The sequence below is a fragment of the Sarcophilus harrisii genome, chromosome 3, assembly GCF_902635505.1.
Source record: "Sarcophilus harrisii chromosome 3, mSarHar1.11, whole genome shotgun sequence".
NCBI classification, from domain to species: domain Eukaryota; kingdom Metazoa; phylum Chordata; class Mammalia; order Dasyuromorphia; family Dasyuridae; genus Sarcophilus; species Sarcophilus harrisii.
In genome coordinates this window covers 298,668,784-298,812,962 of record NC_045428.1, presented here as the reverse complement: position 1 = coordinate 298,812,962, position 144,179 = coordinate 298,668,784, and positions in this window count along the sequence as shown.

Below are 144,179 nucleotides of genomic sequence, written 5' to 3'. Positions count from 1 at the left end.
TTTAATAGAATAATCAGAGTGAATGAAGTTTGTAAAAGAGAGAAACCTTATCTGAAAGGACTATATTTCTTCACAAACCTTTAATCATAGTTGTGCTGCTCATTCAAGATGACAAACAAAATGTGCACATTAGAAATAGATGTGTGTAAAGGGAAAGTCATAGTATAAAAATGCAAGATCAACAAACAATAAAAAGTGTTAAAAAGTTCCCTTTATGTACAAAACACTATGCTAATACTACGGAAAATACAATGATGAAAAATACCTGGTCACTGTTTTTGAGGATCCTGGTATCTAGTAGGAGAAATTAATCATACAGACATGTCTTGAAGACATAGATTTTGGCATCAAGTCAGGGTTTTTTCAGTCTTTTAATTCATATATACAGATGGTGCTGAAAGCGATCAATGACTTCTTGTTTCCTTTTCCAATTTGTATAGACTGGTAAAGATACTCTGGAGAAAGGTGAAAGGCTTTTTCTAAATTCATCCCCAAAAGGGGTGCTGAAATACACTTCCTAGGCACTGAGGGAGGGAAGAGATGAACAGAAGGGATTTAATCTAATCTGGTCAGATGTGGGAAACATGAGCCTAAACTGAGCAGAACAAGTAAGAAGAGGACCATCAAAAGCATAAGAAAATTCTTTCCATGAAAACAGGTATACGAGAAAAGTACCATTTCAAAGAGCCTCAAAAAGGTCTGACCCTTTGAAGGTAAAAGAGCTATGGTATGAGTAGCTGAGGTACCTGTAGAATCATCCCACTGGGTCACTGCTTGCAAACTGTTTCCAAATCCCAGATAAAGAGAGCAATGAGTATGTTAAGAAGGACACAAGAACAGTAACCATGACAATAAGATGATAATTTAATGTAAAAAGCAGAGCCATAATGGTAAGAGACTGGAGATTTAAGGTACAGAAATAAAGGCTGGGAAGGACCAAATCCTTATCTATACTATCACTTAGAGCCCTATATATGGTTGTTTTGGCAATGAGAAATTATAAAAATACAAATGGAACTTTGGACTTTCTCAGAGTCTCATGGTCTCAAATAATAGTTCTTTTTTATACTTAATTTTTCAAGTAAAGTTTAATGACTTGTGAGCCAGAGTTCTTGTAAAGTGCAACTATTAATGTATTGATTCATATCAGAGTTTACAGGTAGCATTGGTTGGGGAAAATCACTCATATAAGTCAGAGATCCCCAAAAATAAAAAGCTGGGCTTTTCTTGTATATTGAGATCTGCTGATATAAGGGTAATATAAAAATATATATATATAATGCAAAATAGGACCAGTACATAAAAAAGAAGTTCCAAGAAAATAAAGCTATTTTGCTAAATGGGGCATTAAGGAACTCATAGAGAAGGTATTATTTGAGTTGAATTTTGAGGAATGAGTAGAATTAGGACAACTCAAGAAGGCAGGAAGGGAATTCCAGGCATAAAGGATGAAATGAACAACAACATCAAGACAGACAGCTCTATTTTGCCTGAAGTATTAAATATGTGATGAGGATTATAATGAGAAAGACTGAAAATGTAGAATGCTGACAGCTCATGGAGGGCCTCAAATGCCCATGTGAGAAGTTCTTTCATTATTTTATTTTTAACATTTTTTTTAGACTTTGAGTTCCAAATTCATTGAAGACTATCTTAAGCTTTCCTTTGGTAGACAGTAGGGAGCCATTTAAGAATTATGAGCATGAAAGTGTTCTCAGGACAAAGAAGATCAATTTGACAGCAGTGGAGGATAGATTAAAGGGAAGTGGGGAGACCTATTGTGCCTACAGTAGACTAGGAAAGGCAATGAGGGTTTTGGCTAGGGTGGTAGCCAGTGGGGATAGATAGGAAGGAATGGATGCAAGAAAGTATAGGGTAGAAATGATGAGATTAGACAATTGATTGAATGGAGGAGAGGGAAGAAAGAGAAAAAAAAAAACCTCAAAGGTAATGTCAAAGTTTTCACATTGTATTTTTAGGAGGTTGCTTAAAGGGGTTAAAAATTCTCTGGAGATTTCAACCATTCGGTTTGGGAGTATTTTGCAAGTGATAAAATCTCATTTCATTATGTAGAAGGCTATACTTTCTCTGTGTCCTATTGTACCTTCATAGGGGGAATAAAATGACAGTCTGGGAAATTTGTGACTGAACATAGGAGAGAAATAAAATGAGTGTGAGTTTTGCTACATCTGATCTTTGACATAGGTCATATTCTATTGTAAATGAACCATCACTTGTTAAACACAATTTATACAAATCAGCTTTAGTTATTTGACTTGAAACTAAAATTTCCTCCATGTTTAGCATGGGAAAAGAGTAAATGAGTCAGGTTTTCTGCTTCTGTGTCATTTTTTGCTTTTTAAGTGGGAGAAATTGAGGGATAATTTAATTCCTGTTCCACCCAGATATTCGAAAACAGTTATAGATGGCAGCAACAGTCAACCTTCATACTTATCACCTTCTCATCCACATTCCCATCCTAGTAGCCTCTATCATTTCAATAGTTCATACCAATTTCTTCTCCCTGTGAATTTCTCATTTAATTCAGCGCCTTTACCATAAAGTTATTACAGAATGAATAGATTCAGAGGTGAAAGAGACCTTAGAGATCATCTAATGCAGCCCCTTCATTTTAAAGATGAAGACACTGGCCCAAAGAACAGAAAAATATCCAAATGGCTATATCTAGGGGAAGATGCAAAACCTTAGTAAAAGGAAGAAATTAAGGGAATTGCCCAAGGTCACTGTAATGGCAACTTTGTGGCTTCATGGATATAGCAGTGGGTCTAGAGTCAGGAAGAATCAGCTTTGTGAGATAAAATCCAGCCAATATGTACTAATTGTATGACCCTGAACAAGTCACTTAATCAGGTTTGTATCCTCTGTGAAATGAGATGGAAAAGGAAATGCAAACTAACTGGGTCATGAAGAGTTAGACATGATTGAACAACAACTACAATGGCAAGCTATGATTTGCTCTCATCTTCATCTTTTTCAGGATTTATTGCTCCTATTCTCATCTCTTGACAAGACCAGATGCTTCTGGTTTTCTAATTGGTCTTCATTTCTTGTCTATAAGTCCTGACCCTTAGTCAAACCTCTTGGTAATTATACCTGCGACTGAGCCCAAACAGGCTAAGTTATTATTGAGATCTCAGAGACCATCATAGAACCACAACTTTCCAAGCATAGTTCATGGGACCCACCTATTGTTCTTGCTTCTATCATCACTTCTGCCTTAGACTTTCATGTTGTTTGTGCATGTGATAGAAATTGAGAAGGCAGAGATATGACTTTCAGGGAAGGAAATACATTTATAAACCTATAGTCCTCTATAAATGCTTGCTATTATTGTTATTTTAAATAGTGATATTAACACTTGCTACTTTGTTATTATTAATAGTGATATTAATGTATATAGAAGGACAGGAAATGTTGAATTAGAAGCTGTGTATAAAAAGGGAGAAAAAAATAAGAGGAACTGAGAGTGATTGTTGTGGGTGAGTGTGAAAGATAGCTATCTCTGTCATGATAAAGAGTCATATCTTAAAGCACCTTCCTCCTACCATAGATATTTGCTTAACCCACTCCAAGGCGGTATTCTAACCCTGGGAAGCACAGGGGGAAAATGTGTCAAGTGGGAAGTCTGAAATCCTTCTACAAGTTGTTATGTACAGGGTTTGCCACATCATGCCTCTAAGGATCTGAACTTTCCTCACCCTAACCTCCAGATTGTTGATAGTGAGAGGGAATGTGAATCCATCATATCAGAGACAGAGTAGTTAGTGTGAAGCTGCTGCAGCCAGCTGTCAAAGGGTACTATGGCAGAGATATAATCAACAATCCTTGCTGTGGCTCAGAGTGTGAACGCCTTGAAACCTAATCTCAGAACTTCTTTGGTAGCAAGTTGCCCCTGAGGAATCCACAGGTGGAAAAGTATGAAAATGATACCTCATAGGGAAAGCCCATGAGGTAGGAGATGACAATCTTCTTGGCATCCTGTGACCTAAGCACACGAAAAGTAAATCAACCCTTGGCCAGTAAATCTCTCTTTGTAAAAAGGAAGAGTATCAAATGAATTTCTTGCCTGTCAGTAATAGGCTGAAGAAGCCTTTAATTCATAGGGGGACAATTCTGAGTAACCCTCACCTCCACTGACATACTACTATTGGATTCTGGTGATCCATGTTACTGTGGCGCCTCAGAAGGGTTGGCCCAGACGAGTTTTTAATTAAATCCCCCTAAAGGATGGTAAAATCGACCTGTCTCTGCTGAGAGAGTAGTTGTGATCCAGTGTCCTGGGAATACATGCTCCCCACTGATGGCCTCCCTCTCTCCCCAGAGGCTGTCTCATTGCATCACTGATCAATGTCTCTTTCTCTTTCCTGCTTCTGAGCAGGAACATGATGGAAACAGAGAGAATGAAAACTCAATGTAGTTTCCATAGCAACATTTAAAAAAAAAAGAGAGAAAAAGAGTAAGGGAAAAGAGGAGGGAAGGGGAGGGGTAATTTTACAAAGATTTGGATTCTGTACATTTGTGAACAAACAAATTTTTCCTGATAGCCAATGGGATAGTTTATTTATTAAAAGTAATTTTTCTTGTAGGGAAGGAAAAAGAAAAGGCTCATTGCTCTAATTCCAATATCTTCCAGTTGGTGGTAAGGTGAAGTAAAGAAATTGCTTTCTTAAACCAGCCTCAACTTCTTCTAGAAGATACCACATAAAATGGAATAGCAATGCATTCTGGAAGTGTTTACTCAGGATTCCAGTGCTATAACTACCCAGACAATCAGTGAAGTTTACCAAATTTGTATTATCTCTTAATCATTATAGCAGACAGTATAAAAAGTATGATAAAAATATATTGCTGGAGGAGAGAGGGTCTTGAGTTTAGTTAACTGATCATTAAGTATCTATTAACCACTTACTATATGCTATGCACTGTTCTGAGGAATCAAATTAATAGCAAAAAAAGTGATCCAAAACTTTACAAGGAAATCTCAGACAGCAAAGCACTTAGTGGGGAAAAACTGGGAAAGGCTTCTTGCAAAATGGCAGGACTTGAGCTTTTTTAAAAAAAAATGTTGATTGGTTTCATTTCTTTATTTCCAAATTTTTTTCATATTATACATCTCTTTCTTCATCCAGAGAATGATAGCATGTAACAAAGAATATTCTAACGGAAAAAAATAGAAAGAAGAGAAAAATATTAAAACTGAATAATATGGGGCAGCCATAGCTGCCCTGAAGTCAAGAGGACCTAAGTACAATTCTGGCCTCATACACTTAATACTTCCTAGCATGTGACCCTAGGCAAGTCACTTAACTCCAATTGCCTCAGCAAAAACAACAACAATAAACAACTGAGCATCATGTTGGCAAATATGGAACAAGTGCCATGATGCCAACCTATGGATTTATTGCCTTTGCAAAATAAAGTGGGGAGTGGCATCTTCTTATATCTTCTTGAGGGGTATTCTTTTTTTTTTTAATTCAGCTTAAAAAGCTTTCATTTATTTTGTGATTATTTCCCTATCAATTTAATTATTCTAATCCTTGTGTATAATATTTTCTTGGCTTATTTCATTCTTCATCAGTTTATGCTATCTTTCTGTATTCATGTCTCTACTCATCAATTACTGTTTTTCTAGTGTAGTAATATTTCATTATGTTCATGTGTACTATCATTTGTTTGACCTTTCCCTAAATTCATCAGCATTGACTTTGTATGAACCATCTCTTAAAATGTGACTGGGTAATAAAATGCAAAGAAGGAAGTAAAATGTAAGAAAACTGGGAAAGGGAGGAAGGGAGATGAGTTGTAAAGGGCTTTGAATTCTAGAGAATTTTATTTTTAATCCAGAAGTTAATAGGAAGCCCCTATTGTTGTTTGAATGACGAAGGAGTTTAGACTGTTCAAGAACTTCCCTTGATGTTCAAACTAATGGAAGATTATTTTGCTGCATTCTGGAGTGTGAATCCTACTTTACCCAAAACAGGAGCTAGTGCAGTTCCCCCTGAGGCCCAGGGATGTAGCAGTATGAAGTGGGCTTGCTGCTGTTTAGTCTGATGTAGAGCATGCCCTTTTGAACACTGGACCAAACCCTGGGGTATAAATGGAGTTCTGAGGCAAATGGTCTTGGCCCTGGGCTGTTCCAGAGTTCTTGAAGGGCCCTAGGAGTAAGGAATATGTTTTGAAGCTGTTAACTTGTATCTGTGTGTGTTTACATTTGCACATGTACAATTAAATTTTCTCTATCTGATGACATTACCATGGGTAAGGAGAGATGGAGGAGAGGAAGTATCTGTTATCTTTACACTTAGAGGCTCTAGGGTTCCCATGTAGATTTAAAAACAAAAACAAAAACCTCATATAGAAAATTATCTGCTATTCTAGTGGATCTGTTACCCACCTTACAATATAAACCAACACATTATGAGTTCTTGTAAGTTGGAGTGCAGATGTTAAGATATTCTCACTAACTGAGATCTTGCACACATCTCATTTTCCTGACATAACATAGTGCAGACTAGTTGTTTAAAAAAAAATCAAAGAAAAAATGTGCTTTTTGGAAACAAAAAAAAAAAATGGAAGCCCACATTTTTCTGAAGTTTAAACAGCAGGTATTCTTGAAAACTGTAAATAGTTCCAATAAAATAGGAGCCATGCATGACCTTCATGGTATTCAGGATCCTAGAATTTTGACTAGCTTAAAATATACGACCATTTCCCCTTATGTATTTTTATTTCCACATCTTTAAACTCTGAACCAGAGATCCCCTTGGGGATTTTATGCTTCAATTCCTGAAGCTAGATTCTCCTTTTCCATGAATTTCAATGCATTGCTCATCTTAGCTATAGGGTTGACACATGGTGGTATACATTCACTTCAATTGCTTCTAAATAATTAATTCAATGCTAATATTGCTTTTTCCTAACAATTGTTCTTAAGTGTTAAATCAATCACAGATTAATTGAAACTTCCTCTCCATTTTCCCTTCTCCATCCACTAAATTAGCTTTTACTTTCATTTTCTTTCATGGACCTTTCCCTCCTTCTTCCCCCCCCCTCCCCTCTTCAGGCATTCTCAGAGGGCATCTAAAGTTCTTAGACTCTGTAGTTTTGAAGTATGCAATTTGGAAGGAATGTGAATCTGGAGGGAATTAAATTAACTAGAAGCACTCTGATTTTTGATTAAATTGCTTCTTTCAAAGATAGTATGGAACATTCTAGGTATTCATTTTGAAATTTTCTTCAAAAAGAGTGAAAAAAGCCATTTAAGTTCAAATGATTCTGGCTCTTTTTTTTTGACATTTAAGGTTTATACTCAAAATACCTTTACCACATTTTTGAATAAGGTTCTAAGTACTAAGAAAACACATTTATTTAATATAATAACCTAAAAAAATGAGAAGAGTGAGAATTAAGAAGAAAGCACTATAGGGGTTAGGTGTACTGTGCTTTGGAGGAGAGGATTAGAATTCTAAGTGCCCTTCAATACATGGATAGTTGTCAGAAACAAAAAGGACAATTTAATGTGGATAAATGAATCATAGTATATCTGGGAGAATACTATAGTATCAGAAAGAAAGGTAAGGACCAAGCAGTTCTACGTATGTTGGATCAAAGAAATAAAAAAAAAAAAAAATCTTAGGGTTATAATGGATAGCAAGAGACTAAGAAATAGTATGCTGTACTAATAAAGTTAACAAAAGTAAGCATGGAACTGAAAAATAAATGTGACACACGATCCTTCATTATCATTATTATCACACAATTTGAGAGGGGGGGATGCAGGGGCAGAGAGTCTGATTGCTAAACACTTAGCAACATTACTCAGTATTTTTCTATAAACATTGCTTGAGCAGGAGCACAGTTCATCATCATCAGATTGAAGGACAAGAGCCTGTAAGATAACAACACCAAACATAATAATCTAGAATTCTGTAACACTTTATACTTTACAAAATGCTTTATATCCAGCATCTCATTTCACCTTCACAAGACACTTGCCTAAACAGGTAAACCAGGACCTGCATTACTTTATGTTTTAGATCCCTTATGGGAAGTAAAACCACTTTACCACTGCTGGACAGGGGATACCTTTCCTGTAAGAATAATTTATAGTAATGGTGGTGAAAAAGTACAACCCTATTGTTAAAGCTGTGTTTCCACAACTTCAAGTGGCAAAGTATTTTCTCTCTCAAAGAAACATTCTTTCTTCTCTTAGAAGGTTAGATATCTGAACCCCTGAACTTAGAGTTACTGTTCTTTAGAGACAAATCATAAGGTGGCTCTGACCATGAATTCTCCCTTTTCTGGCCAAAAGGTTAGTTAGTAGATTGTTACTGCCTAGAAAAGCCCCTACTCTAAATAGGAGACAGATATTTAGTAATGTCAGTTGACATTTTCCATATAATGTTCTCTCAGGCCAAGTGTGTGAACTCACATAACTTATGTACCTTATTTCTTTCAATGTGTCAACTGTCTTCTTGTCTTATAAATACTAAACTTAGTGTTATCTTCAATTACCCACTATGCCTTATCTCATATTGAGCCAGTTGCCAAATCTTACAATTTTTAATATCACAATATCTCTTAAGTCTCTTTCTTCCAGCTCACAACCTTCACTTTAGTTAGGCTTTAATCACCTCTCATCTGTACTGTTGAAATGGTCATCACTACTCTTCCTACCTTAAAATTCTCCCCATTCCAGTTTATCCTCCACTATTATTTTCCTTGAGCATATATGGAACCATGTATTCCTTATTATTTTAGCATAAAAGATAATATGTTTTTTTTTCCAGCTTTGTTATACACTATTACAACCTTTCCTTAATCCTTCAGTCTAACCAAACCTGGCCCTTTGTTTGTTCCTTACAACAGCACTCCATTTCTAATCTCTTTATTTTGGTTATGCCTCTTTTCCATTTCCTGGTTTGGCATTTGTTCTTCCCTCACATGAATGTCACTCACATTTAGCAGTGTTTTAAAATTTGTCTTCATATCTCCAATATCAAGTAGGCCAGCCAGCCAACAAACATATTTTAAGTTATTTCTCTGCACTAAATCCTATACTATATGAGGAGCCTGACACATAGTATTTACTTAATAATTTTTAAAATTATTTATTTTTCTTTATAAATTTCTGCTATTGCCCTAGATGCTATCAACCTTAGTTTGGGAGTCTGCTTTCAGGAATTCTCAGGCCCTCTGAGCAAGTGTATACAATTCCTATGTGCCTAACATATCCTCACTGGGAAAGCTTGTCTGCATAGGATACCCCTCATATCCCCTACTAGTGTATATACAATATACAATATACAAAAAAAATACAAATTTTTTAATTTTCCTGTTTTCCCAAGAACTAGAATATAATTTGAGAGAGAGAGAGAGAGAGACAGAGACAGAGAGAGAGACAGAGACAGAGAGATAGAGATAGAGAGAGAGAGAGACAGACAGAGACAGAGACAGAAAGACAGAGAGAGAGAGACAGAGAGACAGAGACAGAGATCTCTTTAGAGAGAGATCTAAAGATCTGAATAAGAATAGTTGGCTCATTCTAATAAGCAAAAAAAAAAAAAAAAAAAAGGAGGGGGGGAGATTTCTATCAAGAGTCTACGTTCCCAAGAGTCTCAGCTAACCAAGACTTCTTGACTTCATCACTGAAATCTATCCACTGCAACCAAAGGTAGTTCCAGGAGAACCAATTTAAGTGGAGGACAGGCTTAGATATTGGAATTGCCTCTTACTCATTTAACAAAGTAGCAATGATCATGTGCATCCTTTTTGGTGAGACAGGCTTTCAAAAATTCTAGGAAAGGGTTTATTTTTCATTTCAATCATGAAGTTGATGGGGAAATCCTACTCATCAGGCATATACAAAATAACTGAATTAGTAGATATTTAAGAATACATAGCAAATTACCTGGAATGAATCAATGCCCCAGAAAGGGATTCAGGAAATGAAGAACATATTTCCATGGTTGTTCTGGACATAAGCACTTTACCTTCTTCATTTTTCTTTGACTGTGCAAGCACCTCATCTTTTTCCCATACCTGTCATTTGAGTCAACATAATAAGGTATTATCAGGATGTAAAGATAGTATTCCCCTGGTACCAAATTTCCTAATTCCCTATGACATAAAATAGTATGTCAGTCTCCACCTTTTGAAATCCTACTAATAGGATACAATTTTTTTTTTCAAGGAAGGAATGGAGAAAAGGTTATGGAACTATGATTTAATCAGTGTAGTGAATTTTTGGTGTAGAAAATCCATTAATTGTTGTAGATTTGTAACTCATCAAGAAAACCATATGACATCAAGGAAACTGAGTACTCATAGTTAAAAGAGAGAGTACTAATCTCCTGTTGGCCTTGTCAAATTTTTTTGACACTCTTGTTCAGAGTGCTTAATGAAGAAATTTTGCTGAACAACAACCAACCATTCTGATAATTATATTTTCAGTGGTCTTTACCTTCTAGCAATTTCTTATCTATAGATTTAAATGTTTATTCAATGTAAAGCTGATTTTTGGCCTAAATTATTTAGAAAATACCTTAAAATCTCCTGAGTAGGTATATATGTGAACATACCTATATATAGTCTTCTTCCCATTAGACAAAACAGAAAGAAAACTAAGAGTGATCTATCCTCCTTGTGATGCCTTTAGGATGCTATAAAAGTACATATGTGATTCAGGCTCTCTTTCTATAAAGAAAAGAAGATATAATTTGCAACATATGAATAGAGAAATGTTTACTAGGGTTGTAAAATTTGGACAACCTGCTTATTTCCTAGCAGAGGATTTATTCATTATTGTTGCTATTAATATGAATAATATCATTATGAATCTTTATAACTGCCTCCCCTGCCCCAATCCTACTGTTGGTACTATGTTCATAAGATCATTTTCCCTTGGAGACTTAATGATTGATGAAAACAGAGGATATGTTCCTCCTTAGGAAAGAGCTAACATTCTGAAACACTGAAAAATTCACACAATTTTGCCCATGAAACTAAGATTCATACACACTATCTGTCTGATAAAGGCTTTCCTCAGAGACATAAAATGTTTTGTAGTTAAAAAAAAAAAGTGACATAAAAACAGAATCAGGTGCTAGACAAGATTCATGAAAATAGATTCTAAGACATAATGCTGATCCACCACTTGATCAAAGTCTGGATTCAGGAAAACTGACAGAAAGAATCACCATTCCAGAGTAGTAGATCATATTGTTTTCCCTTTCATGGGCAGGAATGATTAAACATAAAAGAGACACAGATTTGGGGGGCTTTACAGGCTAGTAGAAATTGTCTAGTTCAATTAATCAATTATCAAATATTTATTAAGCATCTAGTTTTGTGCCTCAAATTATGCTAATTTTTGGTATACAAAGACAAAATTAAAATAGTACCTGCCTTCAAGGAGCTTATATTCTTTTGTGGAAGATCATGTGATCATCAATAAGTATATTACAAAATAAACATGACAGTGTTTTGAGAGGAAGTATCAGCAACTAAGAATAGATAAAGCTACATTTTTAATGTGGTGTGCTTAAGGTGAGCTTTAAAGGAAACTAGGCATTCTAATTGCTCAAATATCAACCTGAGGTTGTGACTAGTATAAGGTTAGTTATGGCAGAATTAGAATTTTATTAGGCTTAATTGTGGCAAAGGTAGGTCTAAATATAGGCATCCTGACTCCTTTTTTCTATTATTCCACCCTTAAATGATAGAATAATATAATGGAAGATTTGCATTTTTTTTCTTTGCAACACAGAAGGTCCATGGCTGTTTTAATCAAAACAATAATTGGAGAATCATTATGACTGTGTCAAAAGAATACTTTTATTCTGACAACCTTATTTGTCAGTTGACCCAGTCTTAGCCTGACCTTAATCTTCATCTTGAGTAGAATCCCATGTCTACTTGAATATTTTCAACTGACCACAAACTATTGAACAGAATATTTAATAGTCAAAATACTCTTTGAAGTGAAGAATTTTCACTCTTTTGATTCTTTGTAGTCATGTGTTTCAGTAGGAACATAGCGCCACTAGGAGGCAACCTTATTGACAGTGGTGAGATCATTATAAGAAAGCTAGGTGAACTGGGTCACTCAAAGAACACTTGATCATTAATTTGTACAGAGAATACAACTCCAATCAAATTATCAAATTTTAATTTTTTTTTTAATTAAAGAATTTCCCATTGTGTCACAGTGGGCTAAGTCCTTAGGAAATACCACAAACTAATTGGGCCTATAACCACCAGGACTAGGATAGAAAAGAATAAGGACAGTGCTTCAGGAGGGAACCAGCTGTCACACGGGTCATAAAACCAAGGTCTTGACATAGTACCTTGGACTCTTCCCTGAGTCAGGACTGAACCACTGCCCCATTCCAGTAATAACTTGGGGATAAAATAAAACATCCTCCAAGGAGGCATTTAGTGGTGAGCTAGGGCTAGAGAGCTGCAGGGGCATTTATCTCCATAGGAGCAACATTTGACTCTTTGTGGTTTCCACAAATCTCTGTTAAAGGCATTGATTGCCACTGTCGAGACGATTAAAGGAAGCAGTGATGCATAGTATGTTTATATTTTCTTTCTGTAAAAAATACTTCTTCATGCACATAACACATCCCATATAGGAGCTCCAGTGCTCTAGGAAAAAGTTAATATTTTACTTTTTGGAATAGTGCTTTCTTTTTTTGCTCTCATTCTTGGTTGGTTTTGATTCCTGTTCAAGTAAGAATATTACAACCCAAGTATAGGTGCCCAACTGGAACTGACAGACAGAATCATCCCTAAAGTCTTCATAGTTAACCTTTCTCTAACACCAACTGAGTGAACTTTGGCAACACTGAAGTTCTCCTCTTCATCAGTAAAGAAAAGAAATTGGATTGTATAATCATTAAAGTCCCATTCAGTTCTAATATTCCACAATACTTATCTATAAAACTCCTTTCCTGTCTAGCTGTAGTAACAAGTAGTAACAGTAACGACTGTTACAACAGTAACAACAAAAATTGATAGTTTTGCATTTATATAACATTTTATTAGTTATTAATCTCTCTTCTGTTTGTTTTAACTGACCTCTCACAAAACCCCTGTGAAATTGATAGGGCCGAAAGTATTATTCTTGTTCAATAGATGAGGAAACTGAGATTTTAGGAACTTAAATGACTTGTTCATGGTCCCAGAACTATTATGGTATGTTACTATAACTGAACTCAGATTTTCTGAATCTAAATGCCACCTCCAATATGTTGTTCAGGCTTCATATTTACCAATCAATAGTGTCAAAATATAGTGGTTTATAGAGCTTAAGAAATGAACTTGGCAGGCTGTCAATTTTGATTTTTTTTTGGTAGATTGATAGAGCAGGGGTGGAAGGTAGATTCTGGCACAAGCATATGGCTGAGCTTCGACAGCACTGATGGGCACAGGAGCATGGGACACATAGATTTCTGGTCTGGTCCAGTGGTACAAGTATATCACTAGTTAACCACCTATCAAATGGAACACAATCAAAAGTAATAGAAACCTTGAGAAGGAGGTGGGGATCTAATGTTCAAAGCCAGAATAAGTTTGAATTGTAAGACTTTTTTTTTATTATTAAACAAATTTCCATAAATTTTTCCAATTGAAATTTCCCTCCAAAAAATTCTTGAGATTTTTTTGCATATTGACACATGTGATGTTATGGCAAGGCATCTCAAATGTCTCCAGCAATTATCATTAATAGGAAGAGGCCTTTCTGGAGGCCCAGTCATTTAAAGATTCATATCAGGGAAAAACAAGGACCTAAATGCAAGGTTTCTAACATGAGAGATCCAGAAAGTAATCTGAAGAAAAGAATATGAAGGGTCTGGTAAAGAGAGATCAGGTTAAATAAGGACCAGGAACAAAGCTATCATGGCTAAATTATTTGAATTTGTATGTTCAAGATGCTATGCTCTACATGCTATAGTATACAAACATTGTACCAAACTATATTATGTTGGTTAATTCTCTACTTGTGCTTGTAGCTAGGTAGTACAGTGGATAGTATTAAACCTGGAGTCAGGAAGTCTCATCTTCCTGAGTTCAAATCCAGCCTCAGACACTTATAAAGTTGTGTGATGCTGGAAAAATTATTTAACTCTGTTTGCCTTAGTTTCTTCATCTATCAAGTGAGCTGGAGAAGGAAATGATCACTTACTTCAAGATCTGTCAAGAAAACACCAAATGGGGTCATGAAGAATCGAACACAACTTAATACATCCACTGACACTGAGGCCCAGTATAACAGCACATACTAAAGGCCTTATCATTGGCAGAAATTTTATGTTATTTTTAATTAAATTGTGGTATTTTAAAAGATTAGAGGAGAATGATACTGTATCTGTTTCAAGATTTGGATGATATGTATGATACAGTGCTTAACATTCTGAATAAAGAGAAAGGGTTGGAGATCACAATATCATAAAATAAGATCTAGAAAGTATATTTAATTCTTTTCTAATTCATTCCCTCAATTTATCAGAATGAAAAAAAAAATGAAAAATGAAGTAACAATGAAGGTCCCATTGGGATGTGATTCTAGGCCCTCTTATTATAAATAAACAAACTTTACTTTGTACTGTGCTTGATAGCTGGAATCAGAAGAGAGTGAAATATTTTATTTTGTCCAGTTGGCATCAGATTTATCCAATTCTGCCAGTTGAGTGTGTATTAGTGGCACCCATAAGCAGCACCCTCAGAATTTGGTGGAAGGAGTAAGAATTGGAGCAACAATTTGGAATTATTTTTAAAAATATAAAAAGAAGTTGGATTTGGATGTGGATGTGGGCAGGGAGAGTCATAGTCAAGTCCAGGTTCATAAGGAATCATGGAGGCTAGCCATGCAAAAAGGCCAGGTCTTGCCTTTAATCAGATAGGAATGGTATGCTAACCTTAAAAATCTAGATTGACTATATTATAGTTGATTTGGAATCTTAAAATAAACATTCTCAGTCTGTATAAGTTATTTTATCGTTTCTCCTTGGTTGTTAATAAAGTTTTTTTTTTTTCAAAATAAAAAGCAAAACCCAACAACTTCTAGTTTGGAATAACCAAAAAAGAAGAAAGGTTTGATCCTGGATATATCAAAGAATAGATCAGGCAAAAATTGGCAGAAACACAATAACACAAATATCAGCACTTCTATCACTGTGAGGTCTTGACTGTTAGAGAGACTGAAAGACAAAGGCCTGGTCTAGAATTTGGCTAGGTGAATAAGGATCCCTTTTCTGCCTCTGGTCATTGTTTTATAGAACACTATTTGGCCTAAGTTAAAAACAACAACAACAAAAACAACAACAGCAACAACAAAACCTCTTGGTTTCAGGCTTGGAAACTTTAATATCTGCAACTTGGTCTTGAAATAAATGTTATATTTACCATTAACCTAAGACAAATGCTCAATGATTATTTTCATAGTTCTTCAAATTTTATATCCCTTTCCAATAATTAAATGACTAATACCATTGGGGAAAAAAAATTGACCAGAATGACCAGTGGTGCATGAAATTCAAAAACTTCCAAATTCCAGTTTCTGAACTCTCTGAACCATAGCTTTGTGGCCTTACACATGATGTTGTATCAGAATCCAGGCACGTCATGTCAGGTCATTGAACCAGTGACAAATGTCAATAGTAAACAGTAGCTTACCTAACAGTTCTGGGAGGAGGTTGCCTAGAAAGGTGATAAATGGCATGACAGGAAATTAATTACCTAGCTCAAATGTAATATTTTGTTCTGGTTATAGAGGACCCCCATGGGGTTTACAGAGATATTTGGCGTTTTACAAGGCATACTGTAAATATCAGCACTTGCTTGAGCTGGAACTCTGAATAACAGAGGGCTAATTCCATTTGTCATATTCAGACAGTTGCTTCTTTCTCCTTGTTAGGGCTGTTGAAAAGTTGTGATGAGTTTGAAGCCTCTAAGGAAATTGCTCTTCCCATATTGACTAAAGAGGAGATGCAGCAATGAATTAAAGTAGAGAAGAAAAGAGTAAAGAGTATTGAATGAAGCCAAAAACAGATGTCATTCAGGGAAGTAGGGAAATAAATAAGGAAAGTAACTGCATTTTTGTATGAATGAATAGGCATTTTTTCATTTATTTGTATCCCCATTTTCTAGTGCTGTGCCTGACTCACAATATATATTTTATAAAATGCAAAGCCCTATTCTAAGTGCTGGAGGTATAAATAGAAAAGCAGGACAGTCCCTGCTATCAAGATGCTCACCTTCTAATAAGAGAAATAGCATGTGTAGAATTGGTGGAAAGGTCTAGTGTTCCTTAGAGTGCAGATTCAGATGTACTTTCACTTCCATTGATAAAACCATAAGCATTTTTGGTTTATAAACCATTTAACATTCCCAAGGGCTTTGTTGACAAGAATTTTCTTTATATCATAGAGGATACTCAAGTATTGACCGATGGTAAATGGAAAAGATGTATGAGTTGCCTACTGTGAATCTAAACTCCCTATGGAAACACTGGATACTCAGACCTGAACAGGGTAGGACAGATAGAGCTTAGGAGTTCTGAGTATTTCTATATATAGAAAAGTCAGTAGCTAATGGATGTGAATAAGGAAAAAAGAAGGGATACATGAAAATGTTGATGAGTATGGGGAGGAATAATGAGAAGATGCCCCAAATGAATTGCATTTCTATGTCATTTCACCATTGAATAACAATTACTAGCATATTATTTTATAATTGTATCATTATTTTAGCACCTTACCAGTAAGCTTTAGATACAAGCTAATGTCCTAGATATTTAAGACTTTATATCTTATTCCTATATCATTACTCTAAGCCATCCAATGCCAAACTAACAACTTTTTTTTTGTCCTGTGTTTTCACTGTAACTCAAGTTTACCAAATCAGAGCTGTGCAAATATCACATTTTCAAGACCAAATGGAATCATAGTATACTTGTAGTAGACAGATGTTCATGACACAATGCCCCATTCCAAAATAGGGCTCTGATATATTACCTTCTATCTGGCTACTATGAAGACCAATGAGTGGCCTTAACCCATGAAATAATTAGCTCTATTTTGGATAATATGCTTTATACCTGAGTCCCCAGAGGCTTGACTCTGTTGCTGTGTTTGTTTGATTCTCTCAATAATGGAATAAAAATCATAGAATGTTATTATCAATATCTTGGCTCCAGAGAGTCCATGAAGAGAGAGGAATAAGAAAGTGGTGTTGCCTTTAAGAGTTGAGTTATTGTAATAATTTTGTGTCCTTAGCTACAGAGGATTATTTGGGATTTTTAGCAAATGTGCTGCTGCATTATTTTATCAAATTTCCTTTTATTCATGTTTACTTTCTCTCTCTCTCTCTTTTTTTTATTTCCTTTTTCTTTTGTTTCTCAAACGCTTCCCCCAAAGTTTTGTTTTTTGTTTGTTTTGGGTTTTTTTTTTTTTTTCAGGAAATAGCGTTTGTACTGGGAAAGACCAAGTACCTGTTACAGTCAGATTATTTGGGAGGTAGCACAAATTGGGCTGCTTATTTCCCCATCCAGCTCTACCAGTGCACTCCATCCTCTTCAGCAAAAGCTGGAAATAACAAATAGTCATTTTTATAGTGTGGGTAATGGTCCTCTTGTCTTATGGATGTTATAATCATAGTACTCTGGCTTGCACGCTGAATCATAGCTCTAGTCATGAGAGGCAGCAATGTGTGATGTACTGAATTCTCTATTATATAAAATAATAATAATAATAATAATAATAATAAAGACCTGAGTTTGAATCCAACCGCTGGGATCATAAGTCAGATACAACTTCTAGAATTGCAAGTTTCTCATTTGAATATGAATTATTAATATTTGTAATACCTACTACATAGCTTCAAGTGGGTTGACATACATATATATGTATCTGTGTGTGTGTGTTTTATACATACATGAATATATGCACACATAAGCACATATATGTATGTGTCACAATTGCTTATAGTCATCTTTAAATCGTACAATCCAATAGACCTGTCATTTTCTCATTTTCCTTGATTATCATATAGAATTTGACAATACACTGATGCCTGAAAATCTACTCTTCTCAGAGTTTTGTGATGCTTTCTTTGTCTAGTTTTTCTGCTGACTCTTAAAGGTAGACATTCTCCAACTTTAAGTCCTTGATCATGTATTCTTTTTCTGTACGATTTTTTTCCCTCAGAGATTAATTTTCCTACAAAACTTTCAATTATTAATTCAGTATGGATGTCTTCAATTGATAAAAATAAAATGATAAGGATAAAAGTAACAATAATAATAGCTGTTGTTTTATACACTGCATTATAGGTATTGTCTCATTTGTCTCATTTTATTCTTAGCTCTTTTCCAAGATTTTAGTCTTGCTACCTGAGAAAATTCCACATCAATGTTCTCTTGTCATGTCAAATTGTAAAACTGAATTCATTAATTTTTCTTTCATCCTCCTATCTTTTCCCCATCCTCCCAATTTCCCTCCCTTACATTCCTATTCTGATAATGTTATTGTCATTCTCCTTGTCACCAAAGTTGAAATCTCAGTTCTTTTTATTCCTCACTGTTCTGTACCCTAATATATTTTCAGTCACTAATTCCTGATGTTGTTGATGTTATTTTTACAGTTTTTTTAAAAATAATCTCTTCCTTTCTTTTTTTAAATTTTTTTAATTTGTTTGTTTTTTATTTTTTAAGATTTTGGTTCTTTTTTCTTTCCTTTTTAAAATTAATTATTTTATTTTTCTCTGATTATACATATATATTAACTTTTAAATACACATTTCTTTGTGAATTATGTTAGAAGAGAAAAAATCAGAACAAAAGAAAAAAACACAGAAGAAGAACAAATGAAAAAAAGAAATGAAATTAGCAGGTGTTGATTTACATTCAATGTCCACAGTTCTTTTTCTGGATGCAGATGATGTTTTCTATTTAAAGTTTATTGGGATTGCCTTGGATCATAAAGCACTGAGAAGAACCAAGTCTTTCAGAGATGATCTTTGCACAATCTTGCTGTTACCATGTACAATGTATTCCTGGTTCTGATTGTTTTGTTCAGCATCAGTTCATGTAAATCCCTCGAGGCCTTTCTAAAATTCCACCTCTTCATGTGAACTAATTTGTCCCATTATATTTTCCTTTTCTTCTTTTTTCCATTCCAGACCTTTTTCCACCCCTTAATGAATTTTTCTTTAATGTCCGCATCAGAGTCCATTCACAACCACACCCTCAGTCCATGTGATGTCTGCACCCCATGTCTGCCCCAGTGACAAATACAGTTCTCAAGAGTTACAGATATTATTTTTCCATTTTTCTATATTTTCCATTATTGTTTCCATGGAAGTAAACAATTCAATCTTTAAATAATATATATTTTCCTCTGTTTACCTTTCTGTGCTTCTCTAGAGTTCTATGTTTATAGATTAAATTTTCTGTTTAGTTCTGATTTGTTCAATAGCAATGATTGAAAGTGCCTTACTTCATTGAAGATCCATTTACTTCCCTGAAAGATGATGCTAAGTCTTACTGAATAGTTAATTCTTGGTTGTAACCCTTTGTTCTTTCCTTTCTAGAATATAGTATTCCAGGCTCTCTGATCCTTTATTGTAGGAGCTGCCAGATCCTGGGTAATCCTGGCTATTGTTGCATGATATTTGAATTGTTTTTGTCTATCAGCTTGCAGTATTTTTTTTTTCCTTTAGATTGTAGTTCTGTAGTTTCACAACAGAGTTCCTTGGGGTTTTCCTTGTGGGATCTCTTTCTGAAGGTGATAGATTCTTTCAATCAGTGTTTCCCCTTCTGTTTGTAAAATATTGAGACAGTTTTCCATAATGGTATCTTGTAGAATGCTATCTAGGTTCTTTTGTTGTGTGTGGCCTTCAGGTAGGCCAATAATTTTTAAATTTTCTCTTATGGAGCTATTTTCCAGTTTGGCTGTTTTGCTAAGGAGGTACTTCACATTTTCCTACATTTTTTTTCTTTTTAGTTTGTTTGACTGATTATAGCTCTCTCATAAAGTCATTAGATTTAATTTGCTCTGTTCCAGTTTTTAATGTGTGGTTTCATTCTTTAGAATGATTTCTAAAGGCTTGATTTCATATGGTTTTCAAGAAAAACTGGGATAGCTCAATAAGCTTCCTGACTTTACTCTGTCATCTTGGTTATACCCCTAGAAATTTCAGAGTTATTTTAATTTGCATTTTCTAATCAATAGTGATTTGGAGCATTTTTTCATATGACTACAAAATGCTTTAATTTTGTCTTCTGAAAATTACCTGTTCATATTCTTTGACCATTTATCAATTGGGAAATAACTTGTATTCTTATAAATTTGATACAGTTTTTTTTTAATATTTTAGAAATGAGACCTTTATCATAGACATTGGTTGTAAAAATTTTTCCCCAGTTATGACCTTCCCTTTTAATTTTGTGTTGGTTTTGTTTCTGCAAAAACATTTTAATTTAATGTAATCAAAGTTGTTCATTTTGTATTTCATAGGATTCTCTAGTTCTTCTTTGGTCATACATTCCTCCCTTCCCCAACAGTCTGATAGATAAATTATCCCTTGCTGCCCTATGTTGCTTATTGTATCAACTTTTATGTTTAAATCATGCACCCATTTTGGCCTTATTTTGGGGTGTGAATTATAGTTCTATGTTGAGTTGCTGACTAATTTTCCAGTTTTCCTAGTAATTTTTGTGAAATAGTGATTTCTTATTCCAGAAGCTGGAGTTTGGAGGCTTATCAAATACTAGATTACTATAGTCATTGATTATTATGTTATGTGTATTTAACCTATTCTAGCACTCCACCACAATCTATTTCTTAGCCAGTACCAAATAGTTTTGATGACTCCTTTATAATATAGTTTTAGGTGTAGTATTGTTGAGCCACCCTCCTTTGCATTTTTTTTTCGTTGATTCTCTTGATATTCTTGATATGATTCTTTGTTGTTCCAGATGAAAATTTTTATTTTTCTAGCTCTATAAAATCATTTTTGATCATTTCTTTCTTTCCACAATCTCTAATTCTTCTTCAGGTTTCTGAAGAACCCTAACCCTTTCTCCAACAATACTTCTGGGATTACCCTAGAACTTTTAACAAACTTTTAAATTGTATTTATCACTCATTTGGCCATGCATTATATCTTGCCATGTGATATCCCTCATATTCTTTGTTGACTTTTATTATTTAATTTCAGATAGCCAACTTTATGTGAATTGGCATTATTCAAATTTCATGTAAAGAATTCTGAAAGAAATTCACATCCTAACTTTCTCCACAAATTACCTATATTAACTTTGCTGTATAATTTTCTGTCTTTCTGTCTGTCTCTCTGTGTCTCTGTCTTTCTGTCTCTTTTTCTTTGTCTCCTTCTGTGATCCTACATACATACACACACACACACACACACACCTAAAAAAAGAAAGAAAGAAAACCCTTCAATAGTGAAATAAGAAGAATATTGGGCAAACATACCTCCACCATTGTCAATGTATCTGCAGTTTCACTTCCGACCTGTAGTACTACCCACCTGGCTGACCGGCCTCTATTTGTCTGACTTCTAACTACCCATCCTCTGGTATTGTATTTCTGTCCCCAGCTGCACATATTGCCTGTCCTAAGTTGTCTGTGTCTATGTCTGCATTTCCATGTGTCTGCCCCCTCATGGTCTTCCTGTCTACTCCCCATCTCTCTCAAATGCTCCTCCTATAAGTGAAAATCTGTAGAATTTTCCCCCTATGTAATGGGAAAATTTTAATATATAAAATTTAATTAATTTATTTCTTAGACTGCTAGAACATAACTTTTTTATTAATACCTATATTTTTATTTTGATAATCCACATAATAATAACACTTTAATATCTGTAAAATAGTTTATAAATATTATCTCATTTAATTCTCACAACAATCCTGTTTGTAGTGGTATTACTATCTCCATTTTTGGATAAAAAGATAAAAAAAGGATGGGAGGTTTAGTGACTTGCCCAGTTTCAAACAGGTAACATCTGATGCACCATTTAAACTCATTTCTCACAGATAAGGAAAATCCAGAATGATCCACAAAGCTTTACTGCCTCATTTAATAAACAATTGTTGGTTGATTCTCTGAATTCCTATGATGCTATTAATTTGTATCAATTTAACACTTAATTATATTCTCATATAGTTGTCTCAAATTGTCCCCTCTGCATTTTAATTTTAAATTTCCACTTAGATTGTGAGTTCCTTGAGGGCAAAAAACACATTTTAAACTATATTCTCTTTTTGTGTATGTATTCCTCAGGCTAAAGTATACTCTGGTATCTCTTTGTAATATGTAACTTTTGATTTCTCTGTAAAATGGGACATTACTTATTATCTAATTATATTATCTATTATAAGTATGCAAAAGGAGATAAAATATATCCATAAAATATTAAAATTCTCAGAATAAAATTAAGATTAAAAGAATTTCAAAGGGAATGCAAATAGGACTACTTAGTTATTACCATAATAATTTGTATTTGAAAATTACATGTGTTATGTTCATGATATAATACACAATATTTTTTTTCATTTTTCTTTGTATGCTGAATTTTAATATCTATTGATTTCTAAGTCATAAAAAAATCCAAAATTTAAAAAATACAAATAATTATTCTATTACATTGACTTGAGCATCAAACAAGTTATTATGCATAAAACAGTCATTTAAAAACTTAGAGAACTACCTAGATTTAGACTAAAAATGTCATTAGCCACATTCTCATTTAATGTTCTATTACTGGTCTTCTTATGATAAGGAGTTAACCCTGAGTTTGCCAAGATTATACTAGTGAGATAAATTCTGTGGAAGTTATTATCAAGCTGGGAAGACTTAAAGTATGAGTACAAACTCAAATACATGATAATTGATATGTCTAGCAATTGAGGATCAATCTTCATAAGTGCAGTGAGATCCCTTATATGTATTACTGCCACTCTAATAAATACAATGAATGATCCAAGACAATTCTAAAGGACTCATAATGAAAAGTGCTATCTCCCTACAAAGCGAGAACAGCTGAATTCTGAATTCTGATCAGTGTTTTTTTAATTGTCTTTATTTTTCTTGCTTATTTTTGACAAACAGCTCACTAATATGCAAATATATTTTGCATGATTTCGCATGTATAATTGATATTATATTGCTTGTCTTCTCAATGGATTTAGGAGAATAGAAGTTGGAGTTTAAATTTTAAAACAAAATGAATGTTAAAAACCAATTGTCCATATTGTTAATAATAATTTATTTTTAAAGGGGATTATAAATAACATTTATGTAATATGTCATAATAAATAAACATTAATAAAAGAATATAAAAGGCAAATAACTGCAGAGTGATAAAATTTACAGCAACTCATCAAAATTATTTACTAAGGCATTCAAAAAAGATTTGACATTCCCATATTGAAAAAAATTGCCAATAATGTAAGGTGAAAAAAATCAAAGAAAGGTTTTTATAAAGTCAACTTTTATCCAGGAAATGTACTCTTTCCTAAAAGGATAGAAAAGAAAAGGAAAGACATGTAAATATTTGCTGAGGGGGGAAATAATTTCTTCAGTCTTTGGATTTCTATCTCCATTTTCTAGAACCATGGGTGATGGGTGATGAAGCCATATTAATAGAGTGATTGACCTACATTGATACTGCCTGTTATGTATTTAGCACTTTGTGGTTTACAACACATGAATTTATGAAATTAAGTAGCATCAGAAAAAAATTAAGTAATTACACATCTGTAATCGTGAGCATTTAGGCAGAATGTAAGCCTGCAGCAAAGGGTTAGGGTTTAAAAGAAAGAAATGAGAGTTGTAATAAAAAAAAAAAATGTGTGAATGGACCAAAGTTAAGCAAGAAATATAATTTACAATGAGAGACAAATGCTGGGAAGTGACTGAGTCACTGACTCTGAACAGAGCATTTTTCAGTGTAGGTTAGTAATGAGCTGATTGGCTAACTAATGCAGAGTGGCTTTCACCTGGATGTTAATTTGTCCTTGAGACTGTTTTAGGAAGTTATCAATTCAAAAGCCCCAAGGCCACTGTTGGAAAGAAAAGGAGAGTTTGTAGGTGTTACAGTAGTTGGTACTGCAGGTGGAAAAATGGTTCCAGAGGTATGTTAAGTAGAGTCTCATTAGCACAGTCAAGCTCACTGCCTGATTAATTATAGAACACTTGATAAATAACATCCTGAAGTCATGAAAATCAGGAGAAAAAGTACAGATAATTGAATGGAATTGAAGAACTGGCAGTGTTCAGACTGCCATTATCATATTTTTGCTGTTGTTTGTCTTCTTGGCATCTGCCCTTGTCACAGTTGACTCCAGGTTTCCAGCAGCTGCTGAATTTGGTAAGAGAGAGGATACTGAGGCATGGAGAAGGTCAAAAACAGAAAAAGCTCTGAATAGTTCCATGGGGGTTTGCCAATAAGACTTGTCCTCTAAAAGCAATAACATCTTTCATAGATGTGATCTTTCTCCATTATACAGAATTAGCTCTTCTCTCAAGCATGTCAGTGCTGCCTTCCTGTGGCATCCTGCCTGGATGTATGACAAAAGGGTTAATCTGGTGTCATTTTAGGTTGTCTTTACACAGTCAAAATGAATCAAAGCTGTCTGCAGTGATCCTGTGAGTTGGGGGTTATTTACATAGTTAAATTAGAAGATGTAAGTAAAGCTGAAAATTTTGACCCAAATAATATGCAGTGGCAACATGAAAGGTCTAAGTAAATGGCACTTTGCTTTGACAGTGTGGACATGACTTCAGTGACAGGAATTTTTCAGTTATCCAAACATTTGATTCCTCTTCTGTCTCCTAGCTTCTTAGTAATTTCTGTTTTGTTCATTGCTTTATAAGCAGAAAAATCAGTATGATGCACTGCATAGAGGGCCAGCCATGAAGTCTGGAATGGATTTGTAAGGACAGTATGACAAAGTAGAAAGACTAAGAGATTTTAGAGTCAGAAGGCTCAAGTATAAATCTCAGTCAAAAAGATAATCTAATAAAAAGGTTCTTAACCTAGATCATATATCATCTTTCTATATCAATATTGATATCTGTAGCTATACCTTCAATTTTGTGCAGATACATCAAAACAGACTTATTTCTATGAAAAAATCTATATCTGTATCTTTATCGATATCTATATTTATTTTTATATCTTCTATGCTATGTATCAGACTATATAATTATGAAAGATATAAATATATGGGACATATATCTCTATCTATCTATCTATGCCTATATCAGTATGTATATCTATATAAAAATAGAAAGACAATGTGTATTTCAAAATAAGTGGTTTCCTTTGTAATCTCATGTATTCCATTTTTTTGCATTTAAAACCTTTACCCTGAGAGGGGTATATAGGAGAGGGATATATCACCATATTGATAAAAATATTTACAAAAAGCCTTTAGCCAGCTTAAACCCTTCACTTACACTTTGATTTCTAGACACAGGAAATGGCTGACTCAAGGTCAAACAGCTGAGCCAAGAGTTGAGCCTAGATCATTTGATTCCCAAAATATTTTTCACTGCACTCATTGAATATGAAGAAACAGATTGATGGGAGCAGGAGTAGGGAGAGTGAATAATCATCAACAGAATTGAAGGGAATATAATACTCATAGCGATGCAGAAGACAGAACATTGGGCCTAAAGTCAGGAAGACTCATTTTTTGAGTTCAAACCTGGCCTCAAGCATTTATTACCTGTGTATCTCTGGCAAAGTCACTTAACCATGTTTGCCTCAGTTCCTTATCTGTAAAATGAGCTGGAGAAAGAAATTGCACACATCACTTCAATATCTCTTCCCCAGAAAACCCTAAAGGGGGTCCTGAAGAGTCAGGCATAGCTGAAAAATGGCTGAACAACAATAAGGAATACTTGACATCCCATACCATATACCAAGTCAGTGGGGTAGAAGTTGTTCATTCCAGTTCTGCTCTTGGCTTGTAGCAACATGGCATGGAAAATGAGAGCTAACAGAAGATGCCAAGGTCCAAGAAATAGCACCTGGCTTTTTAAATATAAATAATAAAATAATATAGATTATATCATGTGAGATACCACAGTGCTGTAGAAAATACAGCCTTTTGGGACACTGTCAATTTATCTCTCCTAAGCACTTTTTTTCCTACTCAGTTATTTTTTTTCTTTTTATATGTATTTATTTTATAAAGTAGGATAAACAATCTAAAATCCCCCCCAAAAAAACCCCTAAATATATGGCTTTATACATTCTTGTGAAAGGTTAGTTTGCTTTTAGAGAACCAGATAGAGAGATTGAGAGAAAGATAGACAGACAAAGAGAGAGGAGAGAAGAATAAATGAGAGAGATACAGAGACAGACCGACATAGAGAGACAGACAGAGAAACAGAGAAACAAATGGAGAGACAGAGATTTCATTCTTATAGTACAGTAACCTAAGTATAGCAAAAATAGATATTGTAAAAGAAGAACTCCATAAGCCTGACAAAGAGTGGCATTGTGTTGTCATGGAAAGAGCTTTGTACTAGATGACTTGGGACTAAGCTTTTGGTTAGCTACCTGTGTGATCTTGGACAAACCACTCAACAATTCTGGGCCTTATCTTCTTCATCTATAAAATAAGAGATTTGAATTTAGTTTTCTCTAAAATCTCTTCTATCTCTACTCTTAGTTTAGAGATAAAGGAGAGATAGGGTAGCAGTTATGGAACACCATTTATATGGTGTATATCTCTTTAGTTTCTTTGTAGACATTCTCAGTTATGAATTAGTAGTGACTCTTAATTCCTCCCATCATCAGAATCAAACCTTCTTCTAGAAAGGATTTTGGGAGGAATCTTGCCAAATCAGAGAGTAAAAGGTAATTATATTTTTTATACTTAATAGTACTGTTTTCCAATTTTGTGTAAAGATAGTTCTCAACATTCATTTTTGTGATTTTGAGGTCTAAATTTATCTCTTTCCTTTCTTTCCAACTCCCTCCCCAGAACAGTGGATAATCTGAAATAGATTATACCTGTACAATAATGTTATATATGTTTCTATATTGATTATATTGTGAAAGAATTAGAATAAAAGAGGGAAAATGAGAAAGAAAAAATAAATTAAGAAAATAGTTTGTTTCTATCTGCATTTAGACTTCATTGTTCTTTCTCTGGATGTGGATAGTATTTTCCACCACAAGTCTTAGAATTGTCTTGGTACAATGTATTGCTGAGAAGAACTAAGTCTATCATAACAGAGCATCACACAATGTTGCTCTACTGTGTACAATGTTCTCCTAGTTCTGCTCATTTCATTCACCATCAGTGTTAAAAGTAATTCTTCAAAATTGAAACTATTTCTAGCCATATGAAAAGATACTCCAAGTCATTATTAATCAGAGAAATGCAAATTAAGATAACTCTGAGATACCACTACACACCTGTCAGATTGGCTAGAATGACAGAGAAGGATAATGTGGAATGTTGGAGGGGATGTGAGAAAACAGGGACACTAATACATTGTTGGTGGAATTGTGAATACATCCAGCCATTCTGGAGAGCGATTTGGAACTATGCTCAAAAAGTTATGTGCATACCCTTTGATACAGCAGTGTTACTACTGGGCTTATATGCCAAAGAGATTTTAAAGAAGGGTAAGGAACCTGTATGTGCAAGAATGTTTGTGGCAGCCCTCTTTGTAGTGGCCAGAAACTGGAAACTGAGGTGGATGCCCATCAATTGGAGAATGGCTGAATAAATTGTGGTATATGAATATTATGGAATCTTATTCCATAATATTGGAATATTATGAAGAAATTGGTTTGGTAAGAAATGACCAACAGGATGATTTCAGAAAAGCCTGGAGAGACTTACACAGACTGATGCTGAGTGAAATGAGCAGGGCTAGGAGATCATTATATATTTCAACAACAAGACTATATGATGATCAATTCTGGTGGACCTGGCCATCTCAGCAATGAGATGAACCAAATAAGTTCCAATAGAGCAGTAATGAATTGAACCATTTACACCCAGCAAAAGAACTCTGGGAGATGACTGTGAACCAGTACATAGAATTCCAAATCCCTATATTTTTGTCCACCTGCATTTTTAATTTCCTTCACAGACTAATAGTATACTATTTCAAACTCCGATTCCTTTTGTACAGCAAAATAACTATTTGGACATGTATACTTATATTGTATTTAATTTATACTTTAACATATTTAACATGTATTGGTCAACCTGACATCTTGGGGAGGAGATGTGGGGAAGGGGGAAAATTGGAACAAAAGGTTTGACAATTGTCAATGCTGTAAAATTACCCATGCATATATATAACTTGTAAATAAAAAGCTATAATAAAAAAAAATTTTTTTTAAGTAATTCTTCAGAAAAAAAAAAGATCATATATTGAGAATCTGAGAATTACCTCAGTGGTTGTGTGTGGTAGGAGCTTTAACATTGAAGTAATTCTATGTCCCTTTAATTCTAATAGCTGCCTTATCATGCTTTAAAAATTATGAAATGCCTTACCCATTTATTGAATTTGATCCTTATCACAACCCTATAAATAGGTATTATTCATATTAATATCTTGATTTTTAAATACAATGGAACTAAATTTAATTGTGATTTGTCCAGGCATTGTGTTATTGTGCCACAGTTCCCTTTTAATGTCCTGACTCAGTTTCCCTAATTGTCCTACATCAGTTACTCTGCCTCAGGCTATAACCCTTCCCTCTTAATCATTAGAATGTTTGATAGGATAAAGGTCTTATCTTAGACACATCATTAGAATAGCAAGTGCCTCTCCCTAAACCAATTAATTAGAATATCAGGTGCCTCTCCCCATCTCCTTTACCTCCCTCTATTATGTCATCTCCATCCCAGGTGACTCCTCCCATTATGTCATCCCTATCCCAGGTGCCTTCCCCCATTATGTCATCGTTCTTGTTACCCTATAAAAGAAACTTTATATCCGACATTGGTTGCTATATTCTTGGACACCATAGTCGCATTAAGCCCTGGGACCAAACCATGGATCCATTTGATCCCAGTAAATCTCTCCCTTTTAAATAAAGTATTGTAACTCTCTAACCTTTTTCTTGCCTCAGTTTCTCCAGCATTACAGTGTTAGATTACTGCAGTTGGAGGAATAGGGGAGAGCTAAGTGAACATCATGCATCTTCTACTTCTACTTCCACCATGTGACCATTAGTAAATCACTTTCTCTGAGCCTTAATTCACTCATCCATAAAAAGGACACAATAATGTTCATAACACTTTTTATGGTGCTTTATGAGAATGTTGTCTGCTTCCCACAGGTCACTTCACTTCCTTTAAATTCCTGAGGGTCTGACCTTTAGAGACCATGTGACCCCCTGCAACCCAATGTCCAAGACCTGATTTTCCGGCTCAGGGAATAGGAATCATGTGACTTAGTCTCAAACTGAGAAAACTTTATCCAAACAGTCCCATTCACTCCTAAGGCAGTCTATTCTATCTTTGACTAGCTCTATTAAGAAACTTTTTTTTTTTTTCTTGCATTAAGCCCAAATTTTTCTCTTTGTAACTTAAATTGACTGTTACCAGTTGTTTTACATAAAGCTAACTAGATTAAACCCAAATCTTTTCTTCTCTGACCTAAGTAGTATTTAATTATCAGTATTCCTTCCCACTTCCTACAAATCAATTTTGTTTCATATGTAAGTTTAACAATGTTATTTTCTCTATTAAATAGTAGAGGGCCAGGTGCTAGATACCCTCCTTCAATGATGATATCAAATCTTTAAAGAATATGCTTTAGTTTGAACATTTGTCTATTTCTAAAATAATCCTCTTAATAGTATTAATACCAATGCTTTATCTCTTAAAAAGACCAAAAGAGACTGTCAAGTGCTTTTCTAAAATCTAAGTAAAATATATTGTTGGTATTCTTTTGATTTAGCAGTATAATTTTGTTGTTATTGTTCAATTTCCCTGTGCAAAATAAAACTTAGGATAGTTTGTTATGATTTGCTATTATAAAATATGTGCTGGAAGTTTGTGGTTATTGTTTCAATTCAAAAAGTTTACTAATCCTTCAATGGGAAATTTTAGGATTTTTAAGGCATTGAAGTCATGTTCACTGCCCTGCTGTATGTAGACTCCACTCTATTTTAGTTTTTGAAAAGTATTTATTCTTTTGTTTCAGTTTATTGGTAAAGAAATTGAGGCCCACAACGGTTAAAACTTTGTCAGGAGCATGTCATGTGATATTGGCAGAGTCAAACCTAAGTTTTATACCATTCCATTATTTTTTGGTTTACTATTGTTCAGGAATAGCTTTCTTCCTCCAGCAGGCTCTGTTCTTCTGTTAGATTTCTTCCCAAAGAAGTGTTCTTCTAACATTTGAATAGTGATATGATAAAGTATTGTTGTGTAGGATGAAATACCCCTCATGAGGCTCACACATTAAAATGAATTGGGCTGGATTTTCTCCTTTCTCTGGGAATATTATAATGCCAACAATGTCTAGGGAAAGATTACAAGTAGACATTTTCTTTTAGTAAGAAGATAACAGAAGCTGTATATTTTTGTATTTTTTAATATGAGCCACCAAAATATACTACTCATTTGTAAAAAATAAATAAATAAATAAAGTAATCTCAATTGCTAATATATATTAATTTGTTGGCTTTTTCTTACCTGCCACCACCAGGCCTTTGTCCATTATTCATATGCCTAATCCAGTCATTCTAATCTTTGTTCTGTTGACCTATAGTTTAACATAACAATGTAAGGAACTCTGTGAAGGGAAAGAAAAAAAAAAAAAAAGATGTATCATGTCAGCTAAATCTACATAGTAAACTCATCAAGTTTTATGTTTGTGTCAATCTTCATTTGACCTTTATATATCTTATATATATCTATACATGTGAGCTGAGTCATGTCATGGCCTAGGAACCCACTACCTTTTCCATGATCAAATCCTAGTTTTAGTCAAAGCTGGGAGTTGGGTGGGATTGCACTGGAAGGACTGGAGATGAGCCTTATGGATCTGGAGGGAATATACTTAGGAATAGTCTCTTAGCATTGTCTTTATTCATTCTCTGGACACATAACTCTCATCAGTCCCATCCCATTATAATCCTTGCTCTGTTACAAAAGTTGTCAGTGCAGCTCTGAGAAAGAAGGTAATAAGTGAAGATCAGAGAAGATGCTACCATGAACTTCTTTTGTTTTTAGTCTTTTAATCAAATACTAAGGCTGGAGACAAGAACTTTTGCTAAGTTTCTCTTCTTATCTTATCACTTGACTACTTAAGGTATCCTCAATCCCTTTCTTTGGTTTCTTCCTTTCTTCAGCCAACCAAGTAATTAATAAAAATTTAAAAAATCATTCAAGTATCTTCTAAATGTAGGTATTTTACTAGGTTCTGAGTATACAAAAAAAGAAAACTAGAAACTATCAATATTATCAGTGAATTTTAATTCTCTCTAGGGAGAAAACACAATCATAGGGAGAAAGCAAATCATGTTTGTACAAAGTAAATACTCGCCATGCATTTCCTTTTGTTTAGTCAATTCTTTGGCTTTTTCAAAACAACACAACCACCAATAATAATGGCCAATACTTGCCCAGTACTATAAGAAATTTCATGTTTCTTTCATGTTTCATTACTGTCTTCATTTTCAATATTCAAAAATCAGAAGTAAATGATACTTTCAGATTGTATTCCCAATTTAAGATTAATAAGATGTGGCTTCCACTATAAATAACCACTCCCTCTCTCATATGCTATGTGAGGAAAGAATCCAGAGGAGAGGTATACCAAGACTCTCATATCTATATTTTCAGCTGCTCTCAGTCTCTTTCTGAAGTGGACCCGAGAGGGAATAAAATAGGTCTTTCCCCTTCAATACCACATTGACTAAAAGGAAACTGTATACCAGGCTATGCATTCTCATTTTTCTTCCTTATTGGTTTCATGGGAGAATCTTTTTTGGGCATGAATATAAGCAAGACTATTCAAAGACACTTTTTCATATTGTATTCAATGTGTTTAAAGTAAAAAGTTGGAATTAGAAGAAATGGAAAAAATTATTATTATTATTATTATTATTATTATTAATGATGTAAGTACATCATTTAGGATCATTTCTAAAACTAATCAATCTTGAGGCAACTCAAGAAATGCCATCAATTTTTTGTTTTTATATTAAGTATTTTTTCACTGACAATAAGTTTTGAACTATTCATCTACACTGTCTTTTAAGCAACACAATTCATTTGTTTAAATAAACCAATTGGTAAGTATTTTAATAGTAACTATGCACCAAGTATGTTTTTTTTTTAAGTTCTAGAACATTTTTGGTGTTCTTTTCTTTTCTTTATTAAATAGCTTTTTATTTACAAGTTATATGCATGGGTAATTTTATAGCATTGACAATTGTCAAATCTTTTGTTCCAATTTTTCCCCTCCTTTTCCCCACCTCCTCCCCTAGATGGCAGGATGACCAGTGGATGTTAAATATATTAAAGTATAAATTAGATACACAATAAGTATACATGACCAAACCGTTATTTTGCTGTACAAAAAGAATCAGACTCTGAAATGTTGTACAATTAGCCTGTGAAGGAAATCCAAAATGCAGGCAGGCAAAAATAGAGGGATTGGGAATTCAGTGTAATGGTTCTTAGTTATCTCCCAGAGTTCTTTCAATGGATATAGCTGGTTCAGTTCATTACTGTTCCATTGGAACTGATTTGGTTCATCTCATTGGTGAAGATGGCCAGGTCCATCAGAACTGGTCATCATATAGTATTGTTGTTGAAGTATATAATGATCTCCTGGCCCTGCTCGTTTCACTCAGCATCAGTTCGTGCAAGTCTTTCCAGGCCTTTCTGAAATCATCCTGTTGGTCATTTCTTATCAAACAATAATATTCCATAGTATTCATATACCACAATTTATTCAGCCATTCTCCAATTGATGGGCATCTACTCAGTTTCCAGTTTCTGTTCACCAAATATTATACTAAGTATAGGGAATAAAAAAAAAAAAATCTGCTCATACTTTCTAAGAATTTGCATTCTCTCTTTATTTAAAATTGTTCTTGTATTAAGTAGACTATATATTGAAATTTTCGTTGGTATTATTATTCTTTTTTCTCATTCTTGAAGGATAACTTGATCTTAACTACTTTGTCAAATGTTTCAACAAATTATGTTTTCTACTTTTTATCATTGCTAGGAAAAATGGGATTGATTTCAATGGATCACTAATTTATGGAAGAATTTAGAACTAAAGTAAAACACTCAAGTTACATATCTGAAAAAGCCACATTCAGATATCTTATGATACTGTCATAATAAGATATCATATATATGTATTATATATTTATATATGTATATTTCACACACATACTGCATGCACAAGAATTCCATGAATTAGGCATGAATCAATGGATATCCATCTTCATCACTGGAGGGGGTATACAATTTTTTTTTTTGCAAATATTTAAATGTTTGGAATTTTATGCCTTCATCAGAGACTGTTGGATGCATCATAGACTAAATCCAAAATTTGATGCTGATGATACTTATCTGTTCTTTCAAAGTGTGACAACTTAATTTATCATGCATCACTACAAAGGAATCCAAACCTTCCTGCAATGTGGATGATGGCTATATGATCTCTTGACATGGTCAGGAAACTAAAATTATTTATTTACCTTTAAATCTTGGTATGTAGACCCAAAGTCCATGACCAATACCCAACAAGGTGAATCTAACTCTTAGGATATTCCCATCAAGGAGACCTATGGGGTGGAATGAGAGAGGAGTGTCTGCTGTGTTTGATATCTTTTCAACCATTTTAATTACCAACCTTAGCAAGAATTCCCTGGAGAGAAGATTAGCTGTCAGTGGCAGCCGGCAAGTTGCCAATTCACTCAGGAGCTGTCAGCTAAGTTTAGCCCCATCTCACAGAGCCATTCTTTATTTAATCAGGGTGGAGGATCCTCAGTGCACCACATTTGGCTCTGTAGGTGGGAAATGATTTACTGCCTTGTTGTCAGAAAGCTCTTTAATCTTGTCCTTATGAAAATGTAGCACCCACAAATCAACTGGTCAGCTCTGAGTGCACCTCCTGCTTCATGTCTGAGTATCCCAGAGGTGAAAATGTCAGAGGTGGTTATAGGAACTACCATTCTTTGGAAAGTTTTGCCTTAGCCTTTTCTCTCCCCTTCTCATCAACGCTTTGCTTCACTACTCTAAAGCTAAAATAAAACTCCAAAGTTTTCAGAACATTTGGAGAACCAGAATTAAGATCAATTCAAGACAAATAGGAATTTGTCCTCTCCCACTTTTTATTATTATTTTTTTTAAATCTCTAATGATGGAGATTTAAGCCTTTTTCTCAGGAAATCAATCTCAATGGTGTCTTTTAGGAACATCTTACTTATTTCTATTCTTTATCCTTTATAATATAGTTTGTCTATTTTCTCTTCTCTCTTTTAAAGAATGTAGAAGATAAGTGCTCACAATCCACTGCAAAAGCCTTTCATGAATTTGAAGACAGTCACCTCTATTAGTCCTTTGTCAGGAAGAATGATCCCAACTTCATTTTAGACTCAGAGGTAAAAGGGACCAGAGAGAGCATTTTCCCCCCACATTTTCATCTTACAGATGAGGGAACTTGGGTACAGAACCAATTTGTCCAAAATCACACTTTCACAAGTGTCAGAGTTAGGACATGAACCTGGGTCTTCTAACAGCAAGTTCAGATCTTGTCCACTTTGACACATGGCCTTTTTTTCTCCCACCTTTCTTCATACACATTATTGTCTCAGAGGTTATTTACCTAGAATCTATAAACTTTAAACATATTTTGATAACTATATTTCAGTGTAATTTGTTTCCTTTGCAATCATAGGAATTCATTTTATATGTTTTTTTCTGGGAACAGGTCCATAGTTTTCATAAGTATGTCAAAGATATCTATGATGAAAAAAACTTAAGATCTCCTGATAAAAGCCTTAATCATTTCTATGATTTTCTTTAGAATGTTTTCTATATCATTTCTGAGTTTGGGAGTTCATAATTCAACTTATTTTTATTGAACTTGATTTTCCTTTTTCTGATGAGTTCAGTTTCTCAACATCACTTTGTGTTCTGGAGTGTTTTTCCCATTAATTCCCAAATGGTATAAATGACTAATTATTATATTATTGCTAAAAATGACATATGTATCTACAATTCCATTATCCAAGTTTTGATGATAGTATCACATTGCAAGTATGACAACAAGACTGACTCTTAAAGAACACTCTTAACAGTATCTATTCATGTTGGGACTACATATTTACACCACTTCTTGGTAACTTTATGTTACCTAGTGATGCATATATAATATAATAATAATTACAAATAGTAATTATTATTACTGAAACATAGAATTCACCATGAGAAATTATCCTAAGTAATAGAAGCACATACTTTTATCCCCTTCATCAATGAATACCTATCTGCTGTATTAGTCGAGAAGAAAGAAAATGCCGGAAATGCAAAAGACAGTTTTCTTAATCAGTGACAAGTCACTAAGCAATTATTAAGCTATGTAACAAAAATTTTATTAGGATCTGAGGATAGAAAGATAAAAAAGAAACAGTATCTGTATTCAGGAAACTTGTGTGCTATCTGGGGACACAACTTACATATATATAAATGAAAAACAGTTAAGGAAAAGAGACAGTTAAGTTGACTTCCCTGTCCCTCTGGCATTTGTTTGGAGGAAGGCAGATGAAAGCAGTGGAGGAAGATGATGTTGGTAGCAAGTGGAAAATAAGTCAGATCACTTTTGCAACAGATAACTTTAAAATAATTAATTGAAAGTGGCTTTTAAATATGTTTTGTAGGGAAATCTGAGTAAAATGTATAAGAATGCAAGTCATTCCCCAATTGAAAAAGAGTCAAAGGATATGAACACATAATTTTCAGATAAAGATATTAAAGCCTCTATAGCCATAAGGTTCTAAATCTGATTAGACTAAGTCAGATTTTACTGATTAGAGAAATGCAAATTAAAACAACTCTGAGGTACTACCTCAGATTGGCTATAAGATTGGCTAAAATAACAGAAAAAAATGTGATAATATATGTTAGAGGAAATGTGGGAAAACAAGGAAACTAATGCATTGTTGGTGGAGTTGTGGATTGATGCAGCCATTCTGGAGAACAATTTGTAACCATGCCCAAAGGACTTCAAAACTGCACACCTTTTGATCCAGCAGTTCTACTACTGGGTCTATAACTCAAGGAAATCACAAAGGAGGAAAAAGGACTCACATGTGAAAAATGTTTGTAGCAGCTCTTTTTGTGGGAGCAAGGAATTAGAAATTGAGTGGATGTCTATCAATTGGGGAATGGCTGAATAAGTTACTATATATTGATATAATAGAATATTATTGTTCTATAAGAAATGGTGAGTAGGCTGATTTTTGAAAAGGTGGAAGGAAAGACTTACATTAACTGATACTAGGTGAAGATAGCAGAATTAGGAGAACATTGTACACAGTAATAGCAAAATTATGTGATGATCAACTATGACAGATATAGCTCTTTTCTGCAATGGTGATCCAAGACAATTGTAATAGACTTGGAATGGAAAATACCATTCGCAGCCAGAGGGAGAACAATGAAGACTGAAGTCAGATCAAAGCATACAATTTTCACTTTGTTTGCTTTTTCTTTCCTGTGTTTTCCCCCCTTTTGTTTTGATTTTTCTTTCTCAATATTACTAATATGGAAATATGTTTAGGAGGACTGTATCCTGATTGGCTTTTGTATTTTATTCTCAAAGAGGATAAAAATGACATCAGTAGATTAGAGTCAAATTAGTATGTCCAAAGTTGGCTGATCAGAGCAATATGAGGTCAGAATGGTATGCCATTGGTTGGATAGAATTACTCCCTATGAAATTTTGGAGTGGATTCTCTAAATTTGGACATCTCATCTTTCTTCTGAGCTAATTCAATTCTGTTTTGCTCACAGAGCCCAGCATCTTCTCGGATGAGGGCAGACCATGCTGGTTAGTCCTGTGCCTTAGAGGAGCCTCCCCTGTCATACAAACATTTCTAAAATTCTTAAGAGGGACCTTGAGTATGTCCTTGTGTTGCTTTTTCTGATCATTTTGTAAGCACTTGTCCTCTCTGAATTCTCCATAAAATAGTCTTTTTGGCAAGCATACATTTGGCATTCAAACAATGCGGCCAGCCCAATGGAGTTGTGCCCTCTGCAGTAGAGTTGGAATGCTTGACAGTTCAGTTCAAGAAATGACCTCAGTGTCTGGTATTTTATCCTGCTAAATAATCTTCAGAATTCTCCTAAGACAATTCAAATGGAAGATATTCATTTTGGTGCTGGTATGTTGTCCAGGTTTCACAGGCATACAACAAGGAGTTCAGCACAACAGCTTAGCATACATTCAGTTTGGTAGTCTACTACCTCTCCTCTCAATCTTTTTTCCTTCATAGCCTCTCAAACACAGTGCTAACTCTGGCAAGCATGTGTCAACCTCACTATCAGTGTATACATCCCTAGGAAATATACTCCCAAAGTAAATGAACTTATCCCTAGCATTCAAAACTTCTCCATTTACTGTAACTGATGGTTCCACATATGAATGGTGTGGTGCTGGCTGTTGGAGTACCCGTGTTTTCTTGGTGTTAATTGTTAGGCCAAAATTAGCACAAGCAGCAGAGAATTGATCCACACTTTGCTGCATCTCAGCTTCGGAGGTTGCATTGAGTGCAGGATCATCAGCAAACAAACAAACAAACAAACAAAAAACATGTACCAACATCCTATAATGCCGGAGAAATTGAGGTAAGATAGAGATTAGGGAATTTTTAATAATTTATTTGAAAGGGAGAGATTGTGCTGGGGGTGTGCTGCCTCCAGGGCTGATGTCCAAAGCATCCAGCAGTGAATGTGAGTTCTCAATGACATTTGTATGCAGGTGGCTCAGCTACAGGGGCAGAAGCAGAGCATCAGGAGTGGGAAGGGACTATCAATCTGGTTCTGATAGAGTGGGGAGAAGCACCAGACATTCTGATAAATTGGGATTACAGAATGGGGAGAGGGACCGGACATTCTGATAAGTTGGGAAGGGAAGAGGCATCCAACATTCTGACAATGTCTAAGATAGAAGGTCTTTCTCCTTATCTGGATCATCATGATTAAAAGGGAGGAGTGGTGTTGCAAGATTGAGCAGAACAATTAGGAACTGAGGCAGGACAATTAGGGAAACTGAGTCAGGACACTTAAAAGGGAACTATGGCACAACAATCCCTTCCACTTTAATTTTGATTTGTAAGCAACCTTTTCAAATTGAAGAATGTACCATCAGTGAGGTAGCTGACTTTGATGTCATGTTTGTCTTCAGTGAAGATATTTGACAAAATGGTGAAAAAAAAATGCTAAAAATCAGGGGAGTAGGCACACAGTCTTTTCCCACTCCATTAGTGATTGGGAAAGCTCAAGAACATCATCCATTGTCCAGAACTCAGGGCAAGCATGGAATCATGAAACTGAATAACTAGATTAATTTACTGGAATTGAAAATTTCTGTGGTTCCTGCTAAGGCTTCAGCCATACTCAGCTGGCCGGAGGAGTTACCACTTGATGTTTCTGAGGAGCTAGCCTATAGAGGTTTGCACTTCAGACTGGTTAATCCTGGCCCTGAGTCTTTTTTCAGATTTTGTTAGGTTGTATCAAGAGGACCACAGTTTTGCCCCAAGTCCAGTGAGGTGCAAATTTGTTTTATTTGGGGGGGGGGGGATAGGGAGAGCTTGAAATTTATCATCCTATTCTTCCATCTTCCCAGAATCTTCTGCAATCCTGGATTCCATATAAAATGCATCGTTATTCTGAAAATGTTGCTTTTAAATGTTTATTGTTGGGGGTGCAAGGTGGCCCAGTTTGGAGTCAGAAACTCATCTTTGTGAGGTCAAATCTGACTTATGACTAGCTATGTGATTTAGATAAGTCACTAAATCCCCTTTGCCTCAGTTTGTCCATCAATGAGCTGGAGAAGGAAACAGCAAACCATTCTAGTATCTTTGTCAAGAAAACTTTAAATGGGGTCACAACAAGTCTGAAATGGTTGAAAACAATGAACAACAAAAACAATTTGAAGACTGTTTTCAAGTGTTTCTTTTCTTTTTTTACCCTATTGCATTATCCTTATAAGAACCCTAAATTGATTCCTAATTGCTTTTGCAATAAGAAACTTCAAAGTCTCTTATCCAATCCCATCCTATAAATGACTTCTTTTCACATTTTGTTTTTCCTCTTTCCAATCTAAATTTCCTCATCATCTACCACACCTGTGTCAAACACTCAGTAAGTTATGTCAACAGCTTCAAGAAATATTAAGTGTCTTATTCACTGCACTACACCAGGAAATGAGTGTTTTGCAAATATACAAAAAGCCCATAATTTCTTTAGTTTGTCTCCACCAAGGGTGATCATGGATCACTACCCAGCTCTCAGTAGATTAGATTTTGGCAGTAGTCATCTGCATAACATAGAAGTTAAATGACTTGCCAAGGATCACACAGCTAATAAACTCCAGGTGAAGGATTTGGAACTAGATCTTTCTGATTCTATGTCCAGTATGCTATTAATTCCATCATACTGGCTTCACGTTTAGGAATACAGCAAGATTAAATATGATCTCTGAACTCATGGACTTTTCAATCTAGTGCTCATAAAATATTTGTTCATAACTGGAATAAATACCCATGTTCACATGATTTCACTAATGTGGTCATTTTTCAATTCAGCCTTTTGATTGATAGGTCAGCTCAGTCAGCATATTGATTTGCACATAGTAGGTGCCAAAAAAATTGTTTGTGTAGATTTATCCAATCTAGCAAATTGATTTTTGAACCAATTTGAAAAATAAATTTTTAGCAAAAATATATATCATGTGTATATGACCATGAAGCTCCATGGGAGCAAGTGGGAAAGATATAACAATTTAAAAATAGCAGGTTCATAATTCATAAAGCTCAAAATTTTCAAGGATGATACAGACTTTTCCATGAAGATCCTCATAGCTGGACAATCTTTTACAGTTTTGGAGGACACAGCTCACTTGTGTGAGATCAAATCTGAACTTGAATATGAAGGACAAGGCAGCACTGTTCAATATTCCCCAAATAGATGTATTTTATGACATGACTTGTGAACATTAGAGGATCCAAATGTGAATCCCCACTAGACCTACTGGGAAATAATTCTTTATTCATTACCCACTAAAAGTATCATAGGACAGTATAACAGAGCAACATCAGGAATGACAGAAAGTAAGAACTTCACAAATATACAACCAATTCATTACAAGTTCATTGGGGCCTGTGTTGGGATCTACTTCTTCAGTTTTATCATTCACCATTCCTGTTAAAACCTGTATAAGACTTGTTCAAGACTGATGACTGAAATCACTTTAAAGATGGTTTCCAAAACAACTCCTTCTGGGTGAAAGGATCCTTAAGGGTGTGTCTGTCTATTATGCATAGCTCCACCTGAGCTCTCCCAACCCCTGTCTATTGCTAATAAAGATAGGAGAACAACACAACAAAATAAAAAATAAAATAAAATAAAATAAAATCCTGTATAACAAAATGAAATACAACTAAAGAAGAAAAACCAAAGTACGAGTAAATATCTAAGGAAAGGTCAGATTCAAATGAAGATAAAGAATGAGATATGATATTTTTCTTGGATGTGAATAGAGTTTTTTCTATGAAGAGAGAGGAAACGTTAAGAAATAGGCATGAACCATTCTCCATCACTCTTGGAACCAATACATCACTTCAGTTTACCCTCCAATTCTCTTATTTCAGGCAATTTGAAATCAGTAAAAACTAGGTTCATATTCAGCTTCAGACACTTTCAGACACTTACATGTCTTTTAGCAAGTCACTTAAACTTAGTGTGGCTCAGCTTGAGTAATTATAAAATAAGGGGTAATACTCAGTTGTCTCTATTGTCTATTTTAGTCTAATTTGATCTAATGTCTCAATTTATCATCTTATGAATTAGCAAATATTGGACCACTGAATAGATGTATTATTTAAGTAAGTAGCACCTGTTTATTTGACCTAGTAATAGAAATTGAATAAGAAGGGGAAATGCCATAATAACATTATTAGAGACACTTAGAGAGCTGAGAAGTTAATTATCCATTTGAAATCTGGGCAAAATAAAATGAACAAAAAAACCTCATGTAAAATACACAATTATTTTTGAAGTCTACCTTTAAAAAGATGTCTTCCTACTTTCAGACTCCATTATATTAAATGAGGGGATGCCAAAGGAACACTTATATGCCTTCAGAGAGTTCAGACAACCTGATCTACATGAAGCAGGAAAATGTAATCAATTCTGGTAGAATTTAATTTCTTTTGTTCTTGACCATTTGTGTTCCACAGCTAGTACCATGTCATATTTTATTTTGGGACTATTGATCCCTACCAGTTCAGAGTGTCTTGTAAAGGGAAGACATTTACTAAAATATTTATGGAAATTAGTTCATATTGTGGAAAGAAAATGCAATCTGGATTTATCATATAGAAGAGTTCAGATCTTACTATTTATATTTTCTATCTGTGTTAAACTTCAGCAAATCATTTAATCTCTATGGGTCCCAGATTCTTCATTAGTAAAATGAAGGGAATAGAATAAATAGAATAAAATGAAGCTCCTTTCAGTCCTAGAAATATGATCCTATGAATGTGTTGAAAATATAAAGAAGTAATTTTACTTTTTATTTAAAGAAAATAAATCTTCCTAACAACTAATGATTTTTAAAAGTGGAATGGCCTATCTAATAGTACTGAGTTTCCCATTACCAAACACCTTCACAAGGAAACTAGATAATAATTTGTCATGAAATGGTATGTAATGAATTCCTATTCTGACATTAGGTTTTACAAGATATTTTTAATTTTTTTTTCAACTTTTGAGATTTGTGATCTATATAGTTATTTTTTGATACTTTATAACAATTGGATTTGCCTTCATTATCCATTTCATTGAAACAGTTGTTGATATCTTCTAATATGAACTCTGCTGTAGGATACATTCCCTAAGGCTGGAGAGGGAGAGAGGGAGAAATAAAGAGGGATGAATCTGAAACACTAGGTAGGTATCATAAAATAGAGTTGCTACTTGAAGTAAGAAATGGCCCTACACTCAGCAAAAGTGACCAGATTAGTAACAGAATAAGAGATAAGCAGAGGAAATAGAATAATTTGGTCAGAGAAAAGATAGAAAATTTACAACAAAAGAAATTTGAGAAGGAAGTTTGGAATTAATAAGATTCCAAGGGAATAAAGAATTGGAAAAGGGATTCATTTTCAAATACAAGGAGGGATTTACAGGCTCATTGACATAAAAGAAATAATGTAGAATTTACTTTTATTTAAATGGAACTTAAGTTATCATCACCTTAAGTTCTTCATAGTAGGCAACTCCATTCATTTAAGTTTTATGAATGCCTTGTATTTTCTATGCTAATAACATTACACTAATAATCCTTAAATGGTTTGCTAAAGAAAAATAAAACACAGTCCCTGATATCCAGAAGCTAATAAACTAAGTGGGAAGAAGAGAAATAGATATGAAATGAAACAGTAAAATAACAATATACAGTAAATTATAATAAAATAATAAAAACAATAAATACTTTGGGAAGAGGGTATTGGGGTGGTTGGGGAAGAAATTTAAGATGTAAATTGAACTGAAAATTGTAGTGTGAGGATTAGATAAAGAGAAGGGAAGGAGATAAAGATAAGTCAACACTTGGATTATTAGCATATAAAAAGAGAATATCATAATATTAATAGAATATAATTAGAATTTTGGAATATTTGAAGGGAACAAGCATTTATTAAGTACCTAATGTATGCCCAACACTGTTAAATGCTTTACAGATATTCATTTGAACACATAAAGAGCTTTTAAAATTGTACAGGTTACTTGGCTACAATGAAGGATGCATATACTCAAAAGCAGTAAAACAAAAGGATGGAAATTTGTAATTTGGAGTTAACTTATTAGAGCAAGGGGGAGTAGAATTCTTCAAATGAGAGGTTTTAAGCAAATATGTAGACTACTGGAAGCCACTGGAGATTTCTTAATAGGAGGTAACATTATGGTATCAGGTGTTTTAGAAAGATTAGACAATTGAGGTGTGCATAATTAATTAGAAGGGAGAACCTTCTGGAGGTAGAATGTTCACATAGGAAGCTATGACTATAATTAGGTTGGAGGAGATTCTGCACTAGGTTAGTAATCATGGACAAGAAGAAATGGAAATAAGAGATGTTTTTTTTTTTTTTAATAGCCTTTTATTTACATGTTATATGTATGGATAACTTTACAGCATTAACAATTGCCAAACCTCTTATTCCAATTTTTCACCTCTTACTCCCCACCCCCTCCCCCAGATGGCAGGATGACCAGTAGATGTTAAATATATTAAAATATAAATTAGATACACAATAAGTATACATGACCAAAACGTTATTTTGCTGTACAAAAAGAATCAGACTCTGAAATATTGTACAATTAGCTTGTGAAGGAAATCAAAAATGCAGGTGGGCATAAATATAGGGATTGGGAATTCAATGTAATGGCTTTTAGTCATCTCCCAGAGTTCTTTCTCTGGGCGTAGCTGGTTCAGTTCATTAATGCTCCATTGGAACTGATTTGGTTGATCTCCTTGCTGAGGATGGCCAGGTCCATCAGAACTGGTCATCATATAGTATTGTTGTTAAAGTATATAATGATCTCCTGGTCCTGCTCATTTCACTCAGCATCAGTTCGTGTAAGTATAAGAGATGTTTTGAAGGAAAAATCTGTAGGATTAATTGGACTGAGGGGGTAAAAGAAAATAAAAAATAACAGGTCGATGATAAGTGAAGTATGTGGTCCCTAGGTATTGAGGAATATGGTCATGTTATTGATAAAGTTATGATAGGAAGCAAGTGATATGGCTTGATTTAGAGAATAATAAATTTAGTTTTAGATATGTTAAAATAAAGGAGATGTCAGAACATGCAAGTGGAAATATCTAATAAACATTTGCATATATGTCTCAGTGGACTGAAATGTAGGACAGAAGTGAATTGATTTTTCTATGGAACAAAATAAAATACACCAAAGAAATTGAATTCTTGTTTGAGTATTTCATCATGACAGCAATAAAACTGTGCTTATTTTGCTTTCATCATATAATGTGAAAAAATCCAATATATAAGTATTCAGAACTGAAGGAGAAAAGTCCATAAAATGAGACTTCCTGTGCTTTTTGAAGGAAGTCTTCAAGATTAAAATGATTTGAGGTTGAGAAACCATGCAATGCATTTTGTTATTTCTTGATTTTCTTTTGCTGGGATTATTCTAGGACAGAAAAAGTAGAAGGAGTTAAATAAAAAAAGGGTAAAAAGCATTGACAGGATAATGGGAGCCAACACGCAAGCATTACAGAGAGATGAAGGATGGCATGTCATAATTCAATGGGATGATAAAATGTGATAGATTTCCTAACCTGCACATCTTTCACTGACAGTCATGTCCAGTACTTTCTGACACAGCTAGATTGAGCTGCCCTGTAAGATACAAAATAGCCTCAGTGTTAGAAACCACTGTGATTAATCATGATTGCTAACAACCACAAAACTTTTTGTTTAGCAATCTAAATAAGTTATCTATATTAAGGAGTCTTCCATCTTTCTAAACTATACCCCTATCAGTAAGAATGCTTCACCACATTGCTTCAAATACATGTGTTTACTTAAAAAATTATATGCATCTATTACTGTGTCAATAATTATTTACATTATAGAATTGACAGATTATACATTTAAATGATTAGATAATGGTTGAATAATCTAAAATCAATAGGGAGCCACAGTTCTTAACTGAGTAGGAAGTAACATGTTCAAAACTGTGCTTGAGGAACCTCACTTTAGTAGTTCTATGGAGAAGCGATCTAAAAGGGAGAGATATGAGTCAGGGAAACCAATTAAAAAGTTATTATAATAGTTCAGATGAGAAGTGATAAAGGTCTGCTCTGTGGGTAGACAAAATTGGAATGAATGTAAATGAAGTAAAAATTAACTGACATGATTTGGAAACTGATGGATACACTGACATTGGGACAACCCATGTAACTAGAACAATGTTGGTGCCATGGACAGTAATTGAAAAGTTGAAAAAAGTGGGTTTTGAAGGAAAGATTATATCAATGATATCTGAGATGTAAATTATAATCAATCCATGTCTATGTATATAGTATTACTTTCCTTGTCCACCCAAAACAATCTGCTCTCCTAGGAATGACTGGGTGGATGGAGTGGGGTGGAAATGTAATTGGAGGGACAAAAAGTCTACAAGCATACATTCCTCCCTCCCTCCCTCTTTCCTTCCTTCCTTCCTTCCTTCCTTCATTCCTTCCTTCCTTCCTTCCTTCCTTTCTTCATTTCTTCCTTCCTTCCTTTCTTCCTTCCTTCCTTCCTAACTTCCTTCCTTCCTTCCTTCCTTCTTAACTTCCTTCCTTCCTTCCTTCCTTCTTTCTTTTTCTTTTTCCTCTCTTGTTCTAATAAGCCTTAGCAGTACACAGAACTCAAAAAAAAGGGTAATTGAGACGTTATACTGGAAGAAGTAGGAGCAAAATGGGACACTTGATAAATAAGGTAGATGTGCTTTTCTTCAAAATAAGCCTAAAAATTTCTAGTGAAGAAAAATTAGCGAGCAATTTATCTTCCTGCCTTCCAACTTGTAGATCCAATTCCCATGGGGGTCAGGCCATGACCCCCCCCCCCCATGGATTATGGACACTACCTCCCAATAGTCCCTACTTCGGAAGTTCTTTATGATCCCAGATTCCTTGACTATATCCATTCACTTGTTTTATTATTTTGGGGGGATCTCTTCTGGTTTTTGCACCAGTTCAGTTTCTCCCAATATCCTTTTCTCTCCTCCAAGATAGCCATCCCATATAAAAATAGCTGTTGTTGTTTTTTAATGGAAAATAACTGCATATTCTTTCACTTTGAGTCACAGAAAAAGACAGAGGATATCAAAGATAGTTCTCAATAATTTATACATAAAATCAATGATGTTAAGTAAATGTTTGGATTCTGTATATGCACACATGCATGACACATGTGCATATTCACACAGGTAGATTAGGTCTTCAAAACTGGGAAAAATGCTTTCAGACTTTTGTAATTCTCTAATAGTATGTTAGATATTACTATAGAAAGAGAGATTAATATATAGATAGAAAGATAGAGGACACATAAATACATAGATAGGAAAATAGCTCTTCAAAGATCCATGATTTTGTTTCTGTGGCTACTACTTCCAGTAGTGAAGAACACATCACAACTGCTCCATGCTTTGGTGTTCGTGAGGTTTCAAGAACAAAAATATTCATTGCCTGGTGGTCAGTCCTATGATGATGAGCTCCTCTGAACTTGGCTCCCTGGGATTCATAAATACAGTCCCTCCCCAGGCCTCTACTCAAAGCCTTTCCAGCTTAGTAAGATGTGCCAGACCTTGAATTCAACCAGTTTAATCTTTGAAAAACTGAGGTTTGCTTTTATAAACAGCATAGAATTGAGAATTTACTGTTGGATGAAGACAAAGTGGGTTCTGAAAACCTGTTGAAGAAATACACACACACACACACACACACACACACACACGCACACACACACACAGACATATAGACACATAAAAAGAAATTCCAAAGTTCATTATTTTTCCCTTCCTTTGGACAGCTTGTCCCCTCTGAAAGGCATTTAAACTGATAAACAATTTTGATCACTTATTGAGCTCAATTATTCACATCTGATAAGGAAGGAATTTATAATGTGTCTTTTGGTGGTAGAAATAAAATCATACCTTTTTCCCTAAATTTATATATATATATATATATATATATATATATATGTTCACATGCAGAGTGGGGGAGGGGTTATTTTCTCTAATACCACCAGGGTCTTGGCAGCTATCAGAAAACAAGTTTCCTCTTTTAAAAATAATGTAAATAAAGCTGAAGAAATATAGACCTGAATCCTACAAAACTGGGAATTAATTTTTTATGTGCACCACTCTCAGCATGGTTGGTAGTCTCCAACTAGAAACTAGACAACAGGGAATCTACACAATGTTATGGAATTTCTGGATCCTAATCTTGGTATCCCTTTGACCTTGAAGGCTGGAACATTTACTAGTAATAATTGGTACTCTGATCTAATTCTGGGTCTACATAAAGAGATATGAGAAACCTTCAGTCAGATATTTGATGTCTTTGTCTTTAGGTTTACAGCTAAAACTATTCTGTCACCCTGAACTCCCAATACAGTTCCTAGAATATAGGACTAGGCACTTAATAAATATTGATTATTGAATTCATTTGTTTCTTCTAAATTCTGCAGGGCAAGAGAAATAAGTTCCCCCATAACCTTAGAATTGCTTGGATCTTCTACCTCATGTTCTGATTGCTTCCTATTCTGAAAGCTCAGCCTTTATACAACCCATTTATTCATTTTTTTAAAGGAACATCTTTGTAGGACCTGCTGTGTATATGCCACTCAAAGCCCTTTGTAATTGTATAATAACTCTTATTGCCATTACTTGTATTACTTGATGAATTTTTGGATCTTCTCTGATTGCATCTTCTGAAACCACTTGGATAAACCTCCAGGATCAGGGATGATTTGACCCTTTGACAAACAATATTTAAGTTTCACTTATCTTTTTCAATTTGTGTACCCACATGCTAATTTTGAAGGTATCTCTAGAACAAAGTTCCTGCATGTGCATCTAGAAAATATTATCCTTGGAGGTGCTTTCAGATTCAAATTTTTAGTATTCACCACAATGATATATTCTCATTTCTGAACTGTTACAGTTTCCTGATCCTACCACCTGAAGGTAATATGGAAAAAGTAGTAGTCTTTTCTCTTTGTTCATAAAAGTCTAAAACACACTAAGAACAGTTGATAAGTTTGTCTGAATGATACAAAGATACCAGACAGACATTATTAAAAGATTTACTTTGATAGCAAAATGTTACCTTAAAAGTCCTATAGAAACTTGGAAGTTTGATACACACCATTTTTTATTATCAATTTAGTGTTGCGATCTGGACCTTGTACTATTTCAAATTCTTTCTCTAATTTTGTTATGTGATTTTAATTTCTCTCTAATTTCTCTCTTTAATTTCTTTCTGCCTAAGCTAAAAGCAAGTTTCACTTAAATCCCTGCAACCTCATGAGATTTAGATTAGAATAGAAGAGACACCAGTGACTAGTTAGTCCAAAGCCCTCATTGTATACTAGGGCAAAGGAGATTAAATGGCCCATCCAAATTGGAAGTTTGGAATTTGAAATAGGGTATGATGATTCTTTTCACTGAACAACTTTCTGAATTCATTTAACAATTGTAAACAAGAGCTTCATGAACTCATCTAGAAACAAAGCAAAAAGTAAGTTGATTGATTCTAGATTTAGCCTCAGTGTCACAATCAGTTGATATGCCTTGCTCTTATTGACCCATCCATTCTATTGTCTTTGCTGAAGGTGGATTTTCTTATTTTTCTTCTTTCCAATCTGATTTCCCATGTTTTGGAATTTATCTGGATAAGAGTTTTATGATGATGGTGCTTTCAAATTTCTGAAAAGGAAAAAAAAATACACACAAGAAATCAAGGAAGGCTTCATTAAAGGTATCATTTGATTTAGGTCTTGAGAACTGGGTAGAATTTGACCAATAGAAATGGGAATTAGGAGAGACATTTCTGGTAGAAAAAGTTCAAAAGATGGGGAAAATAGGACCTAAAATTTTTTTTAATTTAGTTTTTTTTTTTAAAACCCATTTCCTTTATTGAAGATCCAATCCATTGGGAATTTGGGAATTTATTTTAATAACTTCTTATGTTTTCAGTGGCTGGGGCCACCCTTACTCTTGACTCTCAATTGGCTAGCCCAGATTCAAAGTTATTTTGAGGGTCAGAATCTTCTCTGACCATATATCACAAGCTGTCAGCGATATACTCACATTTATAAATAGTGAGTCAAATGATATATTTTCCTTAAAAATGCATTACTTAAATAACAATGTGATAAGAGTAATAACTGAATATCTTCCCTATCTCATATCCTTCCTCTGTCCCCCAAAGTATCTTGGGATTAGATTTTTTTAAATGTTTTTGTAAGTCTGAGGTACTTGTGACTAAGGTAAACAATCTCAATTTTCTGCTCCCTTAAATAGAAAAAGAATTCTGTGATTCTGTGATGTGGAAGTTGCTATAACTGCTTCTCACCTTGATTGTCTGATCTGATACAAAAAAAATAGTTGCCCAAGTTCACAAACTGAAAGGTTATTGACCTTTTTATCATCTCACCTTTCTCCAGCAACTTATCACATGCTATTCTTTTTCAAGTCTTGTTACACCTGAGTACTTTCAAAATTTTATTAATAGACTTATTCTACTAGGTATTTTTGTATTACTAATTTTTTATATTGTCAACCTATTTCAGCCAGATATTTTGTAAATTCATAGCTATTTCTTTAAAAAAGCATGTGCTTGCTTCCCTAAATCTAGACCAAATGTCAAACTCTTTAGTGATCTATGTAAAAAAAAAAAATAAAAGTTTCATCTAAGTCTCACACATTTGCCTAATCTAATTGGCATGTATTACACTCTTCAAGCATTTCTTCAAATTTAGAAAGAAATGTTCACAGTGGCATCTGCAGACCCTTTATAAAAAGGTCAAATAGTTGTTTTGAAAAGCTAACATTTGTAACTTTTCACGTTTAAAACACTATTGCACCAATACCAACTATTAATCTTAACAATGCATCTTCCTGAATGGTGGTTAGGACTTTTAGTTGTTGACTGATTTTATTACTGGTCTCCCTAAAATCTTGCAAGGGACGTTTTACTACTAATTAAATTTGTAATGAGGCCTCTTATAAAAGCCATGCCAAAGATACTGTTAAAATGTGATTGGATTCTCAGGAGCCAACCATTTCAATGTTATTAGAGTTGGAAGCTACATCTTTCATGAAGAAAAAAATTACTTTACTGACAAACAGGATCATCTTACCCTAGATGAACACTTAGAAAACTCTTGGGTCTCTGACAGTCTTTTGACTCCAAAGGAATCTTGACTCCCTTCAGAATCCTAACTGCTTTGAATTAGACTCTGTCCCATTATGCAATTTTTAATTTTTAATATAACAGAGCATTATTTCTACTACATAAAGATTAAAGAATTATTTTACCACAATATTTCTACATCCTTGCTATTCTACTTAAGTGGTCAGTCTTCTATTCTATCACAGGTTATTTCTAAACAGCATAAGTGAATTGAATTAAAGTAAGCTCCTTACATAATTGTTTCTCAAGAAGCTATCTTCATGCTGTATATATAGTAAGACCAATATTTGTTGTATATCTACTGTACAGTTTGGGAAAAAAAATTTCATTTCTATTTAGAAATCATACACTCAAAGTAAAATAATTTATAAAATGCCTGCTACTTGCGTAGTACCCTCCTGGGTATTTCAAAGACAAAAAATGTGCCAAAGTTTGTGTTCTCAAGAAGCTTACATTTTAAGATAAAAACTTTATTTTTTTTTTATTTCTCCTGGGAAAAATAATTTCTGTATCAATAATAGATTAAGGAAACAGTGTTGAACTTGGTATCAGGAGAGATTTAAGTTCAAATCATAACTCCTCCACCCACTAGCAATATGACCCTTAGAAAGCTATTTAATTTCTTATTCCAAGCATGTTTCCACATTTGTAAAAAGTATATGATAACACATGTGCTACATGCCTCTAGGGATTGTTGGAAGGAAAAAGCACACAGCCCTTAAAAGTTCTGTGAAAATATGAATTATTATTATAAGGATGAATGTGGAAATGTGGATAATAAGCAAGGTAAATTAGAGGTCTTAGTGTAAGGAGGAAAATTTGAATTCATAGGTATCACTAAGAAATGTTGGGATTAGTCTTATGATATAGTTCTGGAAGTGTATCTTTTATTCAAAAGGAACAGGATTGATAAAAAGTAATGTTAGAGCCATATTGAATATTAATGAAAATATTTACATGAGGTAATCTCAGTACCAGCATGGGGGACTCATGGTAAGGTTCATTTCAGTGAAGATCAATTGAGAGAAACAGAAATAATTATCATGAGTGATATCATAAACCACATGGACAGAAGGAGGAAATAGATGAGGACTCTTGGAAACAGATTAATCAAAAACTTGAAATAGCATGATGATGTAGTGGTAGATTCTATTATTTACATATAAGCTGGAGCTGCTTTTAAGCTCAGAAGATCAGTTACACTGATAAAATTTTAGATTGGCTAAAAATAATTTCATCATTCAAAATATGATGAATAATTATTTCTAATGTAAAGAAAACACAAAATTTGCTTTAAAAGATGTTTATGAGGATAATTAGAGAACTCATGGATAATGTAAGATTTTTCAAATCAGAAATAAAGAAGGAAGCTAGAACAATAAGTATTTGAGGATGAATACAAAATAATGTTTGGTATTGTAAGGATAATGTCCACTAAGTCTTAGAGCTAATTTTTGCTTTGAACATGGGAAAGAACATAGTAATGAAAACAAAAGCACTCTCTCCTCCCCCCACAATGGGGAAAAAATAATAGGATAATAAAGGACAGTACAACTACTTAGTAACCATGAGATGAAGAGTGGATGATTAAGAGCAAGCACAAACACTCTTATTTTATTCTTTTCTTTGCCAAGGGGGATGATATTTAGACTAAAAATGACAGAACAACAATGTTTGTTTTTTTATAGAACCCTGAGCACAATATCATAGGATCATGGATTAAGAGCTGGACCTTAATCATCACTGAATCCCTTGCTTTCATTTGAAAGTTAAAGAATTTGAATTTTTTAGATGTTGAATGACCTGCCCATGGATACATACCTAGATGATAATGAGGAATGAAGTGAATCTTCTTCCTAACTCCAATACCAGTAATTTATTTCCTACATCTAAGATAACATGAAAAGAAAATCCTATACCTGTCTGAGTCACCAAGTTCAATACATCAAAGTTGCTGAAAGATTTGGTAGATACGATTTCTGAGTCCTTGTCAGTGATTTTTGGAAATTAGCCAAGAGTAAATAATATCACTACTTTCAAAGTACACAGTAGAAAATAGAGTTTGAAGATCATAAAACTTCACAATACAATTTGGAAAATATTTTTACATTTTTATTTACTAATAGTTTGTGAATATACAAAAATAAAATTATTAATAAATAAGCACTAGTAACTAATAGTATAACTGCATCAAAACAAATCATGCCAAATTCAATATCTTTTTTTTTTTTTTATAACATGGTTATTACATTGGAAGACCGGGGGTTTTCACAATACATGAATTAACTTAGGAAAAACAAATGTCAAAATCTCTCATACTATCTCTGTAGTCAAGGAAGAGAAATGTTAATATGATTATAATTTATGTAGGTGAGATCTGAACTGGTAGGATGACTGGATCGAGGAAGTAATAATTAATAGTTCAATGTCATGGTAGATGAAAGTCTCTAGAGGGATACTTCAAGAATCTATGGTTAGCCCTGTTTAATTCAGCAGTTTATTAATCACTTGAATTAATACATAAAACACATGCATTTCTAGTTTTTTGATGACACAGTTTGAAAGAGTGATTTATTATGATGTGCGATAGTCAGGAACTAAAAAATTCTGAAAGAACTACAAGGATTTAATATAAAGATATTATTTAGTATAAGAGAAAGTCCTACCCTTGAGTTCAAAGAATCAGCTTAATTAAGAAAACTATTGCTAAGTAGTTTATTTTGTGTGAAAAATGACATCTGTCCTTTATTATACTTCAAATTTAATGTGAGTCCATATAGTATAGCAAGAAGAAAAGAAAAAGTAATGCAGTCTTTGAGAGCATTAAGAAAAGCAGGAAGTTACGTACACTGCTGCTAACAGTTTTGTTGTTATTCTACCTTAGTCAGACCACATCTGAAGTACCATATTTTAAAGAGAATGTTGACAAGATTCAGAGCTTCCAGAAAAAGGTGATAAAGATATTATGGAGCTTTGAACATATTTTGTATGAAAAGTTGAAAGAACTAGGATTTTTATCTTGTAAAGCAAAAGACTTGGAGGATGATGCATGATAATTACCTAAATATTTGAAGAGCTTTTATATGAATAAAGAATTAATTATTTTATCTGACTCCAGAGATTATAACTAAGAGCAAATGATAGAAGTTGTAGATAGACATATTTCAAAATCAGCTCAAACAAAATCTTTCTAATAGTTAAAGCTATACAAAAGTGGAATGAATTTTCTTTGGAGGTAGACATTCATCATTGGAGTTCTTTAAATCTTCAACTGAAGGATAGATCTCTACCTGATAGGGATAATATACAAGAGTTCCTTGGTCAGGTACTAGATAACTATAACTCTTTCCAAATCTGAAATATTTAGTGATACTTATTCAAAAGGCATCAGATGATCAATATGATTGAATAGTTTAAAAAAAATAAAAATTTAAAAACCAAGGGAAATTTAATATAAAACTATAATAAGATTTCATTTTTTTCACTTTTAAATGACTTTGGCTTCATATTTTTAACTTCTTTTAGAAATGGGCCTTCTTAGTAGATTCCTCAGAAGCTCTATCATTAAGAACAATTGATTTGGTTTGAAGACATCTCAAATTTTCTTCATTCTTGCTAGCTTTGATTTTTATTTAATTTTTCTTGTCATATATCTGAAATTTTGTGTACTATTTTAGCCATTTTTTTTTACTATTTCTACTAATTTTTTAATATTTTACATTTTCTTCTCTAGACCATTCTTCATTTTTTTTCAGGGTGATGGAGGGAGGAACCAGGAAAGCTTTTATGTATTACCTAGGACATTATATTTTCTTCTTTGTGTCATTCTTTGATGTATTATAAATAATTTCAGTTTTTCAGAGTATTTTTGTTGCAGTTCCATACTCATCTGGTGGGGAAATATATTTATTATTTTAATATTATTTCTAATGGATATTTCTCTTTCCTTTCTTTTTAGCTCATAGTATTTATTCATTGCATAAAAATAATTTTAGTTGTTTGTTCATTTCTTCAGCCTTTTATAGTGTCCTTATGTGGATTTTACAGGATAATATATTTAGAGCAGCAAGGGAGCTAAGAAATTATATTGCCTAAATCCCCAATTTTCCAGACAAGGAACTGAGGCTTTAACCATGAAGTGAAATGCTTTTTCTGAGGCCAAAAAGGTAGAAATTGGCATTCATACCCAGGTCTTCTGAGTACAAATACATTCCATTTTCAATTATACCATTCTGGCCTCTTTGGGTTGTTGTACTTTGCCTTTATTTAATTTGTCTTTTGCTTTTTTGATGTCATGAAAAGCAAGCATGATTAAATAGGGCCAGTTACTCTTTCTTGGAAGTTTTTCTTAAAAGCTTTAGAATAGTAACCAGTTTAAGTAGATTTAAGTGAATGCCATTCAACTATCTGAAGGCACAACTAGGGCTAGACTCTCAGGTCAATATTCTTTTTCTTAAATGGAATTAATGTTCTCATGATCTAAAGGAAAGTAGTTACTGCACTCAAAATTCTGCATTTTGATTTGATAATATATAGAAAATCCTTACTAGGTTAGTAATTGGATGTGTTAAAGCATATTGTAAAAAATAATCTGAAACAGAGATGTTCAGCACATAGTGTTTAGGCTGGTTTTGTTATTGATATAGTTGATTATGGTAATAGTTTTCGTGATGTTGAACCAGCACTGTATTCCTGATATAAGTCCCATTTGGTCATATGTCTTTGCTAATATTTTATTTATTTTTTTGTATCAATATCCATTAGGGAGATTGGTCTGTAATTGTGTTTCTTTGTTTTGTCTATTTCTGGGTTAGGTATCAGTGTCATATTTCTGTCATAAAAGGAATTTGATTATACTTCTTCTTTATCTATTTTCCAAATAGTTTTCATATTATTGGAATTAATTATTCTTGAAAAGTTTGATAGAATTCACGTGTGAATCCATCTGGCCCTAGATATTTTTTTCTCAGAGAGTTCATTAATGGCTTGTTCAATTTCTTTTTCTAAAATGGAACTACTTGAGTAATTTAATTCCTCATCAGTTAATTTGGACAATTTATGGTTTTGTAAATATTCATCCATTTTGGTTAGATTGTCAGACTTGCTGCTATACATTTGGGCAAAATAGCTCCTTATTATTACTTTAATTTCTTTGTCATTGGTAGTAAATTCACCCTTTTCATTTTTGATGCTAGTGACTTGGTGTTTTCCATTCTTTCTAATCAACTTAAGCAAAAATTTATCTATCTATTGTGTTGTTTTTTTTTTCCCAAAAAACTAATTCTTAGGTTTATTTATTAGTTCAATGGTGTTCTTAATTTCAATTTTATTAATTTTTCCTTTGAGTTTCAGAAATTTTAATTTTGGTAATGAATTGAGGGTTTTTTAATTTGTTCTTTTTTAAATGTTTCTTAGTTGCACTCCAAATTCATTGATCTCCTTTTTCTCTATTTTATTATGTAGCTATTTAGAGATATAAAATTTCCCCTAAAACTGCTTTAGCTTAATCCTGTAGGTTTTGGTATGTTGTCTCTTTATTGTCATTCTATTGGATGAAATTATGGATTGTTTCTGTAATTTGATGTTTGACTCACTAATTTTTTATAATTAATTATTTCATCTTCAATTGGTTAGATTTGTCTGATTCTTAAAGGGGAAGGTTGAAATACTCCAGTAGAATGGTTTTTCTCTCTATTTCTTCCTGTAACTGGCTTAAAATTTTGTCTTAGAAATTTGCCTGCTCTACCACTTGGTGCATTTAGTATTTTTCCTACTTCATTGTTTACAGTACCCTTTATCAAGATGTACTTTCCTTCCTTATCTCTTTTAATGAGATCTATTTTTATCATTGCTTTATCTGAGATTAGAATTGATACAGTTTTTTTTTTCCTTCAGCTGAAACATAATAAATTTTGTTCCAGCCTTTTATCTTTATTTTGTTTTTCTCTGTGTCAAATGTGTTTCATATAAACAACATATTATAGGATTATGTTTTTCAATCAACTCTGCTATTCACTTCTGTTTTATGGGAAAGTTCATCCCATTCACAGTTATGATTACCAGCTCTGTATTTCCTTCCATTATATTTTCTCCCCTATATATACTTTTTTTCTCTCTTTCCACTCTGTCCTTAATCTGGTGTTTCATTTCACCCATTCCAGCCACTACCTTATATCCCCACTCTCTTCCCTTCTTTTGTAGTTTTTTAACCCAATTCCCTCATTACCTTATCTTCTATCACCCCTTCCCTCCTCTTATCTTTTTCCCTAGAGTTTCTGCCCTGCTCTTTATCCTGCCTCTCCCTTTTATTTCTCTTTCTCCTTCTATTTCTTTGTGGGATTAGATAAATTTATATTCCCAACTGAATGATTAAGTTATTCCCTCTTACAATCAAAACTGATGAGAGCAAGCTTCAGACAATGTTCATTCTCTTCCTCCCAAAAGATCTATTTGGGCCTCTTTCTGTGAACTAATTGTTGCATTACACAACTCCTTTCCTCTTTTTCAAGTACACACTTTTTTCAATCATTAAGGTCTTTTTCTTTGATGTCAGAGTCCACTCATAACTACACTCTCAGTCCATGTGGTGCTCCCCTGTGGCTGTATCAGATATTATTTTCCCATCTAAGGATGAAAACAATTTAACCTTTAAATAATATATATTTTCCCCTTATTTATCTTTCTATGTTTTTTCTTGAGTCCTGTATTTGTAGATTAATTTTTGTTTAGTCTGTTTTTGTCGATAGAAATGATTGAAATGCTTTTACTTCATGGAAGTTTCATTGCCTTCATTGAAAGATGATTCTTAGTCTCATTGGATAATTAATTCTTGGTTGTAAGTCTAGATCCTTTGCTTTCCAGAATATAGTATTTCAGGACCATTGATTCTTTAGTTTAGAAGCTGCCAGATCCTGAGTAATCCTGAATATTGTTCCTTGATATGTGAATTGCTTTTGTCTGTTACCTTGTAGTATTTTTAGCTTGACTTATAGTTCAGGAGTTTCACTACAATGTTCCTTGGGGTTTTCCTTGTAGGATCTCTTTCCTAAGGTGATCATTAGAGTATTTCAATCATTACCCACCCCCACCTTCCCGTTTCTAGAATATTGGGGTAGTTTTCCTTAATGATCTCTTGAAGAAAACTATCCAGATCTTTTTTTTTTTTTTTGACATGGCTTTCAGGTGGGTCAATTTTTTTAAAAAAAATTATCTCTTTTGGATCTATTTTCCAGATTAGCTGTTTTTCCAATGAGGTATTTCACATTTTCTTCCATTTTTTTAAATTTTTTTAAATTTTTTTTTAAATTTTGATTTTTGCTGTCTGACAGTCATTAACTTCCATTTATCCTATTCTAGTTTTTGTGTGATTTTCTCCTGTTGTTAGCTTTTGTATCTCTTTTTCCATTTGGTTAATCCTACCTTTGAAGATATTATTTTCTTCAGACAATTTTTTACCTTCCTTTTCAAAGCTGTTGACTCTCTCATGCATACCTCTCATTTTTTCTTCTACCTCTTTTATTTGCCTTTAAAAGTCTTTTATGAGCACTTCCAAGAAGCCTCTTTGGGCTTGACACCAATTCATTTGTGATTTGTTCTTTTGCAATTTCTTCTGTGGACATTCTGTCCTTTTTTGTGTTTTATGTTTTGATCTGCCCTGTCACCATAGTAGCTTTCTATGGTCAAGGTTCTTTTCTGTTTCATGCTCATTTTCATTTCTTTTCTTTAGGTATTTTATCATTTTTACTTTTATGGTTGAGTTCTGCTTCTGAGGTAAAGTAGGTATTATCCCAAGCTTTGCTATGCAGCTCTGAACCTTGGCTTTGAGAACAGGGGCCCTTGTGTTTCCAGGGGGTAGTTTTGCCTTCTCTTTCCAGGAAACAACCTGGTTTCCCAGAGTTTGTCTTCTGAACTTGAACTGGAAATTGCCCCAATGATTTGCTCCTTTATTGAGCCAGGACTGAGGGTCTTAGTTGCTGATTTGCTGCAGTTAATACCATTTCACTAGCTTTCCCAAAGTCTATTTGAGCTGGCTGCAACACACTTTTCACTCCAGTAAGACTGACTTTTCTTGAAGTTTGAAATTATTTTTAGTCTATTTTGAGATGGATAGGGGTTTCATTCCATCAGATTCTGTTAGAGGCTTGATTTCATGTGGTTTTTGAGGGAAAAGTGGGAGAGCTCAAATAGCTTCCTATCTTCACTCTGCCATCTGAAGTAAGATTTGAACTCAGATTTCTTGATTCACTCTTAAATGCCTGTTCTGTAAGCAATCAATTTACTTTCATTTTAAAACTTTTCCTTTCCCATTCCTTACATTTATCAGTTCTTAGTAAAACTTAATTTTCCCATGATAATCCAAACTTCCTGGCTACCTTTTCAATTCTGATTGCACCTTCACCAATTTCTTACACTCACTGATTGAGCTGTGGGCGTTGGGTATTTCTTACTTGATCCTTATCACCACTTTTAACTTCTCCGTCTTTATCCATTACTCAGAAACTTCTCTGGATTTGTGCTATATATACATACCACCTAGTCAAAGTTCTAGTAATTATTATTCACACACCCCTAAGTAACTTCCTCTTAATCTTCAATGAGTTCCATTCCTGGCTTAATATGTTTCTTTCCTCCTTACCTTTTGCCTTCATACTAGGGGACTTCAACATTTAAATACCCTAATTACTACTCACCTCCCATGGGCTTCTCTCCTACCACAACTTTGTCAATACAAAAATCCTTACAACCTTGATAACACATCTACTCCCCACAATTGAATCCTTCTTTTATGTTAAAGAATTCTGAAATTCCCTTATCTGATCATAATCTATTGGCTTTTTCCCATTCCCTCAGTCTTCTCTTATAGAATCTTACTCTTTATTTGCAATTTAAACTCTATTTTCATTATCATTCAATTCTTTTCTAGGCCATCTCTCCTGAAATGCCACTTTTGCCTCTTTTCCTCAAATTTCTCTTGAATCTTTAAATTCTACCCTGTCCTCCTCTCTTGAATCCATAGTTCTCTTATCATATTGCTTATTATGTCCTTTTGACCATTTGAGTCCTACATATGTTCTATTGAAGGAAGATGGAAACAATCACATAATCATTCTAATTGGATACACTACAAATATATGTTTTATAATTTCAACTTGCCACTCTCTGTTACTAGGGCATTCTAATATACCTCTCTTAAAAATAATTATCCCATACTCTACAGCATCTCTTCTAAACCTTTTCTTACTTCCTTAAACTTCCCCTGGATTCCTTCCTATATCCCATTTTTAAGGTAAAATCTTGCCTCATATTTTTCAGAAAAAATAAGACTATCCGTTATGAGCTGTTTCTTCTTCCCTTTTTCTCATCTCTAACCCTCAGGTGCCTTCTGCTATTTTTTCCTCTTTGACCATCATCTCCTGTAATGTGGCAGTCTTACTCCTTACCAAATATAAGCTTGTTTAATTAATCACAAGTTATCTTTTTTTCCAATATTTTGCTTCCTCTATCATTTTTAATATTTCACTTATTTCCAATCTCTCTTTTTCCTGGCTCATTTCCTACCACCTGCAAATTTGCCCATGTCTTCCTCATCCTGAAAAAGCCATCATTTAACTCTTTATCCCTGCCATAGGGTTTCCACTTTCTCTCTTCTTGCTCCCTTTCCAACTCCAATCGCTCTTCCAATCTTATCTTTGCACTATATTTATTTGTTCATTCATTCATGGAGAAGATCCAATTGCCTTTTCTCAGTGCTCATTCCCTTTGATCTCTGTGCAGAGTTTGTTGCTGTTTATCTCTCCTTCCTTATACTCTTTTGGTTTTTAGGTTATATCCTTCAGTCTAGTGACACTGATCTCCTGGATGTTCCTGAATAAGACACTCCATCTCTCAACCCTAGACATTTTCTTTGGCTACCTCTATTTCTAGAATGCTTTCTTGCCTCTCTGACTTCATTTAAGCCCTAACCAAAATCCGCCCCCCCACTTTAAGAAGCCTTCCCTAATCTTTACTTCTAGTGATTTCCCTCTTTTGATTATTTCCTATTTATTTTTATGTAGCTTACTGTGTGTGTGTGTGTGTGTGTATGTAATTTGTTTTTATCTTGTCTCCTTCTTTAGATTTTAATCTCCTTGAGGGTAGAGTCTGTCTTTTGCATCTTTTTTGTATCGTGATGCATTATAGGCACTTAATAAATGTTTATTCATTAATTGACATAAGGGACAAAATGACATATAGGATAGATGATCAAATTCTTCATAAAAGAGTTGAGTTTAAATCCCACACCATTTACATTCTGGTGTAATCCTAGAGAATATATTTGATAATTCATTTTCTTACCTTGTTACTTTTAATCTCTGGGAGAAAAAATATATCAAAATACTCCATTATCTGCTCTGAAAACTCTGTATAGGGTTATAAAGACTTGGACACGACTGAACAATTACAATCATGAAACACAGATAGAGGTAAGACAAAAGTCACTAAGTTCTGGAGAGAAAAAAGGAACTTTCTGCAGAAGAGAAGAGAAAAGTAGAAATCAGAAGAAAGACCTGAAGGAAAGATAATCTAATGAAAGGGAAAGGAAGAGAAGGTAAGAGAAGGATCAGACTGGAAAGAAAAAGCATTTTCTTTTCTAGGGTGTGTGTGTGTGTGTGCATGTGTGTGTATGTGTTTGTGTGTGTGTAGGTTTGGGAAATGGTATACTGAAGGGAATAGAGTGAAAGAAAGAAGCAGGAAAAATAGGAGAGAGAGTGGGGAGTGATCACTATTTAACAAGTAGGATTCATGGGACTAAATTCTAGCTGTTACTTTGACAGGAAACTGCTGATGACTGTGCTTGATAATATATATTTGAAAAGATCATGTTGATGCTAGGGCAGAGTTAATGCTCTCTTACTTGGCCAAAATCTTTTTCTTGCATGCTGAACACAATAAACCTAAGGCTGTTATCTTGCTGGAGAATCCACGTTTCATGGATATCACTCCAAGGGGAAGAATGGAGCAGTGTTAATGCTGTCATCACCAGAGTGCTCTAAGATCACTGGCAAATGATTCTGGCCATTACTGCATTAACCTACTGCTGTATTTATATTTTAGTAAGGAAAAGAGGCTGCCTGTAACCAATAATAGGTGATCTGTGTAATTTAGATAACAGGAAAGCAGGAAAGGGCTTAGATAATTTACCAGGAAAACATCTGGATACTTGAAAGGTGACCTACTTGAAGAAATAAAAGCATATCTTTGTGTGTGTGTGTGTGTGTGTGTGTGTGTGTGTGTTTGAGAGAAAAAAAAGAGTAAACTACTAAATGACTTACATTACTATCCATATATTTAGGAGAATTTATTTTTTGTAAATAGAATTGTATTTGTCACACAAATATGTAACATTATTTAAATAAATCAATAAGAAACTCTGAGAAATGCAGTGCATATAGTAAGCACTTAATGAATACTTATGTTATTAGTTTGTGCTGAATATATTTTTATACCTTATTATACTACCATAACTCATTTTTGCTTAGTCAAAGTTTAGATGGGCAGCCAGGAGGAGCTGGACTTTGAGTTAATAAGACTCATCTAACTGAGTTAAAATCTTGCCTCAGATACGTATTATCTCTATCACCATAAACAAGTTAGTTAACCCTTTTTGCCTCAGTTTTTTCATCTGTAACCAGAACTAGACAACAAAATGGAAAATCTGTGTAGTAACTTTGCCATTAAATTCCAGATGGCAACATGGAGTCATTTGCTGAAATGATTGAAAAAAAAACAACAAATTATAGTCCAAAACAATACATGTATCACCAGGACATATTATAGTGCCTGTACATAGTAGGTAATTAATAAATGCTTATCAACTGAGTAAATTAAGAAGCAACACAAATGGCTTAAAGGAAGATGATTACTGACAAGAGAGACCAAAAAGATTTTATCAGGTAAATTTGGACCAAACTAGACCACCAATCCAGACAGATCTATTTTTGCCTGATTAATTTAGATTCTCTACCAGTGTTCTTCAAAAATCGCCTGATAATAATACATAATTCTTTTCCCAGATAAAAACTGGAATTTGGACAACTCCAAAGTCATTTCAACATTCTTTCTCCTTTCTTTCTTATTTTCCCCTTAATAAACTAAATTATTAAAGAGTTTAAGCAATTATATGACAAATGAGTGCAATGCTGGAATTTCAAAAAATTTGAATTTAATTCTAGCTTTTTCTTGAGCTGGCTACATAATATAGAGTGAGTCATTTAACATATCTGGGCCTCAGTTTTTTCATTATTAAAATGTGGAAAGTGATCTATATTATGTCTAAGGTTTCTTCTAGCTCTAAGATCCTCTGACTGCCCCCTGAATTTTTTACTGTCTCACACACACACACACACACACACACACACCACACACACACATGCACATACACACAAACACGCAAACATATACCTCTCTTTTTCTCTTTCCCTCTCTCTGCCTCTCCTCTTTCCTCCTTTCTTTGTGTCTCTCTCTCATACACATACACAGACATATATATATATATATATATATATATATATATATATATACTATTTTATCATTGTATGTATTCACTAAATAGTTATTCATAATACAAATTTACCATTAAACTATGATTCCTGATCTAATTCAAAATTAACTTAAAGATAGTCACCATTCAGAAGAACATATTACAACCCACAAACATTTGAGCAAAATGAACATGGTATGGTCTTTGTCTTTTTGTAGTCTCCACTATTTCCCTCCCAAATGCTGGTAAATCTTTCTTGTGCCTTCCAAAAGGTTACAATCTGGGGACAATACTACTGAGAACTTAGTATGTAAATTGGTTTATTGTATTTCAGCATAATATTCTTAGAAATGAAAATGAGCAACCATAGTAATCTAAAACACTGTTTTCACTTCCTTTCCTACTCTTTCCCTTCTTAAAGCTATTTTAAAATCTTCTTGATGGATTCTTTGGGCTTCAAATTAGGACTCTATAATATGGTGCTAACATGAGTCCATCCACCCTCCCTCCCCCTTTTTAACTTATAAGAAAACTACATCAATAATAAACTATGAAGACTATCAGAAAGAAGAGTTTAGTTGCTGGCTTGTAGAATGGTAAACTATACTAAGGCTCCTTTTTTATTCTGTAAGAGGAAGATCATCTGATCTAATCAGTTATCTTTATGTGAGATTACAGTAAAAAATGGTTTATGAAGAGTAGATTCCTGAAAGAGACCATATTTTAAATTTTCCAGTAATCCATGGAAGCATGCTTTTGACATCCTTTGAATTTTGCTACTCAACACTGTGTGTGACACATCCTTCAAACTTCTAGGGAACAGAGACGTAGAATGGAGGCCCAGTCCTGAAGACCAAGGCATTCTGTCATAGTAGAAAATTCATTATCTTTGGAGTTAGGAGTTAGAAGAGTTAGAAGAGCTTAGTTCAAATAAAATCTCTGAAAATTGCTAAGTCTGTGACCTTGCATGTGTCATCTTAAATTTTTCAGGATGTATCTAAATCTATAATTCTATGATACCACAATACATTGAGGCTATAAAAATTGGCCTTACAATAGCTTTTCTGGGCTTAGCTTAAATTGAACGAGGCAAGGTGTGTAGACATCTCTAAAGGGACCTTTGGTTTTAGTATTCTGGAGAGTGGAGACACCCAAACTTTTGTTCTTGTTCTTGTGGCAGTTTTTTGAAAGAACCCTAGTGTCCAAAAATATTTCCCCAATGATGAAATTTAACCATAATGAAATTCAAATTTTATTTCTTTTTAGTTTATCAAGTATAATCATTGGCAATATATGTAGTTTTAAAAGGGTTAAAGGAGATTAAAATCTATATGACAGCTAGAGCGTAAGAAGAAAGGGAACTTCATTTTGAGCTTATTTGATCAAATATTTACTGTAGGGGAGATATACAGGACTGAGGAGGGAGAAATTGTTTCTTAATCTCGAAATCTCAAAAAATTCTCTGGTTTCTTGGAGCTGGAAAAGAAGTCCAAACTATCTAGTGATTCCATCATGACAAATCATCTCCCATAAAATCCTGATACATAAACCCACAACATAAACTTCTTCACTTCTCCAGTCCTAATCTCAGATTTCCCTATTTCACAAATTCCTAAGGGATCTGACTTCTTAGAGATTTCAAAAAGTACTCAGAAAATATTGTAGGGAAAGCCAAAATTTATCTCTGTGTCACAACATGAAGATTATAGCAGAAGTATTTCAGTGTGGTTGAACATGTGTGCATCTTAATGGAAATATTTCTGCCAACTAATAATCATTTTATTGAGAGGAACTAATTGAACAAAACCAGTGACTCACTCAACATGCAACAGACACCAATCAATGTGTCAACTTACTGCCTCATCAACCCTTTCTTCTCATTTTCATTTTATCCCTTTAAATTTGTTGGTTGTTTAAAACTCTTGTGGCCCTTTTTATTGAGTTTGACCATGGAATGAAAAGACACTATTTGAAATTACAGGGGACTCTTGTGTCCATTAATTTGACAAAAATTATTAAAAATGGCAACAATTAATGCTGGAGACTATATTGAAATACAGATCAATATACTGCTGCTGAAGTTGTGAATTGGTCCAAACATCCTAGAAAATTATTTGGAATTATGAAAGAAAAATCCAGAAGCTCACGATATCCTTTGACCCAGCAGTCCGACTACTTTTCATATGTACCAAAAAAGTGAATGACAAAAATAAACATCCCTTAGATAATAGGATCACTCTTACAAAATGAAAATGGCTAAATATATAAATGATATCATCAGAATAATGACACCTATATATTATTGTATGGTTTGAAAAGCATTTTATATGTTCTCTCATGTGATCTTCACAATAATCCTGCCTAAGGGGAAGGCACTACGATCATACCCATTTCATAGATGTGGAAATTTGAGACTTAAAGAGGTTAAATGTCTTGTTCAGAGACACCATCTAAATGTCTATTCTAGTTTAGTACTTTCTTATCCACTAAATCATTCAGGGGTCACTGAAAAAATGAGGAATATGAGGAATTCAGAAGTGGAAGATTGTTACAGGGATTTTTAGGTGATAGGAAAGAAGTGGAAGTAGAAGATGGTCCCTAGCCTTTGGGGAGTTGTCCAGATTTTATCCCTCAGCAGTATTCTAAAACTGCCTTATAACTCTGAGTTATCCTTGAAAGTCGCCTCTCCATGGAGGAGTTGGTAGTATATCTTTCAAATCCCACAGGCGTCTCCTATTTAAGCTGAGAATGAAGCTGTTAATGGAGTTTAAAAGGTTACCTTCATTAACTAAAAATAAGCTTTAAAAGAGTGGTCCTCCTCCACAGAAGAGCATTCACAATGTAGGCATCATCATTGAAATGAAATGAAAGACAAATTACTCTTCTCATTGTTTTCCTCGTGTTCTCCCTATTTTTGTTTGTAAAGGGTTGGAGCTCCACAGCCCTCACTGGAACCTGATTAGACAACAGGGCTCTTTTAATGTTCTAAGGTGAAGTCAGATCAATTTCCTGAGCTCTTTCTGCCATGGTGAATCATTTATTGGGACAAATGTTTTACAAAGCCTGGCAAGAAGAAAACTTCATGAAAAATGAATATCAAAAAATAGATTATGCCAGCTCCCAACAATTGCTGAGACTTCAATGGTTCTAATCTCTCTATAGCATCAAAGCAGCTGGACTATTCCTTCTTATCAAACCTTATTGTGACCAGTTGAACTCAATTAGTACATGGCTATACCAAGTTACTAGTGTGTTCATTATTCCGCTAAACATCAGTTGTTTCCCTTTATTCCAGGGACACAGACTGTACCCTTAATCCCAACCAATCTATCACAGAAATATATGGCATTAGTCACAGTTGGCAGTGATCCAGAAAGTATGGCTAAGTCAGCAGTCATCCCTATTACTGGGAACCTAAAAGCCTATGCTCTGCTTATGGGGGTCAATAGTAATATCATCCTTCATACACAGTGGCACTTTGTTTTGTCCACTATTTATAAAGTGCTTGGAGGTCATTTGTTTTGATTTTTTTTTCAGTTTTCTTCAGAGAAATTCTCCCCATTTTACAAACTCATGAGCTTAGGTTTCTTCCCTTCTAAAAAATTAAAATTTGCATACAGTTCATCAGTGAATTCTTTTGACCTTTTTCTATTTGGTTCTCCAATTCCTTAGATCACTATTATATATCTCATTTTTTTTTCTTTCTCTTACCCCCCAAAGAGCAAGATACATTACAAGAAGTGATTTTTTAAATTAGAGCCTATCTTGAAAGCTATATCCCTTGGGCTAAAAATTAAAAATCTCACTAGCTCAACTATTTGGATGACAGCCTTGGATATAATTTTCATCATATCTACCATGGGCCAGATTGTATATAGTAGGTCAGTAAGCAGCATTAAAGTGCAAAAATTAGCTGTAATTCTAGGGCAGAGACAGGGTGCTCTCAGTCCTATTTCATGTACCTTTTCAGGTATGGTTAAGATCATAACTAGAAGGGCAAAGGACTGCAAGAAGACTCTGCCCTTAATTGAGGCAGAGATAAGGGGGCTACGATTACGTTTCTGTTTCTCAGAAAATACTCAGTTTCTTCAAAGCCATAGAATTCTTGAATGTCAAATAAAAAACATTAGACAAAAAGGAGACTATTTTAATTTTTTCTTTGAATGATGCTGATTTTAATGGTTGTTTTGTCATTTTGGTTGATTCTACTTAAGTTCCTTAAAAATGTTTTGGACCATTTCTCAATTTTCAGATGGCATCCTGTGGAGAAGATAGTAAATGCAGAATATTTCTGATTTTCATTCCATTACTGAAAATAAGAAAACATTTGGCAGATTTTTATGCACACTCATTTTTTCCCCTAGTCTTTGGTTTCACCGTTAGTTCCTAAATCCACTCCCATCTCCATTATTCCTTGGTTTGGGGTAAATGGTATAATGAGAAGCAGCTATTATAGAAGAATTCTGGCTTTGGAGTAACTAAACTGGTGCTTAAACTCTGCCTAGATGCTCTGTGGCCATGACCAAGACACTTTACTGCCCATAGTCTCACCTTCCTCATCTGTAAAATGGGGCTAATCACACAGATAAGGCCCATCTCACAGAATTCATATGTTTAGAGCCTAAAGGGACATGAGAGATCAGTTATTGGAGTCCAGTGACTGAAACAACAAACTATTTATCAGATAGAGAGAGGAAGATTTAAATCACACACACACACACACACACACACACATACAGAGAGAGAGAGAGAGAGAGAGAGAGAGAGAAATGCATATATATATATGTGTGTGTGTGTGTGTGTGTGTGTATAAGTGTATACATGTGTGTGTGTGTATCTATATATACACTTTTGCTTGTGTCTCGTTATCTTTCTAGAAAAGTACCTTCCTTTTCTTTTTCTCTTCCCGTCCTTGAAGTGCTCTTTTGAAATTCCACATTCTAACTGGAAATTTTCCTGATAATGCTAACCAACATTAATTTATCCATTTCCTGACAAGCCCATTACTCTTATTATTTATACCACATATCCTGTATATGGTTGTATTAAATGTTAACACTGTAATTTATTGCCTTAGAATATGTACAGGTTATGTGCAAATGGCTATTTCTTCATAGTAGCAAATGCACAACTAATGAATCAATGAACATTTATTAAGGCCATACTAAGTTTGCATTTAGAGGTAGCTAAGAGGCAGAATGGATAAAGGTCTGGACCTAGAGTCAGGAAGACTGAGTTCAAATATGAAGTCAGATACTTTTTGGGGAATAACTTCATTTTCTCAACTGTAAAATGGGGATAATAATAGCACCTACCTCTCATGATTGTTCTGAGGACTAAATGAGATAATATTTGTAAAGGACTCAGCAAGTGCCTAGCACATAATAGGTGCTTTATAAATATTTATTCCCTTCCCTATGTACCAGTCACTCTGCTAAGCACTAGAGATACAAAGGAAAACCTGAATCAAAAAATAGATATTAACCTAAAGGAATTTATATTCTAAATGGGGAGACAGAATATTCAATCACAGAATGTTAGATCTGGAAAGGTTCTTAACACCATACTCCTTGAGCCATACATACTAGGGAAGCTTAAAAACACCTTCAATGTCAACAAATTTACATCAACAGAGACCTTTAAAGTTTCCACACACATTGTCTCATTTGATGGTTCACAAGGGATGTGTTAGGGAGTCATTAAAGCTTTAGAGGGCAGGAAGGGACACATGATGAGAAGAAAAAAGAAATCATCTTATCAGTTTACTAGAATTCCAACAATGATTAATTACAATAAAGGCTCATGAGATAAACTAAACACTAACTAAATTTAGATTTTCTTATTTTTTAAATAGATGAAGGTAGAGAATAGTCATTGGAGTCCAGTGACTGAAACAACAAACTATTTATCAGATAGAGATGAAGATTTAAAGAGAGAGAGAGAGAAAGAGAGAGAGAGAGAGAGAGAGAGAGAAATGCATATATATGTATGTATATGTATTTCTTTCTCTGTGTGTTTTTGTCTGTCTGTGTGCATACATATGTTAAATTTATCAGTGGCTTAACCTGGAGTAATGTTTCTGCAGTGCTTTGTTCCAAAACTGTTATCAAGGATTTTATCAATTGTCTCCCTTCTTAATTGTTAGTCACTCACAACTGCTAAAGAACACAATTACCTCCACTGGAGTGCAGCTGTGTTTCCATAAACAGCAGTGGCAGGATATTTCCAAGAACCATTCTACAGCCATAATTTTCTGTAAGGCTAATTAGTGGGACTGTCTTTATGCTAGGAACATCAGTGACCCTCATTTTTGGGTCCTGTTGATAATGTCATTATGTAAGCAGATAGTATCAATACGTTGAGGGTTCTCAGCATCATTTCTTGATAAGACTTTAGACACAAACTATTGTTGATCAATGCCTTTAATGAAAAGTGATAGTAAAAAATTATCTCATGTGTGGGGATTTCCAGGATTACTGAAAGCCCCCAAAAGTAATTCAAGTTTTGAATTGCAATATAGACGATGAAAATTCAAAGAAATCTATTTGAATTAAACTTAATATACACTAAAAAAAAAAGGCTTTTCTTACAACTATCTCATTTAATCCTTATAACAACTTTGTGAAAGGAATTGGGATTATTAGCCCCATTTTGCAGAAAACAGATAAGCATTAGACTCTTAGGAAATACCTATGTTTTGAACAAAATTCAAGACTTACCAGCCGCATGACCATGGCCAAATCAATCTCTCTGAGACATAATTTTCTTAACTTTAAAATAGAGATAATATCTGCAGCACTAATACTAATAAAATGCTTTTTAAATTATAAAATGCTATTTAAAAGTTAGTTATCAGCATCAGCATCAGCATCTTTGTTGATGATGATTGTAGTGGTTGTTAGTTGGAAATGTGAGACTAAAACAATTAATAAAGAGACAAGACTTTATTATGTGACTACTATGTTCCAGGAACTAAATGTTGGGGATAGAGAAAAATATTGAATATTTCCTGCCCTTAAGGATCCTATGTTCTAAGAGAGACTACAACATGTATACATATATTTTATGTTATTATTACCCTTAACTGAACATTTTTCTTTTAGCTAACTCATTCTCTTTCCTTTATAATTGCTCTTCTGTTTCTCTCCCTCTTGTGTTCCATATACATATCCTTCAATATGACCCCATTTACACCCAATAAAATGTACTGCTGAGTTCTAGAATATTCCTTTAAACTAATGCTACCCAATTTTTTACTCCTTTTCCTCTCTTTCACAAAAACTCCCAAGCCCCTCAGGGACAAAAAGATAGCATACATATGTTGACATGATGCTTTTAGTCTGTACAACTTGTTCTTCACACTTCTGAGAAAGATAACTTAGCTGGCTGTGTCTTATTTCAGTGTCCCACCACCAAAAGCCAATATGTTTGTCAAGTTTTTAAATTTTCTTCTTTATTTCTATACTGATGTAAAATGAATACTATATTGTTAATATGCGGTATTTCGTATCCATTTGTGACTGCAAGTGTATGCCTGGTTTGTTTGTTTCTGGAGGCCTAATCAGCTTTTTCTTTTACATTTTACTAATGAGTTTGGGAATGAAAAGAGAAGACGCAACATAAATATGGTGCATTTTTCCTTTTTTTCATGTAAACACACAGGTTCTTTCTAACTTATAAGAAAAGAAGACAGCTTCTTTCTTTTTTGAATATATTTGCTGAAGTAGTACTGCTGTATGTTTCCTTGTCATCAACTAAGTCCTTTTTTTCTAAAATAAAACTTCATTAGAGTATTAATATAACACTTTCACTTTTATAGTCCAATTTTTATCATTTTTATCACTAGCTTTAAAGGAGGAAATTCTCTATATTAGAAAAGCAGCAAAATCTATTTTATATGGAGTACATATATATTGTGATTATAGTGAATTTCTACAAAGAATTTGGATCTGTAGTTTTCTACCATCTTCTCTGGCAGTTTTATCTGAGAAGCAGAGCCTACAATTTTATGCTTCCTCCCCTTTAGAACTCCATTCTATGTTCCTCTTCACATAAGAAGGAGGGCATTTGTGAGTTTCCCTTGATATGTTCTGATGATAATGTTTTCCTAATGTTTATGTCATTAGGGAATTCCACCTGTCAGCTAGTTAACTTCTTACAAACCCATCCTTCATAGTTTCCTTTGTTTTCCAAGTCATCACTATATTCTAGTTACCTACCCTAGTTTACAACCTGGGATTTAAACTCACTTTCTGATTTTTCCTCCCCTCTATTCTCTAATCAGTCACAAAGAAATTATTCATTCATTTTCTAAGCTTTCATTAGTTACTTTTTCTCCATTCACAAAATCACCAGTCCAGATCAGGCTCTTTTCATTTTTTTGAGTGGGCTGTTAAAATAGCTTCCTCCTTTATCTTCCTTACTGAAATCCCTTCTATAATCCATAATCCACAGTTTCTGAAATTATATTTCTAAGATATTTGTTTAACATTGCCACTCCCCCTTTCATTAACTCCAGTGAACTCCTTCAAGATCAAATTCAAAATCTCCTTTGTTTTCCATTAAAAGCCCTTCATAGATTGTCTACAATATACTTTCCAGTCTTATTTTATATTTATTTATTTTATGTACTCCATGGTTAATTCAGATTATTTTTTTTTGTTCTTTCTACCAAATGACAGCCCATCTTCTGTTCTCATGCCCCTGAATAGGTTATATACCATGCCTGAAATACTCCCTCTTTATCTCTGTCTTTTAATATATTTAGACTCCTTCAAAACTCATCTCAAGTAACACCATCTCCTATGCAGTCTTCCCTAATCACCCCAGATTCTACAGCCTTCTCTTGTTTTAATTTTGCACATATCTGACATGAATGGAAGCATGATATAGTGTTCAGAAACCTGGACATGAATCTCACCTGTGAGACATGATGACTTGATTTCAAGTCATGTTTCTGACACAGAGTAGGTGTATGACATGGGCAAGTTACAGTCACTAAATACATACATATAACTCTGTGATGTTTTACATTGTAGAATAGTTACTGACATGCATTGATTGAAGGAACTTTTTTTTTTTTTTTTAGAGTGAGGCAATTAGTTGGTACAGTGAATAGAAATCTGGGACTGGAGTTAGAAAGACCTGAGTTCACATCTAGCCTCAGATATTTGCTAGCTCTGTGATGTTGAGCAATTCACTTAATTTCTGTCTGAGTGAAATGAGCAGGACCAGGAGATCATTATATACTTCAACAACAATACTAGATGATGACCAGTTCTGATGGATCAGGCCATCCTCAGCAACGAGATCAACCAAATCATTTCTAATGGAGCAGTAATGAACTGAACTAGCTATACCCAGAAAAAGAACTCTGGGAGATGACTAAAACCATTACATTGAATTCCCAATCCCTATATTTATGCACACATGCATTTTTGATTTCCTTCACAAGCTAATTGTACAATAATTCAGAGTCTGATTCTTTTTGTACAGCAAAATAATGTTTTGGTCATGTATACTTATTGTGTATCTAAGTTATATTTTAATATATTTAACATCTACTGGTCATCCTGCCATTTAGGGAGGGGTGGGGTAAGAGGTGAAAAATTGGAACAAGAGGTTTGACAATTGTTAATGCTGTAAAGTTACCCATGTATATATCCTGTAAATAAAAGGCTATTAAATTAAAAAAAAAAATTTCTGTCTGCCTTAGTTTTCTCAACTACAAAATGGAGATGATAATACCTACATCCCAAGATTATTGTGATGATCTAACAAGATAATGTTTAGCACAGTACCTGGAATCTAGTGGTATTTATAAGTACTTGTTCCTTTTCCCAACCCTCCATTCCCATTTTCTTAAAAATGTCTTTCTATGTACAAATATAATTTATTGATTTATATAAAATAAACATTTATACATGAGAATAGTTAGTTTCTTGAAGGTAAATACTTTTTAAAAATCCCTAATATCTAACAAAGTGCCCAGTAGATATTTAATAAATGTTGATGTGATTGGCTGATTCCTATTTCAAAGAAATCTATTCTTAAATGTTTATTTGGAATTTCTGCTACTTACAATTGAGAAATATTTTATTTTGTGGCTTTTTTCTAGATATAAAAAAACTATCCTCACAATATTCATTCATAATCTTAAATATTAAGTTATTTCTATTAAAAATTCTATATAGTTTCTATCCAATAATGAAAAATCCAAATTTGAATTTGAATTCTTATATGACATAATTCTAATTTAACTCCCCATTAAAACAAAATAGGTACTGCCAGGTAACTAGCTACAACAATCAGGAGATTGAAATCTTCTAATTTCTAGATTGTGTGGGAAAAGGTGAAGAACTTACAGATTCTAAAGTAGATCAAGCCTTATAGGCCTCAGTTTCGGCTTCTCCAAAGTCACATGATTTTAGATAAGGCCTGGACTATGTGGCCAAAGAAGCTGTATATCACCTTGTCTACTACATTCCACTGACCAACTAGGGGAACAGTAGACTTATGTGATCAATCACAACATATAGAGGGCGGGATTTGGGGGGTTCTTTGTCTGAAATGTATAAAAGCTGTATGCATTTTCAAGGCTCTCGCCCTATCCTGCAGTGGAATTTTTCTTGCAGACCAGGATGGGGTCCACTTCTCCAGATTCTAATAAATAATTCTGCTTTCTATGAGTGATCTCTGTAGTAGTCAATTTGGGTAGGTCTTTTTGTCCCAAACACTAATACTTTAAAAATTAGAATTGAGCAAATTGAGCAAAGAGAAGCATATGACTTCATAAGACATAAGACATCAAGAAATAACAAAACAACATCAAAAGAGTACTTCAAATTATGATCAAAATATTCTAGATACTATACCTCAAGAAATTATTAGGGAAATTTTCTTGAGGTTCTAAAACTAGAGAGTAAAAATAATTGAAAGAAAACTGACTGATCACCATCTGAAATAGATTCCAATATGAAAACTCAAGATACATTTTGGCTAGGTTTCTAAGCTCCCAAGTCAGGAAAAACATATTACAAACCACCATAAACAAACAATTTCAACATTGCAGAGTTACGGTCAAGATAACACAAGATTTAACAGCTTCTACATTAAAAGACTGAATGCCATGACATATAATATTTTGAAGAGCAAAGGATCTGGATTTATAAGCAAGAATAACCTACCTAGCAAAATGGTATGTAATTCTACAGCATAAAAATAAATGTTGAATGAATAGGATTTTCAGGTAGTCTTAAGAAAAAGACCAAAACTGAACGTAAAATTTGATTCACAGGAATCAAGAGAAATATAAGAAGATAAATATGAAATATAATTGTAAGGGTTTTAATAGAATCAATTGTTTATTTTTTACAAGTGAAATTAAATTTAACTCTTAAAATGTTGTCATTGTTAGGTTATTTCAAAAGAGTATATAGAAAAGGCTCGAAATCTAGTAAATTATGATGAGAAAATCATAAAGAATAAAAGTGGGTATGAGAGGTAAAATGCAGAACATTATCTTACACAAAACAGGCACATATGGAAAAACTGTAAGGGCGGAAAAGAGGAGTGGATGAAGGGCATTTAATATTGGAATCTTAGTCTTATTGCAACTGGTTTAAATAGGGAATAACATTTAATGGAACACAGGAGAATAGAATAAAAGAGTGAGCTTTTGTAAGTGTGTTTTGATTGGGGGGCAGGAATCAAAAGTAAATTAGATTTTTTTAGAAAAGAGAAAAAAGAATAAACAGCAAGGGAAATAGCATAGGGAAAAACTATGATAACTAATAATTTTAACTTTGAATGTGAACAGGATAAACTTTTGCATAAACAGTTACAGATAGAAGAGATCAAAAACTAAAACTTAATGTTGTTTACAGTAAACCCTTTTTTAAAAAAATGAGAAACAAACATAGAGCAGAAATAAATAACTAGAGTAGAATTTGTTATGCTTCAGCTGATGTTAAAAAAAAAAAGTAATGGTAGCAATCATGATCTCAAAATTAAGGCTAAAAATAAATTTAATTAAAAATATAAGCAGGGAAACTATTATGTTCAGATACATAATAAACAATGAAATTATATTAATACTAAATGTATATGTACTAAATACTATAACATTCAGGTTTTTAAAGGAAAAGGTAAATGAATTACAGATATAAGTAACAAAAGTTTTATAATCAAAGGGAATTTTCAACTTTCCCCTCTCAGAATTAGATAAATCTAACAAAAAAAAATTGATAGCTAAAGAGATTAATAGAATTTTAGTTTAGACATGATAAACATCAGGAAAAAATTGAATGAGAATAGCTATAGAGTAAGAGCTAGCTCCCTGGAGGACCTTGAGGTCAGCCAAAGTCAGGATAAATTAAAGTCTTGATTTTTAGGGGGAGAAATGAAGGAGGCAGACAAGTAAAATCCTGGATTCTGGAGTCCAGAGTCACCAGCCTCTCTCTTCCTAGTCCTGCTGCCAAGTGCCTCTGGCCTCTCTCCCTCTGCCCTCCAATACTTGCCTATGATTATCTTAACACCAAAATGCTAGCTTCAGCAAGCACCAATGGTGAGAAGAGCCATTTATCCAAATATATGCTAATAGAGTCATTGTGTCACGTCAAATAGGTAATTATCCACAAGTGCTCAGTTGTCTGATTCAGGTATACTTTTTTGGAGTTTCAGCCCTCTACAAATAGAAAGGAATATACTTTGTCTCACCAGGAGTACATGGCACCTTTACAAAAATTAACCATATATTAAGGCATAAAAATTTCATGCAGAAATAAAGAAAATCAGAACTAGAAAATACATTTTTCTAGATTGTAATGGAATTACATTTTAAAAGGACAAGGGGAAAAACAGATTAAAATTTAATTGGAGACTAACCTAATCTAAAAAAAAATGAATGGATTAAAAAATAAATTATTAAAACAAAAAAAATTATTAAAGAGAATGATAATTATAAGACACATCAAACTTTTGGAATTCACCATAAATGGTAATGAGAGGAATTCTTTTTTTTTTTTTTTTGAAATTTGACTCTAAATGTTAAATCAATAAAACAGAGAAAGAGCAGATTAATGAATTGGGAATGCAGTTTTAAAAACTGGAAAAAAATAAAAATAAAATAAAAAATCCTCAAGTAATACTCCATATCTTCATTAATTTATCAGTTTTCAGAATATACACAGCACTGAAATGTAAATTATATGAACTATTCTGATTCTTAGGAAAATTAAATATATAATTTAGTGCAATTCAAAAAGCAATTTTAAGCTCCTAGTGTATGCTAACCAGAGTGTTTGATATTGTCTTTACAAGAACAAAATAAAGAATAAAATATCTCCTGCCTCAAAGAGCTTAACAGATAAATATAATAAAATTTGAAGGAGAAATTAACAATTAAAGGAATTAGAAAATGCTTCCCTATCCTAGGTGGCTTCTGAGTTGAGCTTTGGAGGAAGCTTAGTATTCTAAGATGGACAGATGATAAAAACATGCAATAGACTTGGAAGTGCAGTGTGTGCATAAGCATGGAGCAGGAGATGTAATGCCACCTTAAGCAAAAAAGAAATAGGTAAATTTAGTAAAATACAGTATGTGTGAAAGGTTGGGAAATGAAATTCTGGAGCCAGACTGTTAAGGTTTTTAATACCAATTTGAGGAAATGTTTTATTTTATTCTACAAGTAATAAGGAGTCATTTACAATTCTTGAATAGGGCAATGACATGATTAAGACTATACTTCAAGAAAATAATTAATTTTTAGCAGTTTTGTAGAGGAAAGATTAAAGATATTGGAAACAGAGGGTACAATTAGGAAATTGTTTCAATAATAATTCAATTCTTGGTATTAATAGTAGAGTGAAAGGAGAAAGTCTTGGTCCAGAGAAAAAGTTAGGACTGGCAATGAAAGTATAAAATAGAAAGCAAAAAAAGCTATTTCTTGTTGTATGATGTTGATAGCCATTGTCACATTATTCTAGTCTTGATTTTTGCTTTTAATTTTGGCTATACCTTTTTGAAAATTAAATACCTTGGGTTCACAATGCTAGTTTCCAAATGAACAGGTAATCAGCCCTTAATCTTTTGCTTATCAGTTCCTATAATACCTTTGAAATTTTATAATATGGCTTGTAAATGAACTTATTCTTCACTGATCATGAATTAGCTGATTCTTTTCCAATGTGATCATAACTGATACTTCCATGAGTCTTTAAATAGACAATCAAGGGAGATTACTTTTTGTGTCCTTTTCTAATGCTTTCATGTCTGCTAGTGATCTGTCTTACATCTAAACACATTTAATCTGAGCATTATTTAACCTGAAGATATTTTAAATTTGCTAAACTGTGACAGATTGGAATAAAAAAGGTGACATACAATCTATATATTTTTTCTTCGTCTAAAGAACTCAGTGAAAATGATAATAATTCACATTTAAATTATGTTTCTAGTTTGACAAATTTCTTACAAAAGTTTTGTAAAATATTGAAGGCACTATTATGCCCATTTTACAGATGATGACTTTCAAAATGAGAGAGATGAAACAGCTTTTCCAATGGTTCATAGATAGCAAGAAACAGAGTTAATGTATGAATCCAGATCTTGTTGCCTTGAGATGTAGTATTCATTACATGACATGACCCAGTATTTATGAGGCCTAATCAGGTCACTATCCTGATTGATGTTTCATGCTATCATATGAAGTCAAAAGATTTAATTTCAGAGAATCATAGCTTTGAAACACATTTCAGAAACATTCTAATCCAATCATCCTCTTTCCACACCCCTCCCCAGAGAGCTCAGGGAGAAATATGAAAATGTATTTTGCCAGACTATATAAATTGTTTTTATTTCATTAACACTGATGTGCCTCTTGACATTTGAAGAGTGCTTTGTTGTAATTATTATTAAAGCCATTCTCATAAATTCTTTGTGATTTTGGAACTTGATTTATTAAAATAATGCCTTTAGAGCTCAAAGGATGCTACATCTAGAGTAGAAAGAGAAATCCTAGTTCTTTTTTCATTTTCCAAATGAAAAAGAATGAAGCTCTAGAAGTTTAAGTAATTTCTCTGAGGTCATACATACAAAGTAGCATGGTAAGCATCCAGACAGGATTTAAATATAGGTCCTTGGACTTCAGACCCATTGGTTCCTTCATACATTGTATGGTACCAAGCAATTACAATAGAACTTTCCCATAATGAAAGCCAAACTTTTACCTAGATGAAGTATATAATTTCTTAATGAATAATTTGGGGAAAGACCCAGCTTTCCCCCATCACTTTCACCAAATAATTCCTATCTGTTTTTCTCAAGTGTGTGAAATATCCATGATATTTTCTCTTTGTGGTATACTTGGGATTGAGTTCTGAAGTGCATATTGCAATTCCAATGTTATTTAAGGGAAGTGAGGAATTAATCCCTTTGCAGTTTTTAACATGATTGTTTTAAACTCATATATCCTATGAATTAATTATAGTCATCTAATGGGAGCTTTTTGTTTTGATGGAGGGAATGAAAAAAAAAGGTGACTGATTTTTTTTGGGGGGGGGTCAGAGAATCAAATATGGTTCATATAGGACAGTAATTAGGAGAAGTTTGATGTGAACTTTGGTTCTCTGACTTGAAGTCCATTGTTCTTGTTTAAAATTTATTTAAGCTAAGAACGGGAGGGGAGGGGAACATTATCATGAATAGAGCATAACATGGGAGGATTCAATAAAAAGCAATACATTTCTATTTCAAGAAAATCTATATAATAAAAACTGCATTACTTTCAAAGCTGTCCAACTTTTCTTTCTCTCTTTGTAGTTTTTCTTATGCTCTATGCTGTTTACTTTTTTCTTCATTTTTCTCTCTTTTACTTGTGTATGTATGGCTATATATATTATATACCCATACATATATACAGATATCTATAAATTCATGCATTCACACACATATGTACTCATACATGCGTATATAAAAGCATACTATGCTGATTTCTACTTATCATCTCTTTCTCTGGAGGTAGAGAACATCTTTCATAAGTCCAAGTATTTCCAAGTTTTTTTCTAAGTCAACCAGCTCATCATTTCCTAGACCACAGCAATATTCTGACTCAAATACATTCTATCTGAGAAATTATGTATTAAAAAATTTCCCCATTTTATGCATTCCTTTTATTATTGGATATGTAGTTTTTACTTATACAAGAATCTCTTAAATAATCAAACTATCCATTTTAACAATTTAACAAAACTTTAACAAGGTAAGAATCTTATAATATGGTTCAAGATCTGATAATATTAAATCTTCTTCCTTTGAATCTTTTCTTTTTTTCTGGGGTTTTATTCAAGCTCCTGATCTTTTTTTTTTTTCTAATTAAAATGTTTTATTAATTTTTTTCTAATTAAGTAAAGTAAACTTTTACTAATTTAATTGGGATGACATTACATAAGCAGATTGGTTGGGTAAAATTGCCACTTTTTTATTATATTGGCTTTACCTACCAATGAACAAGAAATATTATTTCAATTATTTAGATCTAAATTTATTTGTATAAAAATGTTTTCTGTTTATATTTGTATAGTTTCACTGTCTCTTTTGTCAGATATAATCTCTGGCATTTATTATTATCTTGTTATTTTAAATGGTCTAAAACAATATTGAATAATATGACTGACAGTTTCCCTTTTTTTTTATTTGGTTGAATCTATCTTAGCTTTAAATTTATCTGAAATTATGATTACTATCTCTGCTTTTTAATGTATGAATTTTACTACTAACCTTTATTTTATATTTGTGTATCTCTCATTTTTACAGCATTTCCTGAAATCAACATATTGTTGAATTCAAATTTTAATATGCTATCGCTTTCCATTTTATGGCTAAATTCATCCCTTTCAGATTTTAAGGTATATTTGTATTAAAACCAGAGAAAAATAGCTAACCTCATTTAAACACTAATAATTAACTCACTTCTAGCTACAGTTGTGAATCTTATTGCCTTCTGACTTTCTCAAATCTACTTATATTTAGAAAAGTCTAGCTTGTATATATATCTATATATATATATATATATATATATATATATATATGTATGCATGCATGTATATATTTTCTTCCCTCTTTAATCCATTCCTGATAAAAGATTTCAGCACTACCTGCTCTCCTTCCTGCTAGCTTCCATTGTGTCTTTTTTTCTTTTTTTGCCACATGTGTATGACATAATTGCTCCTTTTTATTTCTTCCTTCACATGCACCCACATACATTTTTCTCATTTCTCTCTCTCTCTCTCTCTCTCTCTCTCTCTCTCTCTTCTCTTCTCTCTCTCTTTCTGTGTGTGTGGGGTATGTGAAGACCATCCCATTACTCGAAGCTCAGCCATACCTTTCTTTCAAAGTACAAAAATTAAAATGATAGTCATTAAAAAAAAAACCTTAATAGTATCATATATAAAAAGAAAATGATTTGATCTTATGAGATCCTTCTAATTGCTCCTTCATATTTCTTCTGAATATTCTCTGGATTTCCAGAAAGTTTTGCTGATTTTGTCACAAATATCTGAAAGTTTTTTTTTATTTCATTATAAGTTACCATTCATCATAACCTTTAGCTTTTGCTCTAAGAAATATAGCATTCCAAGATTTATGGTCCTTCAAAATTGTAACTGCTAGGTCTTATATAAATTTTATTATAGCTCTACAATATTTAATATAATTTTTTGGTTTCTTAGAATATTTTTTTCTTCTTAACCTGGGAACTTTGGAACTTGGTCATAATCTGAAGTCCAGTGTTTTTTTCACTGCACTCAAAGATCTAACTTGGTGGTTGGAGAAGGATTACAAAAGTTACTCTGACAGAGGACTAGAAATGTATCTAGTTTATTAGCTGGGCTGGGGTTTTGGTTGGTATTGTTGAAGCAAAGCCTTGGAATAGTGACCCTGAAAGGAACTTCTGAAAAAAAGGGATGATTCAGGTCCCCTTCCTTGATTTTTCTTGCTCTCATGCAATATATAAATATTTTTGAATATTCATTATGTTCAAGGCATTTGTTCTAAATCCTATGAATGTTACAAAGGAATATGACACTGATTTGTTTTCAAATACCTTAAATTTTCTCTTTACAAACATCACCCCTCCTTAACCCTGAATCTTTCTTCTATCCATCCCTTCATTCTCTGGACTACAATTATGTTGACTTTGGTTTTAATCTTGGTTCTGCCATTTGCAATTTGTGAGGCCTTAGGGAAGCCATTTAAATTTTCTAGGCCAAGTTTCCTCAAGTGTAAAAAGGAAGGAGTTCATCTAGATAATCTCCAAGATCTCTTGCACTACTCAATTTATAATTTTATAAATTTTATTCTAGCTATATTTGATATAACATGAGAGACCTAGGCTTTGTGAGAAGAAATTGGGAAAGAAAGAATCAATGAAAAGGATATGAGAGAGTAAAGCAAGAGTGACACTTAAAAGATTGGGAAGAGGTCAAGACAAACTTGAAATTATTGTTTTGCTTTGAATTGGTAATTTCTATATGTATGTGACATTTAAAATGGCAGGTGCCATACAGATTATTTGCCTTGAACTTTTTAATGAACATTTAGAACATTAGGCTTTTGATACTTTGCATTATACCATCAGTGACACATATCAGATTATATTGGAGAATGGCTTAATGGTTGGCTGATGAGCTTTGAATCTTGAGAAAAGTCTTTATCTTGGCTTAAGAACAGCATGTTGTACACATCAAGGAGAATTTAGTCATCTGATCTATAAGTAGAGACTTGGTTCAACTCTGCCAGCTGAAACCCCAGGTGTAAAATACTTAAGAGAGTTCTGCTTAAATATGGATAGTATCATTAAAACAAATGAAAGAAAAGAAAAAAAAAGTTTACAACAATTTGTGTGTTTCATAATTGGGGCTTCTCAGCTAACCTTAAAAGCAGTCCACCTTCTGCTGTATGTCTTTGAGCTACTTACTGTACCCAGGAAGTTGAATTGTATCTTCTTCCAGAATTGGAAATGTGGTTACATTTTACTGTGGGATGTAAGTTTGAGACAGCTGAGATTGGCATACTGTGACATTATCTCTATTTGAATACTTAGTGTCCTTTCACTAGCTGTTCCTTATGACACTTGCTTTTAAATATACTATCTTAGATGATTCTCTAATTGTTCCATAATGTGCCTGCCTGGTTTTCCCAATGAGAGAAAGGCAGCTGCCTCTTGAGGCAAAGTCTGACTTCCATTTCTTTTGTATCTCTCCTAGCACTTAGATACTTAATAAGCTTTTGTTGAACTGAATTGATTAGTATCCAAGTTCCTCTAAACCTCTTGGTATTGATCATAAAAATAGTCTGTTTGAGACCAAAAATCTTAAACTTTTCATGTTCTTCAGAGACCAAATCATAGAACTGATGTTTCAGAATGAAAATATACTCATCTACCTTCCACACAGGAAAATAAAATGAAAATGAACCAAATGTATATAGATGAAAGTGAAATAATCATTTTTAGATGAATTGACAAAATTAATATTCACAAAATTTTTAAAAAATGTAATCAAATGCTAAGTTAAACTGACAGGAATCAAAAGGAAACAGGCTTTCAGATGTTTAACAAGAGTAGGAGAGGGAATTGTATATCAAAAACAATCCTTTTTTGTCTGTATATTGCAGAAGAGAATTTTCCTCAATGTTGTCTGAATAAGAAACAAGAGCAGGAAAGAGGGATTGCTATCACCCAGGGAGAAGAAGCATTCAGTCAGAGCAGTTCACACAGACATCCAGAAGCTAAAAAGGATATGACATTGTTAAAGCATATGCCTCCCAAATAGTTAAGTATTAGTTGGCTAAGGAGACTACTGTAATTAGAGTGAGTAGCTTCTAAAATAAAATTTATTTTAGTGACTCAAATTAATAAAAGGGAAATTTAGGAATGTTCTAATTTCTAAATGAAAAAAGTGTTTACAGAAAATAAAATATCTTAAGACAGAGATATAGGAAACAAAACAAATCATCTATTGTAATGTCTTGTTTAGTGGGTATTTAATAAATATCTGTAAAATGAATGATTGCCTAAATACAACAGACATTTAACATGCCTAATAATAATAATAGTAATAATAGCAACTCATGTAGCACATTATTTTCTAAAGAATCTGCTCAAAAGACTTCAGTAGGTAGATAGGTAGGTAAGGAGGTAGGTTGAAAGACCCTATTTTGTGCTATTTTTCATTTTGCTACATTAGTCAATTGATACTACACAATGACAATATATGCTTCATTCCTCAGCCTTTAATATCTTCCTTCACTGGTGCCTGATCAGAAATAGCAAAAATTTAATAATGTGTATACATAGTGGAAAGTTTGCTTTATACTAATCTTCTTTAATATGAAGTTTTCATAAAGTTGACTGTTAAAGTCAGTAAACACTTCACAAAATTTCAGATGAGTTAATATAGGATTTTAACAAAAAGAGACACAATTAAATCATTTAAGATGATTCGACCCTGACAAACCACACAACCTTCCAATCTTAGGAGTAATGTTTAATATCTGAATATTAATATTAATTTTCATTCTTATAACAAATATATATTAAGTATTTATTATTTACAAGGCAAGAAAAGCATGGTCTATATTTGTTATCTATGTACTGAGGGCATTTCAAATTTCCATATAAAATTCATAAAATCTCAAGTTTTCTACTTTACCCATAAATGAAACTTTAATAATTACATTGAAAATAAGTGTTAATTTTTAAAAATTCATTTTAAAGTAATATTCATTCAAGAAAAGTCTGCTGACTGTAAAATGCTGCCATGAGGAAATGGGGAAAAGACATGAAGACAAGAAAAATACTATTTTTGAGCCCATGCTGAAATTATGGAAATGAAATTAGATGATATTTAATTTAAAAATAAACAAAAACTTCTTGCAAAACTCTTCAAATTTTGAAACATTTAATGATAGGTGATTTTATATTGCAAAATCACAGAAGCATAATATAGGGTTTAAGTAGCTTTGCCAAGATGGACCTATTTGTATAAAAACTACCTATTATCAATTTGATAAAATTATTTTTATTTCTGGAGAAAATAAAGAGAAAAACTATGCAACCAGAATTTGTAGCTGTACTATTTTTATTATCAAACCCATTTATTTGTCTATTTATTTTAAGCAGTATTTTATTTTTTCCAAAAACATACAGTTTTCAACATTCACCTTTGTAAAACCTGTGTTCCAAAATTTTCTCCTTCTCTCCTCCTCTTCCTTCCTCTAGATAACAAGCAATATGATGTAGGTTGAACCTATGCAATTCTTAGAAATATATTTCTGTAATCATAATGCTGCATAAGAAAAATCAGAAAAAATTAGAAAAACAAGTAAACAAACAACAATAAAGAAGGTGAAAATACTATGTTTTGATTCACAGTGTCCATAGTTCCCTCTCTGGATGCAGATGGCTCTTTCCATCACAAATCTATTGGAAGTGTTTGGTCAGATTTAACAAGGAAAAAGAAAGATAAATGTAATAAGAGTTTTCACAACCAATAACTATCACAATCCAGCATTGAAATTTCAGTATATCTGGTATATAGGGTTTCTCATTGCCAGTGGATCATCCAAAGAAACCAGCAGTTTTGTTTTTTTTTTTTATCAAAGATTAAGAGCCAGATAATTTGCTCTTGGAACTGCCCTTTCTCGGCTCCACTCCACTGCCTAAATGGTTTTTTAACATAATCAGAGCCTGATAAATATAAGGAATTTTCAATAAGAAATTATGACTCCTTCTCCTAAGTCAACACCTAATTCAAGTCCTTAAAGATATGTAGATCTTGAATGGGTAATTTGAGTAACTGAGACTCAGAGTTTAAGTGATTCCCAGCATAGATACTTAGGGGTAAAGACTAAAATGGAATTAGTATCACTTGAATAAGATTAAATTTTACATTGTCACACCAAATTTAAGATGTTGCCAACTTTCTATAAATTGCCTATAGCTCTACACAACATGAGAAACTATTTAGAATGCTACTCCCTCTCTCTCTCTCTTTTTCTCTCTCCATCTTTTTATCAGTCCATTTATCCATCCATCCATCCATCCACTCATCTGTCTATTGCCTTGTCTGTCTCTTCCTCTCTTTCACTCTGAAATGGAAATTGAGATTAGTACTATTCAGTTCAAACTAAATAATGTTGAACCATTCTTTGATGGATTTCAGAAATGACAAGTCATCTATTCAACAATCTTTTGCCAAATTCACCAAAGAATGAATGTCTTAAAGTTCACTAAATTTTTTGATTCAGTTAAATTAAACTATTTTGTTATAATTATTATTGCTGAGGCAATTGGGGTTAAGTGACTTGCCCAGGGTCACACAGCTAGGAAGTGTTAAATGTCTGAGGCCAGATTTGAACTTAAATCCTCCTGACTTCAAGGCTGGTGCTCTATCCACTTCACCACCTAGTTGCCCCCCTTGTGTTCTGATTATTAAATGATATAGTTTAATCATAGAGTTTGAGAAGATAGTCAAGATAAAACAAGCTTGTCATCTTTTCAGAAAACATAGAAATGTCTATAGAATTCCCATGAACATAACTTCACAGGACTGTTTTATGGATAAACAGCACTCAAAAGTTATGAAATAAATAACAATTTTGTCCATGAACCAGAATTTTAGACTTATAAGGAGTACAGCCTTATGAATGGCCTAATCTTTTCATCATGTGGATAAGAAAACTGAAGTCTACAAAAAATAAATAATTTGCCCAAGTCACATTAATAGTAGTTATTACTGTGTGTATGTTTGTGTGTATATATATATGTTCTTTCATGTATATTACACACATGAAAATATGCATTTATATATATACATAAATTATATAATTATAAACTATTATATTTGCATTTTATATTAACATTTTATTATATTAATTATGTGAATTATAAAAAATGTTTATATACATGTGTATATGTCTATTATATATCTATGCATATGTATATGTATATATCCTTTAGGTTACAAAGGGCATTTGGAGTCAAACAATTGTGGTTGCAGTCACATTACATTTAATATCTGGCATTTAATAATTTATTAATTTAAGTCTCTGGCTTTTAATATCTGGTGACCCTGGAATGAATCTTAACCTCTCAGCCTTTAAATGAAGGAATTAGATTAGATGACTTCTAAGGTTTCTTCTATTTTAAAACCTATAATCTTCACAGCAGGTATAGAGGGAAAGCATTATTATCCTTAATTTACAGATGAGGAAACTGAAACAAATAGGTTAAATGACTTGCTCAACTTTACAAGGCTAGCAAGTTGTAAAACCAGAGTCATAATTCAGATATCTTAACTCATTAGATCCCTTCATTTTGAGAAGTAATATGAACATTGAATCAAAAATAGGTCAATGTGATATAGACATTGATCCCAATTCAGATCTTAACTCCTTTGCTCTCATGAAAAACTAATAATTACTAGTTTCCACCAATTTCAGAATTTGGCCTTAGGCCTAGCAAATGCCATTTTAGAATATATTATTTTATTAAGTGCCTGAATCTTTTGGGTCCCCAGTTGGCATTTGCTTGGAAGAGATAGTGGAGTGGTTTGAGCTTTCTTTTTCCAGTTCATTTTACAAGGATTAAACTGAAGCAAACAGGGTTAAGTGACTTGCCCAGCCTCACATAACTAATAAATCTGAGGCTGGATTTGAACTCAAGTTCTCCTGACTCCAAGCATGGTCCTCTTGCAGTGTGCAAGGTAGCTCAGGGATGTAGTGGATAGAGGGCTGGACTTGAAGTCAAAAGACTCATTCTCCTGAACTCAAATTTAACCTTAGACACTTAGCTGTGTGAGCCTGGGCAAGTCACTTAACCCTGTTTGCCTCAGTTTCCTTATCTGTATATTGAAATGGCAAACCATTCCAGTGTTTCTGCCAAGAAAACCCCAAAGAGGGTCAAAAAAAAAAAATCAGACAGAACTCAATAAGAACATTACTATTGTATTATTATTTGGAAACGGTAGTCTGTAATCTTCAAAAACTTAATATTCACTTCTATTATTTTCTTTCCTTCTGTGGGATGAAGGACAGAGAAGAGAAATAGACAATGAAATGGGTGATCAGGAATACGTGCACAGTGTGATCTAAAAATCTATAGAGCAGACTGAGATGATTTGCAGGAATAATGACAGACTTGCTAAGTATACTACAAAAACAAATAAATAAATGAAATAAAAGTAATTTAATCTTAATAAATAGAGAAGAGGCAGTGTAATTAAATAGAAGCAGCAGTATCATTTAATTATTTTCCCAAACAGGACAATCATTATATATTACCAGGAAATAACTTTTTTTTTGCATTTGTTTGGCTAGCTGGATGGGGGGGGGGAAGAGAGTAAAAATTAACAATATCAAACACAAAATGAAATTACAATAGATTGGAAGTAATTCTAAATTATACTAAAATGCACTTTAATGAAGAATGCTAACAGAAAACTAAATTAATTCTTTAGCTTTAATCCTTTTATTTTAAGAACTTCTAGAAGTAATACCAAAAGTTTTTTGAAAAAAAAAATGAAACAGATGAAACCAGATATATATTGTTATTCATATTCACATTTTATTAATATAAATATTATACTTATAATTTAAGTGAAGCTATTCTCTCTATTGATGCAGGTTTGCACAATTTTCTAAGGCTTATTTGCTCTTAGAAAATTATCTAGCATTTTAAGGGTTAAGTGACTTTTCTAGGGTCAAAAAGCACATTATGTGGCAGGTGTTAGACTTGATCATAAAACCCTGATGCTGCCCCTTAAAAAAGCGTTGTAAACAATAAAATTCCTCTAGGTGGCCAAAAGGCAGTTACTGAAATTCAGGAGATAAACTAGGACTGGTTATTTGATTAGTGAGGTGGCAGGTGCCAGGTGGCATAGTGGATGGAGTACCAAGTTTGGATACAAGAAGACCTTAGTTCCAATCTAGTGCAGATACTTATAACCTATGTTACCCTGGGCACATCACTTAACTGTATTTGCCTCAGTTTTCTTGACTGCAAAATGAGTTGAAAAAGGAAATGGCAAAACATTCCAGTTTCTTTGCCATGAAAACCCCAAATGGGGTCATAAAATGTCAAAAATGACTGAAAATGACAGACAACAAAGAACTAGAGATATAACCCATGTAATGAATTAGTTAATAGTTCTTGATAAACATTAATATAAACTACTTATAATTTCACATATATTGTTCACATGCAGCTCTCCTTGTCTTTTCTCTACTCCCTTTCCTAGAATGCTCTCCCTCTTAACATTTTCCCTAGTTACTCTGATGTCCTTTTAGAGTCAACTCAAATGTTAACTTTTGTACAAAGGCCTTTCCTTATATCCCCTCCTCTTAATGACTTCATTTTTGTTTTCTTTCCATTAACTCTGCATGTATCTTGTATTTATTTTAATGTATATGTTATCTCTTCCATTCTAATGTAGACTTGTTGAAGTGGGATCAGTGTTTTGTAAGTTTTTTTTTAAGCATTTGCTATGAAATTTCATTGCAGCAAAACTAGCAATAACAATAAATGTTTTCTTGCTTGCTCGCTTGACTAACATAGGTGTAAAATATATAAAAGACATATAGCAAATCTATATATAAATTCTATATAAATGACATATAAGTTTTATAGGGTGTCCTTCTAACTGTCAAGTCCTTGTAGATATTAACAATCTCATTTAGGAGGATTTGCAATGTTACGCACCATGCTATTGTCAAACAGAAAAAAAAAATCTGGAAGACATCATGAACAATTTGATAAGATCTTCTAACTGAATACAGCTTCACATACAGTTTCATATTCAGCAACTGCAGTGCAAAAGTGAATTTAAGGAAAAACAACCAAAAAGGAAATGGAAAAAAAAAACTATCAGGAAACAGAATGAGAAAGTCCAAAGTACTGTAGACTACATACATGCCTCTCATTTAGATATATTATGAATATTTCTGTGAAAAAATACTTTGGGAGAAAATAGAAAAGTCATATAACAAACAGCATTAAAATAAGTAAAATTGAGTCCATTATAAATGAATGGATATGACTTATTATTTGGGTAATCTCTAATTATTATCTTCATCATAAACTCAAGACAACACATTTTTAAAATAATTAAATATTTCTATTTGACAATAGAGGTTAAAAATGATCCTAATTAATGCCAATAACAGAGCTTAAGAGTAATCTATAATTTCATTTGTGATATTCAGGTAGGAATAGCACCTCTGGTGTGAGGACCTGTCAAGCTCTTTTTAAGGCTGTTCATCCACTGTTGTTATCCACCTATTACCTAACTCATCTTTGACTCCAAGAAGGGGTAGTATGTGCAGTGACCACACCCCAGTAAAAACATCTCAGCAGGTAGACTAAACTGAGGGTAACCAATAGGCTTCAAAGCTCTCAATGAGTTAGAAGAATGTTTACCCCAAGCATGTAAAAACTGCCCCTCTTGCCCTCACCCACCTCTACTCTGGAAGAATCATCAAATAAGAACAATTTGTTCCAAATGCCATGAAGGCAGCTGAAACAAATGCTGTGGAATACTTAGATAGGTCTGACATCAAAGACATAAAGGTCATCTGGTGCATCTTAGGCTGTCACCAGTCATCCTGACTTTTGTCTTGCCACTGAACTTTTATGATTTCAAAAGAGAGACTGAAGCTGATTTTGTGCAATTTTAGGAAAAGCTGAAAAGGGATAGCTTATCATTTTCTTAATAATAATAATCAATTTCTTAATAAGAAATAATCAATTTCTTAATAAAAAATCAATTTCTTAAATAATTTCTTAATTTTCTTAATAGATTTGAGCCTTCTTCTCAACAATATCCTTTTAGCTCTTCAGGTTCAGAATATTATCCTCAATCTTACCTTTTCCTCATATCTAATTAGTTGACAAGTCTTGCCATTCTATACCACTCATTTGTTGCTCCCCTGCTTCTTTCCACTCACACCATAATCTGGTCTTCTTGTCTTTCACTTTTTCTACTGCAAGAGCCTTCTAATTGATATCCCTATCTCTGATATATCTCTTCAATCCATCCCCAATGACAAAATTAATTCTTCTAAAACTCATATCTGACCATAATATCTCCATGCTCAAGAAGTCCCATTTATTCTTTCTCTTATAGGATAAAATGAAAACTCCTCTAACTTTTTTTCCATCTTTAAAAAAATTTTCCTCTAACTTTTAAAGGTTTTCACAATCTGACTCTAGTCTACTATATCTATTGAGCAGACACTAATCCTCTTCATGAATGTCATGTGCCAGCCAAGCCAGCTTCTTTTTCTAACATTCCATTTCCCATCTCCATGCTATTCCACAGAATGTCCCCATCCCTAGAATGTAGTCCCTCATCATCTTCACATCATAAAATACCTCATTTCTTCCAATCTTTTCTTCAGTATCATCTTATACATGAAATCTTTCCTGATTTTTCTCCCTCTCAGCCCTAGGAAATCACTTTTTCCTGTATTTCACATATACATAAACATACACACACACACACACACATATATATATACACATATATATATATATAAGTATATGTATGTACACATAATACATATGTGTATATATACACATATAAACATACATGTGTTTGATGGTTCTGTGAATGTTAGTTCTCCCCAATAAAATGGGAATACCAGTTCTCTAAGAACAGGGATAGTTTGTTATTTATTCTGCATGCTCAAAACTTGGCATATACTAGGAGTTTAATAATTCTTACTGAACTGAATTGAATATAAATGAGATTCAAATTCATATCTATACAAATTGCTGTCCCCATGCTCCATTTCCTTGCAATGTTTTTCTCATAATCAGCCAATTAATCAAATGTTATTACATTTTAATTGTAAAAATGGACAATTTATTAGTAGTAAGATAAGAAAAATGCTTTAATAGCAAAAAACTCTCAGTATCATCCCAGAGATGTATACTTCCAGTCTCTCCAATCTCCATCCTTTTTGCATAGCAGCAAAGGGAATCAGACAGTGTCTATGGAATTTTTCTGCCTTCTGTTTTCCACCACAAATTTTGATCGGATAATTTGGTCACTAATGTTAGGATGTTAGAAACCTTACTGAAGTTTCTATGGTACATTGTACATCTCAGCACTACAACAGTAATGCACTACACCCTTCAGGTTTGACTTTTACCACATTAACCACAGCTAATGGGAAGAACACCTTGTGACATTGCTACCAAGTAGCAATGTCTAGATGTCTAGATGCAGATGAGGAAAAAGGCCATTTTAAGAGTTCAGTATTAGGACAGTATCACCACAACATTTAAAAGTTAAAAGTTTGGTAGTTAGAAACTACCTTTTAGGTTTGAGGAAATATTATTCCCCAAAAGGAACATGTACTTCTCCTTATAATTAAATGTTTAAAATCATAACAGTTTTGTTCCTTTTGTTTTCACCTTTCTCAAATGCTCTCACTCCTCCTCTGACTCTCCAAAATTGTGATTCAACATAATAACCTGTGCATGTGATCATCGAATCAATGCTATTTGATTATAATAATGATTCATCACGATACTTTGGGTACATTTATTTCTTGCTTTCACTAGGCTAACATAATCTCATTCTTTTCTGAAGGCAAAAAGATTGTTGATAAATGGCCATACACTTTACCTATTGTTGGAAGCTATTACAGTCAGGCATTCAAAGCTATGGATCATGTCCCAAGACTCTCCAAGGAAAAAGGTTGGTTGCTGGGTTGGAAATCACAGTAAGCACACATTTAGTCCTACTTGATCTGGGCTTTTCAGGGTAAGGCATGGCTCTGTCTATAAGCCATAACTATAGGAACAATAAACCTGACTTTTTCATGCTCACACTTTTAAAAGTAAGACTTGTGATTTTCAGTGTAGGGGAACAACTATATATATATATATATATATACATACATATATATATATACACACACAGATATACATGTATATATGTGTATATATATATATACACACATATATAATTTCTCATATATAATTTGGTCTGTGATTTTAATTGTAGAAAGCTACTTTGGGCACTAATAGATTAAATAACTTGCCTACAGCTATAGAACTAATATATGTTGGAGATGAAAGGTTTGAACATGGGTCTTTTTGACATCAAATCTGTTTCTCTTTCTATTACACATTTCAATATCTGATCTCTGTGAGTAGAATTATTTAAGTATAGACAGCTAAAAAGTATCTCAGAAATAAGCAAACCTGTTCCAATAAAATGGAGACTAAACAATTCATAGTCTCTGTGGAAAGTAACTCTTTTGAGAAGAGTTATTTCCAAATTGCCTCAATATTCAACAGTTATCTTCACAGCTTTTTGGGTATTTTTTAGATAAATGGCATCTCTTTTATAAATGGCCACGAATCAAGTTTCCACAAAGAAGAAAGACAAAATAAACACTTTCATTTGCTAGCCACAGATTCTACACTCTCACTTACTATACAAATTCAATTAATTCTCTCTATGTGTCTATTTCTGTCTTTGTGTCTTCCTCTGTGTTTTTCTCTCTCTCTCTCTGTTTTGTTTCTAAAGGCAAACTGGGATTAAGGGACTTGGCCAGGATCACAAAACTAGTAAATATCTGAGCCTAAATTTAAACTCAGGTCCTCCTGACCTCAAGGCTGGTACTCTGTCCACTGTACTACCTAGATGCCCCAATTTTCACACATTATTTGTCCCTTTTGATGATCTTTTGTGCATATCTTCTTTTCTCCATTAATCCAGACACTGCTATAGTTCATCAGTCCTTATCATTTCCACTGTAAAATATTAGAATTGCCTCATAATTGATCTCTTCCCATGCAAGTCCATGCTTTACACTTCCTCTAGATGATTTACTCAAATAGAGGTCTGACCACACAATGAATGAGCCTTGCACAAGTTTCAGACCTAATGGTAATTATCTCTAAGGTGGGGAGTGAGGAAGAAAAAAGCTATATGAGAATTTTATTATATATTTAAAAGGAGTAGCCAATTGTACAAAATAAATTTGTAATTTCATGTGCAATCATCTTTTAAAAATTTATTATATTATAGAAATATTTGTCTTATTTCATAAATGAAAAACAAAATTTTTAAAAATTTTAAAAACTACAAATACACATTGCCTTCTTCTTTAGAATGCAAGTTCCTTGAGGCAAAGTCTTATTTTATTTTGTCTATATATATTTAGAATTTTGCATTGTGCAAGCACTAGTTGATTTTAAATAAATGCTAGTTGATTAATCTCTAGGTAGCACTTGTAGGTAGTTTCTGTCTAATCATTGTATGTCCAAAAGAAAATAAGGTAGAAACTTGTGCATGGCTCATTCGAATCCAATTATTTTACTATTTTAGGATTTTAATTGAAGAGAAGTTCAAGATCTGTTTTCCATTGATGGTTTATAGTATCTTCCCAAAAAGCAAGGTATTACATTAGGTATGCTAAATTTGAATGCTGGATTACACTTCCTTATGAAACTAACCAGAAAGACAGTGTTTTAAAATCCTTTATTCCAAAAAAAGAACAAAATTCTACCCTCTATTCAGCACTGTGAGTATAAAAACTATTATTCTTCATGAATTTCATCTGCCCAAGAAACTTTTAGGTTTATCATGATCCTGTCAATCTTCCATGGGAAATAATTAGAAAGCATTTCACTGTGGGAAGTATTATTGCCTGCATTAGTTTGGAAGCAATTTGGATTAATCAGGCAACTGATGATCCTGAACGTTCCATTGGCCTGGACTTTACTGTAGGTAAAGTGGAAGAATAAAAGTGTTTGTAATAAGGCATAGGCGGTTTCAGATTCCCCTCTTCATATCTTTTAGTCTCTGACAATGAGTGCCATCTTGCCAGCCTTCTTGCTTTAGACCACTCAAATTCTTAGTAAGCAAGCAAAGATTACACTAAAGATGTCATTTTTAAAATCTTGAAGTTAATCAGTAGAGATTTTTTTATAGGAATGAATAAATTTTATTTTCAAATGAGCCTGAATAATTTTGAGTAACACACTATGCTTAGCCAGTGCTCTAAGAAAGTCATGCTAATACAAAATGATAACAACTCTATTCCAAAATATAAAATTAAAGAAAATAGTGTCTTATACTTTATAAAAAAAGTCATTATCTATATCAAGGATTCTTAAGCATGAGTTCAAGAATTTCTATGTTTTCAATTTTCAGAACTCTTTCTATATAATTAGTTTTCTTTATAATGTTATGAATTTTATTTTATTCATGGAAATGTATTCTGAGGAGTCAATAAAGTCCACAATACTGAGTCCATAATATATACAAACATACACACACACACACACACACACACACACACATTAAATTTTCCTTGTCTAGGAGATCACTAAACTCTTGATTTAGTGCCACAATTTAAATTTGGTGAAAATATCAATGGGCACAGTTGTTTGTTATTGAATAAATAGTCTCAGTGATCTGTGCTATATCAGACTTTTCAAAAAATCATTAAAAAACAGATTTAATAAAGAAACTGTAAGCAAGTAGGGATAGTAAGCTGATTGCAAAAACATTATTTAAAATAGACATCCCCAATAGGTGGATTTTAATCCCTGGCCTAATTAATAGTATAGTGGTGGAACCATGGGCTTTGCAATGTGTCTGTAGGATTCTAGTCTTCCAGGCCATGGCTTTTGGAAGTCCTGAAAATAGATGGAGCTGTCATGTCAGTATATCTTTACCAAAGGAGGTTTTGAATTGCATTACTTAGTCATTAGACATCATGCCTCTGCAGCAACCAGTCCCCATGATTCCCATTTGGCTTCTTTGTGATTTTGACCCTAAAAATATTCAGTCCAATTTTGCCCAGTTCCCTTCCCCAACTCAATTTCATTGTTTTCTCTTGGTATCATGCTTAGCTCATGCTTTTATATCTAACTATTCTCATTCCTGTCAGAATCGATAATTAAGTCCTCCTTTTTCCTAATAGCCTAACTTCCTAGTTTTTATAACCTACTTGTTGTTAGTAAACTTGACTCCTCTGCAGTTTTGGCACTTGTCCCAGCTGACCTATATTAACAGCTTGTAGTGGTTTTTGTCAAACCCAGATCCCACTTTCTATGACAGCCTGACAGGTAGTTGCCAGTTTAACCCCTTGCTCCTAATTACACTCTGGCTAGACTTTGCAACATTACTGTTATATCTGCTTGATCTTTCCAATCTTGGCTGAATTCCCTGGATTTGGCTTAAGAGGCTTTATGTACCTGAAGCACTTGTGTAAGGAATCTTTCTGGTCTTCTGTTGGGCTGGAAATTGATGTCTGGAATGATTTAACATTTTGGCCTTATCTTTCCTTTCTGGATGGACTCCCTTTCCTGGCCTATTAGCCAGCCCTTCATAGTAGCCCCAGGTCCAGTGTGGCTGACTGTGTTCCTTATGTCCCAAATTGGGTAGGCTGTGTTGTGAATGACGACCAATCTATCTTTTATGCAACCAGGCAAGTGTGAATAGAGGAGCATTCTGATCCCTTTGTGATGAATTCCATTCTTCCATCCCAGAGAAAGAGCCAAGTGCTAAAAATGTACTCCTGCAGTATCTCCTTGCCATTCTTCCCTCTTGTTTTCTTTTTGCTGACTTAGGGGAGTGAACAAATTCAAATAAACCATTGCATTTTTTTTTCTTAAATTGTTTTTGTCTCAAACTCTAAAAGCATGAAATAAAAGAGGTATAGAAAATTTGAGAAGACCTAGGTCTGATCATGTCATTCCCTTACTCTATAAACTTCATTGGCTCCCTATTGCTTCCAGAAGCAAATACAAAATCCTTTATCATTCAAAGTCTTCAAAACCTATTTCTCTCCTATCTTTCTTATACTTTATTCCCTAATACATACTCTGATCAGAGTATGTATTGGATCAGAGTATGATCCAATGATACTGGCCTTCTGGCTTTTTCACAAACAAGGTACTCCATTGCTCATCTCCAGGCATTTTCTTTGGCTATCCCCAATATTTGGGTTATATTTCTTTCTCTCCTCCAACTGACCTTTGTGGATTCCTTTAAGCCCCAACTTTTACAGGGAAGGCTTTCCTACCCCATCTTAATTCCAGTGCTTGCCCTCTTTTAGCTATTTATCCTGTATGTGCTTTGGTTTTTTATGTATGTATTTGCATGTTGTCTTCTCCATTAGATTGTCAGTTTTGTATCTTTTCTCCCTACTACTTAGCCTGGCACATTAAGTAAGGGACTTAATAAATGCTTATTAATTGAATGATTAAATATGGGGTAGCTTTACCCTCTCTAGAGATGGTAAGGTTCTTAGCTTGAATTCTATGTAGATTATGCAGTGACTAAAATGGAGCCCATCCCAGAATGAATCAAAATAATCTAGAAAAAAGTGTCACCATTTATTTGAAAAAGTTAATGCATCATAACTGAAATTTCTCTAGGAAAGGGAAAATTATGTCTCCATTAACTTCAAACATCTTGAATCCTGAAGACTTAGCCACTGTCTGCAAAATATCCCATGTGACTTATTTAGAAGTTATGGGAGGATAAAGGTTGCTAAGAAAATCTCTAGGAGGTTCCAAAATGATTTAGCCATAAAAGAAAAATTTAACAGTTTTCAACAACAGTGTTACATACACCCCCACTTTGATTGGAGGGAGGGAAAGGAGTAGAAAAGGACAAAAAGCTTTTTTTTCTTTACTAAAGGACAAAATCAATGGATTTCAAAAGACCTGGAACCCATTTGTTAGGAGGTAAAATTAGATAGACTGTTCTATTGTGGAGCTGGTCATAGGCTTATAATAATGGTGGTGTGCATCAGTGGATGTCTCAGCATTTATGGGAAGTTATTGAATCTGACTCCGTGTATATATATGTATGTGTACAATGATTGGTGAAATAAATTAGGCAGTCATGACTGTTCCAGAAAGACATAATCACAACTCTTTAATTAAGATTACAGGACCCACTTACTTTCCTTTCTCATTTTACAAAACCAAACCGTGTCTTTGAATTATACATGTCTGAGTCCTGAAATGCTGGAAAAGTCTGAAGCTGCTCACCTGAGACCTGTTTCAGTAATGGGATTTCAGATAATTGGGCTATGTCTCTAGGTGGCAAGTTAAATAGTGATTGGATAGATTTGATCAGTTCTTACAGCCAGTAAGGCAAAAATGAGATTTTGAAAACTGTCATTGTATTTGGATCTGAATAATCTGTGTCGTTGCTTCAACTCCCTCCTTCTGGAAGTGATATAAAAATATGTCCATTTCACATTTTCTAACCTTTTTACACAAAACAGAAATAACAGTTCAGTGCGGTCTTAGAGATCAAATCCATTCATTTTAGTTTTATTAATGAATGCAGAGGGAAAAGGTAAGTTGCCAAATCCCATGTAGCAAGCTAGTGGCAGTATTGAGAGTAGAAAGAGAGCTTTCTTATTTTCTTTTTTTCTTATTTCCTTTAGTACAGCAGCATGCTTCACTGTAAAATAATGCATTGACATAAAATATTGGTTTTGATGCATTTCAATAAAATAACAACTTTCCCAACTCACAAAAGTTCTTAGCCACATGCTTTTGAATTAAAAAATTGTACTGGAACCCAATATGTCCTAATGATAGTTCTTGTGTTCCCTAAAGGGTGTTTATGGCCACTAGTTACTTAAGTTAGCATTCACTAGTGGTTTTGAGGGAGACATTTGAATTCATAGAATTCTACTTGTCTGATATTTAGATATAATTACTCTGTATCTTGTTTTGTAGGATACTGTTGGAAGGAATTGATATGTTTGACCAGTAGACAACATAGACATGCTACCTGTTTTCAGATATTTGAAGGGTTATTATATGGAAGAAGAATCACTGTTTGGCCCTAAAGAATCAAACAAGGAACAGTGGATAGATGTTGTAGAAAAAAAGATTTTTGGCTATACAGGAAAGAAAGCTTCATGACAAAAACAGCTTCTACAAAATCTAGTGAACTGTCAAAATATACTGTAATGGGTTTCCCATCTCTAGAGGTCTTCAAGGAAGGTTGGATGATTATTTGTCTGGCACACTATAGAGAAGATTCCTCCTTAGGGAAATGATTCTGTGTTTATTGGTCTTAGACTACCTTTAATGTATTTTCAGAGTCTATACCTTATTCTAGGATACCCTCAGATACCAGCATCCAGGATCATGAGTGCTGGCATTAGGAAAAATCAGTAGCAGCTTATTATTACATAATAAAAATCACTTATTGGCCTTCTGTGGGATGAGCTATTATTTGACAAAGCATTTAAGGACAGACTGAGTTATATGGTCAAATTTCACAAAAATCAGTAATATTTATTTCAAGCAATTTAGTTTGCTATGGTTATGTTTTCTTTATCTTCCAGTTGTGTATTTGAAATGTATGCAAATTAAATAATTTTAAATGATGCTGAGTATCAAAAGATTTAAAAAAATTAACTGTAATGATTCATATTTCTCTATCACATCAATATTTACAAAATGCTTTCCTTATGTAGTAAGCCTTGAGAAAAGTAGTATATATTGGATCTGTATCCCAAGGAAATCATAAAGGAGGGAAAAGGACCCACATGTGCAAAATTGTTTATAGCAGATCAAGGTAATGGAATATTTTTGTTTTACTAAAATGATGAACAAGCTGGTTTTAGAAAGGTCTTGAATGATTTACATGAACTGATTCTGAGAGAAACAAGCAGAGTCAGGATTACATTGTACACAACAACAGCAAGAAAGTGTGATGATCAGCTATTAAAGACTTGGTTCTTTTTAATGATTCAATGATGCAAAGCAACCCCAACAAATTTTGGCCAGAAAATGCCATCTGCAAACATAAAAAGAACTATGGAGATTAAATTTAAATCAACACATGCCGTGTTCACTTCTTTTTTGTTTTCCTCTCTCATGGTTTTTCCCTTTTATTCTGATTTTTTTTTTCCTCCCAAGGTGATTCATAAAGCAACATGCATTAAAAATAAATAAATAAATGAGTGAGAAAGAGAAAGGCAGTGTAAGTATTGTACATTCACCCTCCCCCTTCTATAAATAAGGAGAATAAAAGTCAAAGAGGTGATTTGGTCTTTGTCACAAAGCAAGGAAATGAAGCAGGTGCTTTGGAATAAGGCGATAAATAGTACTTATATTTTGATAACTCATTATGCCAGATATCACTGGAAACTTCTGTGATTTGTCCTGGATTCCCTCTATCCATATTTCTGGAATGCCTTTACTGAAGGAAATTATATGAAGGTTTGGCAGGATTTTTGGAGAAGAAGATGCCTACACATTTGAATGGGATGAGACATATGAATCCCAAGGTACAAGTAGGAAAAAATGGAAACATTTGATTGCCAGCTGAATTCTTGTAGTTCAAGAGATTGGAAAAATGGAAACATAAGATAAAAAACAAGAGGGATAGGTCTTTGCAACTGACTTTGGGTATTGTAAGGGACTCCATGAATCCCTGGGGATTGAAGGAATGAGAAAAAGAAAGAGAAGCTTCATCTGAGCAATGGTGTGACTGGGATTCTCCTAGAACCAAGCTGGGGAATAGAATACATATTTGTATATGTAATGAATATAAAATTTCTTTCTTTATTTATTTTTTCTTGCTTCCTTCCTTCCTTCCTTCCTTTCTTTCTTTCTTTCTTTCTTTTTTTCTTTCTTTCATCTATCTATCTAAGAGATCGTGAGGCATAATAGATAGTGATCCAGTTTTGAGGTAAGAGAGACTTGGGAGTTCAATTCCCAGTTTTATACATATTGGCTTTAAAACTCTCAACGAAAGTCATTTAATCTGTGAATTCTTTAAGCAGTTCTCTAAAGGGAAGGGAAGATGAATTTATGTAGCACCTATTATTTGCCAGATATTGTGCTAAGTGCTTTATATATATTTCTCAGTTGATTTTCAAAACAATCCTGTGAAGTAGACACTGGTATAATCTCCATTAAAGACTTAATGAACAGAGGCAACTGATGTTTATGATTTTTTAAAAGTCACATAGCAAGTAAATATCAACATGAGTTGAACTCATGTATTTCTTATTCCGGACCCCAAAACTTTATCTACTGCAGCAACTTGAGGCTTGAGAATATGATCTGAGATTATCTAAAATACAAGTTTATTAGAAGTACCTTCATTGATATAAAGTTTCCTTTCCAAGTATTTTCCTTAAAAATGCAGACCCTATCCCAATTGATTCTCTCTCTCTCTCTCTCTCTCTCTCTCTCTCTCTCTCTCTCTCTCTCTCTATATATATATATATATGTGTGTGTGTGTGTGTGTGTGTGTGTGTGTGTGTGTGCGCACATATATATGTATATATATATGTGTGTGTGTGTGTGTGTGTGTTATGTATGTGTGCACATACTTATGTATATGTGTGTGTTTGTATTTATATATTATCAACCAGACCTATGATTTCACTGAGTTCATTTTTAGAGAAATCCCAGGTGAAAATATTCCCTCAAAATGATGCAGGTTGCATCTTTTTTACTATTTATAATGGAAGAGAGTAATGCACAGCATTGTAAGTTAAGTGACTTGTCAACTACTCACAGTCAGTTAGAGAAAGGATATATGCCCTGGCCTGCCTGGATTTAATGTTAGTTTTCAATGCATTATGCAAAGGGTAAGACTGACTACTAAATTGTCATTTTCCATAGTTTTGAGCCACTTTCAATTTTACCTGGAAAAAGTGATGATCTATATCTAATGTAAGAAAAACTTACCTCTTCTTGCTATGCTTTCTCTGTACTTTTGCCATCACAGAAATAGACTATGAACTTCTCATTTTCAGTAGAATATTTATGTAAAATAATCCTCAAATAGTGTAAACTGAAAAAAAAATATTCATTTAATGGTAATCAAAGAAAAGATTGGAGAATTCCTAATGTAAGTCGAAAAGAAAGATTTTTTTTTGCGTGTTCCCAGTTTCAAAAATGAAGATTAAAAATTGTTAAACAATCACCTTTTGCCCTAGCATTCATATTCTTGGTTATTTTTATCCTGATATACATATTTCTATATTAGCATATTTCTCACCTATTACTCCAAATTAATTCAATACAATGTGACAATGACAGGATCATAGAAGTTTCCATTTGATTATCATTCACCAAATTTGTCTCATTTCCTCTTTAACTTTGTGTTCATCATTCCAATTGTGTTGGTAGTGGAAAAAAATGAATAGGTTTTTCTTTGTTTTTTGACTAGGTTTATGATGAGAAAAAGGAAATTGTGAGGTACCAAAGAAAGATACCAAAGAAAGGAGACAATGAAGTCTTCTTTTTATCAGGTTGCCTTTATAATGACTACTTTTATATTACAACTGCTTTACCTGGAGGTAGATGAGGAAAACAAATCTATCACAGAATGATAGTAAGATGGAAGGAAATAAGTTAAATATTTTAACCCAACAATATCATTATTCAGCTTATATTTTTAAGAAATCAGAAAAAAAGAGGAAAAGGACTTAATATGTATAAAATTATTGAGAATAATTTTTACGTGTTGCAAAAAATTGAAAACAAATTCAGTTCTCATCACTGATGAAATGGCTGAATAAATAATGTAATCCTTTTGTGCAATAAGAAATCATAAACGGGACAGTTTCAGAGCATCTTGGGAATACCTAGAAAGACTCATATGAACTGTTGTATTTATACTGCAACTCTAAGAGAACAATTTATTCAATACTAAAAATCTTGTCAAAATAATAATTTTGAATAAATTAATAACTCATCAACGATAATTCTAAACAACTAATAATGAGAAACATGATACAGGCCTTCTGAGTGAGATGTCATGGACTCATATACTCACTATAGCATTCATTGCTAAACATAGCTTAATGTAGGAAATTGTTGTTTGGCCATGCATATTTATTACAAGGGTTTTGTTTCTCTTCTTTTTTCCCCCAGTAGGAAAGGAAGAAAGTGTAATGGAAAGAAAATTTATAATTATTAATTGAAACAATATAAATATGGATTAAAAGTGACTTCAAAATCATTTAATCTAGCTTTCTCATATTACAGGTGAGAAAAGTAAGAGAGAGAGAGAGAGAGACAGAGACAGAGACAGAGACAGAGACAGACAGAGAGACAGAGAGACAGAGACAGAGAGAACTGGACAGAAAGACAGAGAGGGCGGAATGGGGGGAGAGAGCTCTGTCCTAACTTCTACAGGTGGCCAGTAGCAAATCAAGAATAGAATTGAGGTCTTCCAATATCAAAGCTAAAGAAAACTTCCCTGTTCCTTAGTTTTCCTCTGCTTTGAGACTACATGATATATCTCCCTATAATAACAGAGACTTCAAAAAGAAAAAGAATATATCTCCTATCTGAACAGAAACTCATTGAGAAAAGTCTGTGTCTTTCCAACAAATTCAAGACTCTCAGAGTATAGTTTCTTCCATTAGATAAGAGCTTCTCAAAAACAGCTACTCTTACTCTCTCCAATCAAATGAAGGGTTTTTTGAACAAAGGGGGCACCGTGAATAGAGCCCTGGGCTTGGAATCAGGAAAATTTATCTTTTTGAGTTTAAATCTGGCCTCAGGTATTTAGCTGTGTGAAACTGGGAAAGTAATTTAACCCTGTTTGCCTCAGTTCCTTATTTTTAAAATGAGCTGGAGAAGAAAATAGCAAATCACTCCAATATCTTTTCCAAGAAAAACCCCAAATGGAGTCATGAAGAGTCAGATATGACTAAAATGGCTGAATAATAAGGTCCTCTCTTCCTCCATTGAATAGAGCAGAAGTTCCATGGATGTACTGGCTGTGTCTCACTTTCAAAATGAGTTCTTCCTAAAGGCAGAGATTGTTCTTTATATATTAGACCATAGGCTAATTGAAGGTACTGGATCCTTGGTTTAGTTTGTCTTCTACCAAGCCCCCAAAGGTGAAATATGTAGCGTTAATAGAGGGAAGCTCCTCTCTGCCCAACTCCTTTATAGAATATGAGCTCCTTTAGGGTTTAGACTTTAGCTTTTGCAATATCAAAAAAAGTTTTGCAGTTAGGAAATAGTGTTGAAGTATTTTTAGATTTAGAAAAAGAAATCTACAAAAATTATCTTGTTTTCCTAAAAGTCACATAGTTATTTATTTCTAGAGCTGAACTCCTGGACTTCAAATCCAGTTCTCTGAGTAACCAGAATCCAGGCTAGCTAAGATTGTGAAATAGGCAAAAGTAAAACAAAATAATAATTGATCTAAGGACTAGCATCCCTATTTATGATGACCAACAGAACTTGTATAGTTGTACAGTTTCCCCCACTTTCCACTTTCATATATCCAGAACTCTTATGCTAAATCTTTGTCTGCTTAGTTGTAAGGATACTAAATCACTTGGTTCTATTTTTTTCTTGGCTGCAAATCTTAAAATTTCCATAAAAATTTGCCTAATTTTAAAATCTGATTCCTTCAAGACACTGTTCTCTGAAAGTGACTATTTTGTCCACCAAAAAAATAATGAAGTTATGTTTTTTTAGAATTATTAGTGTTTAGAGAGGAAATAGCATGAGCCTCAGATTCTGCTGTTCATTTTTTTATATATTAGCTGACTGACCTAAATCAAGATACAGATTCTCTTGGATGAAGTTCCCTAATCCCTGGTCTACTTAACTTAGAGGTTTTCTATGGGGATCAAAATCATTAATATGTGCAAAAATTATTTGCAATTTTTCAAATTTTATAAAGGTCTATGGCAGTACTCACTCTAGTGCAAAAATCCATAAGTATATGTGCATGTGTGTATGTGTATGAGAGAGAGAGAGAGAGAGAGAGAGAGAGAGACCGACCCTTTTGGCAGTCTGATGAAGTTTTTTTTTTTCAGAATAATTTTTAAACATAAAATAAAATAGAATTATAAATCAACTTTATTGAATTTTTTTCTATCCAAGTTCATAGCTCTCTTGAATCTATATATTGGGGGGGGAAAGGCATCATCTATGGGCCTCAAGTTAAGAATGTATGTTCTAATAATTGGAATTTAAGTTAAATAAGAGGCAAAATCAAACATTATATTGGTGACTTTGACAGGGTGTACCAAGTACAAAATATGTAGCAATTACATTTCACTCATATAGCATGCAAGGTAGGACCTGTGGTACAGTACTTGGCAAAGAGCAGACACTTAAGACTTGTTTATTGATCAATTCACTCATTGCTTAATAATATTTGAAAAAATGTGAATGAAGCTGTAACTCTTCTATCAGGGAATCTCAAAAAGATATTTTGCATAGGAGTGATCATTCTTGCCTCTCCTGATTTTGCTCCTGATTCTAAGGACTTCATCATGCTTAAGTAGCCTTGTCATCTTGGGAAGATATTTCTTCCCCCTGAGTTGGTGAGTTCCTTATTAGAAACCCCTCTTGAGGAAATGACCAAACCATTTATTCTCTCTCGTCATCTAGTTCTACTTCTAACTTTCCAATCTTTTCTACCTTGGCCCCATGTGGGTCCCTTTTACTCATTATTGAAACACAATGCCATGGCTTTTCAGCATTCTTTTATGTGCTGGTTTCTCTCATTGGAATATATGCTCCATGAAGTCAGGTACTATCTTTTTTTTTGTGTGTGGCTTCTATTTATATTTACATTGATTAATAAAGTATCTAGCATATAACAATCACTTAATAAATTGCTTTTCATCTATCATCTTTCTAATTATCTATCTAATCAATAAATCTATCTATCTGGTTTTACAGAAATAACATTTTAGTGGCTTAGTAGCACCAGACCTAATACTATAATATAAAGGAATAGTTATAAAAACCATTTGGAACTGGCTAAGAAATAGAGTGGTGGATCAGTGGAATAAATTAGATACATAGGAAACAATAATCAAGGCCTATAGTAAACTAGTATTTAACAAAACCCCAAACTCCAACTTCTAGGGTATCAACTCACTATTTCACAAAAATTCTGGGAAAACTGGAAAATAATATGTCAGAAATTTGGCATTTGGCATAGACCTACATCTCACACCTCATATCAAAATAAGGTCAAAATCAGTACATGATGTGAGCATAAAGAATGTTCCCATAAGCAAATTAGGAAAGCAAGGGATAATTTCATTAACAGATCTTTGGAGAAGGGAAGAATTTATGACCAAAGAAGAACTAGACAATACTATGGAAAACAAAATAGACAATTTTGATTACATTAAATTAAAAAGGTTTTACACAATAAAAATCAAGAGAAATAAGATTAAAAGGTAAATACAGAGTGGGAAAACATTTAAAACTAGTGTTTCTGATAAAGGTCCCATTTCTAAAATATATAAAAAGTTGTGTCAAATTTGTAAGAATACAAATCATTCACCAGTTGATTGATGGTCAAAGAATATGAAAATTCAATTTCCAGATGATGAAATTAAAGTCATCTGTAGTCATATAAAAAAATGCTCTAAATCACTATTTATTAGAAAAATGCAAATTAAAACAACTCTAAGGAACCATCTCACACCTCTCAGATTAGCTTGACAGAAAAAGAAAATGATAAATGTTGGAGGAGATGTAGGGAAACTAAGACATTAATTCATTGTTGATGAAGATACAAATTGATCCAAGCATACTGGAAAGCCATTTGGAATTATACACAAGGAGTTATAAAACTATGCATACCTTTCATTCCAGAAGTGCCACAAATGGCTCTGTATCCCAAGGAAATCATAAAGGACTCACATGTGAAAAAAGGTTTGTAGCAACTCTTTTTGTGTTAGCAGAGAATTGCAAAATGAGTAGATGCCTATCAAATAGGGAATGGTTGAACAAATTGTGGTATGTGAAGGTAATGGAATATTATTGTTCTATAAAAATGATATACATGATGATTTTAGAAAGACCTAGAAAGATTTATATGAACTGATGCTGGGTGAAACAAGAAGAACCAGGAATTCATTGTACACAATAATACAAGAATGTGCAGTAATCAACTATGAAAGACTTGGTTCTTCTCAGTAGTTCAATGAACCAAATCAATCTCAATAGACTTTGGATAAAAAATGTCATCTGCATCCAGAAAAAAGAACTGTGGAGATTGAATGAAATCAATACATGCTATGTTCACTTATTTTTTCTGATTTTTTTCTCTCCCATTGTTTTTTTTTCCTTTTGTTCTGATTTTCTCTACCAAAATCGTTCATAAAGAAATATGTATTAAAAATAAATAAATTTTAAAAAGAAGAACAAAAAAAGAAATCACACTTTTTGTGTTATCTTCTATCAGGAGATAATTACAAAATGTAATTTTTTTAAAAAAAATTTGATGGGATGATAAGGTTGTGGTACCTTTGGAAAACATTTTGAAAAATGGATGCAAACCCGCCCACCCCCAAAATGTGTGCCTTGTCTTTAGTATGACAAGCATGTTGTCAAATAAGGATTTATTCAAAATGGGAAATGAACTAACAGTTTAAATAAAGCAGGAATTAGTGTTACTTTTCATTGAACTCTAAATGAACTCCTGAAACTATCTTCAACTTGATGCAGATTACCTAGGGATAAAAGGGGAGGGCAGATGACTATTGGTTTTTGTTTTTAAATGCTTTTTTCTGAGGATCAGAGGATTTCTTATTATATCCATTTCATCTTAAGAATGGCATCTTTTAGCTCTCAGTAAAGGTTACTTGTAAATTTGAGGACTGTGCCGTTGTGAGTCAGATTTTATTGGCACTTTATAAATGTTTAGATTTCAATTCATCCTTATGTTTAGCCACCATGAAAATAAGGTTCAATTTGCCCTGTTGTCTCATTCTTTAGACAGCTCTTACTGTGCCAAATTAATGTTGGATCACTTGACATAGTCCTCACAGTTTCTAAGTTTACTTAGGGATTATAGTAAGGAAAAAATTTCTGCTTGAAATATCTTGCCGGCAGTTTTTTTTAAATTAATTCTATCTCTCAAAAAGCCCCAGGGAAAGATGTGGGATCATCAATAGTTCCATATTACCTCCAGAATAAAATGCAAGCTCCTCACCAGTTTGCCATTTAAAGCATTTCCCAATCTGGCTCCAGCCTAATTTTTTTCAGGATTATTGGTCATTAATTCTTTTTACACACTCTGTATTTCGGCCATTTGCTATTCTCTGAACACAGGAGTTCATATCCTCTCTGTTTTTGCATGGCCTATGTCTTCTGTGAATTCCTGACTCATCTTATCCACAGTCCATGGTTTTGTTCACAGCTCAGTTCATGGGTCGCCTCCCATGAGATAGCTTTTCTGATTCCATTAGGTGATTTTTGCATGTGTACTCATCCTCAAATTATCATGTTTGTGCTCATCTTTTTGAATGTTAACTCAAATAGGTAAACATAGATAAAATGCCTTGAAAAAATGAAAATAACATAAATGCTAATTTATCTTCACCATCATCAACCTCATCTTCATTTCCTAGTAAAATGTAATCTCCCTGAGGGGAATCATTATTTCCTTATTCTTGTTTTTCTATCCCAGCAATGAGCAGAATGGTTGGCACTTAGCACTCAATAAATGCTTACTGCAACTAATTAGATAAGATGAGATGTATACTCTGAACTGACCCACAGTAACTTGTGCCTCTCCAAAACCAGGGAAGCACACTTGCAGCCTGAGGCATTCTATCAATGAAAGACTCTCAGACATTGATTGCCCTGTGCATCATCTCCTTTTGGCTCTGTTTCTGTAATTGCCACAGCCGGGAAATACAGTGCATAAGTATAACTGCTCCCCCAGTTATGAAAGCTAAAATATTCCCTCCCAGGTCCTCCTGGAAAAGGTCAAGAAATTAATTTTGGATGAATATCTTCACCTTCGTTGCTGGTCTCTGTATTAATGATCTCATGACAGATTGCTCCTTAAACCGGCCTCAGCACAGGTCAGGATGGAGTGAGAATATTCTCTATTTAATGAGGCAGGGATCAGAGCCCCTAATATTTAATCAGTGGCATGTGGGTGGAAGGAAGGTGATCAAAGGATGGAGATTTGGCTGGAAAAAGGTTGGTACCACAGAATAGTCCTCAAGCTTCCCTTAAAGACAGGAAAATTATAGATCCTGGTAAGCATGAAATTAATGGGAATTTCCAAGTTCTCTTGAGGCAAAACCATGTATATATGAATATATATATAGATGCATGTATGTATGCATGTGTTTATAGAAAGAAGGGAAATAATTAGTGAAGGAGAGATTTGAACAATCTTACATGGATTACTGCCTTTTTCATATCACTTTATTTCTCACTATATTCCACTTCACTTACCTTGTATCTATTTATCATCTATTTGTCTAACAGAGGTGTACACATTTATTCACATATGTCATACATATGCTTCTCTCTGTGTTTATATGCTCATATATCTACATTTTGTTTTTAAAAAGACAAAAATATCTATGCATATACATATGTCTATATTTGATCCTATTTTTTCAGAAAAGTCTGGTGAGTAAGTTATCTCTATCAGTGTTTTGAGATGTATACTCCTAGAAATCTGACTGAGGTTATGAGAAGTTAAGAGAAATTTAGACTCATGATCATAAGCCAGTGAGGATCATAAAAAGAATTTAGAGCATCATAAAGAAAGTTGGATTTAAATTTCACTTATATAAATGAACACAATACAAGGAACTTATTAAACACACATGTGTACATGTGTGTACATGCATGCCATATGCATGTATGTAAGTAGACATATAGCTATATGTGCATGTTTATGCGTATCTTGGAAATAAGAACACCTGAATTCAAATCATATGTGCTAATATATGCAGAGATCTTTAACATCTCAAAGGTTTATATAAAGGCTAGATGAAGGCAGCTAGGTGGTACAGTAGATAGAGCATCAAGCATTAAGTCAGGAAGATTCATCTCGCTGAGTTCAAATCCAATCTCAGACACATAATATCTATGGGATCCTGGGCAAATCATTTAACCCTGTTTGCCTCTATTTCCTCATTTGAACAAATGGATGGGAGGAAATGGCAAATCATTTGAGCTTCTCTACCAAGACAAACCCCAATGGAGTCACAAAAAAAGTTTGACATAACTGGAAAATGACATGACACAAACATTTTCATCATCAAGATTAAGATTAACATTATTATTATTTTATCCCTAAACACTAAGTTGGCAGTGTGACTCTGGTTAATGTAAGAGAGATATTATAATGATAAAATCAGTGAAATAAGTGTTACAGGACATGTATTTCAACCCATCCTTGCACTGCTATTTAAAGGAATTTGAATAAGTCACTTAATTTCCCTTGGACTCATATTCTTTATGTATAAAATTAGAGAGGTGGATGAGATGGCTTATTCTTTTCAACTCTAGGTACATATTATGTTATTTAAAATCTATTGCCTCAATCAACTTTCTAGGATTATGTAAATACACATATTGCTGTGTACATTCTATTGTTCATTTGTAGATTATAAGGTGCTTCACTACCAGTTCTAAACCCTGGAAGTATCTGTCTAATCACACAATGGAGTAGCCTGAGTCATGATTTCATGTACTCTCTCCCTTTTTTCCAATTCTGGGCAAAAGTGACACTATGTGCAACAGGCAAGAGATGAAAAGTACTGGGGATAGATAGATGCATGGATAGATAGATAGATAGATAGATAAATGGATGGATGGATAGATGGAAGGAAGGAAGGAAGGAAGGAAAGAAGGAAGGAAGGAAGGAAGGAAGGAAGGAAGGACAGAAGAAGGGAGGGAGGAAGAGAGGGAGAGAGGGAGGAAAGAAAGAAAGATAATATAGATACATAGATATAGATAGATGAGTATATTTATATATATGACAAATTGGTGTTTGATTGGTGCATAAAATGAGCATGGCCAAATTATATGAACAAAGCTGAAAAGTTAAGATAACATTATATTGTAGATGGTTTTGAAATTCAATCAAGTACATGGGATCTTGTTTGCCAGATAATAGGGATCTGCAAAAAAAAAAAAAAAAAAAAAAAAAAAAAAAAAAAAAAAAGTTTTTGAGAAAAGAAGAAATATAACCAGATCTGTGCATAAGCCAGATCAGAAATTATCAAAGATAAGTTAGACTGGGAAGAGAGTCTCATCAGTTATGATACTACTGCAATAATCCAGATAAATACCAGCGCATATACTGAGTTGAAATAGTAGTAATATAGAAAAAGAGGTGAAGATAGAAACAATAACCCTTAATAATTGAATGGATATAAAAGGTGAAAGAAAAGAAAAAGTCAAAAACAATACCGAAGTTTTGAACATAAAGACAAGTGACTGATAATCCCAATGTCAGAAATAGGGAATGTTTTAAGGAGATGAAAGAAAGCAATGTAATTGAGGAGACAATGGTGAGACAGATGTTATTATCCTGTGGACAGTTGGAAATTCTTTTCTGGAAATAAGCAGGAAGGTCAAGGTTTTCATTCAGTGCTTGTATACATAGAAGTGATAGTAGAAAGTGAGAATAAATGAGTTTGTTGAAAGGAAAAAAAGGAAATGACAACTACATTAAGGAATGAAAAAATGATGAAGAGTGTGATGATAGATATAGGATAATCCAGAAAGTAGGTTTTCTTCAATTTAAAAAAAATAATTTTGAGGGGTTTTGGTATTTAATTAGTTTATTTAATATTTTCCCAATTATATTTAAAACAAGTTTTTAACATTTATTTTATTTTTTTTATTTCTAGCTTCTTTCCCTTATCCCCACCCACAATTAAGAAATCACATGTGAAGTTATACAAAATGTTTCCATAAAAAATAAAAAAATAGATCTTCAGCAATATGAAAATAAAAACCCTCAAGAAAAATAAAGTTAAAAAAAGAGAGATAGAGAAAGAGAGAATAATACTAAAGTCTGTGTTCATATACTATCAGTTCCTTCTCTAGGTATGAATAGGATTTTTCATCATAAGTCCTCCAGAGTAGTTGTGGATTATTGTACTGCTGAGAATAGGAAAGTCATTTACAGTAGATTCTCTCACAACATTGCTATTACTTATATAAAGTACATTCTACTTTGCTTGAGTTCATGGAGGATGTTTCAGGTTTCTCTGTGTGTGTATGTGTGTGTGTGTGTGTGTGTGTGTGTGTGTGCATCCTGATCATCATTTCCCATAGAACAATAATCTTTCATCACAAATATGACATTTTATTGAGCCATTAACCACTTGATAAGCTTCCCCTCAATTTACTTTTTTTTTCTCTGATAAGAAAGCTGCTATGCCTATTACAGAATTATGAGAGTTCTTAAATTTGGGTATAATATTCCTGGGAAGTTTCATTGTGGAATCTCTTTCAGGAGGTGATTGGTAGATTCTTTTAATTTCTTTTTTACCCTTTGGTTCTAAAATATCAGGAATTTTCCTTGTAATTCCTTGAAAGATGATGTCCAAGCTCTTTTAGATTCCATTTTCTCAATTCTATTTTTTATATTTAAAAAAAGACAGAATAAGAAAAAAAGAAAAATGGAAAAGGAATATAAAACAAAATAAAGCAAAACAAAAGAGAACACTGTAATGTGCCCAGCAGAATATCAGGGAGGATTCAAAATAGTTAACAACAAATATATATTCAAGAAATAATATATATAACGTATATATATATATTAGTAGAAGAGATTATATTCATGAATATCCATTTTTTCTTTGTAAATTGTTCTTTTGTTCTCTTCTGGGCATCTTATTTATTTCATTCCTTTCCCCCCTTTTATTCCCCCTCCCATTCCCAAGCAAGCTATAATTAAGAAAATACATATTTATATACATATGTAGATGTGTACATGCAAACACATACACACACACATACACCCCACACATGCACATATATCTTTGCTTTAACTCTGCTTCTTAACATGTCTTGCTATTACTTAAACTTCCCCTACTCAAGGATCCCTCCCTTGTCTTCTTTCTTTACCCTTTGTTCCCTTATTCATCCATCACTCCCTCCTTATTTCTTTATAGATTTTGAAGGGTGCTATACCCTTCATGGTATATATGTAGCATTACCTATTAAACCCATTCCTGATGTGAGTAGGTTTTCAGAACTCTAAACCCTACTTTCCTTCTCTAATGCCTCTCTGTCTATCTTTCCTCTGTACCTTATTTGTATGACATATTACTATTTTTACCTTAATCTGTCAATCTTTCTTTTGAGCTATCCTATTTTTTTTATGAAACTTAAACATCTGGTATACATTTCCAATGTTGAAAAATAAATCATTTGTCAATGTTTAAATTTTTTTTATATCCATGCTGAGTTCCTTGAAATTGATCTTTGATATTGGTTCTTAGATTAAATTTTCTATTAAGTTCAGGTTTGATTTATAGAAAGTTTTAAAAATCTTCAAGTTTGTTGAATATCCATTTTTCTCATTAAATATTATAGCTAGTTTTTCTGGATATGATATTTTTGGCACAGGCCTAGTTCTTTTGATTGTCTCAGGACCCGTGGTCTTTTATTGTAACTGCTAATAAATCCTGTAAAATTCTAATTATAGTTCCAATATATTTGAATTATTTTTTTTCTTGTTCTTACAAAATTTTCTTTTTGATCTGTGAGTTTCAAAATCTGGCGATAATATTCCTGTGTGTTTTCCACAAAGGATCTCATTGAGTAGTGAGAGGTGGATTTTTTTCTATTTCTACTTTTCCCTCATGTTCTATCACCCCAGGGAAATTTCCTTGAATTATTTCCTGCATTATTGTGTCAAGGTTCTCTTTTGGATTTTGACTTTCAGGCAATCCAATTATTTTTATATTTTCTCTTCTTGATCTGTTATACAAAGCTGTTGTTTTTCTTATAAAATGTCTCACATTCTCTTCTATTTTCTCATTCTTTATTAACTGTTTTGTTACTTCTTAGTCTCTCCTAGCTTTACTGGTTTCCCCTTGCCCGATTCTAATTTTTAAAGAATTATTTTCATTTTTGAGACTTTATATCTCTTTTTCTAGTTAGTTGAACTTTTTTTGTAATTTTGTTTCTCTTGGATGGTTTTTATTTTTTTTTAGTTTTTCCTCAATGTCTCTCATTTGATTTTTAAATTCTTTTTTTAAGTTCTATAAATTCTTTCTGGGCAGGTAATCATTTCATGTTACTCTTTGAGGTAAAAACTTTTTTTTACTTCAGTGTCTTTTTCTGAAGATGAATACTAGTCTTCCTTGTTCCCATAGTGTCCATATGTCAATATGGCAGACCATTTTTTTCCCAAAACCAAGAAAAGAATATATTCAGGAGTAGTTGACAGATAGCATTAAATACTATAGAGAAGTCAAATGAATAGAGGATCTAAAAGACTACCAGATCCAAAGACTGGAAGGGAGAAGCTTTTCATAGAATGGAAATCACTTTTAGTTTATAAGGTATTGAGAAAAGAGTGCATAGTGATGAGTGAAATTATAAAGAATAGACAATGTTTAAAAGAAAATTGACCAGGAAGATGGCAGAGTATAGTCCGGGACCCAGCTGAACTCTCCCATGATTCCCTTTCAAACAACATTGAAATAATGCCTCAAATAAAATTTTGACTTCACAGAGTTGAGTCCACATAACACCATAGTGAGTACAGGCTCAGAATGTGGTTTTGAAGACAGATATGGTAGCAACAGCAGTAACTTCATGAGCTCTCAGTAAAGAAATGGTAAGGGGTCAGACAGGAGGTGAAAAAGAGATACTGAAGACACTCAGCTACCATTAGTCAAAATTGGTATTGATTGGCAACTCTATTACCCACAAGAAGTTCTGAGTCACAGTTCCAGGATGGAGAGAAGTACATATGGTCAGTCACAAGGAAGCAAGGGCTCTAGTCAAAGTTCAAAGAAAAAAAAGGAACAGTAGCATTTGTGGCTATATAGGAGAACAGAGTTTCTATTCATAAGAGTTAAAGAAAGAAATGAGAATGATAGTGAAAAAATTGAGAAAAGAAATGAGAATGATGAAAGAATTTTTTCCCATCTACCTCATTTACAAAATGAGGTGAAACTTGATGACCTCTGAGATGCCTTCTACCTCTTATTCTGTGTATAGTTGAGTTGATAACTACAAACAATATATATAGTATTTAGCAGCAGAGAGGATAAGAAAAGATCCTTCTCTTTAATCCTTTACAACGTGACTTTGATCCCTACCACTCTACTGAAATAATAATAAATGCTACAAATGATGTCATTATCATCAAATTCAATGATCATTTTTCTACCTCATCCTCTTTGATCTTTTTGTGGGATTAGATGCTCTACCATTGAAAGAAGATTTTGGAAAGAGAATTGAGAACTTGGCAAAAAAAAGAACAAAAAATATTGAAGAAAAATATCATTTAAAAAACAGAATTGGCCTAAAGGTAAAAAGAGACATGAAAATTCACTGAACAAAATAATTTTAAAAAAATACTAGGGCAAATGGAAAAAGAGGTACAAAAATTCACTGAAGAAAACAATTCTTTAAAAGTTAAAATTATTCAAATGGAAGTCAGTGGCTTCAAGGAACTATAGAACAACATTTTTGATAAAGGTATCATTTCTAAAATATACAAAAACGGTGTCAAATTTATAATACAAGTCATCCCCCAATTGATAAATGGTCAAAGAATATGAGTAGGCATTTTTCAGATGAAGAAATTAAAACTATAGTCATATGAAAAAATGCTCTAAATCATTATTGATTAGACAATGCAAATTAAAAGAATTCTGAGTACCATCTCACATTTCTCTAATTGGTGAAGGTGATAGAAAAAGACAATAATAAATATTGGAGAAATTGTGGGAAAACTGGGGCGTTAATACATTGTTGTTGGATTTATAAAATGATCCAACCATTCTGGAGAGCAATTTAGAACTATACCCAAAGTGTTATCAAACTGTGCACATGCACTTTGGACCAGCAATATCACAACTGGGTCTGTATCCCAAAGCAATCATAAAAGAGGGAAAGGAACTCACATGTGTAAAAATGTCTGTAGCAACTCTTTTTTTGTGGCAGCAAAGAAATGGAAAATGAATACATGCCCATCAATTGTGAAACAGCAGAATAAGTTATGGTTTGTGAAACTAACAAAATAGTATTATTTTGTAAAACATGATGAACAAGATGATTTTAGAAAGGCTTGTAAAGATTTATTAACTGAAACTGAGTGAAACAAGCAGAGCAGGAATATATGGTATGTAGTAACAGCAAAATTATGTGATGATCAGCTATGAAAGATTTGGTTTTTCTCACTTTTTCAGTGATCCAGAGCAATTCCTTGTAATGTAAATGTAAACTTTTTATAGAAAATGACATCTACATCCAGAGAGAGAACTATCAAGACTGAATGTAAATCAATACATGCTATGCTCACTTTTTTCCCCCTTTTCCTTCTATTTCATTTTTCTCTTGTGGTTCTTCCCTTTTTTTCTAATTTATATCTTCCAACATAATTCATAATGAAGTATGTTTTTAAAAATGAATGTATACATGTAATCAAAGATAAATTAATTAATTTTTAAAACAGTCACCTACTTAGCAAAACTGAGTATAATCCTTTAAGGGGAAAATGTATGAGTAGTGAAATAGAGGACTTCAAAACATTCTTTATGATAAGACCAGAGCTGAATAAAATTTTTGACATTCAAATAGAAGGCTCAAGGAAAAAAAATTAAAAAGTAATCATAGAAAATAATCAAAAGACATTTATTGCCTGTTTACATTAATAGTTATATTTAATAAAACATTTACATTCCTATAGGAGATGATACCAGTAATTCCTAAAAATATCATTAATAGGACATTCATAAGAAGACTGAATAAATGTCAGGATGACTATGTTGTCATGATCTCCAAAGTAAATTTGAGGTGATAAAGAAATATGTGCTGGAAGAAAGAAGAGGAGAAAGCTAGAATGGAGCAAATATAGCTTTTATAATGTAGAGAAAAATGAGATGGTGGCATCAGGCAGTGCTTTAACCTCAGTCTCTTTGGAATTAGTTGAAAGAGCAATACACATACACACACAAACACACAAAAGAAACCTATGTTATCCAATGGAGAGAAATGAGGGTAAGGTGGATAAGATATATGTTTGGGAAATGATAAAAGGAAGGATAAATTGGGAGATGTAGGACTTATTAATAAGACAGACTTTTCAGGAGGAATAGGAGAACGATAGACAAGAGACAGAGACAGAGAGAGAAAAAGCATGATAGTGGGAAAGAGGAAGGAAGGAGAGTGGGAAGGACAGAGGGAGAGAGAATAGCATGAAGAAAAAGTGTTTATAATGATGAATAGGGAAATCTTTGGTGTTGTGGCTATTGAATCATTTAAGTAACATCATTTAAGCCGCATTTGTCAATAACAACATAAGATTAATTACTATAATATTTGTTAATATCTTTTCCCTCCCCTTCCCTCCATTTCCCTTTTTACCTTCATTCTTTTTTCTACCCTCTTTCCTTTTTTCCTCTTCCTTTATTCCTCCTTCTTTTTTTTCTTTCCCTTTTTTCATTCCTCCCTCTTTCCTATTCTTCTTTCTTACTTCTTTCCTCCTTCCCTATCTCCTTCCTTCAATTCATCCTGCTACTTTTCCCCTCTTTCTTCCTCCTTCCCTTTCTTTCTCCCTTCCTTACTTAATTTCTTTCCCTTTCTCTCTTCATCCTTCCTTTCCTACTTCTCTTGTTTCTTTCTTTTACCCTTCTTTTTCCCCTTCTCTTTATTCCTTTACTTATATCATTCTTCTTTCCCTTTATTTCTTTCTTTCTATTTCATAGTATTTTATTTTTTAAAATACATGGAAATATAGTTATCAACCTTCATTTTTGTAAGATTCTGAGTTTCAAATACTTTCTTCTTACCTTCTCTTTCCCCCTCTATAAGCCATTAGCAATCTGATATAGATTATAGAGGTACAGTCATCTTAAACATATTTCCCTATTAGTCATTTTGTAAAAGAAAAATCAAACAAAAGAGAAAAATCACAAGAAAGAAAGAAAAATCTCATTTAATCTCCACACAATCTTCCTGTTACTGTGTACAGCATCCTCTTCTTTCTGCCTCAGTTCATGTAAGTATCTTAAATTTTTTTCTGAAATCTGCCTGCTCATTCCACAATTTATTTAGCCATTCCCCCATTGATGAATATCCTTTCAATTTCTAAATCTTTGATATCACCAAAAAGGGCTGCTACAAAAGTTTTGGGGCATATGAGTCCTTTTCCCATTTTTAATGATCTGTTTGAAGGCAGGAGAGAGAAAGGGAAAAGGGAAAGAGGAGAAAGAGGGGGAAAGGGAAAGGTAGAGGGAGACCAAGAGAAATGAGAGGGAGAGAGATAAGAGAGAGAATAGCTAGTGAAAAAAAAAGAGAGCAGGGAATCATATCAGGGTCCAAGTTGTGATGAAATTAGCTTTGGAGGAGAGGAAGGCTTCTGTATCTCTAAAAAGGAAGATGATGAATAGAGACAGGCCTAGTACTGGGCAATATTGAATGTAAAGTTTACTAGCCCTTTGGGCATAGTTCCAAATTGCTTTCCAGAATGGCAAGATCAGTTTACAATTCTACCAAATGTACATTAATGTTCCAGTTTTCCTACATCCCCTCCAACATTTTCCTGTCATCTTAGTTAAGCTGAGTTGTATGAGGTCATAGCTCAAAATTGTTTTAATTTGCATTTCTCTAGTCAATAGTGATTTAGGGCATTTTTAAAAATATGACCATAAATGGCTTAATTTGTTCATCTGAAGATTTTCTATTCATTATCATTTGGTCATTTATCAATTGATAGATTACTTGTGTTCTTATAAATTTAATTCAATTCTCTATATGTTTTAGAAATGAGGCATTTATCAGAAACTCTGCCTATGAAAATCCCCCCTTCTCATTTCTTTTTGCTTTCCTTCTAATCTTGATTGCATAGGTTTTGTTTGTGCAAAACATTTCTAATCTATTGTAATCAAAATTGTCTATTTTGCATTTCATGATATTCTTATATTTCTTGCTTGATTATAGATTCTTCTCTTCTCCACAGATTTAACAGGTAAAGTATCCTTTCTTATCCTAATTTGTTTATACGATCTCACTATGTCTAAAGTTATGAATGCGGTTTAACCTTATCTTGGTGTAGTGTGTGACATGTTGGTCTGCGCTTAGTTTCAGTCATACTATTTTTTACTTTTTCCACCAGTTTTTATCAAATAGAATCCTCTTACACCAGTAGCTAGTCTTTGGGTTTATCAAAAAGCAGATTACTAAAGGCATTGATTATTATGTCTTGTGTCCCTATTTCATTCATCTATTACTCTATTTGTCAGTTAGAACCAAATGGTCTTGATGACTGCTACTTTGTAGCAGTTTTAGGTTTTATATGGCTATCGCCTTCCTTCCATTCCTCTTGCTACTTTCCTCTCTTTCTTCTTCCTTTCCTTTCTTCCTCCCTTCCTTACTTATTTTTTCCCTTTCTTTCTTCATCCCTCCTTCCCTCCTTCTCTTGTTTCTTCCTTTTACCCTTCCTTCTTCCCTCTCTCCAATCCTTTACTTATATCTTTCTTATTACCCTTTATTTTTTTTCATTGATTCTATTAATTGTCTTGACAGTTTTTTTTATTGAATTTTGCAATTATTTTTTTCTTGTACTCTGTAGTTTTTCTCAGCTAGAATAGTGTTCCATTAAATAAGTAGATAAATTTAGGTAGAATTATCATTTTATTAAAATAGCTGAAACCTCCCATTAGCAACTGATATTTTCCAATTGTTTAGATCTGACTGTAGTTGTGTCTAAAATGTTTTGTAATTGTGTTTGCACAATTTCTGGGTTTGTTTTAGAAGGCAGATGTCAAAATATTTTATATTGTCTATAGTTATTATAAATGGAATTTCCTTTTCTATCTCTTGCTGCTGGTAAGATAGAAATGCAATGTTTTATTTTGCATTTATTTTACATCCTGAAATTTTGCTAAAGTTGTTAATTATTTCACATAGTTTTTTAGTTTATTCTTTAGGATTGTTTAAGTATACCATCATGTAATCTGCAAAGAGTGATATTTTGGTTCTTCATTGTTTATTTTAATTGCTTAAATTTATTTTTCTCTTATTGCTAAAGGTAATATTTTATTACAATATTGAATAATAATGGTTATAATAGGCATTCTTCTTTCATCCTTGCTCTTCTTGGGAATGTGTCTATGTTATTCCCATTGAACATAATACTTACTGATGGTTTTAGATAGATACTATTTATCATTTTAAGGAAATTTTCATTTTTCTTATGTTTTACTGAGTTTTTAACAGGAATCAGTATTGTTTTTCATCGAAAGCTTTTTTCTGCATTTATTAAGATAATTATATGATTATGGTTAGTTTTCTTATTGATATGGTCATTTAAAACCCCTATACTTTTTCTGATATTGAACCAGTCCGGCATTCCTGATATAAATCCCACTTGGTCATATTATTCTGGTGATAAATTACTGTAATCTCATGATAATATTTCATTTTAATTTTCTCATTAATATTCATTAGGAAAATTGGCCTATGATTTTCTTTCTCTATTTTGGCTTTTCCTAATTTAAGTATCACCATCATATTTGTAATTGTAATCATAACAGTAATTTGGCAGGACCTCTTCATCTATTTTTTTTCTCCAAATAGCTTAAATAGTATTGGAATTTTAATTTATCTGGCTCTTAAACATTTTCTCTCCCTCAATAGTATTTTTTTTATTTTCAAATACATGTAAAGATAGTTTTCAACTTTCCTTTTTGTAAGTTTATGTTCCAAATATATTTTCTTCCCTCCCTTACTTCTCTTCTCCCCAAAACAGCAAGCAATGTGGTATAGGTTAAATATGTACAATCCTTTTAAAGATATTTGTTGTAGAGAAATACTCAGACCAAAAGGGAAAAATAAATAAGCAAGCAAAGAAAGCAAAGAAATAAAAAACAAACAAACAAAACTGTAAAATTACTATACTACAATCACCATTCACTCTATACACATAGTTCTCTCTCTGAACGTAGATGGAATTTTTAATCTCAATTTTATTGGAAATGTCTTGAATCATCACATTGCTGAAAAGAGTCAAGTCCATCATAGTTGATCATAACATAATCTTCATATTAGCGTATACAATATGCTCTTGGTTCTGCTCATTTCACTCAGTAGCAGTTCATGTAAATCTTTCCAGATTTTTCTGAAATCAGTGTATGCATCATTTCTTATAGAAGAGCAATAATATTTTATTATCTTCATATACTATAACATTCTCCAACAGCATCCACTTAAATTCCAATTCTTTGCCACTACGAAAAAAAAAAGCTTCTAGAAACACTTTTGTACATGTGGGTTCTTTTCTCTCTTTTACTGTCTCTGTAGGATACAGACCCAGTAGTAACATTGCTGAATCAAAAGGTGTGCCTAGTTTGATAGCCCTTTGGGCATAGTTCCAAATTTGTCTCTAGAATGTTTAAATCATTTCACAACTCCATCAACAAAGCATTAATCCTTGATCTTTTTTCTTAAGGAGTTCATTGATGGCTTCAATTTCTTTTTTTTAAATGGGGTTATTTAAGTATTCATCTTCTATTAATCAGGACAATTTATATATTTTATAAGTATTTCTTTCCATTAGATTGTCAGATTGACTGACATTCAGTTGGGCAAATACCTTCTAATTATTGTTTAATTTCTTCTTCACTGGTGTTAAATCCTCTCTTTTTTGGATACTGAAAATTTAGTTTACTTCTTTCTTTTTGTCTAATCAAATTAATTAAAGGTTTATCAGTTTTAATGTTTTTTTTCATAAAACCAACTGTTACTTTTTTCATAAGTTCAATAGTTTACTTCCAATTTTATTAACATCTGCTTTGATTTTCAGAATTTCTAATTTGATAATTTTTTTATTTCTTCTTTTTCTAGCATTTTAGTTGCATGTCAAATCATTGATTTCCTTTTTTTTTGTTTGTTTTTTTGTTTTAATATGTCAGCATTTAGAGATATAAAATTCGCTCTAAGAACTTTTTCAGATGCATCCCAAAAGTTTTGGTGTGTGGTCTAACTATTGTCTTTATCTTTGGATGAAATTATGAATTATTTTTATGATTTGTTCTTTGACCCACTCATTCTATAGGATTAGATCATTAATTCCCAATTAATTTTGGTCTGTTTTTCCACAGTTCTTTATTACATGTAAATTATATTGCATCATAATCTGATAAGGATATTTATTTATTTATGCCTTTCTGCATTTGATTGTGAAATTTTTCCCCTTCATAGATGATCACTTTTTGTTTAGGTGCTATGTGCCACTGAGAACAATAATATTCCTTTCTATTCCCATTCAATTTTCTTCATAGGTCTTATAAAGCTAACTTTTTAGAAATTCTGTTCACTTCTTAACTTTTGTTTATTTTTAGCTTAAAATTATTTGATTTTGAGAGAAGGAAGTTGTTATCCCTCAGTAGTATAGTTTTGCTGTTTGTTTCTTTCTGTAACTCACTTAACTTTTCCTCTAAGAATTTGGATGCTGTACTACTTGATATATATATGTTTAATGTAGAGGGCTGGAACTCTGAAAAAGGTGTACTTGAATCTAGGACAGCAGAGTAGTTAAGACAAAGTACCTATGCAATGTGATATAATGGCTTTATAAACATATACTTAAATGATATGGTGATATGATGGCTCTCCTCATGATTGGTCCTTGCTGAATGTGTTGTAATAAGGTAATCATAGGGAAGGATTGGAGGGCTGAGGGAGAGAGTCAGACTCTGTCTGCCACAGCACTCTCACCAGGGAAGATTTCCGACTCCAGACTCCAGAGTCCAGGATCCATCTTTGACTAGCCATGTGGCAGCTTGCCTGCCCCCTTCACTTTTCCTCCTAAAGACCAAGGGCTTTAACTGATCCTGACTCAGACTGATTCTAAGGCCCTCTACAGAGCTAGCTTAGACAATACAGTTTAGTGCTGATATTATTTCATTGTCTTCAATAAGATGAAGTTTCCGTCATGACTTGTCTTTAACAAAATATGGTTTTCTTTCTTATCATTTTAAATTAAATCTATTTTTTTCTTTTACTTGTTCTGAGATCAGGATTGCCATCTCTGTATTGCTTTGTTTTTACTGCAGGTAATGCATAATATACTGTTTCAGCCTTTTATCTTTATTCTGTGTCTATACCTCAAATATGTTTCTTATAAACAACATATTGGGGAATTTGGGCTTTTAGGCCATTTTACTATCTTTTTTTGTTTTATGGCAGAGTTCATCCCATTCACATTCACAATTATGATTACTGTGTATTTTTCTCCCTCCTATTTACCTCATTTATCCTTTTATTCTTTTTTTTCACCCTATCCCTCTTCACCTGTGTTTTACTTCTGACCCCCATCTCTCTCAGTCTGCCCTTATTCTATCAGTTCCCCTCTTTTCTTTCCCCTTTCCCTTCCCTACAGGGTAAGACAAATGTCCATAGCTAACTAAGTATGCATAATATTCTCTCTTTGAGACAAATCTGATGAGATTAATATTGAAACAATGCTCATGTCCCTCTCTCATTTCCCTCAGCTGCAATAGGAAAGCCTCTTCATATGATGTAATTTGCCCCATTTTAACTTTCCTTTCCTCCTGTCCCAATACAATACTTTTCAGTTTCTTTTTTATATCATCACATCAATGTCAACTTATACCCACACCCTCTGTCAATGTACACCTCTTTTAACTGCCATAATAAAGATATAGTTCTCAAGATTTACAAATATCACCTTCCTTTGTAAGAATATAAACAGTTTAACCTTTAAAAAGATTATTCTCTTTCCTGTTTTACTTTCCCTTTCTTCCTCTCTTACTTCCTTCTTTCTGAAGTCCAGGAACTTTTAATCTGCTATATTTTTTACCTGAACCAGTTTGCCCCTCCTTACCTAGTCCCATTGCCACCTTTCTCCAAATAGGAGAATAAGAGAAGAGAGGACTGGTACAATACTAGCTTTAGTTCAGATAAACAGACAGAATTCCTGAACTCACATAATTCACAAGGCTTAGCTTCCACAGTAAAAAAAAAAAAAAAAAAAGATCACAAGGGTTAGTTACCACCTGTGGCTATAAAGAATAAGTAGTATTTTCTTATTTGATCTCATAGGGAATGCAGCCATATAAAACCAGAATTAGGAAAAGAGACTACAAGAAAAAGAAGGAACTAAAATTCATGATGAGAGCAAATAAATTTGCTCTATGTGTAAGAAATGGAAATAGGAGGTTGAATTTGGAGTAAACAGTATTGAATATTTACATTATGAACTTAGTGTTATGAGGTGCCAGGTGTGACCATACAAGAGTATGCTTGAGGTTATATAGAAAGGAGGTAGTTGGGTTGAGAAGGGTGAGGAATTATGAGGTTTAACAAGAATATTAATGTTTCCGGAATTAATGAAAGGAGCTAGGTTGGAGTTAAATGTCATGAATGCCCAGGCACATTGAAAGTACCTCAGGATCCTTTCTGAGATCCTATTTTCAGAGGACATGTTTTTAAATTCAAGATATCTTACAACCCTCTTACTAACTATTCCTTTCCTACAATAGAGCAAATTAATTAATTTTCATGTACCTTAGTTTACTTATTTGTAAAAGAATGAAAATTAAACTAAATTATCTTTAAATGCCCATAAAGCTCTAAATTGATGCTTCCATGAACCTCTGGAGTGAGCCATTAAAATCATCGTGAGTGAAGCTAAATTACCTATATGTTACTAGATAATACAAATGGGTTTTGAGCAGATTGTATTATGAATGGAGTAAATTTATCTATAGAAAAAGAAAAAAAATTGAAGAATGGATATAAAGGAATAATCCTGAATTACTCTAAAACCGTTGTTATGTAAACACTACTACATGTTTGTAGTATGTATATGTAGTTAAAATACACATACCTCTTTGCTTAGCTCTGTAAGTTAGGAGAAGTCAGAAAAGAGACAATTACTATTATTTGGTATTGAACTGGAACCTGTATCTTCATTAGCTGAGGGCCAAGAAGTCTTGTTAGATCCAATATTAATCCCTAATTACAGGTTAGTTATTATTAACAGAAGCAAGCAGACAAAACAAGCTAAATCCTCTGTTCCATGACTACACAAAGCATCTCTAATAAGATGTGAACATTGAGGAGATATTGCAGATCATTCACCTCTAAACATTAGAAAACTATAGAAAACAATCTGTTTAACTAACGTGTGGCCAGCTTAATGGGGTAAAAGTGAAATTTCTTTTCTCTGTGACACGTGTAACTCTGCCTATATCATGATACTGTCAAAGAGGATTCATCATAATGAAATCAGCCATGCTAGTGAGAGCATGGTCTGGTTGTAAATAATCTTTCAGAAGTGGGGAGAATTAACCATTAGCAGGAGTAATTTGAAAGCAGCAGTCAAGACATTTTTTGTGCTAATGATGGAGAAGACATTTTTAGTGTTTAATTATGTTCTGCCTAATATTATTCTCTAATTGTTCTGTATTCTCATCTTGTTTGCCAAGCTTAATTGCAATTCTTTTAGGTTTAGAACTCTGTTTTCTTCTCATACCCTAGCACATAGTAAGCAGTTAACAAGTGCATGTGAACTTTTGTGTGTTTGTGTGTATGAATGGAAAAAAGTTTTTTTTAAGTGAAAAGTTAGATAGTTAACTGTATTATATCACAGAAATATTCAACTGTTTAGGGAATTAAAACATAGAAAAAATGTATCCTAAAGTGTTATGGAATGAAGCATGTGATAGGCAAAAAAGGATAGGCAAAAAAGAAGGTAAAACATTAAATGTTTTAAGAGCAAGCAGTTTCTAGGGAGAGGATGAGATGCAACCAGGGAAATTATTAGAGAGAATATAAGAGCATGTTAGATGTATGAAACATTGGCCATATCCCTGAATGGTATCCAAGGAAACACAATTCCTGGAACATTTGACTTTTGAGTATCTAGTAGCAAAATGATCATGGAAAGAGTACGAGATTTGACAGCACCCTGCTTGTTACGAACTGTGACCAAATAAGCAAATATAATATTATCAGCACATACACGCGCACAAACACACACACACACACTGCAGTGCATATGTAACAAATGGGATCTACCCTCTTACCTTACACACCAACACTCCCTCAGACACTGTGCATACTATTCAATACAATGCTGTATTTTAACTGGATTGTATCCATTCAATGAAACCCTAGTGCGTTTAACTGCTTTAAAATACAGATTAGAGAGAGATATGTAGAGAGGGAAAGGCAAAAAATAGGAATCAGAACAGGGGTGAGAAAGATGTGAGTGTCATAAGCTCAGCTAGGGGAGTGGGGATGCCAGACTAATGGACAAAATGCAGAACTTGCTAAGTAAGAGATGAAATGGAACAGGATAAAGAGATGGTGAAGCATTTACTTTATTGATAATCCCAGGATAGTAACCTAAGTACTACTAACATATTTAAAAGGCTAACAGAGCTGGATGGGGACCTTAGAGATCATCTAGTTCAGTACCTTAGTACATTTCATTCAACAGATGGGTAAACTAATAGTAGTCAAAATATATGAGATTTAAGTATTAGAGGTGAGACTAAATCACATATTTGCTCATTTCTATGCCTGTTTTGTTCCCCCCCCCCCACTCCTCAGTACTTCACATTAGAGTGTGTTATTACATGTAGATAAGCATACATATAGATAAGCCTGTCATCATGAAAATGTTGTTACGGTTCATCTCATTCTTTTTTGCAAGTGTTTGCATTTTATTAAAGGAATATGTTTAAAATACAACATAATGCGACACATCATTAGAAATGGGTTAGGGAAAGCATGGAACTTAGAACCTTCCTTGTGGGAAGTTGGCATTATGAGCGTGGAGGGAATCGGAACAAAAGTAAATACAAACTTCTTTAACTCCATAATTTTATTGTCCTGTACTAAAAGCCTTTTTTATTTAACTAAAATCTAGAAATAATGAATAATTCTAACATCTTAGTCAAGATTATCAGAAAGCAGTTCAGGAATGCTTTAACCCTAAATTCTTATGTGATACAAGTTAACAATAAATTTTAAAAGGGAGTTATAGTTAATAAATTAGAATTGTTAAATGCTTTTGGTTCTTTGAAAATGCTAGATCTCCATTTGACATGCTAATTGATCTGGAATGTCAAGACAATAATACTGATAATTTTACCAAAAGTAGTAATTGTTCTTAGCCTCCCTCACCTGGCTATTTCAGACAGAAACTTCTGCTAGAATTTTCCAGATTATTGTCTCTTATTTCCACTTTGTTTTAAACGTGTAGGTCTAGCCAGATTCCAAGTGAGCTGACCTCCTCCTTGGGCCAGCCCTTCATTCAATACTTACTACCAAGCTCAACTTCTATCATTTTGTAGGTCAACTTTAAATCAGTAACAAGGAAGCAAAGAGAACAGAGGGCTTATTGTACATTTCTCTGTGGGGGAAAATGAAAACAAAATGAAAGAATTGAGAAGCTATGGTAACTAAAGCTGTGAGCAAAGAAATCTGACAGTCACAGACTGCTCTTGAAGCATTGGCCCAGAAGAAGAGATTCATGCATCAGAGCCTGGAGAACATGAAAATCCATTTGAGAAATGTTCATGTGGAGAAGGCTTACATTGTGTGAAAAATTAAGTTTACAGAATTCACACTGCATAGGAAATAGTAATTTACACATGGTTTGTGTTTAATTATTTAATCAATGAGAATCTATAGATTTATGTCTGTTTATACTGTCCATAAACTAACTCCTAGTTTATTAAAATATAAGGCAAATTGCACAGTCCTCGTAGGTCTGCTCTGTGTAACAGGGCAGTCCTGTCACAAGTCTCCTTCACCTGCCCTCCCAAAGGCAACAAAGAATCCAACATAGAAGGCTATTGATTGGAAAGTGCTCCAGCTCCATTTCCCAACCCTATTCTACTATAATTTGCTAATGAAGAGAAAGAAATGTTAGCTGCCCAGAACCCAGTGACAGCGTGGTAAGGGGGAATTCTTTTTTGCTTTTTCTTTGTTCCTTCCTCTTCTCACAACATGTGCTTGTGGGAAGCAAGTGTGGCTAATCTGGGAACTTGGCTAAATGATTGAGTTGAGGAAGGGGGGGACATAATGGCAAGTGTGCTGACAGCAGGGAGGGGGTGTGTTGAAAGGAGGGAAGGGGCAGTTAGCCAGGGACAGTGAATTCCGTGGTGAAAAGAAGAACAGAACCTACAATGTGAAGCTACAAGGGGAGAAACAGAGTCAGCAAAAAAGAAAAAAAAGTGTTGATAAATTAGCCAAAAGTAGGAAGTGAAAAAACAGGTAAAATAGGTCAAAGAAATAAAAAGTAAAATAAAATAAAATGAAACCAAGAAACAAACAAAAGAAAACAAATCATATATCTTAGTATAATTATAGCTATATCTATATATGATTTGTGTATAGTATATATGTGTATATATAGGTGTATCCACACATATCTATGTATATCCATCCAATGTGTACACATGAACATATAAATGCATTTAACATAAACATATACATATATGTTTGTGTGTGTGTGTGTGTGAAAGTGTGACTCAGTGCTAAAAGCCCTGGTACCTTGACATGATGGAACAAACCTTGAGTGTATTTTGTACCCTTCCTCCTACACCAGTTTAAAGACAGCATACATGGTTCACCAAAAAGGGCCAGAGCACAGGTATTAGTAAATAGTCAAGATTCAGATCCAGGAATAATCCAGGTATTCATTTTGGTTTCCAATTCATGCTATTTCTGCCTTCACATCTTTCCCTTGTTTCTACTCGCATAGCCATCCCAACAAATGTATGTCACTCATTACCCCATATATGCAATACCAAGAGCCTGTGAATGCTCTCCCTTTCTCAAGTCTCTCCCTACACCATTAGTTGCCAAAATAATCTTCTCAAAGTCAAGCCTAATTATATTATCCTTCTTGTTCAATAAAACCTACAGTATCTCTATTAAAGGATCAACATAAATTCTAATGGCATTTATATTTCTTCAAAATCATTTTTTCTTCCCTTTCCAGTTTCCTTACATTTTCCTCCAGTCCAGTTCTCTCTAGGTAGTACTCTACCTGGCAACTCTCACTTTCTTACTGTTCTTTACACATGGCACTCTATCTCCCTTATGCCTTTTTTTTTTACTAGTTGCCTAGTATTCTATTCCTCTTCATATCCATTTTTTGGCTTCTCTGACATCTTTCAGGAGTCAATTTATATACTACTTTCTGCAGGAGGGCCTTCTCAGTCTCATAAATACTCCTAAGCCTTGCTTCTGTTTTAGTTTTCCATTATACTGTATATATCTTGCATGCATATAGTTTTTCTATACTATCTCACTTATCGGAATATTAGATACTTAAGATCAAGAAACACATGCAAATATATATTTATATGTATGCAAGTATGTATACATGCATATATATTTGAATCCCAAATGCATGGAAGACAGTGAACACTTAATAAATGTTTATAATATTACTGTCTTCAGTGTATACCATTGTACATTGTACAGCTAGAATAAATTGAGATGGATTTTTCCCTGATTATCTTTATTATGCTATATTCCCATATTACTCCAAAAATAAAAAGTTAAACTGATAATTCAATTCAATTTAGTAAATGTCTACTTACAGAACACACTTTATCTTAAGGCCTGTAAGACAGGTTAAAGTCCTGTTCTGGTGTACACTAATTTTGTGATCTTGCACAAGTCACTAGATGTCTTTGTCTTCTAGTTACCCTTCTCTAATATTGTAGAAAAGGTGCCCTCATGCATTGATAGAGGGAATTTTCTCACCTGGGTGCTCCTTAATGAAATCAAAGTCCAAGTCTAATCCCTGTCATAGTCCCAAAATGTATAGAACTATGAGCCAGATATGGGAAGTGATTTGCAATTTAGATACACAATAATTCCAGCCTTCAAGGAATGTAAAGTCTAGTAAGGGGGTATGAAATATATACAAAACTAAATGTAGCACCAAATAACGTATGAGCATTAAAATGTCAGACAAAATGCTATTTGAAGTCTCAGAGGAGAAAGGTTGTTTATCAGAAAGTCAGGAAAAAACAGAGCTGAAATTCTTGCACTTGCCAAGTTCAGCTTGGGCTGGAGGGGGCAGGACAACTGAAGTGATAGTCCATGCCTTTGCAATTGAATTGGGAGAGGATCATCATCCAGAGACAAATAGAATGGGGCCTATTCAGTCAGTAGCTCCTAACTCATGCATTTCCATCCTGGTAAGAGACTAAGAGATCATTAATGGGAGAACTAGAGAGAGTGGGAAGGCAAATAGGTGGTCCAGAGAGGAGAGCATCAGACATGGAGTCAAAAAGTTTCATTTTCCTGAGATTGAATCTAATTTCTGATACTTACTAGCTTTGTGACCCTACAAATGCAACATTATTCTGTTTGCTTCAATTATCTCATCTATAAAATGAGCTAGAAAGAGAAATGGCAAGTCACACCAGTATCTTTGCCAAGAAAATCCCAAATGGAGGCACAGAAAATCAGACATCCCTAAAAAATGTCTTTAAAAATAAAAAACAATGGAGGAAATGAACCTTAGAGACAAGTGCCACAGCAGTGGGATCCAGGGAGTGATAGTAAGGGGTAAGAAGATAGAGCCGGGATCATCATACTATATTATGTGACCCAGAGTATCTTTATAGATAGAAAATGTGCTTCTGCAGATATAACTATCCTGATATAAAGTTAAGGCTAAATAAAAGATAAATGTCTGGGATCAGAGGTTTTTGGGGGAATATGATGTTCACTTAGGCTTTAAAGTTTCTGTAGAGTCTTTAAAGTTTGATATAGATGGGAGTTTCCAGGCACAGGAATACTATGAACAAAAGGAAAAAGATCAGAAAGTGCTGGACATATACAGAGGATGGATGTCTTATCAGGATTTTTTATTTGCATGACACCAAGCATCTGTGTGGCCCGAGGCTTTCAGATGTTCCCAAATATTCGGATGTTTGTTATTATGGAGGCAGCAGATCCAGGTGTTTAAATGATGTTTCATTCTTGATCCAGATGTTTGGGCTTTGAGTAGCTACAGATTAAGAGAAAATGTGAATACAGGACTGGGGCAAATTTAAAAAGAAATGAAATAAGGAAAGTAAAGCTAAATACATGTGCATGGAGAAATCTTTTGTGTTTACTTTAAAGATTTAAATTTGCATCTTCCTGGTATTTTGCCTACATTTACTAAAGATTTGAAATGTGACAAATGTGCTTTCTGATCCCAGCTCCTCCCTCATTTTCCACAGACATACTGCCAATTTTGCTTATTTACTTACCTTTGCTAGCTGAGCAAGCTGTGATACATCACCTTGTAAATTATATATGCCCTTACCCTGGATTAAAAAAAAATTCATATAGTTGGCCTCTGCACAAGAGTTGGAGAATTATAGTTCTGACTCTTTTTAATAGTCAGCAGGTTTACCAAATTCCCTTTAAATATCTGTCTGTCTATCTACCTATCTATCAGCTAGAACTTTATTCTAAAACTGATTAGAGTATAAATGAGAAGTTATTAACTACTTTTTGTTATTGTTATGTGAAGCTTTTTCTTTGATTTATTAGTGAAATTTCCTGTATTCTCCCTCAAATAAGTGCTCCATAAAAGGAATCTAGTGTGACATGACATTGCTGAATAAATAAGCCAGGCAAAGCATTATGACATTTTTTGAAAATCATTTAGCATTCTAGGTTGATTAAAAATATTTTCAGGAAAAAAAAAATTGGGATGGGGGAGGGGGGAAATTGTCCTTTATAACTTAAACTCAACTTTCCTATTCATTTGCTGAAAAGTGTGCCATTTTAAAGGAGAAAAAAATGAAAGAGATTATATCCAATCACCAGTGATTTTTTTTCATTTCTAATATACAACTTAAACATTTTGTGACTTTGTGTTGACAAATACATATAGTTTTCATTGGAGCAAAAAAGACTGGAGTTCAAATCCAGTCTCAAACATTTACTAGCTGTGCAATATCAGGCAAGTCATGTAACTTTTTTGTGCTTCAATTTCTTTATTTATAAATTGAGGATAATAGTACCTACATTGCAAGGTTGCTGTAAATGTTATATTAAATAATACTATCCAGACATTTTGTGAACATTAAAACACTAAACAAATCCTAGTTATTATTTCTGTGACATCATCATCATTGTCATCATCATTATCATCATCAGTCCCGGTTTAACTCAACCATAAATAATAAGGTTGGGCTAGTTCTAAATCTTTTAAGCCTTGACCTTCAGATAAGGTATGGGGAAAAGATCTCCAGCACATAATCACTATATTCAACTGGATAGTCTCTATTATAGGTCTTCACAAGGTCAAAGGAGGTTTGTCAAAGATGTCTAGGATAGTGTTTCAGATGTACAGCATTATACACTCCTGTTTTCCAATTGCACTATATTTGAATTTGTTTAGAGAAGCAAAAAATGGAAAGATGTCACTAAAGAGATCTAAACAGAAATAGATTTCCCTTCTACCAAACATCTAGGACATAGTGTGTTAATTCTTTGCATGGATAGGATAATCTTTGAAGGAGCATAGAGGGGATGATTGAAGAATATGGAGATCACATAACTATACCGCCTTCTATTTCCAAAAGGAAGAGTCCAGGTAAATAAATAATAAAAAATTTGGAAATAATGTTTTGATTCTAAAGGGCTAAAGTTTTCATGCCTATTGATTAAGACTCACATTCCAGTTTTAAGTCTTGAAACATCATTTAATTCTTAGACAATGATACTAAGATTTCAGGAAGGTAAAAAACTTCTTTATCTTAACTGGACTACCCTTTTCATCCAGATGTTCTAATAGCATACCAAAAATACTTTAGTCCACTAGATCTGTAGTTTGTTCTCATATTGTTGATGCTTGACACACTATATATAATCTTGCTTGCTAAGAAAAGTTCACAAATAGGTACTTCTCTTCCTATAATAAGTTCATGGATAATATTTATGATATGTGAAGAAATGTTCAGTCAGAAATCTATTCACATTAATTTTCTTCTGTTTTATTTAAATGTTGTCAATGCACATAACCAGCACAATGCTCAGACAGGCAATCACAGAGAGATGAAGGCAGTGGACTTAAAATCAGGAGAATAGGTTTCATCTCTTCTCTGCCACTTAGGAAACAAATAGTATTCACCAAAGTACTAAATGTTACTGGGACTTTTTTCCACATCTGAAAAATGAAGTTGTTGAATGAAATGTCTGAAGTTCTATCTAACTTTTAAAATCAACCAAATGCCAAAGGGAATTCAAGATTTCATAGTTCAGCTTTATATCTTACCAACATACTAGGACACAATCTATCTTTCTTTACTTAAGAAGTATGTCTCTAATTCCTGGTATACTGTTAGTAGATAAGGAGGGAGGGGGGAGGGGAGTATCAAGTCTCTCACAGCTTTATCCTAGTGAATTGACAACACAATGTCCTTTGCCACAGGCAACATTGAATTCCCTGGTTTGAACATTCTTGAAGCTTATATTGGTCTTAAGGTCTTAAGTCTTTTAGGGCCAGCTTAGTTGACAGAATAAATCAGTTTGATAGAGTTTGAATCTTCCTCAGTACAGCTCTGTCTGTTTGACAGTGAGTTACATTCACTAGCTAGAGATCATCATCAAATCATGTTTGTTTAGCCTAAGGTTTCATATGTTTTTGTTCTGTCACAGTCCTCATGACTTTTAAACAATTAGAAGAGGAATTAGTTTAATTACTTTTTTTTAAATAAAATATCATATCTATGTGCTTGACTTTCTCTTCTCTTGAAGTGGGTATATATCTAAAGTGAGAAATTGAATAGAACCAATGGTGTGATGTTTTCTATCACTTTATATGCTTAAAATGATAGGATTGGCCAATTTCACAAAAAGTTATTAAGAGCCTAATTACTATTAATAATTGTAATATATGGAACACCTTGTGATAGGTGATGGGAATAAAAATAATGAAACAAAATTGTACTTGCTCTCAAGGAGGTTAAGTTTTGTAGAAGATGCACAATATTTGGATAAAAAGATAACTCAAAATATATTAAAAAGTAATGCAAAAAACTTTCATAATTATAACTAAGAAAATCAGGAAAAGTTATCCTGTGACCTGACAGATGAGTTGTGTTTTTAAGGAATGAAGCGATTTTTTTAAGGCAGTAGTGAGAAGAGAATATATTCTAGATATAGAGGACACACTACCAAAATAAATCAGGGAATTGTAATACAGAATGTCATCTATGTATAAAGCTAGTATATTTTTTTCCTGAAATGAAGACTACATAGAATGGAATAATATGAAATATGACTGGGAATGTAAGTGGAGACTGGAATATGAAAAACTTTTAATATCAGGTTAAAACGTTTGCATTTATCCTATAGAAAATAGAGAACCATTGAAATATTTAAGAAAAGAAATTCCAGTTAGATCTATGTTTTAAGACTAACTGTTTTTCAGTGGTGTACAGAATGGATTAGGAAAAAGGATAGAATGGAAGCAGAGATACTAACTATTAGACTATTGTCTGAATTAGGGGAGAGTAGAAGAAGAGGCCAGATGCAGGGTATTTTGTGAGACTAAAATCAATGAACTTCCAAAACTGATTTTATATTGATGGGATATGATGTGGGTGAGGGAGAGTGAGATGTTAAGAATGAATCCGAAGTTATAAGCCTTGGTGATTTGGAAGGATGGGCACATTCTCAACTGTATATCTCATTCTCACTTCAAAATTAATATAGTCAAAATATAACTCCCCATATATTTCCACAAGCTCCTCCCTCCTCTAAAAACCCATATCTTAGTTGAGAATGTGCCCATTGGTATTTAATTAAATTGTGTCATTGATGAGTTCATGGATTTAGATCTAATGTGATTAAAGTACATTCTTATTTATCACATTTAAAAGAACTTTTGGAAATCAGTTTTTTCATCAGTGCCTTTTTCCTCTCTGATTGAACACTTTGGAGGGGGAGTATATGGCCTTCATGTTTTAAAAGGTACTTCAGCACAGTTCTCCCTATGTCCCAGCTTACTCTTTTTTTTGGACTGGTTCAGAATACTCCAACATACTTTCAAAACAAGGCATCTTTTTTTCCTCTTTGCATTTCAGTTTCTTTAGTGTGTTTTCATCTCCCAGTAGATTGTAAACTTCTTGCAGACCAGAATTATGTTTGTTTTTATGTATCTATTTATCCTCACACTTGCACAGTTCATGATATATAATAGATGCTTAGTAAATGATTATTGATTAATTGAATGAAACACAAGGCCATAACTATGGCATCAGTCCTGCTTTACATGGTGGCTATTTATACTATTTTCAGAAAAAAAAATACAGATAAAGGCAATTAAGAGACTATTCTAATGGTATACTTGAAAGGTAAATGGACCTTAACTTGGATGGTTGGCATGTAAGTGGAAATGAGACTTATATGCGGGAAGTGATGGAGGTAGCATCAATAAGATTTGGCAAATGATTATTCTTTTTATATATATATATATATATATATATATATATATATTTTTTTAAATTTAATAGCCTCTTATTTACAGGTTATATGTATGGGTAACTTTACAGCATTAACAATTGCCAAACCTCTTGTTCCAATTTTTCACCTCTTACCCCCCACCCCCTCCCCCAGATGGCAGGATGACCAGTAGATGTTAAATATATTAAAATATAAATTAGATACACAATAAGTATACATGACCAAACCGTTATTTTGCTGTACAAAAAGAATCAGACTCTGAAATATTGTACAATTAGCTTGTGAAGGAAATCAAAAATGCAGGTGTGCATAAATATAGGGATTGGGAATTCAATGTAATGGTTTTTAGTCATCTCCCAGAGTTCTTTTTCTGGGCATAGCTAGTTCAGTTCATTACTGCTCCATTAGAAATGATTTGGTTGATCTCGTTGCTGAGGATGGCCTGATCCATCAGAACTGGTCATCATCTAGTGCTGTTGTTGAAGTATATAATGATCTCCTGGTCCTGCTCATTTCACTCAGCATCAGTTCGTATAAGTCTCTCCAGGCCTTTCTGAAATCATCCTGTTGGTCATTTCTTACAGAACAGTAATATTCCATAATTTTCATATACCACAATTTATTCAGCCATTCTCCAACTGATGGACATCCATTCAGTTTCCAGTTTCTAGCCACTACAAAAAGGGCTGCCACAAACATTCGTGCACATACAGGTCCCTTTCCCTTCTTTATAATCTCTTTGGGATATAATCCCAGTAGCAACACTGCTGGATCAAAGGATATGCACAGTTTGATAACTTTTTGAGCATAGTTCCAAACTACTCTCCAAAATGGTTGGATTCGTTCACAACTCCACCAACAATGCATCAATGTTCCAGTTTTCCCACATCCCCTCCAACACTCATCATTATTTTTTCCTGTCATCTTAGCCAATATGACAGGTGTGTAGTGGTATCTTAGAGTTGTCTTAATTTGCATTTCTCTGATTAATAATGACTTGGAGCATCTTTTCATATGACTAGAAATAGTTTCAATTTCTTCATCTGAGAATTGTCTGTTCATATCCTTTGACCATTTTTCAATTGGAGAATGGCTTGATTTTTTTTATAAATTAGAGTTAATTCTCTATATATTTTGGAAATGAGGCCTTTATCAGAACCTTTGACTGTAAAAATATTTTCCCAGTTTATTTCTTCCCTTCTATGATTAAATATTTCAAATGAAAAAAAAGGGGAAGAGCTGAAAATGGTTTTGCGGTTTCAATTCATATGACTGAGAAGACGATAGTACTCTCAAGGATAATGATTTTTATTTAGCTTTGTAGATGTTATCTTTCGTAATATTCAGAAGTCTGCTTACATTTATACTTGAGCTTCCCTCAAATGATGTTTCTATCAAATTAGAAAGGCAGAGAAAATGATCCTTGTGAAAGACTGCTTCTCCTTATCCAAGGTTCATCCTCCCTAGGGTGTCAAAACTTATCAGAAAGTTAACCATTGCATAATGCATTCTTTGTCTAGGGCAGCTCATGCTTTTATATAATGATTAATGATGGTAGGGATGATGATGGTGGTATTTATATCTGTCCTATTTATTTGGTGCTCTCCAGTTTACAAAACAATTTCCTCATTATCATCCTGTGAATTTTAGGGAGGTAACTGACTATTGGTAAACTGGAAAGAGTAAGGCTTCTTATATTAAAAGATATGATTTCAGATACTGCTACTGAAATGTACAAATTTCTTTAATTATAAAATTAAGATTTTGGCCATGATAATTACTAAGGTTTTTTTTTCTGACTCCAGTTCTAAAATCCCATGAAATCATTTGAAACTCATATTTGACAAGGAAATAGGTAGTAAACTATGATCTTATGATGCTTCAAATAAAGAAATTGAAATTCAAATAGGTTAAGTGATTTGTCTAAAAATAAAAGGCAATGAGTGTCACTAGGCCATTTGAACCTGAGTTCAAATACAGGGTTGAACACTCACTAGCTGTGTCATTTATCTACCTTAATCTATTAGAGAAAGAAATAGAAAACCACTTTATTATCTTTGCCAAGATTATCCTATGGACAATTGTTGGCATGATATGGTCCATGGTGTCATAAGGACTGCACAATAGCAACAACAAAATACAGCTAAAGTATCTTAGAAACAGAGTTTTAACTTATATTTTATCTTTAATTCCAATATTTTTCTAGTACATAAAAATTTCAAAGTGGTTTTTAACATGTTATTCAGATGAATTTTTAGCGTATATCAGGTCTGATATATAATAGAATTTTTTTTTAATTTTAGGGTACTTGATCTCTTGATTTTCTTTTGCAGATATCTCCTGTTAAAGACTTTAACAAAGATATCATCAGAAATGGAGGTGTGTCTCTTTGTAGCTATCTGTGTAGAACAATAGAATGCGATACTGTAGAACTTGGAACTGGAAGAAAACATAGAAATGACTTAATCCAGTTCTGTCTTTTTGTAGCTGATGGAATTTAGATCTATGTGTGAGAGAAGATAATTTAGCTAAAGTCATTAAGTAGCCAAACCAGTATCTGAAACAAGGTCTTCTGAATAGAGGGCTCATGCTTTTTCCACTCTAAGCTTTTTATGTAAAATACATTTCTAAGTTTCCTTCATTTAGGAGTCAGGTTAGACAGAATGTGAATCATAAGGAGAATCTGTCAAGAATTTTTTCTTCTCTCCTTGATTGGGAAATATGTGAAGCGGGAATCAGGCTCATTAATACCAATGAGAAATGTTGAGTTGAGTCTATTTTTCAATTCACTTAGCTTTCTTTTAAAAAATTGAGAGGTTTGTCTTTGTCACATGGTTTGTCATGATTAATCAGATATATTAGATGGGCAAATGGTTTAATAGCTATTACTATTTGTCATATCAGAGATGACTTATCATCCATTATAAATGTTTGAATGTGTAAAATTAGTTTAACTGAGTCTGGCTAATATTAAAGAAAGTTGGTTATTAGAGCTAGAAATTTGGAAAGGTCCTCCATAGTTCAGGATTAGGGGAGTACATACTTATATTCTGAGATTGTGAACTATTTGAGCTTGAGAATGCTGAGATGCAGTAAGGCTAAAATGAATTAGGTATATACTTGAAATATGCTTCCAATATGATGAACAGTGATGAACAAGAGGCCACAAAACTGCCTAAAATTGAATCTGACTCATAGAATGGATCAAAAATTGAGAAGATAAAGTTGTGATTAGCCTCTAAGTGGTTCTTGTACAGGTATCCCAGAAAAAATTCATTCTCAGTATTATATGTGTATGTGTATGAGTCTGACTGTACATACACACACACACATTACTTTTCTTATTAATCAGGATGCTATCATATAAGAATTAAATTTAAAAAGTCCTTATTCTTCTGGAGAGTGAATAACCATTCTATCACAAGGTTTTAGGAAAGGAGCAACTTGATGGGTCGCATAGGTACGAAAAAAGAATGTTATCTTCCCCAAAAGGAAAAGAGAATTCAGGAATTTGTTGATTTTCAAACTTTTTTATTTGCTAATCTTGCAGTTCCATCTTAAACCTATTTTTCTTTATCTAAATTTTTCCCCATAAGTACAAAGTTCATTTTGCTTTCTTTTTCAGAGATTTTCTTTGAAAAATGGAAATATTTTTTTTAAATAGAGGAATCATGCTGTTAACCATTCTTTTACTATAATAATATTCTGTCCTTCTCATAAAGGTAGACTTCAATAGTAAACTTCTTATTCCTACTAATTTTTCTCAAAGACATAGTAACAGAAAGCAAAGGTCTCAAGTTATATTTCTCATTTGTCTCATTACTCTTTTTGACATTGGGTACAACTCCATATTTTTCACACATTTCTATCTAATTGGATTCTGTTTCCTAGTCTTGACTATTTCAAACTATCCTTCCTCCAGGGCTTCATTGTTGTACATTTTCCTGCTTTTGACAATATGATACTCTTCAGATTACCCTTCTATCTTTAAAACTGACCATTCTTTGCTATCTTTCTGGTTCTTGCTGCTCTCACTAATAACTTTATGTTTAATATAAGTTCCTTCCCCTCCTCTACCTATGACTTTTCTTTCAATAATTTCTCCATCATTCCTTTATTAATTCATTTCACTAAACCCTACCAAGACCCACATCTTCATGAATACCTCCAAACATGATAAAAGCTCTGAAATAGCATTTCAATGTTTCTTGAATTGAATATTCCTTCAAGACCTCAAATTAATCATATCCAAAATTTTCAACTCTGCTTATTTTTCCTTCATTCCTTTCCTTCAGTGCTATTACCAGTCACTAAGCATCCTGCATTAGAACTTGCAATTATTTTTTTTTACTTTTTACTCTCCTTCATATCTTCTTATCAAGTCCTGATGATTCTACCTTGATGACATTTTTCATGATCCCCTTTTCTCTGTTCCCACTGCAACTGCTGTGATATAGAACCTCTTTCCAATTCTGTTACTTCCTGTATGCATTATTAGCTTCCTCATGAATCTTCCTACCTCTATTCCCTTTTCCTGCCAAAGTACTCTTTTATAATGTTGCCATGTTGATTTTTCATATTCTTAGATCCCATAAGATCAGTCCCCTTTCAACACGTCAATAGTTTATTATTGTCTACTTACTAATGCTCCAAGACATCATTAAGGCCCTCTATAGTCTGTTACTATGACTATTTTTTCCCCTTTATATCATACTCATCCTTCCCAACTATTTTACCCTAAACCACAGACAGACTAATCAATCTCATGTACACATATTCATTCAAAGAGAGAAATACATAATTCAAACTTTACTCATGTTCTTCTTTCTAAATAATATAGTTTTCTATTTCCTTTTTTTAAGATTCACTTGGTTTTCTTTTAAATTCTGGGTCAAACTTTATTATTAATTTTTTTTCTGATTTCCTCAGTCAGAAATTATAGTATTTTTTCTCCTCTGGACCACAAAGAGGACTTTATACTTCTCATATGGGGCTATATACATTGCTTTGGTGTAATTCACCATTGAGTTTTTTTTTTTTATTTCCTCTCTTATACAATAAGTTCCATGATCTAGAATAAATCAAAAAGCTATCTCCCTAGCACCAAGTCCAAAGCTTTGGAAAGATTAGATGCCTAAGAAATATTTATTGAATTGAATTGTCACTGACAAACAGTACCACCTTTTTTCTGTTTATTGGTTTCTTAAAAACCAAATAAGATCACCCCCAATACAATATGTTTCAAAAAACATATTGGTTTAGTTGTCTAGAATGACACTGGAAGATGTTTCCTCATGGAATTCCCAAGAGCTTGATTGAATTGACTTTGGTTTCTCATATGAGAGTCATTAATCTAGATAAAGCTGAAATTAGGACTTGAGGATCATCTCCTAATATGTCTTTCTGCTATCTCTTTAAAGAAGAATTTTAAAATTAAAGAGAATTGAATTGTCCTGTAATTTGTGTACCCTAGAGAGCAATTATTTCTCAAAGAGTGAATGCTATAATGGGGAATAAAAAAATCTGTATTAATGTACAGTAAATTTTAGAATCATTACATATTACAAATCCTACTTCAAATGGATTGTTTCCTCTCTATTTAGAAAGATATTCTAGCATCTTTGGGGTATATAAATCATCAGGATATTGTTCAATATAACATTTCTTAAGGCCTTTATCCATCCCAGGCAAACCAATTCCTGAAATTCAATATGTACTGAATACTCAAATTCCTAAGTTTACAGAGTCAGAAAAAATCAGTTAACTTGCAGGAATTGCTTGGCAGATTCGTTTATTTTACAAATTTTACAAAAAAAAAAAAAAAAAAAGATGGTCATGGGGATTGATGGATCATCTTTTTTTGTAGAATAACTCCATAGTTAGTATAGCCTGCCAACTTTGCCATCACCATGTCCATCCTCAGAGCAACTTTTAACCTTAAGGTAGGACTTATGAAAGATATAGGGCATCTGAATAGCATTACTCCACAGACCACCAATTGTACTTCTATTTGCAACCATCCTCCAGGTGTCCTACTCTCATGGAAATACAGAAAACTAACTGATTGCATGCTATCTCTGCTTCCTTAAGGGGCAAAATGACAGAAAATTTACAAACTAAAGCTCTCATAGCCAAAGCACTTGCCATTAACAAATGGCTCAACATTAAGAAATGGTTATGACAATGAAATGGCATTAAGGAAGATGTATTACCAGCTGCTTTGCTGCTGTATCCTGAAAGACGATGAGACTATTCCATCTGACTTATAGCTGAAAGCCCCTATATGAGTTGTCTAAGTTAAAATGTGAATTTCATAAAAGCAAAAATTGTCTTATGGATAATAACATAAGAGTCAGAACACACCTTATAGAAAAAAAAAAAACATAACAGAAATGTCCATGACCTGTATTAGCAATGAAGAAGTTGACTTGGTTGTATTCAAAGATACATGTTGGAGAAAATAGGAACTCAGATTGCATTTGTGAAACTGTACTCCATCATTGAAGATTTCAAAAGTCAAGTATTGAAGTTTAGATTTGATACAATGGTGGGAAAAGAAATTGCATCTTGAAAGCCATTCTTATTTCCATTTTATTTTGTATCTAAACTCGGGTAGGAATCTCTTATTTGGTCTTGTGATAAAATAGCCTACATTAATAGTTTCTTTCTCTCCTTCTCTGTGTTTCTCTATCTCTGTCTCTGTCTTAATGTCTCTTTGTCTCTTTGTTTGTAACTCTCTGTCTCTGTGTCTCTGCATATAGGTCTCTCTCCCTCTCCATCTCTCTCATTAAAGTGTTTTAGCCTTGGTAAAGAACAGATAAGCACTTAAAATACACAAACCAGTTATGAACAGAAATAATTGTCAGATATTTCTAAAGAAGATAATATTGATAGATTTTTCTCACCACAGAATTACAGGAATTTAAGTTGGCAAATCTCAAAAAAGCACCAAAATGTTTCCTTCTATCAGTAAATCCTGCCAAAGTAGAAACAACTTTGGACTCAAAAATGATTATCAAGCTTATAACAATCCTAGTCCATGCTGTATAAAGATAAATCTTTCATCTGACACACCATTTACACATTTCTAGAGGCTACAATAAAATATATCTCTGGAAACTAAACCATCTACATTTATTTCCCCTCATGAATATGGTGAGTTTTGAAGTCTGTGAGAAAGCAAACAGCATTCTCATCTGCCTCGTGTCTCTATCACACTCTGCTGTGTTTCTCATAATGTTTCCGACAGGGGTGCCAGCGGCAGAATATTAGACTTCTAGGTCTCACTTCTAATCTAGGTTCCTTGCTATTAATCTACTTCATTGTATTTGAAAACTTTGTAGTATTTCTTTTTGATGAAGGTGAGGAATTTATCATAGTTGTTTAAGACAAAGGACCAAATAAGAACTCTCCAAATATTGTTCCTAGTCTTTAGGGATTTCTCCAGAATACTGATGACCTCACCAATACTATTTCCCTTGTTTTGAGATAGGAATCCTGACAGAAGAAATGATTTTCTGGTCTTGTCTGAAGCCTCCAAGGCATTACATGAAGGCCAAGAAATCACCTTCTTTCATGTAGTTTAACTTATACTAGTGAGGTCCCCTTGCCACTTCCATCACAGAATTCTAGAATTAGAAGAGATTTTATAGGACATCTCTCTGATTGATAGTTGAAACATTTCTATGGTATTCTTAATAAATGTTCATTTTGTTTCAGTTCATGACATGTTACTTAAGTAGAGAATTCTTCCCTTGTTTCTCTTTCCTCATTTAAAAAGAGCAAATAAATAAAAATACTGAAGTGTGTGATATAACAATAAGAACTTTGTTACTGGAGTGAAAGGATGTGGGTTCAAGTCCTATAGCTAACTATTACTTCTTGAATGATCTTGGGTTCTCTGTAGGTCTCAGTTTCTTTATTTGTTAAATGGGAGAGGAGTAAACTTGATGATTATAGTTCTTTTCAGTTCTATGGAAATTAACATAATTTTTCATTATTATTTCTTTACATCTGTGCTGTTGTAATAGAGTTGGCAAAGTTGTTTCCAAAACAAATCAGAAAGCTCTGCTTTATGAAGACTATACCTATATTTTCAACTTTGATTGATTTGAATTAATTTTTTTTTGCTTTTGCATTTTTGTTGTACTTGTGCTTCTTGCTCTGGTATGGGATTAGAAACCCTGTAGCTCAAAGAAAATGAAAAATCCTTGCTCCTCAATAGTTTCTACCTAATTCAAAAATATAACCCAGAAGGAAATTTTTTTCTTGTGGATATTTCTCTCTAGAAAATTTCCAACTACTCTGGCAGGCAAGGGGATTTGTATGTGGTTAAGATAAGCATCAAAAACTCTGATTCTTTAAGCTCCCAATAGTGTTAGACCTTTCAAAGCTTAGCCAGGCTGGACTTGTTTTATTCTGTGTTGCTTTGCTTTTTAGGATCACTAACTTTTTTTAAAACAATAACTCTGAAGGAATATTTTTGTGTCTAAATATGAAAAAGAGTCAGATGATGAGGGAGGAAAATAATACTCAGAAATATGGGAGAAAACAATATTTTTTCTTGCCATAGAGAAAAGAGCCCAAGTAACTAATCTCTGTGTGATAATCCTAAATAACCAGTGGAAAGGTTTGAAATCCCAGTATCCTAACTCTCACTCCTCCAATCCCTTTATATCTGTTAGATACTGTTCTCTACTTTTCTAAATCAATAAATCATTTGGATGCAAGAGAAATCTTCTCAGAGCTAAGAAAAGAAAAAAAAAGGCACGAAGACAATGAAGCGTTTGGAAAGACATTGGTTCCAGAAATTGGATTCTAGGCATGTACTGCCAGGGTGGAGAATTTTTATTTAATTTTATAGAAAAATGTTCGGGTTATTTTACACTGAGATGTGAAATCTCATTTGCAGCTAAGCCCCGGAGGGAGTGAAAGGAACTAAGAGAGCTCATAAAGACATGCGTAATAGGATTAATAAGAAAAAGGCCTAAGACATAAGCTTTTATTGTACGAACTTTGTGCTAAATTTTAGCATTGATGAAGGATGAAATGCCAGTACTTAACCAAACATTTATACCTCTAGGGCAACAACAACTGACTGATGGTGCTATCATATGTTCATGTTATTTGACTATGTTACCTAGTTCCTTCATGAGATAGACTGAATCTAATGGTAAAGAAGAAGACAATCATAAGATACAAGCTATTCTTGGACTCTTGAACAATCAGAGTTGTTTTTCCATGCTCCTTCAGGCTAGTACTCTTTATTTAGTTAAAAATAAACTGAAGGTTGAGAATTAACTTAATTTCTTTGAGATAATACAAGCAGATCATCAGAATAATTTGGAGTACAATTATAATATTTAAAATATCACAAGATTTTAGACATAGTAGGGTCTTTACACATCATATAATTTACATAAGACTTTATGGATTAAAATAAACAAACAAACCAACAAACAGGAATAGCAATGTCAAGTGACAACTAATGGAACACATATTGATAGGTAATATTTTGATAAGGTAATAATTGATAGGTAATAATTGATAAGGGTAAAGTCAAGTCTCCTGATGTTACATCTAGCACTTATTTCAAAAAACTCCTATGCTTCCTATTTTAATTAATTGAATGATTATGTGTGTGTGTGTGTGTATACATAATTAGTTAAATGGCATTGATTATTCCCAAAACCACTCATCTGAGAAGCTTAGTCAATACACAGGTGATACATGGTCATCAAATTGAATATACTATAATCAGTTCAGAATTTCTTACTGTAAGAAATCAATTGTGGCACACAAGATTGATTTGACAATCTAGACATTAAGCAAAGCAATATGATATAAAGAAAAGAAAACTGTGTTTAGTGTAAGA